The sequence below is a fragment of the Xenopus laevis genome, chromosome 6S (genome assembly GCF_017654675.1).
Source record: "Xenopus laevis strain J_2021 chromosome 6S, Xenopus_laevis_v10.1, whole genome shotgun sequence".
Classification (NCBI taxonomy): domain Eukaryota; kingdom Metazoa; phylum Chordata; class Amphibia; order Anura; family Pipidae; genus Xenopus; species Xenopus laevis.
In genome coordinates, this window is record NC_054382.1 from 102,332,113 (window position 1) to 102,476,291 (window position 144,179).

Here is a 144,179-nt window from a genome sequence, read left to right on the forward strand (position 1 = left end):
CTTCATACCTTAAGTCAACTAGAAAATCATGTAAAGATTAAATAAACCTGATAGGCTAGCACTGCTTCCAATACGGCTTAATTATATCTTAGTCTGAATCTTGTACACGGTACTGTTTTATTATTACAGAGAAAAAGGTTATCTTTTTTTAAAATTTGGATTATTTGGATGAAATGGATTCTATGGCAGCCTTTTCGTATTTTGAAGCTTTTTGGATAACAAGTTTCTGGATAATGGATCCAATACCTGTAGTAGAAGTAGATTAGTTAAATCCTTCCTCAACAGAAACCATAAATTGTTGACTTGTAGGGCTGAAGTGATGCTACTGCCAGAGGAAAGGAAGGATGCATAATTTGTAATCTTAATCAATATTATTTTAATCTACGGGAAATTTCATAGCTTTGGCTGTTTACCAAGTTGGCACATGATGCACTTAAATTTTTTTTACACAAAACCCATAATGGAAATTTTCAAGAGAAGTTTCTGCACAATATATTCTTTATGTTTGATTTGCCCTGTAGGCGTTCTCTAATTTACTGTTGTGCTGGGTATGGTTTAATATTATTGCTAACACCTGTGTTTTTCCACAATTCCATGATTTTAATGCTTAGGAATATCTTTGAAAATAATAGATATATTGCACTTGAAATTCATTCATACTGACAAGAAAAATAATGATTTATCTTTAAGAAAAATGAAAATCAATCAACAGTGTGTAGTACTTGAGTCATCTGGTTTCATTCTTCTAATGACCTTTTACATCTGCAAAAATATTGTGAGAAGCTAATTTGTTTGCAATGAGGTGTAATAGAACTGTTTCTGGCTGTCAATCTAGTATGTGCTATAAAATAAAATCCTCCTTCTGGGAGCTTTACAAAAAACTACTGTACAGGAACAGTTTATTGACAAGAGCCAGAAATTAAAAGAAAACAAAGTTTATAGAATGCCAACATACAAAACAAAAACCCTCACGCTAGCAGTTAAGTTTGATAAAAATGTAAATATTATTTGAGCAATCTGAAAATGTAATTTTATTATCTATAATTTATAGCTAAAATCATTTTAAACCAGTTTCAGCTAAAAAGGGGTAGGCTAGTGAAACTATGATGGCTGCACATCTTAATGTGTTCAAATGTTAAATAATTTCATCAACTGAATCCTCTGGGAACCTCAGACAGTACAAGCTGGTCCATCAGCTTTGCTTCAGTCTGTTGGTACCATTCCAAATAGGTGGGAATCTTAAGAAAATCTGAAATAATGGTAATTATGTTAAATTTCCATGCAGCTCATCTAAAAACTTGCCACTGTGTGCCTTGGCAGTTCAGCACTGGAGTAAATATCCAGGTAATTAAAATCCACAATTATCAAAACTTTTCCTAAGTTTTGAAATAGGGGTAAGCCTCTTTATTTACATATGGGGTTTCTGAATTTCTCCTGCAATTAACACCCCTATTGCCTCAAAATATAAATACTGTATATAATTCTGTCCACTTGTTTACCTGGACGGAGAGTGCAGCCTCAAGTCAATGGCAGGAGAAAGGGGGTGTAAGGATACTCACCTTTCCTTGCACCAATTCACATTTACATACATGTAATATTATAAACTCATTTGCCCATATGTAATTATGTGAGCTATTGACACTGAATGCCCCTACTTTGTTACAGTATGTAAGGCTACATGCCATTATGGTTCCTTATATGGACTCAAGTCAATCAGTTGCTTGGTTATCTGAGCTTATCCTCTGATTGTACCAAAGTTTTCTGCAGACTTTGTGATCTTTCTCATTAAAAAAATGCAGCTTCCTTCTGTGCTCTGTTGCTTTCTGCCTGCATATGATCTGTTAACCCATCTGCTTGCATTCACAAAGATATGTTGACTTTGCTTATGGAGTGGGCTTTGCAAAGACTCACAAGCCTCTCTCCACTCATCTGTTTACTCATCTTATCCTTGGGCTAACTCCAATGTGGGGTACTTGTGGGTTGTTAGCTGCACTTGATCTTTGATGTCTGCCTGACAGTAGACTTGTATGTCCTTATATATCAGTTATTTGAAATATTTTTTAATAATTTACTCCCTATAGTAAATATAAGGATATCACGAGGAGTTACATGACCATATAAAAGCACAAGGCCAAATGCTAAGTGCTTTTATGCAGGTCTTGGATCACTGCTGTGACTTCTTATTTACACATATTTTATAACAGGGGTGCATTATTTGTAATAATAGAAAGTTCCAGTGAGACATGTGACAGCACTAAGCACAGATTATAACTGATGACATCACTAAGCACCGTTTATAAGGATATAATCTACAGTTTGGCCATTTTCCTTATAAACGGTGAATTCCAACGCCAGTACACGCTGTTTATTAGCTAGAGACATTTGCCTCCACTGCTGGTCTCTCCCAACAGCACTCTTGTCCTCCTCCCAACTGACTTGAAGTCTCAGTTCTACATAGTAATGTCACAGTTGGCACCCTAAATTCAAAACCAATGCTAAGCAGCCTGTTCTCGGCTCTTGCTTGCCCCTTTAACAGCCGCCTTTCACCTCGGGAGGAGCCCTCAGCTAATCGGATGCCGCCAGGTCTTATTAAGAGAGGTGCCAAGTGAGGGGTTCTGAACGAGCAAAGGGGCAAGATGGTTACCAGGCAGGGTCAGGATTTTGGAATCCAGGATCGTCACAAACAGGCAGGGGTCACAACAGATACTCAGGAATAAGAAACTTAAACAGCACAGATGCACCAGGAACTCTTTAGAAAGCAACCTATAACGGAAAATGATAAAATACTTTTTGTGCCTTTAAATATGTTTGAATTTTGCGGCCTTGCGTCACTACGCCATCGTGCCTTTCGCCTATAAATTTGGAGGAGGCATGCTGCACGCGCCCTTAGGAACTGGCGCATCAGAGGAGAAAGACTGGTGTGGCGTGCTTCCCCACCGAGAGCACAGCGGGTGTCCCTGCCGGCCCACTAGGCCACCAGGGTGAGTAATCCTCACAAGTAAAGCGTGCTTCTCCTATCTCACTCCATTTCAGATTTGCCCTCTCTTTACTTCCTTATCCGGTATATCTCCCTGCACCTGCATGTCTGTGATGTTTGTATGCCTTTACCTCCTGCCACTCCATGTCGCTATGTATGGCTCCCCACCCCCTCGTCCCATGAAGCCTCTTCGGTCTCCCTTCCCACTTGCATGGCCTCTCTCCGGTGTCGCTCCCCATCTTTAGTCTTTAATATCCACCTCCTTTTCTTCCCTGCCTGTGGCCTTGTGCTTATTTATGGACACATATCACCTGGGCGACTTATAATATCTTTGTAAATAACAGTAGGGGGTGCATTATCCACTATATAGTTTACAGGATATTCACAGCTCTTGTGTGTTATAATGTAATTATGATTTCTTGTTCACAATGCTCTAAAGTATACTTTGACTCTCAAATAATGTTGCTGCCTCTGAGTTTAACTGAGGATGTTTGATGTTTGAATCAGGTTATCCTCATTTCCTTTATTTTTACATGTATTAGGCTTTTATCTTGACCACTGCACTGCCCCTTATTATATCTCCCACAAAGGTCTGTGAATAACAATATATAAAGGTTACTTCTAACTGTACAAAATACAGGCTCATTAAATGACATATGTTTATATAACACAGTATGACTATAAGCTATATTCTGGTTTATCCACTACTGTCTGTATTCATTTTGTTGGTCAATTATTTGATATATAGCAATTATGTTTTCATAGGGGACCACATTTTTCAATAAAGGGTTATTTTTTAAGCTTAGCTGGAATTTTCTTCTGACTTGCCTATAGAACAGTAGCTTATTGTCTAATTGAAATTCACTTCAGGATTGGAACACTAGTGTAACCCTTTCGACACCCCTTTGTCTGTGTTATACTCCACGTGTAACACTTACCTGATGGTACGGAACAAACTTGAGCCCAGTGGTATTGAGAGAGACTGGGTACGCGTTACTTTCTAGCGCAGTGCCTCCACCTAGTGGGATCCTGGAATGCACCTACGGGTGGCCCCACTAGGAATACAGTAATAAAACACACACAGTATTTGTTAAACTGAATAACTGTTTATCTAAAATTAAATAGCACTCCTAATCAGGTTGGAATAGGGCCTCACTATCTAACTTGCTTGTGCTAACTATCTACCTAACTAAAGAAGGCAAAATCCTTTAATGTCCTTCCACAAAACAGTCACTGTATCTTCAAGAGCTTTTTAAAGGTACTGTCCCTTTAAACAGAATTCTTACTCCAAATCCTCTTCAAAAGCTTTACAGGGTTCTCTTCAGGTGAGTCCAGTACATTCAGACATACAGTGCGACTACCAGCCCCTTTGGGTGCTCATACAGGAATCTCTTGCTGGTTGTTCCTCCAGTCTGTATTCCTTTCACACAAGCACAGTATCTGGCTTCCCTGTCCCAGCCTTCTTTTGGTCAAGCCTCTCAGCACACAGACACAGGATCTATGCCTGTGCCCTTACAGGTTTCTTCTTAAAATAATGTTTTAAAATATTTACTTTTTTTATTCTTTCACTAAACACTGCAAAATGCCATAATGTATGTGCTCTCAAGCCGCATGATATAAATAATATAGTGCTGTAAATCATGTCTGATCAGCAAACTTAGGGTTAAATAATTATGCAGGTGGTGCATATTCAATTATGGCTGACACCTTGAAAAAGAGATGCTGAACTGAAAGTGTGGTATTAGCTAAAAAGCCAAATTGCTGCATGTCTTTACCTTATTGCTGTCAGCATAATTGTACAAAAAGTTCACTAAATTCTCTTTAAAATCTTTGAGCACAATGCAAACTTTTGTAGGTTATAATTTTTTTTAATCTTTTTATGGACAATAAGGTATAAATACAAAATAAACCAATGTATTGATATAGTGCATGAAGCATATGAAGTTTGCATTTGAAGACAGTTTGCCATGGTGGCATATTGTTCAGACTTATCGCCTTGCCCCCTTTTTCCAGAATTCTGTTAGCTTTTCATCAGAAAAACACTTGTTAAGACATAAAAGATCATCCTTTAAAACATCCCAGAATTACGCATACAATTCAATGGGTAACCCATTTAGCCCAGGAACTTTATTTCTAGGTCTGGGCAAATTTGACCCATTTAATTTGGCAAAAAAATTTGCTGCCAGCGAAATGTCGGTGACGCCCATTAAAGTCTATGGGCGTCAAATTTTTTTTGACACGCGAAAAAATTTTCTTTACACAAGACGCCTATCTAAGTCTATGAGCGTCATTTCTGCGGAGAAACAAGGCAAAACATTTGCTCATCCCTATTTATTTCTTTTAAAACTCTATATGGTGTCAGAGAGCTCTTTCTCTGTAATAATATCATTAAGCCTATCTGTCACATCATGTTTTAAAACAAGAGTAATATGAAGAGAATCTTTCATAAAATCATTATCTATATTCATAGTATCATATAAACTTTGATAAAAACTAAAAAACTTTTTTTGAATGCCGCCTCTGGACTTCTCACCCTCTATTTCAGTATTAAAATTCAGTCTAAATCAGAATTATGCACATTTTCCTTTGGCCATACTTTAAAAATAATCTTAAAATCATCAGAAACATTCTCATTACTGATCAAGGTGGTATTCAGTTTCCAGAAACCCCTTCCCACCTTTTGTTTGGCTTAAAATATGAAAAAGTAAACATTGAATAATCCCAGTAGGCTGGTTCTGTTTTCAATAAGGATTCATTATATTTTAGTTGGGATCACGTACAAGGTACTGTTTTATTATTACAGAGAAAAAATAAATAATTGTAAAAATGTGGATTATTTAAACAAAATTGAGTCTATGGGAGACAGCATTTCTGGATAACAGATCCTATACCTGTACCACTTGGTAATTTGTAATGATATTTTCCTTGTATATGCAATTCAAAGGTGTAAACGATTTGGAAATAAAAACATAGTCAAGTCTCTAACCAAAAGCGTTATTTTTCCAAGTGATTCTCTCTCTATGGGAGTCTCAAACAGTTCTTTTGGTTCTGGTGAAGCATACACATAGATTCCACAAAACTCCATCAACAAAAACAGATACAAATAAAGCCCTTCCAGGTAAATTTTTTTGTAAGTTTTGTATTTTAGCCAGCTCCTTGAACAGTATTGCAACTCCCGCACATCTGTTTTAATTTGAGCCAGACCACACAGATGGGCCATAATTACCCATGTGTGGAATGGCACACTCTTGCAGGAATAAAACAGTCACATTAAAAAGCACTTAAAACTTAAAACAGTCACCCTTCTCAGCTAGCTCTGAATACTGTGCATGTTAAAAGAAAGACCCTTTAAAACAGCCATGATGGGATAAAAAGAAAGTTCTTATCCCAGTCTGAGCATGGGAAAGCAAGGGGAATTCTGAGCACAGGGAAGCCTACCCTACTGGGATGTCGTCTTCCTGTGAAGAATCTCTGGAAATATCTTAAAACAGCAAGGATGTTGTCCCTGCTTCCTGAGACGGCCCTGCAGCAAGAACCTTGGCCATCTCTGCATAGGATTAACCTTGTCCTCTATTATTTGGTGACTGCATTCACTGTTTTTTCTTCAGTTTGGATGCAGCAAGAGATTCAAGGGCCTCACCCACACAAGACTACAAATACTCTGCAAGCTCATCCTCCTTCTCTCTTGCTCTGCCTGGTCTCAAAGTGGCAGGTTTAGACACCTTGTCGACAGACCCTGAAGTGAAGACCCCACCATCTCTTCTGAAATAGTGGACTCTTCTCTTAGGGCAGGAACTGGAGCTAGTGGTGGAAAAATTGCCATGGCACCACCAGGACCTCTCTCATCTGAAACATTGTGAACCACCTCTGGAACCCCTGTTTTAGGCATGCCTTCCATAGGAATACGATGCATTTTTTTCCGCAGGTTTGGGTCCAGACATCACATGATGAATACAGAGTGTAGACTTAGGGAACTTGTTGTCACATGTTCGAATGAGTCACAATTTCGACATCTGCAGACTTGCTTGCAGTAATCATAGAATGTCCATATTTGTGACACACGCAACAAAAACTGCCCATTACAAATTAACAAAAAGAGGAAAGAACCCCGCCTATAACTAGCAGAGATTTCAAGTAACCAAAAAAAGAGAAAGCAACGTGTATTACCGTACCACTGATAATTAGAATTTTATTTACCATTATTTAAATTTACAGGTGGCTTCAATAAGAAAAAGGTGAATCAATACACAATCCAAAATCTGTTAAACTATAAGATGCTAGTTCATTAAGTATTAAAAGCCAATTAGGGTGTGTATCAATTCATTTTCCAAAAAATTACCCAAATATATTAAAATTATTTTTTGATTAATTCCAAATCATAAATCAATGACATTTCCTAAATTAATTAATAATTAATTTTGTGCTATTAAAATGTTAGGGCAAAATCAAATAATTAAATAAAGTGATATTCAGAGCATGAATAAATTGATCAATCACCTATCACCACAATTAATAATCATGGACTACTTATGAGCAAAATCCTATACGGTTGAAGTGCTTGTGCAAGAAATAAAATCGATATACTTGAAAACTCTATAAGTAACAGATTAAATCACAAAAAAGAAACAATGACCATAATTAGGGGTAGGGTAAAAAACACACCAATAGGCTAAAATCCATAAAATAGTAGGGTGAAAATGGAAAAATTGGATAGCAGGTGGAGTTGTCCCATAAGCTAACTGTCACGGTCGGCACCCAACACCAGAACAAACACCAGGCACCCTGGTCTCGGCTCGTGCTTCACCAGTAGTGTGACCTCCTTTGGGCCTCGGGAGGAGCCCTCGGCTTACTTGGATGCCACCTGGACTTAAACGAGAGGTGCAAGATGAGGGTTCTGGATAGGCAAAGGGGCACGACAGTAAAGCAAAGTCTTTGGACAGAAGATCGTAGTACAAGGCGAATAGAATAAACGTTATCAGGCAGGCAAGGGTCAAACCAGGAAGTCAATCAGAGGGTTAATCAGAAGAGGTAGTCGGTAATCAGGCAAGGGTCAGAATCCAGAAGTCAGAATAGTCAAAATAGCCAGGCAGGTCAAAGACAGGAATCAAACAGGTTCAGAATATAGCACAAGGCTCAGAAGCACCAGGAAACAATATCCTATCACGGGCAATGCATTAGGTAAAACTGTACCTTTAAATACATTTGAAATTCGCGCCTTTGCGTGCTGACGTCATACGTCACCGCGCCTGCGCCTTTAAGATGCAACCAGATGCGGCGCGCGCGCCCTAGGCGCCGAAGAACCCTGCAGGCATCCCCGCTTGGAGTACGGCGGGCGTCCCCGCCGACCCCCAACACCCCTACCGGGGTAAGTTATTACACTAACTACCTAATTGATTTCTATGACCTGGGACACCACAAAGTCGTAGTCAGGACAGGGTAACCGGGACTGTGGCCTTGGTAATTAAACTTGCCCTATACTTGATAAGAGGCTGATCAAACCCTAAAAAGCCACAAATCCACGGCCACTTAGAAATCAAAACAGAATTGAAGCGTTAGAGGATTTTGCAAAAAACGCTTCACCCCACACCCACGAAAGACCCCGACCAAACAGATATTAAAAGTTAAGTTAAAATATCATTAAAAATAGGGAAATGTCAATGCGTTTCGCTTAGAAGCTTTTTCAAGGCGTAAGTGGCAACTGCGCGCGATACCGGATTTAAAATAGACTTCCGCATTATGCGTCCTGAAGTTAGTCACATGAGAACTTAGTCTACATCAGTTACACAGAATTAAGCTATCTGTGTCATCGATACGTCGGAGGTCAGGCATCACCTGGCTCCTCCCACTTCGACAACTGGAACAACCCCTCCACTGGCTTCTCTGTCTAGGGTGCTACCAAGCACCATTGCCTAGATCAACTAGCATCACTTGCAGTGGCCTTCTTAAAGAAATATTGCCCCTAGATACTTCATAAAATGTGTTTTTAATTGTCACAATATGAATTTATGAATTTAATTAATTTTGTATATAGATGGATAAGTTTAATAAAATATATTTTTCTAAAAACCATATTTATTTGTATATACCAAATCTACCAAACATCATGGGATTACATAAGTCCCTTTAAAAAGGGGGCAATGGAAGTGAGGGGAAAAATCTTTTGACCTCTTATATGCCGTATACAAAGATGTTACATATAAAGCTGTATACAATGATTTTTTGGGGAGATGGTGTCTAATTTAAAAATACAATAGCTCTCCCGTTTGAGCAGGGCTTGCTCCAGGCCTCCTTTGCGAATCTCAAGGTTAATTTTCTCTAAAGCCCAGAATTTTACCATGGCCGGATTCATATTGTGGCATTTTTTTAAATGTTGGGCCACCGTGGATAGTGTTTTATCGATTTTGGTTAAGTTTCCGGCTGTCCTGATTGAAACTACAATGTTGTTGTATTCTTTGCTTTAACATTTAACTGCCCATACCATCATAAAATAAGTCCCCATTATGCTTTCCGATGCTAAAACATTCAAAGTGACCAGGTACTTCCTCTTATTAGGCCAGAGTCCAAACTGGTTTACTACATTATACAGAAATCTTACTTAATCACAATATAGAAAGAGCCCTGCGGTAATGTCCTCTTTGGGTACATTGGGGTTATACATTTTTATCACCACTGCTTTAATGTCTTCCAGTTCATAGTATTGAGTCACTTTTACACCGTTTAAAAGTTTATGGTTGCAATGTTGAAGAAAGGTCTTTCTATTAATAAAAGTGACATCATACCCCCCTCATATGTGGTAATCTTGCAAGACCAGGATCTTATTGGCTGTTATCGCAAATAATCTGAATAAAAGCACTCTTACGATGTATATTCCAATCTCCCCTCTTCTCCTTGAATTCCAATTCCCCAAGGCCGAGGGCTGGTGCTCCTTGGACACCCAGCCAGCAGATGGAAAAGGTTTTCAGAAAAAGTTACTCACTGGAACGCCAGCTGGACCTGGCTAGGGAGCTTCAACGACCGAGTACTGAGAGTTGCAGGAAGCAGGCTTATAAAGCCCCTTAATCAATTAATTGGGCACACTAGAGGTTACCGAGATAGAGGGAGAAGTAACACAACCATCAAGATTACTGACCCATACCTACTCCGGAAGCTTCCAGTAGCTCATTGAATTAGTGCCGGTTTATTTAAGTCCAGAGTTTGATTCCAGACTGTACGCGATACTATGTATAACGGGGCTTTCTTGAAATAGTTAATTTTCCATTTGGCAATCATTCTCCTTCGTTATAAGGTCATCAATACACAATATTTCAATCTGTGACTCTTTGACTATTAAGGCTGATGGCACATGAGGCTGTTGCTCAACCACCATACTTCACTGCTTCCCCGTAAATTATTATTTACATCAGGGCTTGGATATGTATTTTCCATACTGAAATCCAAACACTGTTTGCATATAATTTAGACAATAATATTGGGTCATTTTGAGACAATTTACAAACATTATTTATGGAAACACAAGTTTAGTTTTTGTGTGTAATATTTCTATTGTGCCTCTCTTTACCCTGAAATTGTAAATGCTATCTGGTTGCTGTAGTCATTCATTTGAGCAACTAGAAAAAAGATTAATTCTGATGCTAGATTCTTATTAATTTTGAATTATGTATCTTTCAGTTTTGGCCTTCTCCTAGTATGCCAGATGTACATTGGACACACATTTTTATAAAGTGTAAGATATATAATATTAGATACCGCCTGACCTGGGGAGGCCTATTTATCAAAATTCCAAATTTGTGAATTTTAGAGGTTCTTATAAAAACTCAACTAAACTCAAAAACTTAACATGAATGTGTCCTTATTGAATTTGTGAGTTTTGGCACCAAAAAAATTGAGTTGTGGTAAACATTTAAATTTGGATGGTGATAAATCAGCCACTGATTATTTTTGCAATAGACTGGTTATCTTAATATGTAACTACAAATTTCCATGCTAGCCAAGATTTACTCAGGCACTTTGCCTAAGTTTGACCATCCTGGCCTCTACATACAGTATACACCCTTGCATAAGTATTCAGACCCTTTGCAATTCTTTCCTTTTACTGGGTAGCATATCCTAAATTAAAATAGTATTTTCTGTGATTTTATTCAACACATTAAATCCCCAAATTAGTTTGCTTTTTGTTAGTAAAATTCTTGAGAAAATATAATAATTTAAAATATGCTGCTTCCATAGATTTTCAGTCCCCACAAATACTGTATCTTGTCAAACCAAATTTGCAGCAGTAACAGATTCAAATCTATTGGTGTATGTACTTACCAGCTTTTTACACTGTTCAGGACTGATTTTGGCCCATCCAAGCAAGACTTGGTTCAGGTTGTGAATGTTAATTGGATGATTCTTTGCAAATATCTTTACTGAAGATCAGCTGGAAGTGAGACCAACTTTTTGGCTGTGCCATTACAGGTATAGGACCTGTTATCCAGAATGCTCGGGACCTGGGCTTTTCCGGATAAGGGGTCTTTCTGTAATTTGGATCTCCAAACCTTAAGTTTGGAGATCCAATTACTACAGATTACTACAGAGAAAAAGGAAATCAATTTTTAAAATGTGAATTATTTGATTATAATGGAGTCTATGGGAGAAGGCCATTCCATAATTCGGAGCTTTCTGGATATCGGGTTTCCGGATAACGGATCCTATACCTGTATAGGAATTTTTCTGTCTTCTTGAGATACTGCAGTGTTACTTTGGCATTGTATTTGGGATCACTGCCCAAAGAAGAACCTTCACCCAAATTTTTGTGTGTGTGCTTTTTTTTGTAAACTAGAAAAGGTTCTACTATAGCATTCCCCTGTATATTGCACCATCCATTACATTCTTGAAAAGCATATTTAATTTTAAAAGAGTCTTTATTTTTATTTTTAAATGACAAGGAAACTCCAAATCCATATATTGGCTAGTGGCAATATATGTACATATACTGTTTATATATATAGTTCTCTTGCATTATATTTTTGATGTTATACAAAACACATTTAACACATGGTGCTAGATAAAATGATATTCTATTATTTTATATTAGTCATTGGAATGAATATTTTAAATAAACTGAAATATAGGAGCACAAAAATAAAATGTCAGAATGTCTACCTCATTTTCAGCTAACATATTTTTCTTTAACAAACATATACTGTATATATATATATATATTCTGTTATTTTTGTAATTTTCTTTTTCACTTTTACATTTTTTTCAGCATATGCTGTTTATGTCTCCATGTTTCTGTTTCTGTTTCATTTGGTTGATGTATTGCTTAGAAAAATGTAAAATGTTTCTTCACTGCTGAAAAATAACACTTTTAGTGAAAAGGTAATATTTTGCAGCCTATTATTTGTGTTTTACTGCAAAACAAAATGTAGCATTTTCTAGAAATACATCATTGGAATGATTCAAGTAGCTGCACCATGGAATCAAATACAAATGTCAAAATGGTTCCATTAGTTATGTGCATTTACAATGCTTCTGCTAATGGACATGTTTTTGTTCTTTTCCCTTCTCTTTTCAGCTATAAAATGAAATGATTCAGTTAATGTAACAGAAAACCACATTGAAAAGGTAAAGCAAATTACAAAACCATTAAAGCACAATTCCACCCACATATTTTTTTTCCATATAATGATGTATAATAATGACATAAATTGTCTTTAAATGTAAACATTAGTCGTTTCTGCAGTTGCAGTTAATATGATGAATACATCAGAGAACAATTTTCTAAAGACTAGCAGAAAAATTATGTTTTATAGAACAGAACATCATAATGAAAATTTTGCAAAATATTATTTCAATATCTACTGTAGATTATACAGAATATAATGTTTTAAGGTATCACTGCAGACATAAAGGTTACATGAAGAAATATAAAAAGCAGCTAAATGATTCATTTGATAATGGAAATGGATTTATGAAAAGTATATTGTCTATACTTTTTCTGAAATAATTGCTGTTCACTTTCCCTCTATCAGCAATCTGTCTGTAGCTACAGGAGTCAGATTTGCATGAAATACATCACCGGTGTGCTCCCTTTACCTAGACAATGTATTACAGCATACTGTCTTGTTTCATTTCACATAAAAGTTATTGCTAGTGAAAGAATTAGTCAAAAATTAATGAAACCAAAACATTGAAGTCAGTGGGAATTTTTTTTACTATCCAATTGAGTCTATAGGTGTTTTTTTCACAGCAAAATGTTTCACTCATATCTGGAAATTTTCCAATGTCAATGAGAAGGTTACGTTTTTAGATCTGCAAAAGCATATATATTGTCATGCCTTGTTAGAGTAGGTCTTTTCCATTATGCTACAACTGTTCATATTAAAAAATGCTTTCATGTTGCTAATTTCTTCCAAACACAACAATCAGATAGCTCCATAGACAGATAGACAGGGTAAAGGCTGGGGGAGGCTCCATTAATTGATGTGAAAGGCAAGGGGTGCATCATAATGATACTGGAATTTTAATGTGTTTTTTCTAATGCCATAATGTATGGAGAAACTCAAGCGCAAATTGTTCAAAACTGTGAATTTTGCCGTGAAACTGTGAAAAAGTTTGCTAATTAGAGCTAATTGTCCTAAAAAAAAACACATGTACAGTATATGATGATTTAAAGTTGCTGAAAGAGGAAATCAAAAAACAACTTTATAATTTTTTATACAATACATTTTAAACTATCATAATTAGAAGGATTTTTCCACATTATTAAGCTCATATTATATTTTTATTTCACAACAGTTTCCCTTTAAATGGTGAGCAAACACAAAAGAGACAAAGCTGATAACTGCATCGCAACTGAAGCCACAAATAAATATTCACAAATAAATATACAGATGTGTTCATCAAGAAATATTGAGACTGATGAAAGGACGGAAGAAGCCATAGTTTAGAGTAGAGATACATTTTGAGAATACACATCAAGCAAAATGATATAGTAGGAGAAATGTATGTGCCATGTTGGGTTCAGGTGTTAATTTCCTCTGTTTTGATGCTGAATTGGCAGCTGGATGTTGGCATTTTTTAAAGTGTTTTGGAAGGGATGAATTTCATGGGTTCATGTCTATTTCAATCACTTCTTAGTGTGTTACATAAATACAAAGCATATTTGTGAGTAAAAGGAGTCTGGATTTAATTTGATCATTCTTGTTTTAGGTTGATTTAATCACTGTTATTCCATGTAGGTATAATTGCACAGTGGAACAAAAATCTCACAATTGTTTTTGCATCAGTACAAGCACTTGCTAATGCTGAAATTCCCAACGATATATCATGTTGGTGGGATTAGAGCAGTGCCTCAGTTATTCATTAATATGTAAGATTCCTTCAGCGCAAAATATAAATCATTTGAAAATTAGACCAGCTGGGCTCTACCGGGCCACAAGATATATAAATAAACAGGATATATTTATAATATGAATTGGTAGAAAGATAAAAATGCTGTTATCATTCATAGTTTGCTTTCAGTTTGGACAGTTATTTTTAAATGAATGGCACTGTAATAACCCAGTGGCACATTCATAAATCTCCCCAACATACAGGAGTCTGCAACACATCCGATGAGAAATGTGTTTACTCTTATAGGATTAAAAATAGAAAAACACAATAGAACAAGTTCATTTCCAGGTTCAGGTGGCTACTTACTTTATAATAGAATCAGGAAATGAAAGTGCCTTGCAGCATGGAACAAAATCCTCTAGAACAAATTTTATATTAAAATAGTAAGCAAGTTATTGGGTTTTCCCTTGGAAGACTACAGAAATAAATACATGTTTAATCTTCATTTATTGTTTTGCTACCAAAATGGGTTTAGGAAAAATTAGCTTGTTTTACGATTAAAGTGTTATTTTCAGCCTCTGCAAAACAAAGAAAATACTAGAAATATTGGAAGTACCTTGAATTTGTAGATGTGAAACATTTTGTGCAGTTATTCAAGGTTTTCTCCACTAATAGTAACAGTTTCACAAAATATAATGAGTTTACACTGGATTTTTCAGTATGTGATAATGAATTGTGCAAAATTTCAAGATCAATGAATGATGTCTTCATTCTACAGGTACTGAAAGAGAATGGAAGCACAATTCTTAAGACACAGTATATATATATATATATATATCTATATCTGGAAACAGGCGAGCACACACAGGTCTTAATTGAAAAACAAAAGGTGTTTATTAAACAAAAAACAGTTTTTTGTTTAATAAACACCTTTTGTTTTTCAATTAAGACCTGTGTGTGCTCGCCTGTTTCCAGATATACATTACTATTTTGCTGTTAGCACCCAGGCAACAAGACTTTCTAAACGAGCTGTGCTGGCTTTTTTTGCTCTTTATATATATATCTATATATATATATATATATATATATATATATATATATATATATATATATATATATATATATATATATATATATCCCAAATAAGGCATGCACTCACAGGTCTTATCCAAGGTGAAAAAATTGTGTTTATTCAGCAAAAAACTGCTAACGTTTCGGCTAGCCCTTTTTTCACCTTGGATAAGACCTGCGAGTGCATGCCTTATTTGGGACAGTTATCTTATTGTTTGCATTTTGCAGCAGGGCACACTTAACCTTTATATGTGCTGTGCCGGCTTCAAGCAAGTTTTCGAGTATATATATATATATATATATATATATATATATATATATAGATCTATATAGATATATATATATATATATATATATATATAATGATGCATTGAGGAACCAAAACCTGCATACAACTGGCTTGTTAGGGAACAACAAAGGATTTCCACTTCTGTCTGTGATCAATTTTGTGACTGTGTGGCCCATGTAAGCTCTGCCTCAACTGTACATCACCTAGCAACTAGAGATGTCGCGAACTGTTCGCCGGCGAACTTGTTTGCGTGAACATCGGGTGTTCGCGCTCGCCGGAAGTTCGCGAACGTCGCGCGACGTTCGCCATTTTGGGTTCGCCATTGTTGGCGCTTTTTTTTGCCCTCTCACCCCAGACCAGCAGGTACATGGCAGCCAATCAGGAAGCTCTCCCCTGGACCACTCCCCTTCCCTATAAAAACCGAAGCCCTGCAGCGTTTTTTCACTCTGCCTGTGTGTGCTGAAGAGATAGTGTAGGGAGAGAGCTGCTGCCTGTTAGTGATTTCAGGGACAGTTGAAAGTTTGCTGGCTAGTAATCGTTTTGATACTGCTCTGTTATTGGAGGGACAGAAGTCTGCAGGGGTTTGAGGGACATTTAAGCTTAGGTAGCTTTGCTGGCTAGTAATCTACCTTCTACTGCAGTGCTCTGTATGTAGCTGCAGTGGGCAGCTGTCCTGCTTCTGATCTCATCTGCTGACTGCTGCAATAACAGTAGTCCTTGTAAGGACTGCTTTTATTTATTTTTTTGTTGTTTTACTACTACTACTACTACTACTATAAGAGCCCAGTGCTATTAGTCTAGCAGTGTTGGGGAGTGGGACTGGTGTGCTAATCTGCTGCTCCTAGTAGTTCAGCAGCACCAACTTTAATTTTTTTTTTTTAATATTCATTTTTTTTTATTTTACTTTTTTTATTTTACTACCGCTGTAGTAGTGTATAAGTTGACCTTTTAGGCATTATTTGCCCTGTAGGCATTATTTGCACACTGTTTTCTTCAACCCGCCATCTAGCTGTGTGACCTTGTTCACATTCTGTCTAAATATCCATAATATTACCGTCTCCAGAAAAAACACCGGAGTGACTTTTTTCAAGCAGCCATAATATATTTTACGTAATCCGTATCCACCGCTGTAGTAGTGTATACGTTGACCTTGTAGGCATTATTTGCACACTGTTTTCTTCAACCCGCCATCTAGCTGTGTGACCTTGTTCACATTCTGTCTAAATATCCATAATATTACCGTCTCCAGAAAAAACACCGGAGTGACTTTTTTCAAGCAGCCATAATATATTTTACGTAATCCGTATCCACCGCTGTAGTAGTGTATACGTTGACCTTGTAGGCATTATTTGCACACTGTTTTCTTCAACCCGCCATCTAGCTGTGTGACCTTGTTCACATTCTGTCTAAATATCCATAATATTACCGTCTCCAGAAAAAACACCGGAGTGACTTTTTTCAAGCAGCCATAATATATTTTACGTAATCCGTATCCACCGCTGTAGTAGTGTATACGTTGACCTTGTAGGCATTATTTGCACACTGTTTTCTTCAACCCGCAATCTAGCTGTGTGACCTTGTTCACATTCTGTCTAAATATCCATAATATTACCGTCTCCAGAAAAAACACCGGAGTGACTTTTTTCAAGCAGCCATAATATATTTTACGTAATCCGTATCCACCGCTGTAGTAGTGTATACGTTGACCTTGTAGGCATTATTTGCACACTGTTTTCTTCAACCCGCCATCTAGCTGTGTGACCTTGTTCACATTCTGTCTAAATATCCATAATATTACCGTCTCCAGAAAAAACACCGGAGTGACTTTTTTCAAGCAGCCATAATATATTTTACGTAATCCGTATCCACCGCTGTAGTAGTGTATACGTTGACCTTGTAGGCATTATTTGCACACTGTTTTCTTCAACCCGCCATCTAGCTGTGTGACCTTGTTCACATTCTGTCTAAATATCCATAATATTATCGTCTCTAGAAAAACCACTTGAGTTACTTTTTTTCAAGCAGCATTCATATATTTTACGTAATCCGTATCCACCGCTGTAGTAGTGTATACGTTGACCTTGTAGGCATTATTTGCACACTGTTTTCTTCAACCCGCCATCTAGCTGTGTGACCTTGTTCACATTCTGTCTAAATATCCATAATATTATCGTCTCTAGAAAAACCACTTGAGTTACTTTTTTCAAGCAGCATTCATATATTTTACGTAATCCGTATCCACCGCTGTAGTAGTGTATACGTTGACCTTGTAGGCATTATTTGCACACTGTTTTCTTCAACCCGCCATCTAGCTGTGTGACCTTGTTCACATTCTGTCTAAATATCCATAATATTACCGTCTCCAGAAAAAACACCGGAGTGACTTTTTTCAAGCAGCCATAATATATTTTACGTAATCCGTATCCACCGCTGTAGTAGTGTATACGTTGACCTTGTAGGCATTATTTGCACACTGTTTTCTTCAACCCGCCATCTAGCTGTGTGTATTATCGTTTCCAGAAAAACCAACTGAGTTTTTGTTGTTGTTGTTGTTTTTTTAAAAATAATGCCAGGCAAAGGCAGGCCGCCACGCAGAGGCCGTGCTAGGGGCCGTGCTGCTATGCAATCCTGTGGCCCTAGCAAATTGCCCAGTTTTAAAAAGCCAATGACCCTGAACTCCCAAAATGCTGAAGAGGTAGTTGACTGGCTTACACAGCACACCCCATCCTCTACCGTTTCTAACTTTACCACAACATCCTCCTCATCCTCCACTGCTATGGCCACCCCACGTAACACTTCCTCCACCACCGGTGCCCCTTCTTCACTGGGGTCAGAGGAGTTATTTTCCCATGAGTTTCTTGAACTGAGTAATGCGCAACCATTATTGCCAGAAGAAGATGAAGGAGATGAGGACCTTACACCAGATTTAATTCTGGCAGAGAACACGATAGAGATGGACATAATGAGTGATGAGGAGGAGGTCCCCGCTGCTGCTTCCTTCTGTGATGTGTCAGAAGAAATTGATGCATCTGAGGAGAATGATGATGAGGAGATTGATGTTTTGTGGGTGCCTAGTAGAAGAGAGCAAGAGGAGGGTAGTTCAGATGGAGAGACGGAGAGTCAGAGAGGCAGTAGGAGAATAAGACTTAGAAGAAGCAGGGAGGACAGCCCGCAGGGATCAGTAGGGCAACAACATGTATCGGCACCTGTGTTCAGCCGGCCAACGCACCCGCCATTGCCGCCAATACCGCCAACTCCGCCAACTTCTACTGTTACCGCCAGATCGCACACTTCCAAAAAGTCAGCAGTGTGGGATTTTTTTAATGTGTGTGCCTCTGACAAAAGCATTGTAATTTGCAATGAGTGCAGTCAGAAACTGAGCCTTGGTAAGCCCAACAGCCACATAGGTACAACTTCTATGCGAAGGCACATGAGCGGCAAGCACAAAGCACTTTGGGAGCAACACCTCAAAGGCAACAGGCAAACTAAAAGCCACACTCCTTCTGGTCCAGCATCTTACTGCTCTACCTCTGCTCTCCTTGACCCGTCTGAACCACCCTCCACTCCGCCTTCCACCTTGACCACCTGTTCCCATTCCCAGTCATCTGCCACCAGCCAAGTTTCTGTGAAGGCCATGTTTGAGCGTAAGAAGCCAATGTCTGACTGTCACCCCCTTGCCCGGCGTCTGACAGCTGGCTTGTCTGCACTCTTAGCCCGCCAGCTTTTACCATACCAGCTGGTGGACTCTGAGGCCTTCCGCAAATTTGTAGCAATTGGGACACCGCAGTGGAAGGTACCCAGCCGCAATTTTTTTTCTAAAAAGGGAATACCACACCTGTACCAACATGTGCAGAGCCAAGTTACCGCATCTCTGTCACTTAGTGTTGGGCCAAAGGTCCATATGACTACTGACGCATGGTCCTCCAAGCATGGTCAGGGCAGGTATGTCACCTACACTGCCCACTGGGTGAACTTGGTAATGGCTGGGAAGCAGGGAATGGGTAGCTCAACAACAACAGTGGAGTTGGTGTCACCACCACGGATTGCACGCGGTTCTGCCACCACCTCTACTCCTCCATCGCTCTCTACCTCGTCTTCTTCTTCTTCTTACTCTGCTGCTGGGTCCTCCTTCTCCTCCTCCACACCTGTGCACCCCCAGCTCCCCCTAGGCTATTCGACGTGCCAGGTACGCCGTTGTCACGCTGTCTTGGGGATGACGTGCCTGGAAAGCAAAAACCATACCGGATCTGTACTCCTGTCATCTCTGCAGTCACAGGCCGATCGGTGGCTGACCCCACACCAACTGCAGATCGGAAAAGTGGTGTGTGACAATGGAAGCAATCTGTTGGCAGCGTTGAGACTAGGCAATTTAACACATGTGCCCTGCATGGCACATGTGTTAAATTTAATAGTCCAACGTTTTGTCTCCAAGTACCCAGGATTCCAGGACGTTCTCACCCAGTCCAGAAAGGTGTCGGCCCATTTCAGACGTTCCTACACAGCCATGGCACGCCTTGCTGACATTCAGCAGCGCTACAACATGCCAGTCAGGCGTTTGATTTCTGACAGCCAGACTCGCTGGAATTCAACGCTCCTTATGTTGGAACGTCTGCTGCAACAACAAAGGGCCGTCAACGAGTACCTTTTTGAACTGGGTGGTAGGACTGGATCTGCACAGCTGGGGATTTTTTTCCCCCGTTACTGGGTGCTTATGCGCGATGCCTGCAGGCTCATGCGACCTTTTGAAGAGGTGACAAATATGGTCAGTCGCACCGAAGGCACCATCAGCGACCTAATACCCTTCGCTTTCTTCCTGGAGCGTGCCGTGCGACGAGTGACAGATGAGGCTGTAGACCAGCGTGACGAGGAGCTGGAAGCGCACGATTTCTGGTCGGAATCACCAGAACGAACCCAGGCACCTGCTGCAACGCAGGGAGAGGTGCCAGAAGTGGAGTCAGAGGAGGAAGGTGGCTTTGTGGAGGAGGAGGAGGAGGACCAACAGGAGCAGGCTTCCCAGGGGGCTAGTGGTGACCTTTTGGGGACCCCTGGTCTTGTACGTGGCTGGGGGGAGGAGACCGTGGATGATGCAGTCCTTGATAATGAGGAAGCGGAGATGGATAGCTCTGCATCCAACCTTGTGAGAATGGGGTCTTTCATGCTGTCATGCCTGTTGAAGGACCCCCGTATCAAGAGGCTTAAGGAGAAGGACCTGTACTGGGTCGCAACGCTACTAGACCCTCGGTACAAGCATAAAGTGTCAGAAATGTTACCAACATACCACAAGTCCGAAAAGATGCGGCATTTACAAACCAGCCTGCAAAACATGTTGTACAATGCTTTTAAGGGTGATGTCACTTCAGGAACTCATCAACATTCCAGGGGCAGAGGTGCCAGTAATCCTGCCACGAGCACACCTGCAAGGACAAAGCCCTTTGGCCAGTCTGTAACGTCAGACATGCAAATGTTTTTCTGTCCAAGGCAGCGCCACAACCCTTCTGGATCCACCCTCAAAGAACGCCTCGACCGGCAGGTAGCGGACTACCTGGCATTAACTGCAGATATCGACACTCTGAGGAGCGATGAACCCCTGGACTACTGGGTGCGCAGGCTTGATCTGTGGCCAGAGCTGTCACAATTTGCCATGAACCTCTTGTCTTGCCCAGCCTCAAGTGTGCTCTCAGAAAGGACCTTCAGTGCAGCAGGAGGGATTGTAACTGAGAAGAGAACTCGCCTAGGTCACAAAAGTGTCGATTACCTGACCTTTATTAAAATGAATGAGGGGTGGATCTCGGAGGGTTACTGCACGCCGGAAGACTTGTTCTGACTTCTATGCAGCTGTCCTTCTCTTCAAGCCTCATGACTCCACACACAGCTGTCCTTTAGCGTCCTCCTCCTCCCTCCGCCACCGTTACAAACTAGGGTGCAAACCCTACTGGTTTAATTTTTTCTGGCCTCTGTGCTTCAGTGGCTGCGTCCAAAAAAATGCATATTTTCTGCATTTATATGGCATAATTTTTCTGGCAACTGTGCTTCAGTGGCTGCGACCAAAAAAATGCATATTTTCTGCATTTATATGGCATAATTTTTCTGGCCTCTGTGCTTCAGTGGCTGCAACCAAAAAAATTTATATTTTCAGCATTTATATGGCATAATTTTTCTGGCCTCTGTGCTTCAGTGGCTGCAACCAAAAAAATTTATATTTTCAGCATTTATATGGCATAATTTTTCTGGCAACTGTGCTTCAGTGGCTGCGACCAAAAAAATTACTATTTTCAGCATTTATATGGCATATTTTTTCTGGCCTCTGTGCTTCAGTGGCTGCGGCCAAAAAAACTGGGCAAACAATGCCTACAAGGTCAACGACGTTGACCTTGTAGGCATTGTTTGCCCAGTTTTTTTGGCCGCAGCCACTGAAGCACAGAGGCCAGAAAAAATATGCCATATAAATGCTGAAAATAGTCATTTTTTGCCATACGTTGACTCAACGTATATGGCAAAAAATGACTATTTTCAGCATTTATATGGCATATTTTTTCTGGCAACTGTGCTTCAGTGGCTGCGACCAAAAAAATGCATATTTTCTGCATTTATATGGCATAATTTTTCTGGCCTCTGTGCTTCAGTGGCTGCAACCAAAAAAATTTATATTTTCAGCATTTATATGGCATAATTTTTCTGGCAACTGTGCTTCAGTGGCTGCGACCAAAAAAATGCATATTTTCTGCATTTATATGGCATAATTTTTCTGGCCTCTGTGCTTCAGTGGCTGCAACCAAAAAATTTATATTTTCAGCATTTATATGGCATAATTTTTCTGGCAACTGTGCTTCAGTGGCTGCGTCCAAAAAAACTGGGCAAACAATGTCTACAAGGTCAACGTATGGCGAAAAATTACTATTTTCAGCATTTATATGGCATATTTTTTCTGGCAACTGTGCTTCAGTGGCTGCGTCCAAAAAAACTGGGCAAACAATGCCTACAAGGTCAACGTATGGCAGTTGTTTAAAGAGAACAGTAGATTACTAGCCAGCAAAGCTACCTAAGCTAAAATGTCCCTCAAATCCCTGCAGACTTCTGTCCCTCCAATACAGAGCAGTATCAAGCAGATTACTAGCCAGCAAGCTTACTATCATCTGTCCCTGAAATCACTAACAGCTCTCCCCCTACACTATCTCTTCCAAGCACACACAGGCAGATTTTTCAGATACATTTTTGCCCTTGATCCCCCTCTGGCATGCCACTGTCCAGGTCGTTGCACCCTTTAAACAACTTTAAAATCATTTTTCTGGCCAGAAATGTCTTTTCTAGATGTTAAAGTTCGCCTTCCCATTGAAGTCTATGGGGTTCGCGAACCGAATATGTTTGCGAACTTTTTTTCCGACGTTCGCTACATCCCTACTAGCAACTCCTAGGGGCATATATTTACTATGGGTCGAATATAGAGGGTTAATTAACCCTCGATATACGACCGTCAAAGTAAAATCCTTCGGCTTCGAATATCGAAGTCGAATGATTTACCGCATTTCCTTCGATCGAACGATCAAAGGAAAAATCTTTCGATTGAACGATTAAATCCTTCAAATCGAACGAAGGATTTTAATCCATCGATCGAACAAAATTCTTTTGATCAAAAAAACCTATGGGGACCTTTTACCATAGGCTAACATTGATGCTCGGTAGGTTTTAGGTGGCGAAGTAGGGGGTCGAAGTTTTTTTAAAAGAGACAGTACTTCGACTATCGAATGGTCGAACAGTCGAGCAATTTTTACTTCGAATCGTTCGATTCGAAGTCCTAGTCAAAGGTCGAAGTAGCCAATTCGATGGTCGAAGTAGCCAAAAAAACACTTCGGAATTTGAAGTATTTTTCATTCTATTCCTTCACTCGAGCTAAGTAAATGTGCCCCCTAGTCTAGGCCATTTTGGTTTGTGTCCAGTGAAGGGCAATGCTGGAGTTTGAGTCTGTATTTGAACTGTGCGTTTTTGTGGTATTGCATAATATAGTGAAAGCCATGCATTGTGTGTTCATTGTGACATCAAGAAGTCATTCATGCCGTTGTTGTTTACATTCAGTGAATAACATCTATTACATTTAACACAGTCACATTTTAAATCAAAGTTGCACGGTGCTTAACACTCAAAAGAAAAAACGTTAAACATATTATAAACAGAGAGAAGAAGGAATAGAGAAAGAAGAAAGTAAGAAGGGGAGGGAAGAGGTGAGGTGGGGGAAAAAAGAGGTTGTCTTTTCCGTATCTTTTGTAGTCTTCTGAAGGTGAGGTACATTATATCAAATATGAGCGTTGGTGGAGGAGGTGAGTTTCTTCTTATTTCGTATGTTCGAGGACTTTCATGTGGTTTCTCCCCTAAGGGAGGCTTCTGCCCACCACTTAGTATATCTGAAGGGTGCTAATAACTTATGCTGTTACTGTACCTCACGTGTGCTTAGATACTTGTTCCAAGTATCAAGGAAAAGTGAGCCATTAGATTCCTTGTCTTGTAATGCTAAGACCCCTTGAAGCCGCATCGTGTATAGTAGCTCACGTTCCCATAGTTGTATTGGGGGTGGTTGTGAGTTGGTCCAAAATTCTAGGATGGTCTTAACTGCTGTTAATGTCATTATGTCCGCTAGTCTGATGTTACCATTGTTGGTGTTGTCAGCAGGTGCAGGATATAGTCCTAGTAATATTTGTGGGTTTGTCTGAGTTACCATAATGTTGCATAAATTAGTAATTTCTGCTAAGACTGAGTTCCAGAGAGCTTTCAGTTTAGTGCATGACCATAGAACATGTTCCAATGTAGCCTCTGGGTGATTGTACTTTGGCAGTTAGGCCTATCTTGTATGCTATTTTAGGTGACACATACACTCTGTGGAGGAGTCTAAGGGGCAAATTCACTAAAGGACGAAGTGCCTAACGCTAGCGTAGCGCATTTTCATTAATTTGCTGATTCACTAATGGACACTGGCGTAAAATTCGCTAGTGTTATTTTTCTGAACGCTACCTTTTACGCCAGACTTCCTTCGCCACCTCAGACCAGGCGAAGTGCAATAGAGTAGATAGGGATTGCTTCAAAAAAAGTTAAAAAATCAATGCAAATTAAGCATCGCTAGCGTAACTTTGCTTTGCTTGGTGAATTAACGCTAGTGCAACTTCGCAACCTTATGCTTCCCCTGAGCACAACTTCGGATTTTAGTGAATTTGCGTAGCGCTGGCGAAAATACGCCTGGCGAAGTGCGGCAAAGTGGACGTTGGCACAACTACGAATCTTAGTGAATTTGCCCCTAAAAGCCTGGTCCTGGAAGTGTATGCCTGATAAAGTTTTTGTACGTTCTGCATATGCTGCCAAGTTATTATGATATTTGTTATGATGTTTCCTCATCTCGTTATTTCTTTGTATGTAAGATCTATATTTGGTGTGATAATAGTGTATACTCCTGATACTGTGAGAAGCCATCCCTTATTTGCCTTAATTAAGATGTCTAATGGATTGTTTGTTAGTTGTGGCTTTATGCCCCGAATTACCAGCTCCACATATCTTTTGATTTTTAGGTATGCAAAGATGTGGCTATTGGGGAGTCCATGTTTGGACTGTAGTTCTGGGAATTTATAGATTGTACATGTGTTGGGATTAAGTAGTGATCCAATCATCATGAGGCCATTGGAGTACCACAGTTTAAACAGGGGTCTGATTTGGCGTCTTGGAATTGATTGTTATTTAGTAGAGGAACAAAAAGTGATAATTTTTACGTAACAACCAGTCTAGTTCTGATTATTTGCAGGCTTTAAGCATGGTATAGATAAATGGGTTTGTTTGACTATGGTGCGGGATTTCCAAGAGTAGGGCATGCAGTAGTGCATTACCTTGTTGATCCGCTGAAGACATTTAGTTCTGGAATTTAATGTTAAGTCTCTGTATCCTATGTTCACACTCATCAACTCCTCCCTCATTAAGTCCACGTGTCTGTAATCTCACTATTAACTTCATTATACTCTATAACTTTCTATTGACTATGCTTGTAGACTTTATTCTGTAATTGTCTTACTTGTTCTTATATTATAATATTACAGTATGTTGAACATAGGCCTGTGTTTCCCTTTAATGTACTTTGAACCAATAATTCCAAGTTCTATAGTAAATCTATTACAAAATATAAGAATTATGTAAGGCTTTGTAATTCTTCTATGGCTGTCATGGAAACATTTATTTTTCTTGGGTTGTTTATATGCACATTCTTTAAGTATTCGTCATTGTGGATTCTTCATTATTCATTTACTCTGCCATATGGCCAAACCAATCTATTTTATGGGGTTATCATGCACATACAATATTGCAGTGTCAGTATTGTTGGAATGGGGTATAATTATTCTTCACAACTACAAGTTTTATTTAAATAACATCATCCATTTGCTATATGCTCTATGTGCAATGTAAATAAATGACTGATCAACCCATATGAATAAACATAGTATATAACAAGTATATAAAGCACATAAATAAGGGTATGTGCATAAAATATACTATCATATGTTAAATTAAATGTGTGTTCCTAAGCTCACACGTGGTTTCTGCATGTGAATGCCTCGGAAGATTTTAGGTGCCAAGCTTTTTCTTTTTTTAGAAAAACTCGCTCAGGTAAAAAAACATGTTCTGCAGCAGATGCAGAAACCACCAGTTTAGGAACTCACAACTCACACAGCAGGGAATTATTAAACACATCAACTAAATGTGTTTCTAATGTGGCCATTGACATGAATTTTACACCAGAGGGCAGATTTATCAAAGATTGAGTGGTAGAGTTTTTTTTTACCTCGAAAATCTAATGGTATCTTATATAAGAAAAAACTTGAACGTCTAAAATTTGATTGAATATTACTGACCCGAAAACTCAAATTGAATTTGAATTGAATTCGAACGCAATTTGAATTAACTTTTTTCAGAAAAAAAAATCGAATATCAGGAAGGCTTTTAACATCTTCAAATTGATCAACGGACCTCTGCCATTGACTTTCAGATGAATTCGGCAGGTTTTAGGTGGCAACCTATCGAATTCGAGTTACTTCCAGGGCCGAGGTATGATAAATCTCGAATTCTAATTTGAGTTTGGCTTTTTCCCAACTCGAATTTGTGAGTTTTAACCAAAACTCGAAAATTTGAAGTATCCATTTGAACCTTAATAAATCTGCCCCCAGATGTCGGTAACAACCCAAGTAATCCACACATACAAAGAACTCAAAACAAATAAATCCATAAATTAAGTTATGTGTAATAGAGTGGAATGACACAGGGTATAAGTATTGAACAAATGAAGAAAAAGATGTGCAAAAAGGCATGGGAAGCTAAGAAACCTGCTGAAAGCAATCCTGTGCAAATTAATATCAGCTGATTTAGTCCTAATTGATGGCCTATAAAAAGATTTCTCATTGCCAAGGTATCACACAAAAAGCATCTCATGATGGGTAAAAGCAAAGAACTCTCTCAAGACCTTTGCAACCTTATTGTTGTAGAAATATATTTATATATATATATATATATGAGAAAAATGTTGACGTGTTCAATACTTATTATACTATTCTACTTACTTTCAAAATTCCATAACATAATGGAGTAGAACAAATGATTCTATGTCAATGGTCAGGAGCCTACAAGGGATTTTGGAAAAGTCCTTCCTGTCCTTTAGAAGATCTGGAGGATCACAAGGGGAAAAAACTTAAATGTTAAGTATATTTTGTTTAAGTATGTATAGTTTATTTGTAGTTCAATAATGTTTTTTCAATTAAAGAAATGAAGGAATGTGAAATATCCCTAGCAAAATTCAAGCAATATATGTTTTTTTTGTGTAACATAAATTGCTTAAATATAATATTGAGAAATATAATATAATAAAATCAGACCTTCTGGAGTTATACTTAGGATTTAATGCAACTATGAATAATTAATTTTTCATAAGGGTCAGTAAATAAATTGATGAGTGCTGCTATCACTGGAAAATGAAAAACTTTAATATATAGCATCAGTTATAATATGGAATTAGGATACAGGGTGATTCAATTAATAAAGGCTCTAAATCAATGCTCATTGATCTCAGTTGAGATTGCTACACACCACAATTGATACATTTTCTCCTTTGAATACTGTACAAAACTATACAAAATACTAATGATGTATTTATTTTCTATCTACAGTAAGTGATGGATTCAGAGAATGACAGAGCTACAGAATAAAAAGTGCTGCACATAATCATTAAAACGAGTCTTCATAGAGGTGAAGCTCCTGGAGTTGCAGTTGAGAGATTTCAGACAATGTGCTGAATTTATTTTAAATGAACCACTTCTCTTTTTAATTGGTAAACATGGAAGAATATTTGTACCCCTCATTTGAGCAACATAAAAGGGCTCAGTGCCTCCCTCCTTTTACACAGCATGAAAATTCATCTTCTTAGATTCAGCCAAGGCTTTTGACTCCATAGAGTGGTCCTATAGTGCGGCACAACTGAGCGCCTGGCCCCACATTGCAAAATCAGTTCCTATATCCCCCCTATTGGATTATATGTTTACCCCCAGACTCTAGTGGCTACTGAGGAAGTAAATCCTGCAGTCTGGGCCTGCTTTCTCTATAGTGAAACCACTGGTACAATTACTGTGAAAAGCTTAGGATCAATTTCATTCTCTCTCTTGACCCTATCACTCTTAAGGGAACCCACACAGCTACCTCAGTGCCTCCTCATCTTGACTCAGCGGCTACCTAATCTTATAAATAAGAAAAACCCGTAAAATTCAAATTTCGAACTATAGAGGACAAATTAGCCCTCTAGGCTGATGATCTTATACTGATCCCTCCTTGATGGCTCATTGGAGTCTCTTAAAAGGTTTTTGGGGGAATGTAATAAAAGTCATAAGAATTATTCATAATGCAAGAATGTATGCCTTTGCACAAACAAATTTTCCTTTGTGTGAATTTACATTTGTGACCCCAAAAATGTTTAGCGACCATTCCGGAAGTGTAAGAAAGATTGTGACTTTTATACTTTGCATTAGTGTGCAGTGTATGTAAAAAAAATTCTTACTGAAAAAGTTTTGTTATGAAGAATATTCCGAAATGCGCATTTTTATTCTTATTTGTGCAAATTGTTATTCTGTTTGCAACTTTTATTACATTGCCCCACGTGTATTCTATCAACTATTGATAAAGACAAATCAGTATAACTCCTGTTAGACTCAGATCAGCATCCTGAAATAAAATGGGTTACCAAAATCAAGTATCTAGGGCTAATGATTATTACTGATCTTTCTGCTTTTTTAATTGATGATTGCATCAAAAACATTGGTCTTTTCAGGGGTGCAGCTACAGTCTGGTTAAGACACCCCTTACCCTGTGGGACAGAGGGAATTTATACAAATTGATATACCTTCCAAAGTTCTTGTTTAAGCCACATAACTGTCCCCTGTGGGTCTCTAGGAAAATCTATAAAGAAGGGATACTTGGATAATAGGCATTCCCTGACCAATTTCCAAGAGAGACCTGAGATGCACCTAATTATGAAAAAGTGAGTTTTCAGCGACTATACTATTGCTTTATATCACAAAATGATGAGATAGTATCAGATGGAGCATTTATATTCTTACATTTTGCAAGATCAGGTATGTTCTGTACTTGTTGATATACAGTAACTACACCTATTATATAATAAGTGATGTATTGGATGTGCTCATATTTAATGTACATTACACAATACACACAGCACTTCTACAAATATCTGTCATGTTTATTTGTGTACACCGTGAACTATAAAATACTCCAATTTGTGACTTTGAATATGGTCTTTTACTTAATGGGACTGTTTTCAGTCAGGAAATGTGAATGCACTAAAGTAGTTGTTGAATTTGGTTTCACTAGCAAAAGTGGTGTCACAAATTGTACTCTTGGGGAAGCTGAACTAAGTATGTATAAATAACTAAATAAAGTATGTATAAATAAAGTATAAATATATATATATAAAGTATATATATATATAAATACATTAAGTAATGAAGTATAAATAAAGTATGTATAAGTAACTGTTATATATAAATATATATATATATATATATATATATATATATATATATATATATATATATATATATATATATATATATATACACTGTCCCAAGGTGCACACCGTTTCCATTGTTAACGACCTGGGTGCCTGCCGGTATGTAATAAAGTCAAATGTAGAAGATAGCGGCACTCACAGGATTTGCGACAGATTCAAGGTTGAAAAAATCTTTATTGAAGCTCAACGTTTTGATCCCCCACAGGGATCTTCGTCAGGAGGGAAAACAAACAAACATTCAGGCATCACACTAACCCACAGAATTTAAACCCCTAACAGTGAGAAAATGGCGCCAAAGGACGTTGCTAGGCAACCAGACAAGCTGATATTAGCTTGTATGAATAAAAACCAAAAATCTTTGGTTTTTATATATATATATATATATATATATATATATATATATATATATATATATATATATATATATATATATATATATAAATATATACATTAAGTAATGAAGTATAAATAAAGTATGTATAAGTAACTGTTATTGGATTCATTTGGGGCCCATATACCCAAAAATGTTTTACTGTAAAAGTATCTGAGATGTTTGAATAATGCTTATATTTAGACTATCAGCTACATAATAGTATTTTTTACACATCTCCCAAGGAACATACTTAAGAAAGTCAAACCAGTTTTAGTTTTCTTTTTATCATATAACAGATCTCCTTACTTGGAATGTTGTTACGGCCCTAACTGATAAGGAGATTTAGCTTTCCATCACATTATTGTATCTTAGTTACTTATACCAGATACATGGATGATGGGGATCCCAGCTTAATCTTACTTGCCATTAAACCTGGATTCATTTGGGTAGTAAGAAAACCTCATGACAGACACTAGCCCACAGCAGGCAAGGTTGATTCCACCAATCTCATTTATGAAATTATAATCTCCTTCACTAGGGATTGTAGTTTGTGAGCCTCACATCAGAAAAGTGACCTTTAGGGGGTTATTTACTAAACTCCGAATGCAAAAATACGGACAAAAGTTTTGGATTTTTTTTATTAAATTGGGATTTTTAAAAAATCACGAATTTTTCAGAATTTATTAAACCCCAAATCAGAATTTTTTTTTGATGTGCGCTGGATTTCGTGCAATACCCCGAAGTTTTCAGCCAAAAAAGCATAATAAATCAGAGTTTTCGGGTGAAAAATCAGATTTTTTCCTGCAAACCTAATTTTGGGAAAATGTAATGATAAATAAGCATAAAAAACCTGAGCAGATTTGATCTGAGTTTGTAGAACATTTTGAGATAAAATTGGATTTTGATAAATAACTCCCTTAGAGTGTCCAAAGTTCTTATTAGTACAGATCCCCATATACTGACAGAGCTCAAGACAGGTGGCAACAATTTCTTCTATCGCTAAGTTGGGAACAACAAGAGGAGGCTGCACTTTTTATTTATTTTATCTTTTATTCAAAATAAAGCATGTCAATAAAATAAATTAATCCAATATATTGTACCCCTCTGACACCTTAAAGAAGGTTCAACAGCCAGAGGCTGAGTACCCTAGGTTCTTGTGTCAAAAACTTACTTTCTTAACATGAATGGATTGATCAAACATTTTTGGATCAATATTGGGAAACTTTGCTTTTCCTAATAATTGTGCCACTGAGATTTGTCTAGTGGTAGTGGGCTCTGTTGATGAAGTTTGGCTATTTAACACTATTGAACTAGGCTACTCATTAGAATATTTGTATACATATATATATATATATATATAGAGAGAGAGAGAGAGAGAGAGAGAGAGAGAGAGAGAGAGCAGTTGGTCTCCTTTTGGACAGACTAAGCATCCTTTAGAGCAGTGATCCCCAACCAGTAGCTCGTGAGCAACATGTTGCTCTCCAACCCCTTGGATGTTGCTCCCAGTGGCCTCAAAGTAGGAGCTTATTTTTGAATTCCAGGCTTAGAGACAAGTTTTGGTTGTATAAAAACCGGGTGCACTGCCAAACAGAGCCTCAACGTAGGTTGACAATCCTCATAGGGGCTACCAAATAGCCAATCACAGCACTTATTTGGCACCCCAGGAACATTTTTCATGCTAGTGTTGCTCCCCAACTCCTTTTACTTCTGAATGTTGCTCACGGGTTCAAAAGGTTGGGGATCCCTGCTTTAGAGGGTTATTTACTAAACTCCGAATGCAAAAATCACGAAAATTTCTTGATTTTTTTTTTATATAAAATCGGGCTTCTAAAAAAAATCATGAATTTTTGAGAATTTATTAATCCCAGAGGATAAAAATGGGTGCTGGCATCAAAGTTGATGCCGGAGCCCATTAAAGTCAATTGGCATTCTTAAAACGACGACGGCGGCTAAATTGTCGCCAGTGTTGATTCCGTCACTGACGTCAAATTTGCACCAAATTTCTTTGCCGGCAGTCAAATGTGGAAATTTGCTGCGAATTCGCACACAGCGAATTTGTGCCTGGCAAATAAATTCGCCGATCACTAGTTTTCACTACAATTTATACTTTCAACCATGTAATCTGAAAAAAATAACACCTGCCTCATTGAAATTCATGGTACCATTATGACTAATTGTACCATTAGTGTTTAAAATATCAGGGAAATCCCTACTACAAAACTGAACTGAAGAAGCTTGCCTGGATAAATGTTGAAATATTTTCAAGATAGTGCCTCAGCTAAATTTAAGGCCACTCAACCCAGTAACTGCAAATATTACACTCACATTATTTTGTCTTTATTGTTTTGCTCTCTGATATGCATTAACTTGCCACCCCCTTTTTATAGGAGAGGATTAATTTGTCCCAACACCTGTACTGACTGGCTGAACTTTGCTTTGCTTCATAGAAGGGTTATATTGTTTTTCCAGTTAATGTGCCACAATATGTATATTTTATATAAAGGGATATACAGTCCAGCATTAAACAAAAACAATTATCCCTTTTTTCACTTTATGTCTGAGGTTTTAGTATCAGAGTGATTTACACCACCACTGCAGAATTGTGAGCCTTAACATTATTAAGCAGCAGAGTGATGTAAGAACAACATCAGTTCTTGAAACATCATTAAGATTGCAAAACTGTTTATTTGGGCAATATATAATGTAAATTACAGGATCCCAAGTCTTCATTTGGAAAAGGTGAAAAATATTTGTTTAGTTCTATTTGTTTAGTTTCACAGTAATTTCCTTTCTCGTGGTGCTTCCTATACAAGATAATAAGTCGGCATAAAAATCTGCAAAATAAAAGCAATTTGGGGGCTTGGGGCAGTATTATTTTTTTTTGTTTGTTGTCTGATTTGTATTTTTACTTCTTCACTTACATGATGTCCTGAACCATCTCCTGTTTACAGCTCCAGTTTGTTTGATTATCAGGATCTCAAAACAGATTTGAATTATACCGTCTTTGTGCTCTCTGTTTATTTATCCACAGTATATTTTCCCCACAGTATATTCCCATTCCCCACAGTATATTTTAAATAGCACTTCATTTGTGGTTGACTTATTGTTTCTCTGTTATAATAATACATGTATACAATAGAAATAGATGGATCATTAATATAACTGAACAAAACAGAGACCTCTAATAAACAGTTGTAACAAGGTTCATAAGGAAGAGCAATGTCAAACAGTTGGAGCATTCAGACCAACAGCTGATATACAGAATAGCAAAAAAACACACAGATTTAAATATTACTTTTACATCCTTGCAGAAATGGATTTTAACTGAAAACTATGTTTCTGCAGATCCTAAACCCCCTACATTAAATTTCCTGAACAAATTTAAAATTGCAATTACTTTGGAAACCATTTTTGGCAAAATGTAGTTACTATGAAACCAAGTGAAACATGCCTTTGGGCATAATATGAAAATCAATCATTTATAACATAGTCTGCAAGTTCAGGAAAGTTAGATCAAGTGCTTTGAAAGGACTGAGTTTCTTTGTAAAGAATCATTTTAATCTGATGGTTTACCCTTGAGACAACATTTAATGTTTTTCATTTAATATTTTTTTTCCAGACTGACTCTATAAACTTGAAAAATGTCTATCCAGTCTGTTTGAATAAGATGGTAATAAACTCATGTCCTCAACTAACTTATATAACTTAAATAATTGTTGATCTCCAATTTGCTGCCTATAAATCCAAAGAAAATCTAGTTTAATTTTAATTCTCCTGTTCCCTCAGTGGGACACTGTCAGGAGGCACACGTCACACACAGAGGGTTGTATACAAAAGTTCAATTTTTTCTGGTTGGAGTTATAAAGGGAAAAAAGCCTTTTTTTTTTTCAGAGGAAAAAAAACAAACATTTTTCATTATTAATCAAACCCTGAGGCTGCTGAAAGTCCCAATAAAAAAGTACTCCACCTCAAACCTTCCGAGGTCATGAAGAAGTCAATGGCAGATGTTCAATTTACAATTGGAAGAGTTTTCAGTGTGTCAAAAAATCAAAAGATTTTTTCATGGTTTTAACAAGTATTTTTATGCACAAGATTTTTTTCGAGTAAATGTATTGATAAATATGGTAAAAAAAAGTGGATGGGAGTTTGGAATTGGTTTTAAGAAAATAATGAGAATTTGGAGTTTTAGTAAATAGCCCCCTAAGTGTTGAAATGTGTTGAATACTTGATTCAAAAACCCTGATTATACACCTATGTCAGGGGTAAAAAATCTGGAATCACACAAATGTTAAAATCTGACACGAAAAACATATACCCTCCCCTGCCTATTTCAGTAGCTAGATGTCTTGCCGAACTTTCCTTGGCAAACTTATTACACACAAAATGTCTTGCTGAGCCTCCCTTGGCAGATTTATCACAAACAGGGATAGAAATAAAACTCACACACACATTGATCAAGATTAGATCAAGAATAATATATTGTAAGCAAATTAATACATCACCGATTAAACACAACGCAACCTCTAGCCGAGCTTCCCTTGAATTCTGAGAGGAGCATCAGCTGGGGGACCCTGGGCCAAATACAGCGAACTCCCAAAGCCAGATCAATTGGGCAAGGTTCTACACAACACGTCTGCTTGTAGATAAAGCCCCGAAGCCCCGTTAACAGTTCTCTTTTTATACTAGTGTAACAATTAAATAATCAATCATAACAGAATTTGGTCTTAATCCTAATTGTGGACATTTACCAAAATAATGGCCATACGCCCAGAACTGTGACCATGAGAATGACCATGAGAATGAAAATAACCATGTGAATGAGATATATGCTTCCTCCTTGATAAACATGTTTATAAGTTGATGAGTTAATTACCTCAACTCCTGCTGTTCCCTTGTCTCCAACTAATGCTAATATATCCATATTAATTACCTCAACTCCAGTTGTTCCCTTGACTCCAACTAATGTCAGTACATCCATTTTGTAATCAAGGAGCCATATAGGATACACTTGATCACACTCACATTCATACATGGCCTGCGATGTCACATTTGTATTATACTAGATATCAGGTATGACAAAGATTTCAAATGGGGTTGTTTATCAAAATCTGACATTTTCACTCCGACCAAGTCCGCACTGACTTTTTTCCCATATATGAAATTTCTTATGAATGAAGAGACTCGATAGAATTGTGGAAAAAATCTGATTTTTTTCAGATTTGTCACCTGAAACCTGAAGTTTTTTCAGATTTGATGCCGAAACCACAAAATCCTTGGCTTATTGAACAAAACTCAGAGCAGATAAGGATATACTCGGCAGGTCTGAGATGGAGTACTTTTTTATTCTGACTTTTTAACACCACCAATAAATTTTTTTTTTTTCTACAGAAAAATTTAGTTTTTCCCTTTAAAAGTTCGACTAGTCGTCCTGACTTTATCAATAATCCCCAAAATGTTGGTTACTAACCCAGACACAAGTTCAGATAATGCACAAAATTTGGAGAACACCCTGACATTTAGGGGCAGATTTATCAAAAGAATTTTGAGCTATTTTTTGTGTACTTCGACTAGGGAATAGTCCAAATTCGATTGGAATTTGAAAAAAATTCAAAAACCCAAATATCAAAATTTATCATGTACTATCTCTTTAAAAATTTTACTTCAACCATTCGCCATCTAAAACCTGCCGAATTGCTTTTTTAGCCTATGGGGGACCTCCTAGAACCTATCTGGAGTCAATTGGTGAACTTTGAAAAATAAAAGTTTTTTTTGGGAAAACTTCAATTCGAGTTTGATCGAATGTGCTATAACTACGATTCGAACAATTCTAAATTCTGAATACAGACCTATTCGGTCAAAACCTGACCTATTCAACCAAAAAAAACTTCAACTCAACTTAAATCTCGGGTGATCTTTTTGAATTCAAATTTTGCAGTTTTTCAAATTCAAAATTCGAGCCTTGATAAATCTGCCCCATAAGGTCACTTTTAACAGTTTTACCAAAAACTTGAGACTTATACTATATATATGCAGTCAGAACTAATTTAGTCTTAAAATATAGCCAGATATAATATGCTTTTAAGAGCCATAAGAACAATGTCAAAAGAAAATCAGATTAAAAGAGTTTGATATATGCAAGTCTGAGGAGTTAAAGCTAACATTTCTGGTTATATAATTTGTAAAATGTACATCCTCAAATGCAATATTTTCAATCTACGAAGAAAAAGCATTGTCATTGTAGATAATATCCAATACATTTTGGAATATTGGAGTGTGCTAGCCAGGTCATTGTTGATCTATTGCATTTAGAAAACAATAAATTGCTGTATTTTCTTTATTCTAGGATTCTGTACTGTAAATCAGATGGTAAATAATCTCCATATAAGGCCATGGGGTTTTTTCATTGAAATCAAGTTTTTTTTTTTTTTTAACTAAAACAAGAATGCAGTTTTTTTCAAATTTAAGTTCTCCAAACCATGATTTTTGTAATTTATCAATAAGAAAAAAATATTGAAGATTGGCCTGAAAAAATCAGCAGCAAAAAGCCAGTGATCTTCTGTAAAAGTTAAAGTGTATTTTCAACACTGAAGTTATTTTATTTTACAAGTTTTTAAAAAAGATAACTTTTAAAAATGAAGGGAACAAATGGATTATCATTGTGATTGAGGTTTTTGCCCCACAATTAAAGAGACTGAATTTTAGTCTTTTAAAACTTCGATGTTTCAGCCCAAATAAGAGTAGATCTTTCAGCTGACCTTTAGGGACTACATTGTATTCTTACAATGCATGGATGTACATTTTACCCTGCATGAATTATCAAATAATTTTTAGGTCTATATCATTTTATTCTGTTGAAAGTATTTATGTGAAGGTGTTTCAAATTTGCATTTTCCGTATGCATTATTCTCCATCTTTAAAGTCTATGCTGTTATTTTCTGATGTAAAAGTTTTTGCTATATTCTAGAACCAGGTACAACAATGCATTAACAAAATACTTATAATAGGTTACTAGAGCTTAATATTCTAATCTCTGGACCTAAATCAGTTACTAGAAACAATGAATAACTCATGTACAAAAATATAATAAATGTGTTTGCAAATCCATACAAATATCACTACAAGATAGTCTGCAAAATATGTCAGAGAAAAGATAGATTGACCTACTTAATGTGCTTTTCTGTATTTAAACTAATAATTCCCCTGCAGTTCTACAGAAAATTCCTGACATCATTTCCTTGAGCTGAAGACAATGTTAGCAGTTTGTAATAGCCCTGTTCTTCAATTCTAAAGCCTTATACACTTATTTTCAATTACAGATGAAGTAACATATAATATTTTAAGCATTCAATGAAATGAAAATACAGCTTTGCGATAATGAACATGGCATTAGATAATTACTTTGGGACATTGCGTTTTTTTAAATTAATAGTTTTAATTGATAAATGACAAGATGTGTTTTTTTTAACATTTCCCTACCTAAAAAATTGAATTCATTCACAGTTAAAAAAAGCATACACTTTCCTTAAATATATACATTAATTCGTTTCATTTTAGTTTTAGATTAGGTTGACTGAACATAGAATTGCATCCATAAAATGAAGAAAGCAATTACATCGCTCTTGTCATTATCTTCCCTATATCATACTAAAAAATAAAATGAAGGCATCAACGGGGGAATGTAATAAAAATCGCTAACGGAAAAACTATTCGCAATGTGAAAAGTTATGCCTTTGCGCGAACAAATTTTGCTTTGTGCGAATTTAATATAGCTTTTGCGAGCCCGGAAACTGTTTAGCGACCACTTTCGACAGTGAAAGACCGTTTGCGAATTTTATAGTTTGCGCCAATGCGCAGTCAATGTAATAAAACTTCTTACTTAAAAAGTCGTTATGTTTGCTCCAAAAGATTACGACACCTTCAAGCACTTCTTATGAGTGCGCAATTAAAATTCGCAATGCGCAATTAAAATTCGCAATGCAATAACAGTTTAAGGAACAATATTACATTGCGAGATGTGGATTTTTAGTCTTATTGGTGCGAATTGTTTTGCTCTTTGCAACTTTTATTACATTCCCCTGCAAGCCTTTTATTTCATTATGAAAGAATAGCCCCAAGACTGACATTTAGGCTTTCTCATCTAAAAACAGTATACAAAAATAAATATAAAATACTAATAAAAACACATGATCAATGTTACAAGCCTCTTATTGAGGTTTATTTTTTAAATTATAATAGAATGTTAAAGAAATGTTGGTACTGTATTATATACAGTACTAATATTATATCAGTGTGAAATTTTGTACAAATAATCCTAGAAGGAACTTTAATTAATTTGGACTAGTAATGGGCGAATTTGGGGTGTTTCGATTTGCCGAAAAATTCATGAAACGGTGCCAGTGTCCGTTTTTGACGCCGTCATCCGTTTTTTGGCTAAATTGTGCCAGTGTCCAAAAAAATGGATGCTGGCGTCAAATTTTTTCGATGCCGGTGAATTTTGTTGGTAGATTTTCACTGCGGTTTCGCGAATTGTGGGAATTCACAGCGAATTCGCGCCTGGCGAATAAATTCGGCCATCACTTATTTGGACAAATGCTAGTTCATATATTTGCATTTAAAGAAGAAGGATAGGAATAATCAATCGGGGTGCCAAAATGTTAGCCATGTTCCAGTGATTATGTTTGCTTCTTTGATAGCCCAGTACAGTATTCCTGTTCCCTGAAAACTGAAGGAGTGCACCAATGTTGAAAGGCAGTAAGATATCGATGATAAATTCTGGCATTGCAGTTTGATCTGTCAGACAAGTTTCAATGATAATTTAATTGAAGTGGATCTAAACTAAGCAAAAAATAATGGGGCAAAATAAGAAAAATAGTTCCTGTAAAAGTGGTATCAAAGTGGTATCAGCTTGTACCATTTATTTTAAAGTTAGTTTTAAGAAACAGAAGAAGTTTAAACATTTATTTCAAATTTTGAAACTATAAATAGACCCCTTAAAGAGGCACTAGTACTTTTAAAAAGACTAGTGGCTCATAGACAGTAACTAACACCCAGTGACTTAACATTTACCTAGCATTCCTTTTCATTAAGGGTAGGACTACATGAACGTTTTCGGTGCGATCCGACAAAACGCCTGCCACAAGTTGCATGTGACAAAAATAAGGTAAGAGAGAAATGTCGGATGAAGTGGCAGCATTGATCCGTCACGACTGTCGGAAGCGTGCACCGAAAATGTCCATGTAGTCCTACCCTAAAAGTGCACTGACCTGGAGTCGTTTTCTGCAGGTTGGACGGCAACAATATTTTTCTGGCCTCTCTTATCCCAGCCTTATCTCCTCCCCTCTAGTCAGACTTTTTGGCTTGGTACATGCACAGTTCAGAACTTTCTGAAGCCTTTACAGAATTTTAAAGGATTTTCAAGGCAGGGTATATATTAACATTTTTGTTATGGGATAGCTCTAAATATCAAGAAAAATATAAAAAAAAAAATATATATAAAAGTAACAGTGTCCCATTAATCAGATCAAGATCTATTGTATAAGGTATAGGACCTGTTAACCAGAATGCTCAGGGCCTGGGGGTTTCCAGATAATGGATCTTTCCGTAATTTGGATCTTCATACCTGAAGTCTACTATAAAATCATGTAAACATTAAATAAACCCAATAGACTGGGGGGTCCGTTTACTAAAGTGCGGTAAATCTGACTTTAAGTTTCCGCATGTTATCGCTGAGAATATTTTTACGCCAGAATATTCGCAGCGACTAAGGGGTCCGTTTACTAAAGTGCGATAAATCTGACTTTAAGTTTCCGCATGTTATCGCTGAGAATATTTTTACGCCAGAATATTCGCAGCGACTAAGTTTACTAAACAGCGATGCGCTCAGAAGTCATTGCGATCACTTGCGGTAACTACGTTAAGGAACTAGCTTACGTTAGCGGTAATTTTAGCGAGTTGCGAATTTTCTGGCGAAAAATTACGTTTTTGCGAATATTTATGCTATAAAATAGTCTTGTTTTATGGCGGTTATTATGGCAATTTTTACTGTGACATTTATGGCCAGAAATGCATCTTCAAAACTCATAAACTTTATTGACTGATGATTATACCATCCAACAACATCACCAGCGTGACACCAATCAAACATGTATGCATCATATAAACCCTTCTGCCAATAGAATCATAGGAAATGATACCAGTCAATCTCTTTGCTTCATAGAAATGCACAGTTTAATGTAGCCAATCACAATGAAACCAAAAAAGTGTAGAGGCTGATGAATCCTTGGACTGTGATGCCGCTGCCAATAATACGACTCTGAGCTGAAACTGCTGCTGTTGCACCAGATAGAAGCAGAAGCCAAAACATCCTGTCAGCAATAGCTACAGATCTGTCTCCTGTCAGCAAAGAATGATGGGTAAAAAAAAAACATTATTATGGGATATTTCCTGCCCCTTGAGAATTTTCTGGCGGAAAAAATACTTTTACGCCACTTCATAGGTGGCGGTAAAAGTTTGCGAATATTCTGGCGTTAATTTTGTCTTTAGCACATTTCGCTGTTTAGTAAACCATGCGTTAATGTGTACGTAGCGTTATTTTCAGCAAATGCGATAACTGGCGAACAATTATTCTTGCGCAAGAAAATTCGCAAATTTATATTTACCGCAGGTTAGTAAACTGGCGATAACATATTTGGCCAAAATTCTGTCTATATATTGTGCGAATATTTTTAACGCACTTTAGTAAACGGACCCCCCGGTTTGCTTCCAATAAGGATTAATTATGTCTTCGTTTGGATCAAGTACAAGCTACTGTTTTATTATTACAGATAAAAAGGAAATAATTTTTAAAAATTTGGATTATTTGGATAAAATGGAGCCTATGGGAGACTGTCTTTCTGTAATTCAGAACTTTCCTGGATAACGGGTTTCCGGATAATGGATCCAATACCCGTTGTTGTAAAACCAATGACAATACATGTGAACTCTGATTTTTGTGACCTGTATAATGGCATTTAGTTAATGTTTTTTGTCACCTTGTATAAAGCAATAAACAATTACAAATGTATAAATAAACATTCCAATTTGTTGACACTTGGGAGAACAAACTTGGGCAGTAAAGAACCCAATGTGTTTCCTGCATCAGGATACTTCATCAGAGATACAAATGCCAAAAGAAACTAAAGCACCAGCATTAAAATAAATAAAAAAATATAATACCTCTTGACTGAATTGATGTTAAGTGAACATCAAGCTATTGATACTTTTTCATAGTCTAGGAAACGTAAATCATAATAGAATCCATGTTAAACTCAATGCCATATCCACCCTGCTTTGACGTGTAAAGTTCTTTCTCTTGCAATTACTTTCCTGACATTCTTACATTCATTATTACATTTCTACATTGGAAATATTGAACTAACATACCATGTTATACTAACCCAACTCTTTGTTATACCTGATGATACTAAGGTTTCCAATACACCAGTCTTCTGATCTCCCTATGCATGGACACTGGAAACTCTTTTTTGGTCAATAAACTGGACATCCTTTATTTTCACCATGATTCATTATAATGGAATCTGCTTATGAAAAGGTTTCAGTCCTTGCTGCAAAACTAGAAAATTTGCTTGTAAAAAATCCTTTTGAATTTACAGGGATTTTGTAAATGTTAGAATGTATACAAAGGACGTATTTGTAGCAAGTAATGCCAGTTATGAGCAGCTATGGCCAGCAATGGAAAAGGGCTATAGAATTATGAGTTAAGTTTGATCCTTCCTCTTCATAAAGCTCTGGTTAGGCCCCATCTAGAGGGTTGATTCAGGGACTCATTTGATAAACTTTTTGGCATCAAAAATATATTTTCACTTAAGATATACAGTATATATATTTATAGTCCAGTTTCAGCGATACACACATTTATACATATATACACCCATCATTTAGGGGCAGATTTACTAAGCTCGAGAGAAGAATTCGAATGGAAAAAAAATCAAATTTCAAAGTATTTTTTTGGGTACTTTGACCATCGAATTGGTCAAATTTGATCGAATCAAATGATTTGAACGATTCGAAGTACAAATCGTTCGACCATTCGACGTTGCGCTAAAATCCTTCGAATTCGATATTCGAATTTGAAGGACTTTACTTCGAGGGTCGAATTTGAGGGTTTATTAACCCTCAAAATTCGACCCTTGATAAATCTGCCCCTTAGGGTCTTTGGTCAGTCACAAACAATAAACAACCATTATATCACATAAAGGGCAACAGTCAAGAAAATGATCACTAAATGAAGATGTTAATGTGAACTTTTGTGTTTAATCTGTGATATTGACTCTTTTATTGTTATATACTAAAATGTATGCTCCCTTTTTTCTTGCTTTATTTATGCATAAACATGAAGGGGGTTATTTATCAAAATACACATTTTTCAGATTTTTTTGAATACAAAAAGTCTGACCAAACTAGAATCCACGATTTGACATTTTTATTATTTAAAAAGCACAAATTTATTGGTTTGTGGGAAAAAAGCGAAAAACTGTACGTATGTAATCGTATTGTATGTTTCTTTTTTGGACTTTTTCTCAAATCAAAATTTTTTTCTGACTTTTTTCTTGATTCGTATGATTTTTTCAGGTTTTTGCCCGAAACGCCCTAAATAATTGCATTTTTGGGTTTAACCCAGCACAGACCATGTTAACTTCCACTTAGAATAGGGACCTCTCCCCAGGGCCAGATTTGACGAAGCCCCCATGGTCCCAGTGCTGGCTGCTTCCACTTGCCTCCGTCCCCACCCCCGTGGAGCATGGTCCTAGCACCGGCTGCGGCGCTCTCAGGCACAGAAGCACTGGGGAACTTCGTGTCCCCAGTGTGCCTAAGGATGCAGCTGGGCGGCCTGCCGCCCCTAAAATTTCACCAGCCCTAGGCCCGGGCCTTTGTGGCCTCACCACAAATCCAGGCCTGCCTCTCCCAATGACTTATATACAACCTCTGCAGGTCTGAGATGACAGATTCTGATTTTTTGCAGCCTCGGGGTATAATAAATAATTTGTATGTTTTTTTTCCCACAAAAATTTGGATTTTATAGTAAAAAAAAAAATGTTTCAAGTTTTTAGCATTCAGACTTTAAAAAATAACCCCTGAAATGTGTAAATCCCATATAGTTTACTGGTGAAACATTATTTTACATTTTTTTCCCTCATTTAATGTGACTCTATATAGGGCACATATACTGTAAACCCATAGAAATAAATACAATCAAAATGGTTAATATGTGAAAGAATGCAGGATTATTTATACCTGTATATATATATATATATATATATATATATATATATATATATATATATATATATATATATATATATATATATATATATATATAATATATATTCATATTTAACTATATATGCATTCATTTATGTCTTATCCTAAAAGACCAGAAGCTGATAGAATATTATAAAAATAATAACATGCTGCATGTTAACACAGATAAATATCAGATTTCTTTTTTCATCAGTAAATTTTCAAAGAAACCTTTTTGAAAGATACATGGAACATATATGTGGTAAGAACATCCCCTAGTGGCTGTTGAGAAAATAACGAATACATTTTAGAATGTATGCTAACGGAAAAGCTACTGAAATTATTAACATTTTGAACGGTTTGATTTCTATCTTTAAAAATGAGAAGTAGTGGAAATAATTATTAAAGTGAAATAAATGTTGTTTTGAAAGATAAAATAAAAAATGTCAGGTTAGGCAGAAAAAGTAATTACAATGTAATTACAGGTATGAGATCTATTATCTGGAAACCGTTATCCAGAAAACTCCAAATTATGGAAGGGCCATCTCCCATAGACTTAGTATAATCAAATAATTCAAATTTTTAAAAATGATTTAATTTTTTGCTGTAATAATAAAACAGTACCTTGTACTTGATCCAATCTAACATATAATTAATCCTTATTGGAAACAAAATCAGATTATTGGGTGTATTTAATGTTTATATGATTTTCTAGTAGACATAAGGTGTGAAGATCCAAATTAAAAAAAGATCCATTATCTGGAAAACCCCAGATCCTGTGCATTCTGGATAACAGGTCCCATACCTGTTTAAAAGGGTAGATATGTTTTTTTAACTGTTAGAAAGAGTCACACACACACACTGTAGAGTAAATATTGTTTTTCTGAATGAATGAATGAGGGTGAATGATTGTGATTTTTGTTGCAATTTGTAAGGAACCAGTTTAAATCAAAGTATACAATATTTACATTATTGCTCATCAAACATGATTTCTTTACACAGATTAGTTGGTCTATTGGTCTATAGCAGAGGCTTCCCAACATTTATGGTTTATAAAAATACGCTTTTAATAACAGGAAAAGGCAAAAAGGTAAAATTCTTCTAAAGCTAATTAGCCTTCAACCAAGGGTTATTTGCACCCCGTGTTGGCCAGATCAAGAGTTTAGAACCCCGTGGCCTAGAAAGTGATCTGCTTAATATCCTATAGTAATTAAGCACTATATAAAACCCCATTCTGCAGTTTACAAACATTTAAAATATTGCTATTGCTAATAGATACCCAGCTGTAGTTAACCAAGTACAAGGATAAAAAATGAACATTCACCCCAAATATTTTCCTTTAGTGGGTCATATGATGTGTTCTCATTTCCGTTTGCTAAAATACATTCTTCATCCTCCCATAGAACTTCACCAGCTATTAATATAAAAAAATGTTTAGTTAAAATGCAGCAAATTTCTCTTAATATGTATTTTGTTCCATTGGGAGCTTCATTAATGGAAATGTCCCAATGTTACAAAACGCATAAGGAGGGAGTGGTTTATATGAGGTATGCCGACAGATGGCAGACCCTTGTGGTATGGTATGATGCAATGCTTTTATACTGAGAATTACATGTTTTAATATGTTTTGCTGTGCTGACTTTGTACTAATACATGTTTGAAGTGAGTTACTCAGCAAGTTTCATATTGATTATTTGCTATATGCTATTGGACCCTTTGCACAGTACTCACTTATAGATGGCATATATCCCAAACTCAGGATTTATGTATTCTAAATCTAAATTTTGTATATATTTTTTGTGAATAGTCAGGCATGACATTTTAACAGCTATCTGGTTGCTAGTGCTTAAAGGGAAAACTAATATATTACTATATTGCACATGCCAGTAATCTTGGACACCTAGGGGGTTATTTATCAAGGTCTGAATTTATCTCAATATCGGCTGCTACAAACTCCGATCTAACCCGCTCTGGTTTTTAACGCTTATTTATTATTACATTTTCCCGAAAATTACCTTTGCGAGAAAAGCTCTGATTTTCAAGAATTTTCCCAGAGAAATTGCCCGAAACCCCTGACACAACCAAAAATCAATGGGACTGCTCCCATTGGCTTTTATGCAACCTCGATAGGTTTGAGATGCCGTGTTTTTATATTCAGGCTTTTTAGCCCTCAGGGTTTAATAAATTCGGAAAAATTTGTGATTTTTTTTTAAGCCTATTATAACACAAAAAATCATGAATTTTTTGGATTTCAGGGGAATTTCAGGAATTCAGAGCTTAGTAAATAACCCCCCTAGGGTTGACACCTTTTCTGCTGCTAGACAACATGCAGGGGGCAGGGTGGATGATGTCAGTGGTGGGGGCAGGGCTGTAGATGTTGGAGGCAGGGCTGGTGATGTCAGGGGCAGGGCTGGTGGCATCAGGGGCAGGATTGATGACGTGATAATCAGCGATTGGCTGATTGCCATGTCATATTTGGAAATCCGGACAGGAAGGTTTCACCCAGACAGCCCTTACAAATACCGGGCTGTCCGGGTGAAATATGAACAGGTGGCAACCCTATGGACACCTATACTACACATGCACTCAGTTCCTGACAGACAAAAGGGCCATTGGGAAGCCAATGGGGATTGTCAGAAGCATACTCTGGCCAGTACATTTTTGAGTGAAGAAGAGTGTTGGCCCCAAGAACAAGGTCAGCAATTGTAATCACTAAGGGTGTCTGATAAATGATAAGCTAGACTCATGAATTGAAAAGTATAAAATAAAAGGAAAATAATTATAATATTAAAACTTCACAGTTGATCTGTTTTTGGATTGATAGCATGTTGAGATGCAAACCAGAAAGAGGGAGCAGAGGAAGGCCAATAACTCAACAACCATACAAATAAAATCATAACTAGTTAAAAGTTGCTAAGGTCCATCAAAACATTGATAAAGTCTGTTGATAACCATTCCCTTTCACATCTCAAATAATAATAATAAATAATAATAATAATAAACTAAGGATTTTTAAATCATCTTTATGACTTTCATTCATCAATTTAGAGTTTCAATTAAATTAAAGCAAATTCCTAAAACAGTGCTTAGAAACCTTGGTCCCAAGGTGAATATTTCAATTATTATTTTTATTCTTAAATAACACTACTAATTGTAATCACTTAATGCAGAATATTTTAAGCACAAGGTGTTGTTGCCCCACAGAGAATACACTCTATGTTTGTTGCTTGAGGCACAGGAAGATTAAGTGGCTTCCACAAGGTTTAAAGCAATCATTGCAAGAATCTATTTTAGGAATGAATCTAGAAATGAGTGAAATTATTTGTTAGATTTTAAAATTTCCTGAATTTATTGGTTCCCACTTGGGAAATCATTTGTACATACATGGTTAAAAAAATGGCTCACTGGGGCCTTGAAAGCTTTCTAAAATGACCAGAATTTGTATATTCATTAAAAACATATTTCATATGATTACATGTTCCTTTGCCATTAAAGCAAGTAAATAGCAATGATATGAATAAATTAAATAATAAATGATGATGATGATTATGCACAATTTACCCAAATACACACGGGAAAATGCTGGGAAGCTTATTCTGTCCTTTCATCAGTATAGGTAAGGAATTCATTATATAGAAACCCATTATACAGAAAGAGTTACAGGAAGGCCATCTCACATAGAGTCAATTTTAATCAATTAATTAAAAAAAATGTAAATAATTTTTAAGTTTTATTTTTCAGTGTTATAATAAAGCAGTACCTTGAACTTGATCCTCACTAAGATATAATGAATCCTTATTGGAGGCAAAACAATCGGTTTTATAGTAGATTTTTTAGTAGACAAAGAATGGAGATCAATATTACGGAAACACTCTTTATCCGGAAAACCCCAGATTCAGAGCATTCTCGATAACAGGTCCAATACCTTTACATGTGATGGCTGCCAGTAATACATTCTATGTTTTTCACCTTTTGCTAATTAGTATCAAATCTATAAAGTATAGGCAGACAGTGCACAATTTTGTTTTTTCTTTTAAAGTCATAATTAGGGATGTAGCGAACTGTTCTGCTGCGAACTAGTTCGCGCGAACTTCGACCGTTCGCGTCCGCTGAATGTTCGCGAACGTTTGGGAACGTTCGCATTTTGAGTTCGCGTTCGATTCGAATACAAGTCGTTCGACCATTCGACCATTCGAATTCCTTCGACCGCTAAAAATCGAACGATTTCCATTCGTTCGAACGATTGTAAGCATTCGATCGAATGAAAAGCATTCGATCGAATGGCTTCGATCGTTCGATTCGAATGAAAATCCTTCGATCGAATGATTAAAATCCTTTGATCGTTCGAATCGAACGATTTTAGCGGGTGTTCGAAGTTCGCGAACTGTTCGCGAACGTTCGCATTTTTTGCCGGTGTTCGCGAACGGCGTTCGCGAACACCAAATCGGCAGTTCGCTACATCCCTAGTCATAATGCTGTTTACTGCTTAACCTGGCCATACACACCCAGATTTGTTAGGCAGTTTCACTTATTTTGGCCACACTTGCTGTCCATCTGGACATTTATTCAGATTGGTCATTGCAAACAATCATCCTGCTATTCTACAGCAGACAAATGTCCATCAAGTAACAGTAACGTCAAAAAATGAAAGTTTATTAAAGTAATACAAATATAATGCAGTTTTGCCCTGCACTGGTAAAACTGCTATGTTTGCTTCAAAAACACTATTATTGTTTATATAAATATGCTGCTGTGTAGCATGACTGTTAAAGGCCGGGAGTGGCGGGAATAACAAACCATACTTACCAATACCCTCTTTCCTTTGCTGCGACCACTCACCCGAAAACTCACCAAAAAAACAGACAACACCAAATTTTATTGGATAATGATGGCCACAGCTTCTTTATTAAAATTTCGAAGTTCAAACATTTTCAACCACCAATACTGTAATAAAATAAACTGTTTACAAAACCATTAAGATTTGTATTAAACATAACATTCCATAAAATAATTTTTTATTACCCTGATTATTTCGGCCCTATTCAGATTCCCTTGGGGCAGATGGTCCTGGGATTACCATCCTGTGCATTGTACCTCCGTACTGCTGCACAATTTTTGATTATCCATCAGCCGCAATACGCTGACTCGATGGCACTCTCAATTTTTTGCCACCATGGGACCCCATGCCCGAGCTGGCTAGTTAAATATAATGTTCTTCCTTCTCACCGGAACCCCTCATAGTTCCTCCTTTTTAACACCCTTCTTTCCCAGAACCACCACCAATGCTGCGACAAAGGAGACCTGAACCACACCTAATCTAATCCCTCGTCCCCCAAAGTTAAACCTCCTTTTACCAGCTTTATCACCCATCGCCCTAACAGAAAAGATAGAAAAAGAGGATGGGAAGGGTGGGACTGCTCCTGACCTGTACGCTGATGAGGTAGGAAGAGGAAGTTGTTTCTCCCGCACTTTCCTTTTATCCCCTAACCCCCCCTATCTGCCTGCTTTACCCCTTCCCCTTCCTACCTCATTTCCCTCCCCCCTGCCTTCCAGTCATGCCTTCTTCCGCCCATACAGGCTCCATCATAACTTTGGGGGCAGCCATTCAAAGGAGAAAAGGCTCAGGTTACACATCAGACGAGGGCTGCCAGGCCTCTCTCTATATATATAGCATTGCTTGACTACTTTTTTATTTGGTTTCAGACTTGGGTACTCTCAAAAGACAATCACAGTCCTATGACCAGACTTACTAATGGCTGCCTGTATATACTGTAAATAAATAGTCATACAGTGATAAATGGAAAACAATAGATAATTAACAGTTTATTAATAACAATTTAGAGATATTTGTGAGAACAGACCATGCAAGAATTTCAAAGCAGAAATTGGACCATCCAGCATTATATGAATTCTTAAGAGATACTGAGAGTAACAAAACAGGATTTTTGCAGAGGAAAAATAATTACTCAGGTTTAAAACTTTATGGCTGTATAACTTCAACAGACTTAAACACTAATGGTGGCATAACTATAGGGCTGGTGGGAGCAGTGTGTTGTCAATTAACATGTCACTTGTACCTTGATATTCAACATTATAGGGCGTCATTTATTCATTGAGGCACAGTGGGCAAAGCACAAGTCACCGATTTACAAGAGGGTGGGAAGGGCTGAGCAGCAACGAACACAACCTTCCAGGAGTGAATGAAGCACCTATAGACACAAGCATCTTAAATGACCCCTTAAAATTACTGTAATACTAACACTGAATTCTCAGTGTTATACATACTAGAAATTCTATTTAACTGACCCCATCACCTTCCTGAGGTTGCATTTGAGAAGTTCATCTACATGGTAACAAAGGAAGCAACAGAAATTACAGGAAAAGCAAAGAGGAAAGAAAACATTACATCACACTAATTGCAAAGCATCTCAAATTGCAAGTTGTACTATAAAACAACCAAGCATCACCAACAAAATAAACCAAGATAAGAGAGACTGATTTATTCTACTTCAGCCCCCTCCCCTTTCCCTCTCACCACGCTTTCCCTATTCTACATAGAAAATGTAAAGTTTGGTGATACCTATTCTACATATATTTTGCTTTCCACAACTCACCTTATGCTCATTTTAAGGATTTGACAATGCAACTCTAAATTCACATGACTGCTCATCACTTGTTTTGCATGTTGCAGATTGCACTGGTTTCTCTGCAGTTTGTGGCATACAGATTATGTAGGAATCAGATTTAATAGGGGTTGAAGTGCTTGGCCCCAAGTGGCTGGTCTGCATTGCTGCCATGCAAAATGCAAAGTGCAAAACATTGGCACAAACTGATATATGTTTTACACACAACTTTTCTCTTCAGTATATTTTGCATGGAAACCTAAGCTTATGTTTTGCTGCAGGCTGAGCATGTGCCGTGCATACGTTTCTGCTTCAGACTTCTTTAGAGGAATGGATATTCATTGCTATGGCCTTCTTTACATTGGGCACATTCTACTGGTTTATTCTTTGCCAGCCTTTAGTACTCTCTGTAAGATAAATTTTGCAATGCCCAGTTCAGTAAAAGCTCCATGTTTTCCCAACTTTTGCCAATATTTGCCCAGATAAAGGCAAATATATACTATTTGTATGTTTAAGCTATTTGCTTTGCTTTATTACTTTCTTAAGGGGAAATGTAAAATACTGTATATAATATATGTTGATATAAAAGTTTGGATTTCTCAATGTAATATTCCTCATTAGACTCTTATTGCATTGCATTCTTGAAGGTGTTGTAATCTTTTGGAGCAAACAATAACTTTTTCAAGTATAAATACATACACTGTGCACTGGTGTAAATGATACAATTCTCAATCTTTCTTCCACTGTTTGACGTGGCCGCTTAACATTTTCCAAGTTCACAAAAGCTACATTAAATTCATGTAAAGGAACATTTGTTTGTGCAGAGCTATACATTTATGCTTTGCCAATATTTTTTTTACACTCCCGTTTTTATTTATTTTTTAAAAATCTTTTTCTCAGCTGAAAGTAACAGAAAGCAGCCAGTACTCTTCATACATATATCTGATATTTTGGTGCAATTTTACTACTTTTCTTTAGGGTTTGTTATGTATTAAAGGAACTGTAACACCAAAAAATTAAAGGAATGACAATATAATGTAGTGTTGCCCTGCACTGGTAAAACTGGTGTGTTTGCTTCAGAAACACTACTACTGTTTATATAAATAGTAGTAGTTATGGAGGCAGCCATTCAAGCTGGAAAAGGATAAAAAAAACACAGGATGCATAGCAGATAACGTATGTAGGGATGGGCGAATATGACCCGTTTCGTTTCGCCAAAAATTCGCCTATCCCTACATATAAGCTCTATAGGATATAATGGTGTTTTACTGCATTTATCTGGTATCTGCTATGTAACCTGTGCCTTTTCTCCTTTGAATGGCTGCACAGCAGATTATTTATATAAACTATGATAGTCTTTCACACACCAGTTTTACAAGTGCAGGAAAAACACTTAATTTTTTTGTTACTGTTCTTTTAACTTGATTTTGAGCTCTGCTGTTAAATGTGTTTAGCATAAAAGGAGCCTCTTTACTAGAGACATTGTTTAGTTGAAAATGGTACAATAAAAATGACGTACATTAATCATTTAAACCTCACAGATGCGATAAAAGCTAAAAAGCATAGACTTTGTGCATTATTAATTTAAAGTACTTCACATTTAAAAAGATGCGCCGCCCAATGGATTGATAAAAGGGAAAAAAGATAAACAAATGTCTTTAATTCTACAGTACCTGAGTATTAGCATAAACATTGCAAATTAGATACGAAGAAATCCTTCTAATGTTCTTACTGATCGTCTATTATACAATAAAGTTACATTAATTTTCATTCTTTTTTTATAAACAGTCATAAACATGTCACTCTTCCTGCCTTCACTTTGTACTGTGCCCAGCACACACAAAGATATTGGACCATATTACTATTATTATTATATCAATGTCTTTATTGCAGTGATAATCTCTATGACTGTTGTTTTGACACAAGATTAAAACAAGTAAAATTTATTAGGCAATTGGGGAGGTTATTAGATCAATGCATGGAAGAAATAAAATAATTCTAGCTCAGGTATAAGGCAAGCTCAAGTACAAATAGGCAGGAAAATGCTGGTACAAATTACAGGTTATCCAGGAATGCTCAGGACCTGGTGTTTTCTGGATAAGAGATGCTTCTGTAATTTGGATCTCCATAACTTAAATCTACTAAAAAATTATTTAAACATGAATTAAACCCAATATGATGGTTTCACCTCAAATAAGGATTAAAGGTGTTGCTCGCTAGCCTGTTACGTGGGAACAACTATCTTATCCAAAGCAGAGGCACTTTGGGGCTGGTAGCACTTCCTGGGGTAATATAGAGCTCTGGAGAAAGGGACTATGACTGTTTGTCCACCCAGAGTGGAGTGTTGGACTGTGTCCTGGGGAACACCTGTGCCAGGATTGGGTCTTACCACATGGTTACCCAGATGAAGGGTTGATCTGGTATTGCATTTAACATTTCTGCCAGTTATATAAAATTCTATTTGTTTGCTGCAACTTGTGTGTTTTATTTGTCCTAATGAAATTCTCCTGAGGTGTAGGTCCTCAGTATCCACTGGGTGGAGGCACTGCGTTAAAATATCCAGTAAGCTTTTTGAAAAGTAAACATAATTTCAAGCAAATTTGCAATATACATTAATTAAAAAATATGCAGACTTTTCCTGATTTTTAATGGTTTGGAACAGTTCCCTAAGCCCCCTGCTCTGCTGTCTGACTACTTTGCTGAGCTGGCTGACTACTGTTACTTTATATCAGCAGCCATCTCTCCTTAGCCTGCATCCTCCAAACCCCACAATTCCCTGCACACGGGATTTCAATAAGGAAAGGAACATCACAGTGCAATACATTGTGGGTTAAGTAGTTCCTGCATGCTGTCTGTAAGCTGTGGAGAAGTTGTTACAATTTGTAACATCAGTGTTTAGTCCCTCCTTCCCTGCTAGGATTTCAAATGATGCAGAAAGAGAAGGACTGTTAAACAGCTGGATTTCCACTTAGAAAATGGCATTTATTCATAGTTTTTGAAGAAACAGGTAACTGTGATTGTATTGGGTATTTTAGGGGTTTCTGTGTTATGTGGGCCCCTTTATCAAATTTTGATTGGAAGCCGAAATTCCCCTTTAATATTTACATAAAGATACCTACTTATGAAAATATAACAGCTGATTTTACAAATTTATTTTAGAAGATAACCAGAAATCCATCTGCCTCTTCAGTTTTACTAAAAAATAATGACAATAACGACACAAACAAAATCAGTAGAGTATTAGTTATGTACATTAACATTACACAGACCCAATGCCTCATTTAAGTGCGGGCAGTGTCGGACTGGGACACCAGGGGCCCACCCAAAAACCTTAGACCAGGGGCCCAACATAAAACCTTAGACCAGGGGCCACTATCAGTACTATTATTCTCCATCTCGTCAATCAACCTCTATTCTCCTAGTCTGTTTTCTTTACACACTATAATCTGTTATTCCATCTATTTAGCCTCTTTGTTCTCATAGAAATAGGGAATGACCATGAAATAGGCCAAAAATTTAGCAGCATGAGGGCCCACTGACACCTTGGCCCACCGGGAGTTTTCCTGGTATCCCGGTGGGCCAGTCCGACACTGAGTGCGGGCCAGGGTACAAAGTGCAAAATTACCCAAAAATGGGTAAAAATTGCCTGTTCTTTGCACTTTGCTTTTAACCATACACCCCTGGTGCATATCTCCATTCAAGAGCAAAAAACAAGTTCTAAACACTGATAAAAAATGTAGTCTACAACAGATTTGATTGGTGGTCCTGTGTGAGCTTGGTATAATCATTATTTTTTACTACACAGTTTTTGATTTGTATTACTTTTACACATATTTATGGGGTTATTCATTAAAGTCCAAATGCCAAAAACTCCAAAAATTTGAGTATTTTTTTTACAATAAAATCCAAATTTTTAGTGGAAAAAAACTTGAATTTTTTGAGATTTATTATACCCCGAGGCTGCAAAAAGTCTGAATCTGAAAATCTGGGATCTCAGACCTGCCGAGGTTGTATATAAGTCAATGGGAGAGGTCCCTGTCCTATTTGGAAGTTTCTGTGGTCTGCAATTAGCCTGACTATTTCATGCTTTTTGGGCAAAAATCCAAAAAATTCTGACTTTTCAGGAAAAGCCTGAAAAAATCGATCGAATTTGAAAAAAAATGCTACGGTTCGGGTTTTCGCTCAATTTTTTCGAGTTTTCACCCGATCCGATTAAATCGTACTTTATTAATGATAAATAAGGTAAAATCTATTATAGTAGTATAATAATGGACAAAATGCATTTCTCTTGTCAATGACAAAATGTGTTCATTATGCCACAATCTCTGCAAATTTAACAAGGCAAGAAGGGGAAGATTTACTAATGGGCGAAGTGACTAAAGTTAGCGAAAATTCGACAGCGTGGCGTCATTTCATTACTTCGCTGATTTACTAACAGTCGCTGGTGTAACTTCGCTAGCGAAGGAGATAGAGTCTAGCGGTAATTCGCTCCCTTACGCCTGGGGAAGTTGCGCTTTGGCGAATGGACGTAACTACGCAAATTCACTAAGATGCGGATTTTACTGAACGTTACTTCTTGCACCAGACTTGCCTTCGCCACCTCAGACTAGGCGAAGTGCAATAGAGTAGATAGGACTTCCTCAAAAAATAGTTGAAAATAGTTCCAAAAAACACTGGCGATTTTTCATTTTTCAGGGTGATAGGCTGCAAAAGATTGTAAATTTTTTATGGGGCTTTTTTTTAACTTCCTACCATATGCAAATTAGCCTTCGCTTGCCACAGAAAAGCTATAACTTCTTCACCAGCGTTCAGCACCCTGGACCCGACTTCGGATTTTAGTGAATTAGCGTTGTCCTGGCGAATCTACGCCTGACGAAGTGTTGCTATGTGAGCGAAGCCATCCCTGGTGAATTTTCGGAGGTTAGTGAATTTGCCCCACAAATTGTTTCCACAATGACTATGTAGTTTCATGTACACTCATAGACCACACATATACTTTTGGATGACAAGGCCAGCAAATGATCAGTCTTGATTTAAAACCTTTTGAAAAAAAACTTTGTGCAATGCTAATGAGAAGGCACCTTTAGTGGTAGTACACCCATAATGGAAAGCAGGCTTTGCAGCCAGGTAATGTCATTAAATGAAGCGGGAAAGATGTATACTTTGAAGCCAATTTCTGTCAACATAGGCTTAAAAAATGATTCTCCACTATATAAAGGCCACTAGGAGGTAGTAGAGAGCAAACGTTTGAGCCTCTGAGGAAGTGTACCAATTACATGAAACACATGTCAGGCCGCTCACAAATGTGTAAGTAAGATATGTTCTTATTTGTTTGTTTGGAATAAAATACTGATACTGATCGTCGTCATTGTTTGGAATAAAATACTGAACATACCTGGAAATTTTTCGGCGGCACCCGACTACACACTCCCCCGGGTTGACCCTTCTCCCATAAAAATAATAATGATCAGATTTTCTTCTTACTTTAGCTATTATTAGTAATGTTGGCTTAACAGCCCTCTCTGTAGGTCAGAGAATCAATAACCCTAGTTTATCGAAAATACTCAGGAAGTGCATTGAAAATTCATAGATAGTAATGTTGCTGACACTTTTCAAGACAGTTTTGAGAATAAAGACTGGTAATAGCAGTTATATGTAATGAAAGGCTTAAAGCGTTCCCAGGTGCAATTACCCAAACCAATAGGACCTTTGCTTTTTAAACAGATGACCAGTAAATGCTAGCTACTAATTGGTATGTGTAGGTAAACTAGAGCTAGAGTAACCTTTGCACTTTTTTATGATATATCCCCATAAATAGCTAATATCTCAGAAAACATTGCCAGAAAATTAATGTAAACTAAATTAAACTAAATTAAACTAAAACTGTTCACACTCATAAGGCACTTATAAGTCCACAGTCCATTTATTCAAATACTAAACAGACAATCGCTTGAGCTAGAGCAGAGTTCTTTTCTCAATACTGACTGCAGAAACAGAAAAGGCATTTAAAATGAACCTGTAGAAATGTCTCCGATTTCACTCTTGTTGTACCATTACTGCTCAATGGCGATTCCCACCCCCTCTGACGCCCTGAGGCAGCTTCTGTGCTGAGATATTAGCTTCTGTGCTGCTGCCGCCCCTCTCTCTCCCCTCCACACTCACCTTTCCAGGGGGTCCACGATGCTAGTGAAGTGTGCGCATTTGCACTCTCTTACACTAGGAGGTTATTTATCAAAGTCAGAACATTTCTCAGTTTTTTAAAACCACTCTGACCAAATTTCCACTTACTTTTTTACTGTATTTATCAATAATTTTTCACAAAAAAATCTGGTGCAGGAAAAAAAAATAGTAAAAATCTTCAAATCATACACATTTTTTGAATTTTACACTTAAACTTCCAACACCACAAAATCATCAGATTATTGTATGAAACCCAGCGCAAATCATGATAACTTCCAATTGTAAATTGTAGACATCTGCCATTGATTTCTATTTGATCGTGGCAGGTTTGAGTACTTTTGTATTCAGAGTTTTAACACTGTCAGGGTTTACTAAATCAAAAAAAATAAGAGGTTTTTTTTCCTCCGAAAATTTGTTTCCCCTTTAAAAGTCTGACCAGAAAAAAAATGAGACTTTAGAAACATATCCTGATTTGAGCTGGGTTTGCGAAAAAGTCGCGGTATTCAGCAGTCAAATCTAAGAAATTTTGCTGTATACGGACATAAAATCTGAAAAAGCTGCAGTATTCGGGAGTCAAATCCGAAAAAGTTGCGGATTCAGATTTTTTTACACTCTTAAAAGACTTTTGCCGCACAATAATTTTTCGGGAAAATTCAATGATAACTAGTGGGGGAAAGTCAGTGCGGATTTGGTTGGAGTGGCTTTCCAAAAATAGTGAGATAAATTTGGATTTTGATAACCCCCTGAATGTCATATGACTTTTAAACTCTGGACAACTGAAAGCAACAGGTTCAGGTATGGGATCTGTTATCTGGAAACCTTTTATCCAGAAAGCTCAAAATTACAGAAAAGTCATCTCCCATAGACTCCATTTTATCCAAATAATCTTTCTCTCTGTAATAATAAAACAGTAGCTTGTACATGATCCAAACTAAGATATAATTAATTATTATTGGAAGCAAAACCAGCCTATTGGGTTTATTTAATGTTTGCATGATTTTCTAGTAGATTTAACGTGTGAAGATCCAAATTACAGAAAGATCCATTATCCGGAAAACCCCAGGTCCCGAGCATTCTGGATTGACCTCAGATTAGGGTTTGAAATTTAGAGTTGCTTTGTAAGAGGTAACGGCAGTAGACAGAGTAGTAGAAGTAAAAAAAAAAAAAAAAAACTGGTCAAGAGCTCTTAATGGAAACTAACCATCTGTGTGTGTGTGACTTTAAATAAACATCAGAAGAAGAAACAAGAGTAAATGTTAATTTAACATTTATACACCTTGGAACATAGGCATTTGTGTATATTTTCAGGACATTGTCTTTATATTTGTGAGGGCCTGTGTGCATGCTTTGATTTATTAAATGTATTACACTATAAAAAATCTTTCCAAGCTCTGATTCTACATAAATAGAACAAGACAATAGAGAAAGAGTCTTCGGCCCATGGGCACGTCCAATCATTTCTGCTCTGTTCTACGTTTTTGCAGTCCGTTTCATGTTTCAGGAGAGAATAATACACAATATTACATGACCTATGTACTTGAATAGAAGAAAACATTAATCGTAGCTGGAAGTTTCAATGAGCTCTCTTCTTTTCATGTTCATTCTACTCCCAGGATTCAGACTGTACTCAGTGGTCAGGGCAACCACCGCATTTGTCAATCAAAGGGAATTAGATGAAGACAGACAATGCCATCTTTGTGCTTTAACTAAAGCCGAAATCCCAAAAGTTTCTATTTGTCATCGGAGTTCACTGTGTGTCTATTGTCTTCACCCTTCTGAAAAGAGAATGCAGCAGTTATATTATTGACATTCTTGGGCAGTTACTTTGCAAGTCTGTTATGTTCCACTGGAAACAAAAAAAAGGAAGGCAAATATTCTGATTCCTTTCGCTGGCAATTTTCCTTATTCCAGTGCAGAAAGTAGAATTGATTCTAGTAATCCAGTAATCAATTGCGTGACACCCACAACATCTTATTCATTCAATAATAAAATCAGACTCTTTATTTTATAAAATGTCTATTTTCGCATGAAAAATATATAAATAATTGCATAAAGACCATAAGTAAGGTATATAAACAGAAGGGAGGTAATTCACATATGATGTGGTTCTTTAGATCTCCCCCCTGTCCCATGGGCCACTGTTTAGGAGAAGGAATGCAAAGCCCTTAGCAACTTTTTTCCTGGTTCCTGCCTGGGACAAGCCTTTTTTATTACATATGGGGGATAATCTTCCATGCTTCATGTTACTATTGACACAATTATATTAAACTGGCTTTTGGAGAAGTAACAACGACAGTTGGCAACCCATTGGTTATGATGTGATCTGTAATAGCAACCAATCAGATCGTAGTTCTGTTTTCCTCATATACAAGCTGATGTCATCCTTATGGCAAAATGTTGGTTTATTTCAGGCACACATACAAGTGAATATAAGACCAGTTTAGATGAAACAATCTGATATTTATTAGAGATCTGTATTGGTCTTATTCACTGGACCCACACCCAATTCCATTTTTACTACTTAGACCTCTTACAGCTTTAACTACATACCCACCACCAGTCCCTCTGCCAAACAGGACAGAATGGTGCCATATTCAACCAAATCTTTACTAAAAGTTGGAGAAGTGCGGGCAAAACATGGCAGTTACTAGTAGTAACCTGTGGGGCCCACCAACCCAGACTCAGTCCCCACCTGCAATATTCTTACTCTCCTGCTGCTTTTCCTTCCCTTGATTGCAGCAAACTAAGTAAAAGGTGCTTTCGGGAAGGGACTGGCAGTAGGTGGTGAGCAAGTAAGCGGTGGAGGCCCCTGGGATAGTAGCCCCGGTGGGCCTTACACACACCAGTCCGACTTTGATTAGGAAGAACCCAACTTAAAGGGGTCTTCATCCCAAAAACCTATTTCATTTATTTGTACAATGAAAAATAAAATGTAATTCTAAGCAACTTTCAAATAGAAGAGGGGACAATTCCCTACCAGATCTGTTAATCAGCTGGCTAACAACATTAGTTCAGGAATCCGTGCCAGAGGTGCAGAAAATATAAACATTCACACAGAGACTGCTTTCAATGGCAACTACATATACAAATATAACCTGGCTTTTTTAAATGAATATATATTGGAAAGTTGCTTTAGATTACATGTAATTTAATTTGGGGAAAAATAGGTGAGAAATAAATAAGTGATTTTATTAAAAATTCCCACAACTACAACCCCCAATATTCAGTCTATATTAACAGTAATCAAGCCTGCTAAACTATTCCCATGGTTTTGTTCACTTGACAGTGTTATATCTGTCTTTGCAAGTGTGTTATATGCAAGTGATTTGTGTTATCTTACACTGCAGCGATTTCATTTTTTTTATCACACAGTTGAAGCAGACCTGCTTGGTAACATAATGATGATTTCTCAATCTCAATTAGCAATAACTAATTAACAAAACTGTTTTATGCTCAAGAACGAAGCACATCTTTTTTTCCCCTCCTTTCCTAATCCCAAGTGTGATATATGGTTGATTGAATATCTAATTACTTCCTAATTGAATGAGCACATTATACATTTTTCACATGTTCAAGCTAATGCTTTTGGTCCAGAAATTAAAGTCAAAGAAATTAAGTTGCATTGGGATTTTGCCAACCATCATAATGAGGAAGCTTTGCATTAAGAGTATAATTATATGCAAATGCAAGTATTTGGACACAATGTTTATTATGAAAATTTGAAAAGTTGTTGCAGAACGTTGCCACAAATGGCTAATTTGGATGATGAGCAATTTTATTATTGATGTTTACTTTTGTTGTTTGGAGATTATGAGCAGTTTTATATACCCAATGTTTGGAAAATAATGGAAATGAAGAGTTGTGTATAGAAATGAGCTTTTATTTTAACAACCCAGAACTGCTGATTTTTCATCATTACAAAAAGGCAGAAAATGATGGGGCAGGCATGTCATACCACAATTATATATGTTATTTTTCCATATGGGAGCAGATGTATTTAGCAAGTGTTAAAAATCCCTATGATTTTTTCAGGGAGAGTGCAGGAACCCCTAGGGTGTTGTTTACTAAACAACAAATGCAAAAATCATGAAAATATCGTGATTTTTTTTTATAAAACCGGACTTTTAAAAAATCACAAATTTTTCGGAATTTATTAAACCCCGTGGATGTAAAAGTCAGAATCCGGCATCTCAGACATGTCGAGGTTGCATATAAGTCAATGGGAGAAGTCCCAATGATTTTTTTGATGTGCGTTGGGTTTCGTGCAATATGAGTTTTCGGGCAAAAAAACATAAGAAATCTGAGTTTTCAGGTGAAAAATTTTAAAAAAATCGGAGTTTTTCCCCGCAAACCAAATTTTCGGGAAAATGTAATAATAAATAAGCATAAAAAACCCAAGCGGATTTGATCGGTGTTTGCAGCAGAAAATGTTGAGATAATATCGGACTTAGATAAATAACCCCCTAGAGTCATCTGCAAGGTTTATAATTTTTCAGTAAGTCACACATGTGCAGTTACCTTCACTCTGACCTATGGTAACCTTTCACTTGGCAAAACAAGGCAGCATAGAGCAACTAAGGGCAGAACATAATTAAAAACAGTAGCTGAATCTATACATCCCAATTTTAGGTGCCAGTTGTGACTTTTTGCCTCTGTATATGTCTCCATTTCCCAAACTCAAAACAAACACACTCCTTCTTAGGCATTTGGAAATAGAAAAGATAATTGTGATATCTGACAGTTGCCAGACAAGCAAAATAATTAGAAACAAATAACTTCTAAATCTGTGGCAGTTTCTGTTTGGAAACAAACCTGAACAAATATTGCTTCAGGTGTGATGTGAATAGAGCGCATTTATGTTAAATGCTTATAAATTTAAATCCTTCAAAATGACAATAATAAATATAAATAGTTAAATATACCTGCAACACAAGCAAGGTCCTTGACTCACTATTAAAAATAATTAGAAAATATTGAATGTTGAGGAGTTTGTATGTAAATCAAGAACATTTCTATTCTCTGTCATGGAACAATATCTTTATTAAATACAGTTGTACTGGTTTTCATGTATTAGTGAAACCACTGTTGATGAAGAAGGTGAATTGAATCAGGGTCCAGTTTCCCAGTGATTGCTAATTGATGCATACCTATTGTAAACATTCTCACAAACCCACAATATTATAAGTATAAAAAGACACAACATAGTCAACATTTCTAAATTATGTAAAATAAAAAAACGTTTGCAACAGATCAAGTAAATCATATGAAGCACTGAGCTTGGCACCTGATTGGTTGCTAAGGGTTCATAAGCCTGGTGCAAAATGTGTAAAATGTGTTACACCATATGTCTAATTTGCCACGACAAGATTTTGTGGCCCCAGTCATTTACGGGCTTATTATCATTTGAAGGTTTGGTTTGAGTGAAACATGAGCACATATATTCTTGCATTAATTGCTTTTTATTTCTCAAGTGGCATTACTTTTTTAAAAAGTAAAAAAGCTCACCACCAAAAACCTGGTCGATTTATATATATATATTATAATAATATATATTTATATATACATATATACATATATATATATATATATATATATATATATATATATATATATATATATATATATATATATATATATATATTTATTGTTTGGGGAAAAATTCTGCTTAAAGAGAAATGATGCAAGCAAACATGGACAAGTTGAAAAACTCACATTTTCTTCCAGTATACTGGGCTCCACATTTATACTATATGAAGAGTAGTGATGGGCGAATCTGTGGCGTTTCGCTTCCCCGAATAATTTGCGAAATTTGCAAAACGGTGAAAAATTCTTGAAACTGCGCAAGCGTCCATTTTTGACGCCGACTAATTTTTGCCGGCGAATTTTTACACTGGTTTGCGAATTTATTCGCCGGCGGCGAATCGTGCGAATTCCCGCCTGCCGAATAAATTCGCCCATCACTAATGAAGAGGACTATATTCAGAATATTGGACCTTTTTGCTACCTACCTCCTGTTTTCCTTCCCTTGTATTTACTGGAATGCTGCTCGAATGATTCTATCACTAAGGGGTTGGGTTGGTCTAAAATTATCTGCCATTAATCCATCACAGTCATCCGTTAGATCCGCTCCCTTGATATGTGTTCTCAGTCGCCTAAATTCTTCCATCTTAAGAAGACAAATAAACGAATTAGATTACCATGTGAACATTTAAACATTACTGTTACTGCTTTTTGCACATCCTCTTACGATTAGAAATGATTGAGAGAAAAGGGCAACATTAGCAATGTTTCTATAACACATTCTGTAGCAGCAATCAGGGATTTGTGTTTGAACTTCAGAATCAATAGCTTTAGTAACACTCATCACAAATCATTTAGGAGTTATTTACTAAAGTCCGTTTTTTTCCGGTCGGGGAAAATCAGATTTTTCTAGTTATTTTTCGAGTTAATATAATGATAAATAAAGTAAAAATGTGGATTGGAGTTTAGTAGAAGTCATTTACTATAATAATGAGAAATGTTCTGATTTTAATAAATAACCCCCTACCTGTTATAGGTTATAGGACAAATTCTCATTGTTGATGTAGATACCATTTAGGTTACAAAATATTCGTATGAATGCAAGTCTTAGGTTTAGGATTAGGTGCTTAAATTCTGAATCTAAATTTAAGTACAGGTATAGGAGCTGTTATCTAAAATGCTTGTGGCCTGTTTTTCTGGATAAGGGATTGTATCATAATTTGGGTCTCTATAACTTAAATCTACTAAAACAAACATTTAAACATTAAATAAATGCAACAGGATAGTTTTGCCACCAATAAGGATTAAATATATCTTGGTTAGGATCAAGTATAAAGTACTGTTTTGTTATTACAGAGAAAAAGGGAATCATTTTAAAACATTTTAATTATTGGATTAAAATGGAGTCTTTGGGCGATGGCTTTCCCATAATTTGGATAATGGGTTTCCAGATAATGGATCCCATACCTGTATTAAATTGTTCTAGTTTTATTTTTTAAGGCCTGGCTTAATATACAGATAGAGCAGCCTTTATTGTTCATTTAGTTCAGAGGGAAACATGAAATTCTTTATTGTAATGAAATGCGTTTCCTATTACACCATCTTCTGCCAGGACAAATGCTTTAGCTTCATCTGTATATTCAAGATGTTGTCAAATTGTATTAGAAAATATCCCGAAACAATAAAATATGAAGCAATTATCTAAAGGATCCAATGAAGAATGATAAAAAAAATCTCAAGGTTGTTCTGTTTATCTTGGCTATGTATTTTGGTGGGCAAATGATGGGCTAAAGGGATGCAAGTCGAACACTGCAGTTTCGTGAAGCTCCATATTGGGTTACTTAAAAGCTCAAAACACATAAAATTGCCCCGTGGTCCACAATGAGGGTATGAAAAATTGTGTTGGGTAATTTATAAGGAAACAGTAGCTTTTATAGATAATTATCAAAAGTAACTGATGATAAACAATATCACATTGGCCGATAGGTGGAGCCAGCACTGCATTATTTTTTTATTGTCTTTTTCAAACGTGACAAAAATATGTGGCTGTGGAGACCATGGTTGCCAGGGATGCCTGCATAGCATTCTAATACTTCAAGTGGAGAAGTTGGGCCACAACTGTAACCAGAATGTGAGTTGGGGAAATGGAACAGCTTCCCTATTGATTTCTACTATACCAATGGGGTACAGTGTAGAAGAGCTCTAGAAGAGTTTTCAAATTACAGACCCTGCGTTGAATCTCTGAAGCAACTCCTGACCAAGGATAAGTCATTTTAATCTCCTACAGTCCTTGCATACTTTTGTCACTATGATACCTGACTTGATTGCTGTAAATTACTTACAATTAAACACCCCGCAGAAAGTGCAAACAATACCTTAACTTCCAGGGAACATTGGTTTCCCAATCAGTAATGAACCAAATTGTATAATATTTATAAAACCAATTAAGCCATTCCCCTGGTATTTGTAAGGCTACATGAAATAATCCTTTAGATAAAAGTCACATATATTTTATTTAAATAAACTTCTTTTAAAAAAAGTACTTCCCTTTTTCATAAAAACATGGAACTATTAACAATGTGCTAGTAATTAGAAGTAATAAGTAATAAGATATATTCCAAGTACAGTTTTTAACCACTAAATTCAAAAGTTTCAAAGGATAATAAGGCAGGAATTGAACCAATCGCTGTGCTCCATTATACCAAATCAAATGTTTTTAAAATAGGTAATACCGAGCAATACCGAGCCACGGTGCTGGACTACAGCCTCCAAGTAACTTTATAGTTCAACAATGCATGAACAGGGAGTGCACCCTGGAATTCAAAAGTTCTTAAAAATACTGTCACTGATGTCCAATAACCAGAATACTGTAGCTCCTATGAAGGAAGCTTATTTAAAGGAAAACTATACCCTCAAAATTAATACTTAAGTAACAGATTAATCTAGTTAATATTAAGTGGCATATTAAAGAATCTTACCAAACTGGTATGTATATTTAAGTAAATATTGCCCTTTTACATCTTTTTCCTCGAACCACCATGGTTCTCGTTATGGTCTCTGTGCTGCCTCAAAGATCATCGGAGCAGAAATAATGCAACTCTAAGGGGCAGATTTAATTGAAAATTTGAATTTGAATTTTTGAATTTTTTTATGGCCAAAACTAGGGAATTGTTCAAATTTGATTCGAGTTTTTTAAAAATTCAAATTCGAGATTTTTTGAGATTTATCATACTTAAAAACTTGAATTTGATTATTCGCCACCTAAAACCTGCTGAATTGCTGTTTTAGTCAATGGCAAATGTCCTGGGATCAATTTGGAGTTGTTTGCAGCCTTTTTTCTCCGGAAAAAAATTCTAATTGGATTCGAGTTTTCGGGCCTATACTATTCGCCAGAGTTTAACAAATTCGATTTTTTTTAATACATTTTGATTGGTCGAATTTCGAGTTCATGGGAGTTTATGGGAGTTTTAGAAAAACTCACATGAACTCAAAATTCAACCTTTGATAAATGGGCCTCTAACTGTAACAGGAAGTGTGGGAAGCAAAAGTAGTTAATTGGCTCATGTGACCTAACATGTATGGTTTGTTTGGTTTGTGTGCACCGTGAATCTTATGATCCCAGGGGGCGGCCATTATTTTTTAAAAGACAATTTTCTATTTAGGATTACCCAATGGCACATACTACTAAAAAAGTATATTATTATGAAACTGGTTTATTTACATGAAACAGGGTTTTACATATGAGCTGTTTTTATAAATTCCTTTAACAAAATCAGTTTCCAGGTCCTGCTCCTCACCATAGTAACCAGTTCCAAATGATCCATGAGCAATTCAAGGTTGCAGCAAGGAGGATTCACTACCAATACATCCAAATGTCCAACCATATTGAACTCCTACTATGTACATATCCTTTGGAACTGTTGAATTTAGTACTGTGGTTAACAACTTTTTAGGTTATATCTCATTACTTGTCACTACTAAATAGTAGCACATTGTTAACAGTGGGGAGGGCCTAACCCTGTATCCTTCTGTTCATGTTTTTATGGAAAAGAGAAGCACTTTTCTTAAAGATGTTTATTTAAATAAAATATGATATGTGGTTGTATCTATAGGATTCTTCCATGTAATGTTTGATAGTGGCCTTACAACTACCAGTGGAAGGGCTATATTGGTTTCATAAATGTTATACAAAGGTACTTCAACTTCAAATCCCACAATAAAATAATACATTTTCCTTAAATCATGTTTTAGTTTAGTTAGAATTCAAAAGACAAAAACAAATACAGCATAAACCTCCAGTGTGACCTAGCAGTATAACTGTGGGCATGTCCAGTTAAATACGGCATTTTTTGGTGATCCCCAGACATAAATTTTGTTATATCTTCCCCACAGATAATTATCATAATATGGGGGTAATTTTTATTTATATACAGTACATGAATAAAAAGAGGCAATTAGGGGAATGTAATTAAAGTCGCAAAGAGCAAAATAATTCGCACAAATAAAAATCCACTCTCGCAATGTAATTTTGTTCCTTAAACGGTTATTGTATTGCGAATTGTAATTGTGAATTGCGAATATCATTGTGCACTCTTAAGAAGTGCTCGAAGGTGTCGTAATCTTTTGGAGCAAACATAACTACTTTTTCAGTAAGAAGTTTTATTATATTGACTGCGCATTAACTGTAAAATTTGCAAACGCTCTTCCACTGTTGGAAGTGGTTGCTAAACAGTTTCCGGGTTTGCAAAAGCTATATTAAATTTGCGCAACTTTTCGCATTGCAAATAGTTTTTCCGTTAGCGACTTTTATTACATTCCCCCCAATCCCTTACAAAATGGTAGAACCAGTATGCTTTCTAGCTGTGCCTAAATCTTAGCATTCACATTTTGAATGGCAATTGGGATGTTTTTAACTGCAAATATGATATATATAGATAGATAGATATATATATGTGTGTGTATATATATATATATATATATATATATATATATATATATATATATATATATATATATATATATATGTGTATATATATATATATATATATATATATATATATATATATATATATATATATATAGACAAAATGCAGGGATTGACAGCACTCCAAGGAAATACATCAAGTCAATAATTCAAATGAAAGTGGAGATTTATTGGTGATCCAACGTTTCGGCTCCTCACAGAAGCCTTCGTCAGGGAAGGCTTCTGTGCGGAGCCGAAACGTTGGATCACCAATAAATCTCCACTTTCATTTGAATTATTGACTTGATGTATTTCCTTGGAGTGCTGTCAATCCCTGCATTTTGTCTACATACTTCTCAGACTAGCACCCAGGTTTCTGCATACTTATGGTTGTGCATTCCATTCTGTTTGATTATATATATATATATATATATATATATATATATATATATATATATATATATATATATACCCATACCCATACCCATATATACCCATGATCCCCTCCCGTTAATTTTTCCAATAAACATTGTTCCTTTTCATAACTGGGGTGCCCAGTAAAAAACCAAGAAAGTTAAAGGAGGTAGGAGATCGTTGGGGGTATCAACAAAGTTCTGTGATTTCTGCCCAGAGTCCAAAAATGTGCTACGGCACAGATCATCCATTATAGGCATGGGACTCTTTATCTGGAAACCTGTTATCCAGAAAGCTCAGAATTACAGAAATGCCACCTCCCAGAGACTCATATTTTTTACAATTACTTCCTTTTTCTCTATTAATAAAACAGTACCTTGTACTTGATTCCATCTATGATATAATTAACCCTTATTATAGGAAAACCATCATGTTCTGTTTAATTAATGTTTAACTGATCTTTTAAGAGCCTTAGGGGCAGATTTATCTAGTGAAAATTCGAATTAAACATTTTTTAATTTAAAGCTAATTTTGTGTAATTCGACTACGGAATAGTCCAAATTCTATTCAAATTTGAAAAAAATTAGAAAATTCTAACATCGAAATTTATCATGTAATGTCTCTTTAAAAATTCGACTTTGACCATTTGCCATCTAAAACCTGCCGAATTGCCGTTTTAGCCTATGGGGGACCTCCTAGAACCTATTTGGAGTCAATTGGTGGACTTTGAAGAATCAAAATACAATGTTACTTCAATTTGTGCGATTCAGTCTTTTTTTATTCGCATTTCAACATTTTTTATTCGAAATTCGACCCTTGATAAATCTGCCCCTTAAGGTATGGAAATACAAATTACATCTGTTTTTCTCAAGGCTTTTACCTTGGAATGAGTGAAAAAATGACTTTATTGCACTAACCGGAAATACTTAAACTTTGTTTTAAACACAGGATCAACCTAGAACAATTGCTAAAACCAAGGGACAGAACCAATTGCGGTTGTCTAGTGAATAGTTTCAGTTCTTATGGTGTTACTATGCATATTTTCAAAAATAAAATGTAGTTATAAAACAAATGTATATGGCATAGTACCCAGGAACCGCACAGTGCCTAGTCAAAGACAAAAGATTTATGGTAAGTTATGGTCTCTCCCTGATGCAATATTTCTGAGGAAAAATATAACCTTCACACCATTTCCCTCTCAGCCTATAAACAAATTTGCTTTTGAAGGTTGAAAATAAATCTCTGGGACTTTGTCAGCTGTGACATTTTAGTTAGCCTTTTCAGAATCAAAATATGTAACCTTTTCATATAGAAAATATATATATGAACACAGAGAAAATGTGGTGCCCATTATATACATATATATTATTTGTTTTGCATTGGGCAGCTTTTCCCTGATTCTTTTCAATCATTTTTTATGTATTATTTCTTTGCTTTGTTATTTAATTGTCAAATGTTTGACCATACAAAAAGAAAATTGTTATGTGCTCAAATTTTCTATTTACATGTATGATGAAAGTTTTTTGTTGGTGTTTCTTGTTCACATCAGCCCCATAATTCTGAGATAGATCCTTGTGAATGTGAATACAATGGCTGAAATTAGTTGTTGGCTTAGGGCAGGACTCCACGGACGATTCTGCCGTGCACAAAAACACAGGCGTCACGTCTGATGCGACGGAAATAAGGTGAGTAATTCTATTGTCTGATTGTGTCGCAGCGTTGATGCGACGTGACTGTCGGATGCAGACGCTGCACGCTGCGGCTGCATCTGACAGTCGTGTTGCGTTGTATCGACAATGCAACGAGATTGGACAATAGCATCCAAAGTGGAGCCTGCGTGTTTTGCACAGCGTGTCGGATCGCGACGGAATCGTCTGTGGATTCCTGCCCTAAATGATCAAATCAGCTCAATTTAGCCTACCACATGGGTGGCCTATTCAAGCACAGATCAGCTTGCTTTGTGACAGAATAGATTTTCCTTAGCGGAAATCTATTTCTGTCTGCCCAGCCTAGACCTCCTCTGTATGACATGGATTAGCAAGTGTGAGACAAGCTCATGTTAAAGATGTTATAGGTGCAAGATTATTATTGTTAGTATTAGTAGTAATTATTTTGTTATATGGTACTGACATATTACACAGTGCTTTACAGAAATTATGCATTATTCATTTATTTTTAAGTATCTAAACTGAAAAATCTTACCCACACATACAGGTATGGGATCCATTATCTGAAAACCCGTTATCCATAAAGCTCCAAAGACTATCTCCCATAGGGGAACAGTTATCAAAGATTGTTAGTTTTTGGGGCAGATTTATCACAGGTCGAGGTGAATTTCATAATTCAAAAATTTTTAATTTCAAGCTATTTTTTTGTGTACTTCGACTAAGGAATAGTCCAAATTCGATTAGAATTTGAAAAAAAATTCAAATATAGAAATTTATCATGTACTGTCTCTTTAAAAATGATACTTTGACCATTCGCCATCTAAAATCTGCCAAATTGCTGTTTTATGGGGGACCTCCTAGAACCTATTGGTGGACTTGAAAAATCAGAATTTTAATACAGACCTATTCAATCAAAAACGGACCTATTCGGCCAAAAAAACCTACAATTTAATTTCGGTTTGGTCTTTTTGAATTTGAATTTCGAAGTTTTTCAAATTCGAAATTCGACCCTGGATAAATCTGCCCCTTTAGGTTAAGAGATTGCCACAGTCCAGTAGAGTGAAATTCTGCCACTATCCATTCATTTTAAGAGAATTTATCAGCGATGAAGTTGCTAGTTTCCCCACTGGTAAAAATTAAAATGTCAAAGAAATTCAAGGGGAGTGGCGGCATTGCACTCAAGAGGTTATGGAAATATACTCCATAGACTCCATTTAAATCAAATAATTCAAAGTTTTAAAAACGAGTTCCTTTTTCAAAGTAGTGTTAAAACCAGGGACGTAACTACAGAGGAAGCAGACCCTGCGGCTGCAGGGGGGCCCAGGAGGTACAGGGGGCCCCATGAGGCTCTCATTGATGAGCAATTTGAACATATATTGGTAAAACAGGACAAACACTGGATATGTTGGGGGCCCTAAAATGAATTTGCTGTGGGGCCCAGCAACATCTAGTTACGCCACTGGTTAAAACAGTACCTTGTGCTTGGTCACAACTATGATAATTAATCCTAAATGGAAGCAAAACAATCCAATTCAGTTTAATTATTTAAATGATTTTTATCAGATATAAGGTATGGAGATACAAATTACTGAAAGACCCCTTATTTGGAAAACCCCAAGTCTTGAGCATTCTTGATAACAGGTTCATACCTGTACTATGTCAGTTTAATCACGAATCAGGAATTTGGGAGGAAACAGGAGTACCCAGATGAAAACCCAGAAGACAGTTTACTGGCTTAACCTAGGACCCAATTACAGAAAAGGCAGCAGTATCTGGCATGAGTAGTTCTTTTTACCGACAAGGGGAAGTAGTATGTGGTTGGCTCCCGAGGCGAAACCCTTCACAGTAGGGTCAAATGCGTTGAGAGGTAACTGTGAGAGCAATTATGTTGTGACTAATCACCTCTGATCACTACTCCACTGCTTTATTGAAGATCTTATTTGGCAATTAAGTTCAAGATGTTGTTTTTAAAACCCCCTGGTGCCAAAATGATTTAGAAAAATTAAGTGTGTATCAATTTGGAGACGTTTTCTTCCAATACTAAAGTGAGGGCCTAGCTTAGAGAGACAGTCACATGTAAAACATGGGTTCTACCCAAAAAGCAGCAATAGCCTACCAAACATAATGTAATGCTATTTTCTTCATTGTATGTTTCATAATATATCACAGTACTAAATATATCATGAGTGACAATGAATGAAATACTCTATGAATTAATTATTAGAGTATTAATACTCTGACTCTATATATTGTACAGGTGGAATCCTCAAAGGAAGTACTAGGAAGAAGAGTGTGGATTTAACTGCCCCTACATTTGCATACAGAATGATCAAAGAAGGTATTAATGGCTCTAGAATTCATTTCTCAAGTGGGCTCAGTGGTTGGTATACTTTCATGTAATATTTTATTTATTATCTCCCCAAAATGGCTTTTTTACACAGTATGATGTACCTTAGCATGAGTAACAAACTCATCAGGTGCAGAGTTACCAAATGTTACTAAATGGATAGCCCACACTAGAGGACAGTTCATTGGGTAAATATGGTTATCGACTGGTGTAATCACATTAATATTTTTACCTTTACATATACAGGTATGGGACCGGTTATCCAGAATCCCTGGACATGGGATTTTCCAGTTTTCCATAATTTGGATGGCCATACCTAAATTCTGCTAAAAAATCATTTAATTATATTTAAACCCAACAGGATTGCTTTGCTTCCAGCCAGGATTAATTATGTCTTAGTTGGGATCAAGTACAAGGTACTGTTTTATTATTACAGAGAAAAAGGAAATTATTTTGTAAAAAATTTAATAATTTCATTGGGGTCTATGGGAGATGGCCTTCCTGTAATTCAGAGCTTTCTTGATGACATTACATTCCTGTATATAAGTGCTACAAAACATGTTAAATATAGACAATGTTTTCAAATGGAAACACCAGTGTCTTAAAAATAATAATAGCTACTCACCTGTGTTTGAGAAACTGTTAAAGGATATCGGAATAATATCCAGGTGACACCCTCACTGCATGGTGGCATTGTAAGGGAGCCCTCATATACCCAATAATCACGTAGCAGGGGGTCTGAAAAATTGTAATTAGTGTTAAAGCTTATCAAAAAAATGTAATATCTATATATTATATAATATCTAATAACTTGTTTTTCCTAATATTCATTAACTAATATAGTGTTAAGCCAATAATAATAATAATAATAATAATAATAATAAAAAGCATGCAAGTCAGGTGTCCAATCAAAGAATATGGAAGCACCGATTTCTAGCTCTTCTACATTAGGTTTACAAGCAGAATTGTGATTAATATTGAGATAATGTGAGAAGAGAGAAAAACACATCAATTGTATCTGAGACATCTAGAACCACCAGGGTTTGTTGACTCTCTAAAGTCTGTGCCATCTGGATAAAAGTATTCTAAGAACTACTTAAGCTTTCTTTGAATTTGTGTATTTTTCTTATCGTACCTGGTAATAAAGAGTTGGGATTAAAGCAAGGTATCGTCTTAGATTTACCCTAAAAAAAAGAACAAATGCATTACCTCATGAATGAGATACAGTGGATATGTACTTGAAAAAGTTGGAATCAAAAGTACATTTAAGACAAAATGCAAAATGTACTCAATAGACCTTGTACTGAAGGGCAATAGTGTCTTGTTAAATTTATTACTTGTTTTTCTTTCTAGTAATCACTGTAAATGCATCTTGTAGTTACAAGGACATTCAGTGTTAATTAATTATTAAATAACAAGTATGCGTGTCTCAGGAACAACTAGTTTCCCCTCTGCTTCTAATGTTTTTATCTTCCCTCCGAAATGAACTCAATATATTCCCAAACATAAGACAATCAGCCTCTCCAATCATGATATCATTTCTCTGTCAACAATTATCACTAACAAACACTGAACACTTTATGAGGCTTTATAAACAGATGGTATACACAATATAAATTACCATTTGCCAGCGACTATAAATTCACCTGCTGTAGGTGTAAATATTTCTCATTTGATTAGCCTATTATCTTATAATATGCAAAATCTATTTAATATTAATCTGAACAATATTTCATTATAATTATTGGTTTGTGATGTAATTGGTTATAATCAGTGCTTAATGATGTCACTTGTGTTTCAGGATTCAATGGCCATTACTGACTTCTAAAAAACTCTATATTTCACCAATGTGGGAACATTACACTCTGTATGTCTTCACCTAAACAACATCTTGCATAGATTGTACATTGCAAGAGAAAACAAACGCTAAAATCAGCAGGACATACCATATGATCTAATTATTGTGTATTTAAGCCAAGCATTGAATAGAGGCATTACATGTGGAGGAGGCCCATTTATTGGAGGTTGAATTTTAGTGCTAATATAGGTTTTATCAAAAACCATCAAAGACATTCAAAGATCTGATTATAAAAAGCATGATTGGAAATTGTCGAAAAACCTCAAAATTTCATGAACGAACAAATGTTTGGTTTAAAATGAACATTTACATCGCCTAAAACCTTTTAAAACAAAAATGAAATACAGAACTTTGCAAGAAAAGAAGGACAACTTCCAATGATTTCTACATTACCTCGAAAGCTTTTACTTGGCTTTTACTTTGTGGATACTATAGCTTTTATGCTATGGCTTTTATACTTAGAATATAATACTTAGAACTTAGAATAACAAAAATATTGTTGGTTAAGGAACTATGAAAAACTATGATTGTTTTGCTACAATGCCTAAATCAGAGGAACTAAACTTCATAGAACATGCTTAGGGACAAATTTATCAAGGATTGAATTTCAAAGTAAAAAATACGTTGAAATTCGACCATCGAATTTAAATACTTCGAATTCCAATAGCGAATTTGAACTTTTTTCATCGAATTTGGGTATTCTGCGGTCTAAGTACCGGTAAAATTCGAACGATTTTATCGTACGATTGAACGATTTTACTTTGACTTCAAAAAATGCTGTAGAAGGCCCCCATAGGCTAACATAGCACTTCGGCAGGTTTAATTTGGCGAAGTATTGACGTTGAAGTTTTTTTAAAGAGACAGTACTTCGATTATCGAATATTCAAACTATTTTACTTCGAATCGAATTTGAATTAAATTCGATGTCGTAGTATCCTATTCGATGGCGAAGTATCCAAAAAATTACTTTGAATTTCAAATTTTTTAACTTCGAAAATTCCCTCTAATTCCCTTCGACCCTTGATAAATCTGCTTCTTAAATTAGGTTCTTAGAATGGTGCCCTGAAATTTGCAACACAACTCCAGTAACCAAGTTCAATAGGCACCAGATTTGTGATGAATACTACCAGACAGCAATGTATATCAGCCACTGCTGTATGCCATCAGCCTTTAGGGGCAGATTTATCAAAGGTTGAATTTTATTAAATGTATTAATTACATCTGCCCCCTAATATAACAAATACTTCTTTCAAATCTTTAAACATTACATGAGGAGGCACATTTATCAAGGGTCAAATTTCGAACTCATGTGTTTTTTAACGCGGACAAATTTAAACGAGCAGAAAACTCAAATCAAATTAGATTCAAATTAGAAATACTCGATTAGAATGAAAAAAACTTGATTTAAAGTTTTTTCTCTGAAAAAAATTGAATGTCAGCTGTAAACATCACCAAATTGATCCCTGAAACTCTACCATTGATGTATATAGTAATTTGGCAGGTGGTGAATAATCGAATAATTCGAATTTGAGAGTTTTAACCAAAAAAAAATTGAAAATTTGAATTTTCACTTCTGCCCCTTAACATTTATACTATTCTATGTAAAACATGTCACTTAACTGGTATTTTATAAATAGATTGTACAATTTCAGCTGAGCATTCCTGCTAGCTTAATTATGGTTTTGGTTCATGGGACACATGGGATTTTTGCTGGCTTTGAAGAAAGACTTACTTTATAAAATATATCCTGAAGAACCTCTGTGATAGCTTTAAGGCCAAAATTTTCTTTACCGATCTGAAACAGCAATGATAAAATGATTAATTGCATTACACAAACCTATGTAACATGCAGCAACAGTCCAGGTATAGAACCTGTTATCCAGAATACTCAGGACCTGGGAATTTCCAGACAACCTGTCTTTCTGTAATTTGGATCTTCATACCTTAAGTCTACTAGAAAATAATTTAAATATTAAACAAATCCGATAGGCTGGTTTTGCCTCCAGCAAGGATTAATTATATCTTTAATTTGGATCAAGTACATAGTAGTGTTTTATTACTACAGAGAAAATGGAAATTTTTGTTTTTTTATTTGATTATTGGATAAATTTGAGTCTAGGCGAGATGGCCATTCTGTAATTTTGGAGCTTTCTGGATAACAGGTTTCCAGATAACAGATCCCATACCTGTACCTGAAGACACCCACACGGTTCACAAGGCAGATAGACTGGGTTGGCTCAGACTAATAGCAGCCATCCTTCAGCAACAGAACTAAATTAAGTGCCAATAATACTTCAGGGGATACATATGGGTATTATTGAAATACAATTTATGTTATACAGGTATGGGATCCGTTATCCTGGAAACCCATTATCCAGAAAGTTCTGAATTAAGTAAAGGCCATCTCCCATAGACTCTATTTTATTCAAATAATTCATATTTTTTAAAATGATTTATTTTTTTCTCTGTAATAATAAAACAGAAGGTTGTACTTGATCCAAACTAATATATTATAATATATATAATACACAAAAGCCATGAATATCCTGTAAATTATATCCTTATAAACGGTGAGTTCTGATGTCATCAGTTATAAACGGTGAGTAGTGATGTCATTTCTGTCACATGACTCACTGAAACTTGTGTATTATAATAAATAAAGTACCCCCAGTTGTAAAATATGAGGATATTAGAAGTTACCTCGGAGTTCCATGACCTGTATAAAAACACTCGGCCTTCGGCCTCGTGTTTTTATATGGTCATGAAACTCCTCGGTAACTTATAATATCCTTATATTTAACAAAAGGGGGTACTTTATTCACTATATAACTAATATAATTAATCCTTATTGGAAGTAAAATCTGTCTATTGGGTTTATTTAATGTCTACATAATTTTCTAGTAGACTTAAGGAAGATCCGGAAAACCCCAGGTCCTGAGCATTCTGGATAACAGGTCCCATACCGTATAGGAATTTGTATTGTATGTGATATTTACACACACGAATTCCCCTTACAAAAGATAAATGCTGCTCTTATAAAAATACAATTTATGATGCATAGTAAGATAAGTGGTCTTTCAGTAGTTTGGATCTCCATACATTAACGTCACTAAAATATCATTTAAATATTAAATAAACCCAATAGGATTGTTCTGCCTTCAATAAGGATTAATTATATCTTAGTTGGGACCAAGCACAACTGTTTTATTATTACAGAGAATAAAGGAAATAATTTAAATTTAAATAATTATTTTCTAACCGATCGGATAACGGATCTCATACTCGTAGTTCATTTTAGATATTACAAAGTATAAGTTCAAATATTTTAGTTTGGATTGACACCTGGACACTACTAGCATGGGATTTATATAGGCCAACTGCTCAGATCTGTGTACTCCGTGGCTGAGGAGCTCACGATCACTACTATATACAACAGATGGCACTCAAATCCAGAAAATGTGCCAATATGCTTTACTTTTATTGAGATCTCCAAATACAACCTTCCAGGGGATCAAACTTCTTTCTCAAGTGGTCTCACTTTATTTACCCCCAATGCAAGGAACACACTGCATTGGAGGTAAATAAACATTTTCCATCCAAAAAAACTGCACTTTGCATAATTCACTGTGTTGATAAATGAGCCCTTAAGTGCTCTAAGTGCCAGTGACTAAAAAAACAACTTAATGGGAGCTAATACCTTCCTGTGTAGGAAAATATACAACCATGAAATATTTTTTAAGCCGCTATTCCGTGCAATTAGTTTTATTATGGCAAGTTTATATGTGTCTCTTCAGAGCAATTGTTACAGAGTGATTTTTATTATTATTACCGCTACCGTTTAAGTAATATATTCCCTACTATAATAAGTGGCTCCCACTATATAAGCTTTTACTGATTCTCTTTGGGATTTTTAAGCTTCAGTTCCATGCAATTAGTTTTATTATGGAAAATATACGTGGGACTCGAATGTCTAAGTGTTAATAAAAGTATTTGTCATAAAACATTTTTTTGTTTTTCTGCCATTTGTCATAGATAGTTACCTACTATATTCTGTGTAATCTTTGATCTGGTGTATTCTACTGATACACCAAATTGCGGAAAGGCTGTCTCCCATAGACTCCATTTTATGCAAATAATCAAAATTTAAAGAAAATAATTTATTTTTTCTCTGTAATAATAAAACAGTACCTTGTACTTGATCCAAACTAAGATATAATTAATCCTTATTGGAAGCAAAACCAGCCTATTGGGTTTATTTAATATTTACATAATTTTCTAGTAGACTTAAGGTATGAAGATACATTATCTGGAAAACCCCAAGTCCCCAGCATTCTAGATAACAAGTCCAATACCTGTATAAATCAGGAATGCTTGGGACTTAAGCTTTTCCGGATAAGGGAGCTTTCCTTAATTTTAGTCACCATCCCTTAAGTCTGCGAAAAAGCATTTCAACATTAAACCCAACAGGATTGTTTTGCCACCAATATGAATTCATGCAACTCAGTATAGGGTACTATTTTATAATTACCAAGAATAGAGGAAATCATGTTTAAAAATTAGAATTATTTGCTTAAAATGTACGCTGTAGGAGATGGCTTTCCCATAAGTTGGAGCTTTCTGGATAATGGGTTTCCGGATAAAGTATCCCATACCTGTATCATGTTTGTATATTTCAAAGAAGTGATCTGCTAAATCCCCTTTTGAAACTCCAGAGAGGTCTATTGTTATGTACTGACCCACAAGCTAAGAATCCTTGCAAATAGGGTTGCCAATCTTTTCTGGCAAAAATACCATCCATGCAATATTTTAAAGGAGAACTAAAGCTTAACTAAGTAGCTAGAAATGGTGTGCATTATGTTTTCACCTTCTGTGCCAGCCCAAGGCAACTACAGCTCTTTAACGGTAAAGATCTGTGACTCCAAAGATGCCCCAGTAGCTCCTCATCTTCTTTTCTGCTGATTCACTGCACATGCTCTGTGCTGCTGTCACTTACTGAGCTTAGGGACCCACTCACAATATACAGTACACATAGAATAGAAATGTCCCAATATAAGGCTGATTAGTAATTAATACAGATAATTAATACATGACAGCACAGAAACCAATGCAATTAGAATCAGAATTTAATAATCAGCCCTGTAGCATCAGCTTATATTACAAGCCAACCTCATTTTCTGCTTGATAATTTGAGACAAGCCCTAAGCTTAGCTTCTCAACAGCTGCTCAGAGCCCACTGAGCATGTGAGTGTAACAGACACTTTCCAAGATGGTGACCCCCTGTGACAAGTATGAAGTCCTGGATCATTGCTGCTATTGAGAAGCTGAAACTTTTGGCTGGTGCCATAAGTTCAGTGTATAAAATATGGAATTTTAACCATTTTCATTTTTAGGGTTCCAATCTCCTTTAAGATGTATTTCCTATTAATAACATTGGCAGCAAGGATTATTAAAATAGTGACCAGGTGCAGGGCCATATTTATTGATAGGCATTCAGCTTTTGGGGGAGCCCTCAGGTTCCTGTATAATTGAATACATTAGTTAAGAAAAATAAAAAATTTCCCCCCAGCCACAGCAGTCTTTCCACATATGCAGTGGTGGAGTTGGGGGTGAGAGGGTATAGGGCCCAATGAGCTGCGTTGGGGGGACAATGGTAGGTCCAGTGCCTAGGGTGGCACCGTACCTAAATACATCACTGACCACATGGCAACCAAACCTGCAATACTGGCAATATAGATAATATAAGTAATTACTGCTAAAAATAAATTACCTGTACAAACAAGGAAATTATAACAATTCCATGCACTTTTCCCGTAGCTTCTTCAATACTCCTGTACAGAGTAGAATTCCAGTGGATAAGATGGAGCTGAAAATTTAGCATGTAAAATTAGATCATTGTGTGACTTATTAAACAAAGCTAAAAACACTAGACTCACACAAATATCCACGCTGACACTATACACTAAAACATATCTTGTTCAGTTTTGAACACATAGGGGCAAATTTATCAACGGTCAAAGTGAAAATTCGAATTAAAAAATTCAAATTTCAAGCTAATTTTTGTCTATTTCAACTAGGGAATAGTCCAAATATAATTCAAATTCATGGTAAATGGTCAAAGTTGAATTTTTAAAGAGACAGTGGATGATAATTTTCGAAATTCTAATTTTTTCAAAGCCTGGTGAATTGCTGTTTTAGCCTATGGGAGACCTCCTAGAACCTATTTGGAGTCAATTGGTGAACTTTGAAAAATCTTTTGGAAAAACTTCGAATTGAATTCAATCGAATGTTCTATCATTCGAAGTCGACTGAAAACGGACCTATTAGGCCAAAAAAACCTTTCATTTAATTTCAGTTGGTCTTTTTGAATTTGAATTTCAAAGTTTTTCAAATTCGAAATTCAACCCTTGATAAATCTGCCCCATAGAAATAGATTGATCAAAGTTTAAGGCATCTGCCATATCTAAATCATACATAAAAAAGTGTATCGTAGATTGAGATTTTTCAGATTTGGTAGAAGCCTATGGAAATGTCGCAAAGACGGTTGAAAAAATTGATGTGAGAAATAAGTGAAAAAATAAGAATCAAGAACAGATGATTTTAAAGAGGTCGTTCACCTTCAAGCTAGCTTTTAGTATGTGATAGAATGGCTGATTCTAAGCAACTTTTCAATTGGTCTTCATTATTTATTTTTGTATTATTTGCTTGAAAATCGATGGCGGGATGGCACTTGGATCGCTTCGTTTTCCAAAATCGCCCGTTTCCTCGTGAGGCAACTTCTGGTGACTTTGAAAAACTAAGCGCCCTGAGTGCCATCCCGATTTTCATTCTAGCCAGCAGGGAAGGCAGTTTGGGGAGATAAGTCGCCCCGAAGAAGAGGAAATTTGTCGTCGGACGTCTAATCTCACTGAATCTGCCCGTGTATCTCTACCCTAAGGGTCAGTCCACACAAGCAGTTTTGGGGAGATTAGTAGCTCCAGCGACAAATCGACTCTTCTTTGGGGCTACAATCTCCCCGAACTGCCTTCGACCTGCCTTCCGCCGGCTGAAATGAAAATCACCTGCGGCAATTCACACCCTGACTTCGGAAAACTAAGTGTCGCGTCCCGAATCTGTTCGTGTGGACTGACCCTAAAAGTGCTACATGAGTAAGTAACACCTTAAAAGAAGTTAGAGGGCCCATATAAACAATTATACTTTCAGCTCCAATTGTGTCTATTAGAGGGGTCATTTAATAAGACCTCAGATTTAAGTGCAAGATCACTAAAGGTGGCCATAGACTCAAAGATCCGATCGCCAAACAAGCGGATCTTTCCCCGATATGCCACTAACGGCATGGCTATATCGGGGGTAATTCGAACGTTCGGCCATATGGCCGAACGATCGAATTACGATGTGCCAACGGGCTCCGACAGGTAGGTCGGTTAAAAATCAAACCTTCCCGATCGATATCGTGGCCAGATATCGATCGGGAAGTCCCGTCGGAAGCCCCCATACACGGGCAGATAAACTGTCAAATCTGTCCAAACGACCGATATCGGCAGCTTTATCTGCCCGTGTATGGCCACCTTAAGGGGCACAAAAGGACAGTCCAGGGTCTTACTGCATTAGCAGGGCATGTTCAAAACTGGGAAAAGGACACTAAACTCTAGTTACACCTCTCATATAACAATCAACCTTGAATTTTGTGTATTGATGGGAGCAGTCTGCAAATGATGGATTTATTGTCGGTATAAAGGGACAAGTAATACAACTGAGATAACTGATCCCCCGGTCCCAAATACGCAGAGGAAAGCCGAAGACAGGTGGGCAGTAGTGTGTTCATAGTGGTCTGATAAGATAATATAATGTGGTTCTCGTATAATGCCAAGACCTGTCCTTGCTACCTGAGGTCAAAGGGTTAACATAAGTTATAATACAAGACAAAACGATAAGCAGCAAACAGCACTTTCACCTTTATGCTTGAAATAACCTAAACCACAATGTTTGCACCTTTGGCTCACAGGAAACCATTTACTTCAAAAATAGGTGTTTCAGGAACTGTGTGTCTGCCTGTTGTCAGAAGTGTTTTTTTTTTTTTACTATTTATGGTAATCGCTGTAACCCTTTTCTCTTACCATAAATGTCCAGCTATGGGAATATAAGCTTGGACAGATCTGTGTGATATTTGAAGCTCTCCGTGTCATACTTTGTGACATTGTGACAAGCTTCCCATGATTCCAATGTTTTGTCTAATAAATAATAATATTTTTTCTAAAGAACCTTCCTGGTCTTGGAGTCTTGCTTAGTAATAAGGTTCTGGTAAGCAAATTACCAACAGTATGTGTCCAGGCCCTAGAGTAGGTCTGGGACCCTGAGAAGACTCCTATACCCCTATATTATTAACTTCAATACATAGTAGTTTACTTACTTCCATAGGAAATGCCTTGAAGTTAACGGTGTGTTCAGAGCCACGCTGGTTTTCTTTTCCCCAGTGGAATCGCACTTCATTCAGTTCATATTCATGGCCTCGAGGTAATGGTCCACCTTTTAAAACTATCAAGTAAATCATATTAAGTAAATCACATTTTTTAACCCAGTGAAACACCGGCCAGTTTCTAGTTTTTGTTTATCCTAGAAAGCAGGTGAATCGTACTAGTGAATGCTACAGTAAAAGTGCAGATCTCTGAATGATATCATTATGGCTGTCCATCTTGCATTTACTGCCTGCATACCGAAATATGTTTCAGAGGTAATATTATTATTATTTAAGGAAAACTGCGCTCGCTGGACCACTAAAAATAGAATATTGTTTGCATGATGAAAACCCGCAAAGGCAGATGTACAAATGCTGTCGCACAGGAGAAACCTATAATTTACTATAATACTGGGCTCACTTACACAGATTTTACATTTAATTACACTATAGTTAGCCCTGGAAGGCTCTCAAAGTTCCTTGTATTTTTGTATAGAACCAGAATTATTCTGCAGGAAGGCAAGCCAAATGGCCATGTAATGGTAGCATCTCAAACCTTTCCATTTAATTTAATTTCAACGGTCTTGTGCCCTTGAAGATCTCTCCCCTATAAAAAGTTGCAGTCAAGAAGGAACAGCCTGTGAGGCTAAAGGCTCTTACAGGGGAGTGCAAGAAGGAATGCACTCAGCTCTTTAAAATGGCCCTGTACTGACTCGTATGCATGTAGGTGGAACAAAACATGCTGCATTCCACCTGTGTTTGGTGCAGTACATGCCCCTTCAAATTATTAGTGCATTTTTTCCTGTGCTTCCTACGACTTTAAAATGCAATGCATGGGAGCGCAGTTTGAGTGCTCGTCTGTACGAGCCCTAATTCCTTGGTAAACAGGTATTTTATCCATGAAATGGAACCAAACAATGAGGTACCAGCCTATTAAAAATATGACTAAATGTTCATAGTTAGGACCACCAGACGTGGTTTATTTGACGTGGCACTGTGTCGTGGTTTATGGTCATTGGAAGGTAATGCACAAAAGCTAAATGTAATTGTAAAACACATTCCTGTAACCTTGAATCAATGTAGCTTCCTATAGGTTTATTTGAGCACACAGTAACCCAGACTTAACTCTTATTTTCATACCAATGAGGAAAAGCAAGAAAGAGTTGCAAGGAATCCTTCTGCACTTGGAAATGCACTTGAGATATTTTATTTGGAGAGGGAGCTGGTTTTAAAACTCATTTGTATCATTCTGCAGCCCATTTCAATAGAGTTAATTTGAAGAGAGGAATTACAATTAACACGGTATACAACTAAAAGCATAATGCAATAAAGATTGCTTTAATTAAACAATTTGCTACTGTATAAAAAAGCTCAAATGAAAAATAATTGGAGGCATTGTAAAGCATGTTGAAATCAGTTGATTCACTGTCTGTGAGAAGCCCTTTGTGCATTGTCTCCAGTAAAAGAACATTTACAGGACTGAAAAATGCAATACAATTGTACAATTTGTCTTGACTTTCCGTGTGTTTGCAAGAAGTCAATGATCACCCCCTCCCTCTGCAGGTAATGAAAACTACCCATTGCATTTTATTATTACAGAACACTGAAAAAAGCAGAAAATGTAGACAATTAGCCAGCACTCACTAAGGGGCAGATTTACATAGGGTCGAATATCGAGGGTTAATTAACCCTCGATATTAGACTGTCAAAGTTAAATCCTTCGACTTCAAATATCAATCGAATATTGAGGGTTAATTAACCCTCGATATTAGACTGTCGAAGTTAAATCCTTCGACTTTGAATATCAATTTGTTTTTTAATCCATCGATCGAACGATTTTTCTTCGACCAAAAAAAGATTACAAAAGCCTATGGGGACCTTTCCCATACGCTAACGTTGACTTCAGTAGGTTTTAGGTGGCGAACTAAGGGGTCGAAGTTTTTTTTTAAAGAGACAGTACTATGGAATGGTCGAATAGTCGAATGATTTTTAGTTCGAATCGTTCGATTCGAAGGTCGAAGTAGCCAAAAAAAACATTGAAATTCGAAGTTTTTTTTATTCTATTCCTTCACTCGAGCTAAGTAAATGGGCCCCTAAGTGTTTCAAGCTTTTGAAAATAATTTAGGTGCACGTCAAACGGTGTCCACTTCAACCGACTTTAGGTATCCAAAATGTAGCAGACAGCACCATCCAAGGATATGTTTAAAAAGCCTTTATAATCTACTTCATGGCTTTATAATCTGGACAGATACTAAAGCCATGAAGTAGCAAATAAAGGCTTTTTAAGCATATCCTTAGATGGTGCTGTCTGCTACATTTTATAACATTTAGAAAATGTACCCTTGCCTGCTTTTCACCGACTTCTCAATTTAGTTTGAATTTAGTTGTGGCAGAAATGGACACATTTAGGGTAATAATTGTGGGTTGTGGTCTGCTTGCCATTATGGTCAAATTCAACAGTAATATTTTGACCGTTTTTAGATCTGTATCAGTCTCTGGCAAGTGCCAGTGCTGTAAAGATCCCATGTGCAACACTTGAGACATGGCATCAGACAGCAGTTTGACTTCCACAGCTTCTGGTGTTTATTACCGTTTGGTCCATAAGCTTTTGCACTGGTATTTTAATATGTAATAAGAAATTGAGGACTATAGAGGACTAAGGAATGTGAGAAGATATGATAGCAAACTGACAGTTGCAGTTTAAGTTGCAAGGAATAAAATAAAGAAAGAGGGCACTCCTAAACACTTAAAGGAGAAGGAAAGTCTTCAGTCATTTGGGGGTGCCACATGTTAGGTAACCCTAAGTGATTTCATTTACTTACCTGAAACCCTGGGCCGGTGCTTTTATCTGCAGAAAACTACACTAGTCTGGGGTTCTTCCAGTGAGCACCACAGAGCGATCCTCTTCCGGCTTCTTCTTTCTTCGCATGGCTGCGCATGTGCAGTAGAGCAAAAGGCCGAACTTTAACTTAAAAGGCAGCTTTTTCATTGTACTGCACATGCGACTGCCCCAGGAAATTTGAAGAAAGAAGAAACTGGAAGAGAATCGCTCCATGGTGCTCGCTGGGAGAACCCCAGGCTGGTTCAGTTTTCTACTGATAGGAGCACTGGCCCGGGGGTTTCAGGTAAGTAAATACAATCACTTGGGGGTGCCTAACATTTGGCACCCCCAAGTGCAAGAAGACTTTCCTTCTTATTTAAATGTCAAATTCATATTCATTGCTCACTGCTTGAAAATAATTGCAATTTCATGTGGTTCTAATTCAAAGATTGGGCTGGAACAAGGCCTGGCTGGTCTTTCAGAGAACCAGAAGTTCTTCCAGCCCTACTGGACCCCAGTCACAAGAGTTCCCATCAGTCCTTTCTTCTTTCCACCATAGGGTTATAACAAACCTATTACAGTATATTTAGCTCTGACTACAAATTGTTGTTAATGTGGGCTTTGAATGTCAGCATAGTGTAAGGTTTTTTTATGAATTTATTCGCTGGTGTCTAAACACAGAAATTCGCCCATCACTAGTAACGTGCATTCAAACAGCACAAATAACCCATTCTGTGTCTCCAAAAAACACAATATGATCGTTCTATAAAAATGAATTTGAATGCATTGATGAAGGGTGAGAGGGTGGAGGTGCTGCGCCAAGATGACGTTTGTTACCGTTGGGGAAGGAAGTGATGTCAACACTACCTGCATTGGAATATGATGTGAGTGGAAGAAAGGGGAATGTAAGGGGAAAGTGCTAATCTGATGCTCCTCTCTATATAGGGGCGCAGGGCTTCCAAGCATCCCCTGTCAATTCCCATCTTTTTCAATCTGAATGACAAGCATGACATGTTCTGTCCACTCTTCTGTATGTACACAGCACTACATTGAGAGTTTTAAAAATCATTTAAACATTTGGATTGTTTTGCCAACAATATGCATTTATTCAACTTAGTTACTATCAAACACAAGTTACTGTTTTATTATTAGAGAAAAAGAAAATTATAAGTATTTACTTATAAATGAACTCTCTGGCACATGGACTCCCATAATTAGGAGTTTTCTAAATAATGGCTGTACTGATACTGTATTTTGCAGAAGATCCATGTATTTAAAAAAAAAAAAAAAATCAATGACACGTATATTGTAAGCCTGTGGTTAAAACCACTGTTTTCCTTTTCACGCCATATATTTGTTGAAAGAGCTTCACATTCCACATTCACCATTCTTGTGAATGCTGGGAACCTGTCTAAGTTTGAATCAGAAAACAGCTTTCTTTCTGTAAGACAAAAAGAGTATTTACTGCTATGCATACTAATTAAGGGTTCTATTCAGCTGATACCTAAGACTTTGCTGTTTCCCATTTAAAGGGATACTGTCATGGGAAAAAAACTTTTTTCAAAATGAATCAGTTAATAGTGCTGCTCCAGCAGAGTTCTGCACTGAAATCAATTTCTCAAAAGAGCAAACAGATATTTTTATATTCAATTTTGAAATCTGACATGGGGCTTGACATATTGTCAATTTCCCAGCTGCCCCAAGTCATGTGACTTGTGATCTGATAAACTTCAATCACTCTTTACTGCTGTACTGCAAGTTGGAGTGATATCATCCCTCCCTTCCCCCCCCCCCAGCAGTTAAACAAAAGAACAATTGGAAGGTAACCAGATAACAGCTCCCTAACACAAGATAACGGCTGCCTGGTAGATCTAAGAACAACACTCAATAGTAAAAACCCATGTCTCACTGAGACACATTCAGTTCCATTGAGAAGGAAAAACAGCAACCTGCCAGAAAGCATTTCTCTCCAAAAGTGCAGGCACAAGTCACATGACCAGGGGCAGCTGGGAAATTGACAAAATGTGTAGCCCCATGTCAGATTTCAAAATTGAATATATAAAAATCTGTCTGCTCTTTTAAGAAATGGATTTCAGTGCAGAAGTCTGCTGGAGTAGCACTATTAACTAATGCGTTCTGAAAAAAACATGCTTTCTGATGACAGGATCCCTTTAATATATTTGTTTCACTGAACAACTATATGAACAGAACCCAAATACTGTAGTTCTTTAAATAGAGATGGAACAGACAATCTAGCAAATGCAGATACACCCTCATTACACGGTAAACAGTGAGGGCCAAATTCAGTCCGTTCCATCTGTAAATACTATTAATGAATATATTTTTGGGTTTACATCATACCTGCAGCCGTCTGATGACTTATAGTGCTTAATAAACCATTGAATAACCTCAAGCAGGAGTTTTCAACCATAATTGCACACAATGCATTCATGCATAAGGGGAGGTAGGAAGAGATGCCAGACAGATAGCATTTTGCTCGATGTGTAAAGATCAGAATTTAATGAACAGTTGAAGATGTAAAAAAGATCCAAACATCAATGAATTAAATCATAGGGCACCTTATTATTTTCTGTTTATCTTGTATCTATTAATCTACCTTAATCTGATTTGTCATATGTTTTATGTATGTACTGTATGTCTGTATAACTATTTGTAAAGCATTGTTAAGGAACCACATCTGCATACAATATCATACCTCCCAACTGTCCTGTTTTTCGCGGGACAATCCCAGTTTTGACAGCTCAACTCGCAGTCCCTAATTGTTACTGAAATGTCTTTCTCTTTGATCTCCTGCACTGAACAGCCAGAAAAAGATACAAAGTATCAAAAGCTTAGTTGGCTTTTGGCAGAGAACCCAGAATATGTGGCACTTAAGATACTTTTGTAACAATTTAAGATAAGCAGGTCTCTTGGGGAAACTGTGACTTGCAGCTTAAAGGGCAATTCACCTTCATTAGCAAAACTGCAATAACACATAAAAACCACAGAAATGTGTTCAAACTTTCATAACCTGCCAAATTTTGTAACATGAACATGGTAATTAGGGGGTGTGGTCACACAATTGGCGTGGTCAAAAATTTTCACCGTCTACATGCAGCAAATCTTTTGGTCCCTCTTGCTATTTCCAAAATGTTGGGAGGTATGCAATATATTAATGTACAATATAAACACAGGGAGGACAAGTCACATAATAAATACAATAAATATGCACAGTACACAGAGCTCAGATAACGACATCGAGCTTAAAGGGATCCTGTCATCGGAAAACGTGTTTTTTTCAAAACACATCAGTTAATAGTGCTACTCAAGCAGACTTCTGCACTGAAATCCATTTCTCGAAAGAGCAAACAGATTTTTTTATATTCAATTTTGAAATCTGACATGGGGCTAGACATTTTGTCAATTTCCCAGCTACCCCATGTCATGTGACTTGTGCCTGCACTTTAGGAGAGAAATGCTTTCTGGCAGGCTGCTGTTTTTCCTTCTCAATGTAACTCAATGTGTCTCAGTGGGACATGGGTTTTTACTATTGAGTGTTATTGAGTGTTGTTCTCTACCAGGCAGCTGTTATCTTGTGTTAGGGAGCTGCTATCTGGTTACCTTCCCATTGTTCTTTTGTTTGGCTGCTGAGGGGGGGGGAAGGGAGGGGGTGATATCACTCCAACTTGCAGTACAGCAGTAAAGAGTGATTGAAGTTTATTAGAGCACAAATCACATGACTTGGGGCAGCTGGGAAATTGACAATATGTCTAGCCCCATGTCAGATTTCAAAATTGAATATAAAAAATTTGTTTGCTCTTTTGAGAAATGGATTTCAGTGCAGAATTCTGCTGGAGCAGCACTATTAACTGATTCATTTTGAATTTTTTTTCCCATGACAGTATCCCTTTAAGGGCTATGTGGTAAGAGACAATTGGAAGGAGGTCCCTGTCCCATAGAGTTCATAGTCTAAGTGGTGGGTGGCTAAGATACAGGCTGAAATTGGAGAAGAAAAGTGCACAAAGTAAAGGCATTGTCCAGTACTCCAAAAGGCAGACTCTTAGTTTTTCTTGAAGATTGAGAGAGGATTCCTTACGGAGGAATATAGGGATGGAATTCCAGAGGTAAGGAGCAGCAAGATAGAAAGGTTTAAGACAAGAGGTGGCAGTGGATATGAATGTTGTGAAAAGAAGCTGGCTCGGGCAAGCAGGCATGGGTATTTAGTTAGGGCTAAAAACAAAGGAGATTTTGTAGGATGGTGCTGGATAAACAAAACGCATCCTACAAGTTGTATTTAGTCACACAGGTCAAAATATAATGTGACTGATCGGTTGTGTAAACTATATGGTAAAATTTCCACCTGATACAATTGTCCGATGCTAACGCTACATGCATGCTACATTTTTACAGAATTTTTTTTCACATTGAAATATATTGAATGTCAGATGTAGATGCATGAACAAAACACACCATCTGACTTTATCTGATCTGATTTTACTTTCTAAGGGGCAGATTTATCAAGGGTCGAATTTCGAAGTAAAAAATACTTCGAAATTCGACCATCGAATTAAAATACTTCAAATTCGAATATCGAATTCAAACTTTTTTCAATGAATTTGGGTATTCTGCGGTCCAAGTAAAATCGGTTGAATCGAACGATTTGAAGGATTTCAGCGATCGATCGAATGATTTTTCTTCGACTTAAAAAAACTTAGAAAACTGCTCTAGAAGGTCCCCATAGGCTAACATAGCACTTCGGCAGGTTTAATTTGGCGAAGTATTGAACTTGAAGTTTTTTTCAAGAGATAATACTTCGATAATCGAATGGTCGAATGTTCTAACTATTTTACTTTGAATCGAATTTGAAGTCGTAGTATCCTATTCAATGGTCGAAGTATCCAAAAAATTACTTCGAATTTCAAATTTTTTTACTTTGAAAATTCCCTCAAATTCACTTTGACCCTTGATAAATCTGCCCCTAGGAATAGGGAGATCACATTTCTTAGGATCCTACAAATCTCATGGTGATAGAAATCTTCCGTGTAGTTCAGCTTTTAGGGTTAGGGCACACAAGCAGATTCGGGGAGATTAGTCAAATCTCCTCTTCTTCAAGGGCGACTAATCTCCCAGAACTGCCTCCCCTGCCTTCCCGCCACCCTCCAGTTAAAATGCAAATTACCGGCGGAATGGCACTCGGCGCAATTCGTTTTCCGAAGTTGCCCGAAATTGCTTGACGAGAAAACTTGGGGTGACTTCAGAAATCGAATCGCGCCGAATGCCATCCCGCCGGTGATTTGCATTTTAGCCAGTGGGAAGGCAGGGGAGGCAGTTTGCAGTAGTAATTCTTTTTGCAAATGGCTGTAGGTGACGTCTCAGGATGCTCCACTGCTTTTACACATATTCTCATTTACAAATTAGTGCTCATTCTTGGAATAACCAGTTACAATTTCAGCCTCCTGGTCATGATATAATAGGCTGATGATATCCAATGGCATGGACTGAAGTACATCTGCCGAGTAAGAATTAGTGCATGCTTTTGTGGCAAACTGCTTCTATGCACTTATCTTTCTCCATATAGTCAACAGATTAAACAAATCACTCTTATATTATATTATATTACAACTCTTGTAGCAGAAGATAATAGGGCGCAGCTTGCATCCAGGCAAAAATCGATGCATGAATTGACACCATTCATTAAAGGTTGCATTCTAAGCTGCACCTTGCTCCAGTGCATCCATCCTGCCTAGGGTTGCCACCTTTTCTGGAAAAAAATACCAGCCTTCCTATACATTTATCTTTTTTCCCTATTAATAACATTGGGATCAACCATAATTTTTACTGGCCAGGTGGCAACCCTTATCCTGCCTCCTCTTGCATACTGCTTGCAAATGTGTGTTTTGAAGTTGGGGAACCATGGAAGCTCCAAGGTTGCTACAGCATGCAGCGCCTTCAGTGTGCAGACTTGATTGCAGCCTCTGCTGCAACTTGCAATCACAATTATGCTGAAATTATGGGGATAACACAGCAAATTGCATAGAAATTGAACTGTGCTCTAATTTAACTGAACCCCAGTTTCAGTTAATTAATACATACATGTAGATGTTTTGGTGGTGAGCTGAGCTGGAAGACGCCTCTCATTAAAGACTGTCACCATCCAGATTCCAGGATACAGTGTAATGTTTCCTCATCAACGTCATGTTTGCAAAGGGAGCTGCCAGGCGGCAATGGCACAGCCAGGCAAGTGGCCAACACACAATTCCTGACATAATAAAAGTAGCTGAAGAAAGTTTGCTTATATCAAAAGCAGCTCTGTTTGCCCTGTAAACACCAGTGTGTTCCACATAAAGGAGCTAGCTGTCTCTCCGGAACATGGCTGCTTAAAATATTATGAATTTGTTCTTTTGTAAACATTTACTAAATATCTTTTAATATATGCAATAGTGTATTCAAGTTACATGCGTAAAGCTAGGGGGTTAACTTAGGACCTTAAATCCCCTTTTTCTGGCCTCCCCTTTCAACCTGCAACAACATCAAAAGACTTCATCTACAGCAGGTGTGACTCAAGCAATGAAGTAAAAGGATGCTACAAGGAAGCTGAAGAACGGAAAACAGCTAATGCAATGGATGTAAATTGCATTTCTTTTACTAAATTCTGCCCCCAGGAGAAAGATGGAGGAGGAGTAGGAGATGAAAGCTCGAGACCAGTGAGAAATGAAAAACAACTCTTTCCTGGTTTTCTACATTTCTGTAACCCACAGGGACCATTTATCCATTGTTTATTGGAGGCCAACCAAAGGGCTGTATTATATGCTGCTAATATCTAATGAAAGACATAAAGTTTTTGCAGCCTATATGGCTACAGAGGGGCCTCCAGGGCACAGGGACCCTCAGCTCATATAAATCATTTTTTTAATCATGCTAATTATCCTACTAATTGTACTATGAATTTATTATGTCTATACAAATGAAGGCACGCACAAAGTTTAATTGAACAATAGATGGCAAAATACATGCCTGCCTTGATAAAGCTGTCAGCTACACATCTTTTCTACTGATGTTTATTTAATTATATTGTTCTAATATATACTGTAGCACTGACATCATTTCTTTCTATGTAAAATATCAGATATTTTTCAGTCTAGTTCTACAATAAATTATTTATTATGGTATATTGTTAGTTGTTATTAAGATTGCAACAAACGCAGACATAAAGCAGGACATGTCTTTACAGTATCTGTCCCCATTGTGTTACCGCAGCACAATCTTTTAGGTAAGGATGATGGTGCATAAGTTGATCTGCGCCAACGCAGGTGCTAGGGGTAGAAGTGGAGGGGTTAAATTTACACCTGGATCTGTGCCTCTATAAATAAAACACTAAAAACTCGTTTAGGGTATGGGACTTGTCATCCAGAATGTTTGGGACCTGGGGTATTCCGGGATAATGGGTGTTTCCATAATTTATATCTTCAAACCTTAAGTCTTCAAAAGAATCATTAAAATATTGATTAAAAACATTAGGCTGGTTTTGCTTCCAATAAGAATTAATTATATTTTAGTTGGAATTAAGTACTGTTTTATTATTACAGAGATAAAAGAAATACGATTGAAAAATTTTAATTATTTTATTCAAATTAGTCGATGGGAGGTTTATTTGGAGCTCTCTGGATATCAGGTTTCCGGATAAGGATCCTATATCTGTATGAGCACAATCACCATGGTTTCTTCCAATAATGCAGTAATGTTTCCAAAAATTCCAGCATCATTGCGGTCACAAGGAGTTGTTGCGTCTGATGCAACTGTGACTGATGAGTCAAAATTAACACAATTTCATGTATTTCAAAGTAAAAGCAATAATTCTTTACCTGATTTTGATTTCAGCAATATCTGAACCACATGCCCCTCATTAATTACTTCACAGTCACGGCAAACAACATAGTTGGGCGTTAATCGAACCTCTAACAACGATGGGTCATATACGGCCTCTCTGGAATTGATGTTGATTGGAGACTGGTAATCTCCATTGGCTTCTGGATAAAGCAGACCCCATTCAACACCTGAAAATAAACAAATACATTTAATATTTAAAATTCCTCGTATTAAAAATGTCCACAATAAATAATTCATTTTTTTACTTGTTTACTCTTCAACTGAAGTCTGTCACACAGTAACTGCTATAATTTTATATTTTATATTTTAGTTGCATGAAGAAAGTTCTCTGATGCTGCTGAGAAACTAATATATTATATCGAACATATTTAGAGGGTTGGTTATCTGAGATATGAGAAAATAAAACAAATTCATTTTTAATTTTACATTTAAGAAAATGGTAATAAAATAGAAAGCAACTGAAAACAAATTATCATTGCAGTGTGAAAATCATTGATTCTCTGAAGGTGAAAGGCCAGAACTTTTGAGAACTGTAACTTCAAGTACAAATAGGAAGTTTTGTTATCATCAGAAAATCTGACATTGCTCGGATTTTTCTTAAAGCCCTAAAACAGGACTAGTGATGAGTGAATTTCTCCCAGTTTTGATTCGCGAAAAAATATCGGAACTCGAATTTTTACGGTACGTAAATTTTGACGCCTGTGGCAATTTGCGTCAATTTTTACGCCATTTGCGTCAATTTTTTTTACGTGAATATTATTTGGAAATTCACCGCAAATGCACACTTGGTGAATTTATTCGCCCATCACTAAACAGGACACTTATCCTAATTCTATGATAACAGTGATGTAAACATGAACTGGCTTTCAGCACAACTGCCCTCATTTCCCAGGACAAAAATTTTGTCTTTAAAAATAAGACACTGGTTATGGCACCTGCAGATGGTTATTGCCTTAAACCATAGCCATACACAGTTCTTGTACACTTTCCTCAGAGACAACTCCTCTTTTTACATTTTGTAAGTTATCTGCTGTAAGGTACCAGTGAGCCCAGGTCAAAGAGCTTATTGGTGTGCCCCCACTGCTCCAAGAATTATGTAATAGAACGACGATCAAGCAGGAGAACACCAATATAATATGGCAGGCAAAGAAGAAATAGTCTGTACTTAAGGATGCCCAGGGGTGCTGCCCTGGACCAGCAACCATGAGAATAAACTCTCTCTAGCTAGCTTTTTATTGGATCCTTTAGAAGCATATGTTCCAGATAAAATGTAAAGTAATGACAATGGCCATAATTCAAAGATCTTTATCTGATTAAAATGGGGGGTCTGCCATCTGTGGCAGCTGCTTCTGTCAAAATTGATACCGGATGAAAAGTCTGGAGGTGGTCTTCTTGTCCTGGTTAGGCCCTGGGTAAATGTTCATTATGCTCATGTATTAAAATTGCCTTGTAGATGATATTTCCCTGGGAAAAGTTACAAACACAAAATACCAGAAAATATTCTGTATGGCACAGGTCTAAACTTATAGCATCCAAGCAGCAGGTAGCATTAGCTAGTCCAAGCCACAAACCGCTACCGAGGCGCAGATCAAGAAAACCAGGAATCCGGCACAGTTAACATTAACGCGTTTTATGCCCCATAGCTGGGCACTTCATCAGATGGGGCATGAAACGCGTTAGAATTGTACACCCTCCACTGTCATCCTTCCTATGCGTGAATAAAGCCGAGCGTTGATGTTAACTGTGCCGGATTCCTGGTATTCTTGATCTGTGCCTCGGTAGCAGTTTGTGGCTTTGATGTAGTAGCTGGCGAGGAATGACCGGCATATCGCGAGAGCAGCGATCGAGCTGGACGGCACATTGGTCCGGGTGAGCTACGCCATTAACGCTTCATGAGTAGAGCTTTAGCATTAGCTAGTCACCTGATAGATTGATAGTAAAGCTGGCCATAGATGCAAAGATCCGATTGTTCGAATCCTCGAGACTTCCCCATCTCCCGACCTGCCACTAACCATTCATTTCAAATAAAGTAGTTAAATAACAGATCAGCCGATGTTCTGCCCCTGACAGCAATCGTATGATAGTTATGTCCGACAAAGCTAGTGACAGTCTCCCTCTGAAAATCATACGATCGGCAATACACGCAGAGATATTATCGGCAGAAGCCAACAGAAATCTTTTAACCTGTCCGATCGACCAAACGACCGATCTCCGCGGGACGAAAAATGTCAGGACTCTCCACACACGGTCCGAAAATCGTACGAATTGAGGATTTGTATGATCGGATCTATGTGTCTATGGCCAGCTTAAGATAGTAGACCTGGTAAAACTCTGTGACATTTAATAAAATAAAAAACCCTTCAACTAGTCCACCAGCAAATTTTAAATCCAACGGACATGTAGCGATTGTCCTTTCCCATGGTACTTCTTACTAGTTATCAAGGAATTCCTAAGATAGGCTATAGAACATTCAACAGCTGTTTGGGGGATGCCTTTTGCCATTTTCTCATTATATTTAACTTACAATTACAATTCTCAACTTTTATCAGAAATATGTGCGTAGGTATCCAGGTAAATATTGCCAGCAACTATACACCATCTAGCCCTCACTACATACAGTAAATCTATAGAATAACTGCTCTGCTAATAAAAACAAAGCAGGTTTCAAGATTCATAACACCTGCCATGTTTTAAGATCCGGATTTCATCACCAGGAAGAGAAGACAATGTTTAATTAGATTTGTTTGCCTGTCTGTGTCGCTTGGCTGTACTTCAGGCTATGAACTGTTAGGTTTCTTGGCATCCTCCACCCTGGCCAGTCTTGTTGCTCCAGGATGCTAATATACTTGAGGAATAATTTTCGTTGCAAAAAAAAAAAAAAAAATGAATAATATATTGAAAATATGTAATTAATGTTGTCTATAGCAATACATCACATAAACACTAGCCACCATATTCTGTAGCCCTATAAAACATTGATAATTGGGGAATTAGGATTGTTGGTGCTTACTGGGGCAAAAACTAGAACAAGCAAACCAACGTGGGTTATTCTTGACAGTTTCCATTTCTATGACAAATATACACTTTTTCCATTAACTCATCCCACCTTCTTCAGATGTACTTCATGAAAGGAAATCTCTTCTCCCCATGCATGTTGGCTTTTGGGTCCCCTGCTGCAAATATTTAACTTACAACTGAATACAGCTCAGTTCTGACAATCAAAGACTTCATGTTATTGCATGCCTTAGAACTGTACTTCTTTCAGTGATGGATGTATGTATGTGTAACTGAACTGAAAAAGCAGAGGACTTGCTGGAATACAGACACCATCTGCAGTTATGAAATACAGTTGGATATTTTAAGGTCATAAATCATTTCCATACATACAATGAACTTAACCTGCTCTGCTGCTGTCAGCCATGCTAAATAATGAGTAGAACATTATACAGAGGAGATTAGTTTAAATCCCACTCTCTTGGCTGTGCAGGTATGGGACATGGTGTCCAGAATGCTCAGGACCTGGGGTGTTCAAGATACTGTAATTTGAATCACCATACCTTAAGTCTACCAAAAAATAATCAATATCCCCAGCGCCCAAAAAGAGAGCTTCCCCGTTAATCAAATAATCACAAGCCCTGGAAAGTTAAGCATAAATGTTAAGTCTTCTGGACTTCTCGCCGTTTACTCCTGGTGATTCCAGACCTTGTTATCAAATGTATTAATAAAATATATACCTTTTAACTTAAACACTGAAGTTGGCAGTTTCTGTGAAGATCCGGAGTGCACTGCTACAATTGGTGTTTTTTTATCAAAAAATAATGGAAACATTAAATAAACCCGATAGGATTGTTTTATCTTCAAAAAGGATTAATTATATCTTAGTTGGGAAAAAATGTAAGCTATTGTTTTATTATTATAGAGAAAATGAAAATACTTTTTTTTACATTTGAATTATTTGATTTAAAATGGAAGATGGCCATCCTGTAATATAGCACTTTCTGAAAAATGGATGAAACAATTCATGCTATGATGATATTTGTTCTGAAAGTCATATGAAACCTTCGATCTAATGGCAATATTTTGTGTGTTTTGGTAGAATTAGCCTGCTCACTGGCTCTTTTTTGTATGACATCACTTTAATACAATCTGACTTTCAGATATGTAATATATTAAATAACTGGCGCACTACTGCACAGTTTTGATGTACTGTATCTGGGGTTAAGTCCAATGCTGTAGTGATATGCGGGTCGGGTAAAACCCGACCTGCACCCTACCCTAACCCACCCTAAACCCGCGCCCGCCCGTGCCTGACTTCCATTTATAGACCTGCGCCGCCCCGCCCCACAGATGATGTCACAAAAGGGGCAGGTGAGCAAATAAAAAAGGAAGCCGGCAGTGCAAGGTGGCGGGCGAGGCAAAAGGGGGTGCAAGGTGGGCCCGAACCCGCCTGACCCATGGGTATCTGGCCGGCCTGCACATCACTACAGTGCTGTCCCAAGCACCAAGGGGCGCTCCACCAATGAGGCGAGCTGAGACGCTCACATCAGGCGGCAGCACCAGCGAGGTTTCCAGGGGCAGGCAAAAAACCACTCCGGTACCTTTAAGAGCCGAATTTCCGGTTTTTAAACGGGAAATTCGGCTGTAGTATTGCGAGAGAGAGCGCAATTGCGAGAGAGAGCGCAATTGCGAGAGAGAGCGCAATTGCGAGAGAGAGCGCAATTGCGAGAGAGAGCGCAATTGCGAGAGAGAGCGCAATTGCGCTCTCCGTAGTAGTGTTCCTGCCTCCCCTCCCGACAGGTAAGCCTCAGACGGCTCCTTCTACAGAATCGGCGCTGCAAGCACCATACCTCAGTCTCTTCTCCCAGACATAGTTACATAGTTACATAGTTGGAAAAAACTCATCAACTCATTAAGTTCAACCCCTCCCAATGAAACCCAGTGATATACATACACACACACTCACACTGGCCCCTCCATACACTCACATAAACTATATATACCCATATATAACTATAGGCATATATATATATATAGTTTATGTTAGTGTATGAAAGGGGTCGGTGTAAGTGTGTGTGTATGTATGGACGTCCCATCTGTGCAGTACTTCACCAAAGGTGTGTCCAAACTCCACTAATATCATTAAGCACTTGTCCTAAATGTCATCGTAGGTGCGGTCTGCATTAGACCTAGTCTGGACATAAGCTATTTAGGCTAAAGAAGAAATGTTTACATTTAGATTACATTAGATGTTGTGCAAAAATAAAACCATGTTTGCCTGTTGCAATTCTCTTTCTTTTTAAATTGAAAATGCAAAATATTACAGTACTGTCTGCGATTTCTATTATTTTATTCCAACATGAAAATGGAACTCTAATGTTGGTAAAATGTTTTTAAAGCAGGCAGCTTGTGTTTTCAGCAGAACTAGCAAACTTTTAACAGGGCATTTGTGCACATGTTCCAGATCGGTATATTTTCTATCTTTGACATTCTTCTCAGGAAAAGCCTTAGTAGCAAAATGCAGACGGTTGTCTATCCCCTTTCATACTGTAATGGATTAGATTTACAGAGTACTGTAGTCATCCTCTCTGATCTGCCCTCAAAAGCAAAAGTAAGCTACAGCAGGGATCCCAAACCTGTTTTTTTTTTTTACCTGTGAGCCATTTTCAAATGTAAAAAAAAAGTTGAAGAGCAACATAAGCATGCAAAAAGTTCCCGAGGGTTAAAAATATGGGCTGAAATTTGCTATTAGTAGCCCCTATGTGGACTGGCAGCCTACAGGAACCTCTGTTTGTTAATACACCTGAATTTTATGCAACCATAAATTGCCTCCAAATCAGGAATTCAAAAATAAGCTCCTGCTTCAAGACCGCTGGGAGCAACATCCAATAGGTTGGTGAGCAACATGTTGCTCGTGAGCCACTGGTTGGGGATCACTGGGATACAGTAAATTATTGCAACTGGTTCTAAATTGCCAGGAATGCAGGGGAAAAATCAAACTAAATTTTTTCAAACTCATTTTGTCAATCTCCAGTGTTTGCTTGTTTATAAAAAAGTTAGAATAACAATTTTCAAGTGAAAAAAAAAAAACACTTTACTTTGAGATGGCTCCCACTGACTTCTACATTAACTTAATAGATTTTATATTTATGAACTGTAAAACTCGTAAGACACTTAATACATTTTGAACACAGGAGTTTTTGAAATCATAATTTGAATTCAGGAGTCGCAGGACCAAAAACTGATTTGCGACAAATATTTGAACATTGATAAATTAGCTCTTAGATCACCCATGGTGCAATCAATTCCCTCCAGAACGCCACTCTTAAAGGGATACTGTCATGGGAAAAAAATTTTTTCAAAATGAATCAGTTAATAGTGCTACTCCAGCAGAATGCTGCACTGAAATCCATTTCTCAAAAGAGCAAACAGATTTTTTATATTCAATTTTGAAATTTGACATGGGGCTAGACATACAGATGCAGCCACTTTGGTTTGTCTGTTTGACACAGAATAACTAAACACAGATATCCCATTTATCTCATTTAACACAGAAAACTGCGTCACAACATCCCATCTAATTAAAGCATTCACCATTGTTCACAATGGTGCTTTGGTATGCTAATGGAAAGGTTAAATGCATTAAATGAGTTAAGATGACTTTAGATAACGCAGTTTCTTCAATTAACCATGAGTCATGACGCATTTATCTCACAAATCCAAGTGGCTTCATCTGTATTGTCAATTTCCCAGCTGCCCCCAGTCATGTGACTTGTGCTCTGATAAACTTCAATCACTCTTTACTGCTGTACTGCAAGTTGAAGTGATATCACCCCCTCCCTTTTCCCCCCCAGCAGCCAAACAAAAGAACAATGGGAAGGTAACCAGATAACAGCTCCCTAACACAAGATAACAACTGCCTGGTAGATCTAAGAACAACACTCATTAGTAAAAACCCATGTCCCACTGAGACACATTCAGTTACATTGAGAAGGGAAAACAGCAGATTGCCAGAAAGCATTTCTCTCCTACAGTGCAGGCACAAGTCACATGACCAGGGGCAGCTGGGAAATTGACAAAATGTCTAGCCCCATGTCAGATTTCAAAATTAAATATAAAAAAATCTGTTTGCTCTTTTGAGAAATGGATTCAGTGCAGAATTCTGCTGGAGTAGCACTATTAACTGATGTGTTTTGGAAAAAAACATGTTTTCCAATGACAGGATCCCTTTAAGTACTGTACGGTACACTGTGGAGTGTAATATAGTATCGGACTGCACTACTGCTTCTAAATCTTGAACAAATGTAGCAAATGTCAGCTGATAACAGGTGGGAAGGAGAATTGACCTCTACTTTACTGAAATGAGAGTCAGAACCAGGAGTAAATGCACAAAACAAAAATGAAAATGGAAACAAGCATTCTGTTTCAGTTGCAATTATATTTATGAATAACTTTCAAACCTTATATCCATTTTTAATTAGTTGTGTTTTAGTTTTCATAACAAAACCAGTGCACAGACAGCAGCTGCCATTGTAACTATGTGTTTTTGGTAGATTAATGAGATAAAAATACACTTAATAATGATTTCTACATCAACAACAACACATGAAATTCACAGTTTGAGGGCACACAGGGTGTTTTAGCTGTGCCATGTGAAGTCATTCAGTTCTATGGCAGTCTGGTACCCACAGCTCAGAAGATGAAAACTGAATTCATGTATCACATCTTGTGTGTGGCCAGTGTAATACAAATTGGGCAAATATGTCACTAAGGGTTTCTCCAAGGCAGATCAGTCTCCGAAGCTGTTAAAGGGTTTGCTCACCTTTGAGATAACTTTTAGTAGGCTGTAGAGAGTGATATTCTGAGACGATTTGCCATTGGTTTTACTTTGTTATTTTTTGTGGTTTTTGAGTTATTTAGCTTTTTATTCAGCAGCTCTCCAGTTTGCCAGTTTGTTAATCTGGTTGCTAGGGTCCAGATTACCCTAGCAACCATGCATTGATTTAAACAAGAGACTGGAATATGAATAGGAGAGGCCTGAATACAGTGTCGGACTGGCCCACAGGGATACCAGGAAAACTCCCGGTGGGCCCAGGTGTCAGTGGGCCCTCCTGCTGCTAAACATTTGGCCTATTTCATGGCCATTCTCTATTTCATTGAGAACAAAGAGGCTAAATAGAGGGAATAATAGATTATAGTATGTAAAAAAGAGACTATAGAGGTTGAGTGAGGAGAGAAAGAATAATAGTACTGAGAGTGGGCCCCTGGTCTAAGGTTTTTTGGTGGGCCCCTGATGTCCCAGTCCGACACTGCCTGAATAGAAATATGAGTAATAAAAAGTAGCAAAAACTATTTGTAGCCTTACAGAGCATTTGATTTTGTGATCCCTCATTTCAAATCCACTGCAAGTCTATTTATTTAAAATCAGTTTCTCTGAAGGAAAGTGTCTCTGTGCCTCTGACGAAGCCCCAAGTATCTTTCCGGTTTTCTTGGCTGTTGATTTACAGGCTGATTAGCAATTAATAGTCAATCCTGTAGCATCAGCATGAGAATGAAGGGCACAATGTTCCTACTGGACAGATACCATTAAAGTGATGGTTCACCTTAAGGGCGTTTTCATCCGACAGTCGGATCAATGTAGTTGTTTACGTGCGATTCTCCTTCACTCTCGTTTTCACTAAACCATCGACACGCTGCATAAGTTTAGTCGCATTGCGACGTGTCGGGTCAAAACGCATCATCTAGTCCTGCCCTTAAGTTAACTATTAGTATGTTATAGAATAGCTAATTCTAAGCAATTTTCCAACTGGCCTTCATTTTTTTTCTTTTTTTTTATAGTTTTTTAATTATTTGCCTTTTTCTTTTGACTCTTTCCAGCTTTCAAATTGGGGTCACTGACTCCACCTAAAAACAAATTCTCTTTAAAGCTACAAATGTATTGCTGTTGCTATATTTTATTAATCCTCTTTCTATTCAGGTCCTGTTCTATTCATATTACAGCCTCTTGGGTAATTTGGACCCTAGAAACTTGATTGCTGGAATTGCAATTGCATACTGGAGAGCTGCTGAATAAAAAGCTAAGTAGCTCGAAAACCACAAAATGAAAAGCAAATGCTAATTTGTCACAGAATATCACTCTCTACATCATAGATCCCCAACCTTTTGAACCCGTGAGCAACATTCAGAAGTAAAAGGAGTTGGGGAGCAACGCTAGCATGAAAAATTTACTTGGAGTGCCAAATAAGGGCTGTGATTGGCCATTTGGTAGCCCCTATGTGGATTCTCAACCTACATTGAGGCTCTGTTTGGCAGTACAGCTGTTTTTTATGCAACCAAAACTTGCCTCCAAGTCTGGAATTCAAAAATAAGCACCTGCTTTGAGGCCACAGAGAGCAACATCCAAGGGGTTGGAGAGGAAAACATGTTGCTCACGAGCGACTGGTTGCGGATCACTGCTCTACATTATAGTAAAAGTTAATTTAACGGTGAGCAACCCTTTTAGGATCATCTTTCCACCTCTTTTGCCCCTCCCAAGTCCACCCTGTAATCAGCCTTTATCAGGTATACAATAATAGGATTGCACTAATTAGTGGAACGGAATCTTTCTAGACAATTATCCAGTTCATATCAGCTTGGTTATCTTAGATCATGCATTACCAGGACCTGGATTCGCTGGAATATATTTTGATACGACTACACAAACAAAAGTGAATTTACACAAAAAAATGTAGAGATGAGATCCCATTAGCAATATTAGCAATTGAGCAACTTAATATAATAAGGCAAAGGTCTCCTGCTGGGCTGCAGAATAATACAGTGATGCTAAAAGCAATAGTAGAGCTGAATTCATGGGGGGACTCGTAGGTTCTGTGGCTGCGGTGCTGCTTGTGGGGCATGTTGTGAAAGTGCAAAAGACATGGCTGTGTGTGCCCATTTATTACACTTTGCACCATGTCTTCCATGTAGGAGATGAACCCTTTTAAAGCTGGTCATACACGGGCTGATAAAAGAGTAAGCAGCTTGTTGGCCCGTGTGTCAGGCAGATGTAGATTGGGTACAGTTAAAAATCTTGTCAGATCTTTGATGCGGTCCTGTGATCTGACTACCCCTTTCACTAGCATTATGATCCGATAGTTGGGTCCTAGGGCCCACGATCGGATCAACCCGATATCGCCCACCTCAGTGTGGGCATATCGGGGAGAGATCTGCTAGTTTGGCGAAATCGCCAACGAGAAGATGTCTACATGTATGGCCACCTTTACTCTTAAAGTGATTGTTTACGTTCTATAAGAATCAAGTCCCTGTATATCTGTATCTATTTTTTAGTTATTACCTCTACTATTTTCTCCCCCTCCAGCCTCTGGAGATGCCATTTACACAACGACTATAACCTATCTGAGATTCCAACCCAGAGGCAACAAAACACAAAAAAAAATTTGTACAACGTATAAAAAGTTCCTCTATCACTTTAAAGAGGTGGTTCAACTTTAAGTTAACGTTTAGTATGTTAAAGAATGGACAATTATAAACAACTTTTCATTATTTATTTTTTATAGTTTTAGAATGATTTGCCTTTTTTTCTGACTCTTTGCAGCTTTCAAATGGGGGTCACTGATCCCATCTAAAAACAAATGCTCTGTAAGGCTACAAATGTATTGTTATTACTACTTCTTATTACTGATCCTTCTATTCAGGCCCTGTCTTAAAGGGCATGTAAAGTCTAAAATAGAATAAGGCTAGAAATGCTGTATTTTGTATACTAAATATAAACATGAACTTACTGCACCACAAGCCTAATCAAACAAATAATTTATGCTTTCAAAGTTGGCTACAGGGGGTCACCATCTTGTAACTTTGTTATACATCTTTGCAAGACTAAGACTGTGCACATGCTTAGGTTAGGGACCATCTGACAATTCCTATCCACAGCAGTAAATGAAGGGAGAATTTCACTGCATACAGTCAGGTTTCTTATAAAAACGGTACACATTTTTTAATCAACGTATATTGGAGATAGGTTTCTTTTTCATTAAAGAAAGTAAAAATGGGATTTTATTTTTTTGCCTTTACATGCTCTTTAACCCTTTGCCTGCCAAGCACGTACGGCGTACGTGCTGGCAGGCAAATGCTCAGGCTGCCAAGAACGTACATTGTACGTTCTTTAGCAGCTGAGCGCTCTCTCTGCTTCGGCGGCTTTTGCCGCCTCCGCAGAGAGTGGGGAGAGAAGACAGCCCCCTAGGCAACGAGGCTGGGGGGCTGTCAAGTCGGATCTGCGACTCGATTGTCGCAGATCCGACTTCAAAGTAGCAGACGCATCGCATGGAGCGTCTGCTACTACACTCACCTTCTTCCTGCCTGCAGAGCCGCCCACGCACTTCCTGCTGCGCAGCAACTCTGCAGACACGCTGCCAGGACTCCTCCAAAGAAGACAGCGATTCTCCTGCTCCAAAAACGGTAAGTGCACGTTTTTTTACACACTTACCTGCACCTACACATACTTACAGTACATTTATGCATTTTAGTAAAGATTGGAATTTTTTAAAATTTTTTTTTTTTAATTTTAGCACACTTGGTCCCTTTTGTACAGTTATTTACACTTATTTACACTTATTTACATGTATTTGCACACTCAGATAACTTTTATTAGTGCACAAATATGTATACACAAACAGGTGTTTTTTTTTTTTTTACGAATTCATTATACTGTTATCTTTTGTTTTTTTTGCCTAAAAACGTGTTATTTTGGCAGCGTGACTATTGGATAATCGATTTCGGCCACTAATTACGCTGTCAGAACAATTATTTTGTTATTTCATTGATTTACGCTATTTTTGTGGTTTTATTGCAATTTTATCCCTGCATTATTGTTCCCTATGTATCTTTAGTATCGTTTTGCTGTTTGGTGCTTTGGTATAGAAAGATAGATTTTACTTAGTTTGATCCGCCAAAATATGTGCTTTCCAAAAATATATGGGTTTCTGGGGGTCTTTTTACAGTTTGGGGGTCTTACGGCACATAACGTACAGTTAGGGTTCTCTTTTCTGCAGCTTAGTTGGCTAGCGTGAAAATTCATAGTTACGTTTTTCATTTGGGGTCCATACACAACACATACTTTGGTAAATCTATACATATTGGGCATCAAACTATTTATTAGACCTCTGACGTCCATATTTAGAGAGATTTTTCTTTGTACGTAAAACATTGTGTCCGATAAATGCGGCAAACTGCAACATTTTTAGGCGATTTTCAGAAATGTTGTAAAAACCTATATGTTTAGAAAAGCTTTGCAGTTTGGTAGTTTCGTGTAGAAAGACGTCGTTATCTTTGTTGGAATCGGCAGAATGTGTACTTTCCAAAAATGTATGGTTTTGGGGGTCATTGCTGTTAGGAGGGTCTTGAGGCAAATAATATGAAGTCAAGGGTCTATGTTCACAGAAGGCGAATGGGCAGCGGAGAAAACTCATATTCACTATTTTTATTTGGGGTCCGCACATGCCAGCTGCCTTGGTATATCTATGCATATTGGGCATCAAACTGTTCAGTAGACCCTTGGCATCAATATTTATGGTGTTTTACAATTGTATGTAAGAAATTGGGTGAGATAAATGCGGCCAATTGCAATATTTTTAGGCGATTTTCAGAAATGTAAAAACAGTTGCTTTTATCGCCAAATTTAGGAAAGGCTTGCGACTTGGTACTTTGGAGTACAAAGACATGCATACCCAATTTGGATTCGCAGGAATGTGTACTTTCCAAAAATATATGGTTTTATGGGGTGAACGCACTTTTTTCTACCTTTGCCCCCCCCAAAACAATGTAAATGTGTTGATTTTGCAGTACCTGAAATGACAGACCATATGGGGGTCTTTGTTTTGGGGCCCCTATACGCCACGTGCTTGGGTACACCTATACATATTGGGCATCAAACTGTTCAGAGGACCCCAGGCTTTCATATTTGGGGTGATTTGTCTTGATACCTAAAAGTATGTGGGTAATACAATGCTGCAGGGTCGACATTTTGAAGTCATTTTTGGAAATGTCCCCAAATCACCAAATTTAGGAATGGTTTGCGGCTTGGTACTTTGGAGTACAAAGACATGCATACCCAATTTAGATCCGTGGGAATGTGTACTTTCCGAAAATATATGGTTTTCTGGGGTGAACTTACTTTTTTCTACATTTTCCCCCCTCAAAACAATGTAAATGTGTTGATTTTGCAGTACCTGAAATGACAGACCATATGGGGGTCTTCGTTTTGGGGCCCCTATACGCCACGTGCTTGGGTACACCTATACATATTGGGCATCAAACTGTTCAGAGGACCCCAGGCTTTCATATTTGGGGTGATTTGTCTTGATACCTAAAAGTATGTGGGTAATACGATGCTGCAGGGTCGAAATTTTGAAGTCATTTTTGGAAATGTCCCCAAAATCACCAAATTTAGGAATGGTTTGCGGCTTGGTACTTTGGAGTACAAAGACATGCATACCCAATTTAGATCCGTGGGAATGTGTACTTTCCGAAAATATATGGTTTTCTGGGGTGAACTTACTTTTTTCTACATTTGCCCCCCTCAAAACAATGTAAATGTGTTGATTTTGCAGTACCTGAAATGACAGACCATATGGGGGTCTTCGTTTTGGGGCCCCTATACGCCACGTGCTTGGGTACACCTATACATATTGGGCATCAAACTGTTCAGAGGACCCCAGGCTTTCATATTTGGGGTGATTTGTCTTGATACCTAAAAGTATGTGGGTAATACGATGCTGCAGGGTCGAAATTTTGAAGTCATTTTTGGAAATGTCCCCAAAATCACCAAATTTAGGAATGGTTTGCGGCTTGGTACTTTGGAGTACAAAGACATGCATACCCAATTTAGATCCGTGGGAATGTGTACTTTCCGAAAATATATGGTTTTCTGGGGTGAACTTACTTTTTTCTACATTTGCCCCCCTCAAAACAATGTAAATGTGTTGATTTTGCAGTACCTGAAATGACAGACCATATGGGGTCTTCGTTTTGGGGCCCCTATACGCCACGTGCTTGGGTACACCTATACATATTGGGCATCAAACTGTTCAGAGGACCCCAGGCTTTCATATTTGGGGTGATTTGTCTTGATACCTAAAAGTATGTGGGTAATACGATGCTGCAGGGTCGAAATTTTGAAGTCATTTTTGGAAATGTCCCCAAAATCACCAAATTTAGGAATGGTTTGCGGCTTGGTACTTTGTAGTAGAAAGACATGCATACCCAATTTAGATTCGTGGGAATGTGTACTTTCCGAAAATATATGGTTTTCTGGGGTGAACTTACTTTTTGCTACCTTTGCCCCCCCCAAAACGATGTAAATGTGTTGATTTTGCAGTACCTGAAATGACAGAACATACAAGGGGGGTCTTCCTTTTAGGGCCCCTATATGCCACGTGCTTGGGTACACCTATACATATTGGGCATCAAACTGTTCAGAGGACCCTAGGCTTTCATATTTGGGATGATTTCTCTTGATACCTAAAAGTATGTGGGTAATACGATGCTGCAGAGTAGATATTTTGAGGTGATTTTTGGAAATGTCACCTAAATCACCAAATTTAGGAATGATTTGCGGCTTGGTACTTTGGCGTAGAAAGACATGCATACCCAATTTGGATTCGTTGGAATGTGTACTTTCCGAAAATATATGGTTTTCTGGGGTGAACTTACTGTTTTCTACTTTTGCCCCCCCCAAATCGATGTAAATGTGTTGATTTTGCAGTACCTGAAATGACAGACTATATGGGGGTCTTCATTTTAGGGCCCCTATATGCCACATGCTTGGGTACACCTATACATATTGGGCATCAAACTGTTCAGAGGACCCTAGGCTTTCATATTTGGGGTGATTTGTCTTGATACCTAAAAGTATGTGTGTAATACGATGCTGCAGGGTAGATATTTTGAGGTGATTTTTGGAAATGTCACCTAAATCACCAAATTTAGGAATGATTTGCGGCTTGGTACTTTGGCGTAGAAAGACATGCATACCCAATTTGGATTCGTTGGAATGTGTACTTTCCGAAAATATATGGTTTTCTGGGGTGAACTTACTGTTTTCTACTTTTGCCCCCCCCAAATCGATGTAAATGTGTTGATTTTGCAGTACCTGAAATGACAGACTATATGGGGGTCTTCATTTTAGGGCCCCTATATGCCACATGCTTGGGTGCACCTATACATATTGGGCATCAAACTGTTCAGAGGACCCTAGGCTTTCATATTTGGGGTGATTTGTCTTGATACCTAAAAGTATGTGTGTAATAAGATGCTGCAGGGTAGATATTTTGAGGTGATTTTTGGAAATGTCACCTAAATCACCAAATTTAGGAATGATTTGCGGCTTGGTACTTTGGCGTAGAAAGACATGCATACCCAATTTGGATTCGTTGGAATGTGTACTTTCCGAAAATATATGGTTTTCTGGGGTGAACTTACTGTTTTCTACTTTTGCCCCCCCCAAATCGATGTAAATGTGTTGATTTTGCAGTACCTGAAATGACAGACTATATGGGGGTCTTCCTTTTGGGGCCCCTGTATGCCACGTGCTTGGGTACACCTATACATATCGGGCATCAAACTGTTCAGAGGACCCTAGGCTTTCATATTTGGGGTGATTTGTCTTGATACCTAAAAGTATGTGGGTAATACGATGCTGCAGGGTAGATATTTTGAGGTGATTTTTGGAAATGTCACCTAAAGCACCAAATTTAGGAATGGTTTGCGGCTTGGTACTTTGGCGTAGAAAGACATGCATACCCAATTTGGATTCGTTGGAATGTGTACTTTCCGAAAATATATGGTTTTCTGGGGTGAACTTACTGTTTTCTACTTTTGCCCCCCCCCTAACGATGTAAATGTGTTGATTTTGCAGTACCTGAAATGACAGACTATATGGGGGTCTTCCTTTTGGGGCCCCTGTATGCCACGTGCTTGGGTACACCTATACATATTGGGCATCAAACTGTTCAGAGGACCCTAGGCTTTCATATTTGGGGTGATTTCTCTTGATACCTAAAAGTATGTGGGTAATACGATGCTGCAGGGTAGATATTTTGAGGTGATTTTTGGAAATGTCACCAAAATCACCAAATTTAGGAATGATTTGCGGCTTGGTACTTTGGCGTAGAAAGACATGCATACCCAATTTGAATTCGTGGGAATGTGTACTTTCCGAAAATATATGGTTTTCTGGGGTGAACTTACTGTTTTCTACTTTTGCCCCCCCAAAACAATGTAAATGTGTTGATTTTGCAGTACCTGAAATGTCAGACTATATGGGGGTCTTCCTTTTAGGGCCCCTATATGCCACATGCTTGGGTACACCTATACATATTGGGCATCAAACTGTTCAGAGGACCCCAGGCTTTCATATTTGGGGTGATTTGTCTTGATACCTAAAAGTATGTGGGTAATACGATGCTGCAGGTTCGAAATTTTGAAGTCATTTTTGGAAATGTCCCCAAAATCACCAAATTTAGGAATGGTTTGCGGCTTGGTACTTTGGAGTACAAAGACATGCATACCCAATTTAGATCCGTGGGAATGTGTACTTTCCGAAAATATATGGTTTTCTGGGGTGAACTTACTTTTTTCTACATTTGCCCCCCTCAAAACAATGTAAATGTGTTGATTTTGCAGTACCTGAAATGACAGACCATATGGGGGTCTTCGTTTTGGGGCCCCTATACGCCACGTGCTTGGGTACACCTATACATATTGGGCATCAAACTGTTCAGAGGACCCCAGGCTTTCATATTTGGGGTGATTTGTCTTGATACCTAAAAGTATGTGGGTAATACGATGCTGCAGGGTCGAAATTTTGAAGTCATTTTTGGAAATGTCCCCAAAATCACCAAATTTAGGAATGATTTGCGGCTTGGTACTTTGGCGTAGAAAGACATGCATACCCAATTTAGATTCAGGGGAATGTGTACTTTCCGAAAATATATGGTTTTCTGGGGTGAACGTACTGTTTTCTACCTTTGCCGCCCCCCAAAACGATGTAAATGTGTTGATTTTGCAGTATCTGAAATTACAGAACAAACGGGGGGTCTTCCTTTTGGGGCCTCCTATGCCACGTGCTTGGGTACATCTATTCATATTGGGCATCAAACTGTTCAGTGGACCCAGGATTTTATATTTGGGGTGTTTTACATTGATACCTAATGATGTGTGGGAGATATGTTGCTGTAGAGTGGAAGCTTTGAGGTCATTTTTCAAAAAATTCACCAATTTCTATAAAACACTATAACTTTAGGAAACAATTGCAACTTGGTGGTTTGGAGTACAAAGATATTTCTACCCATTTTTGATTCACCAGAATCTGTTCTTTCTAGTAATGGGTAGTTTTCTTGGGTAAACCTACTGTTAGTGGAATGTTTGGCCTTGAAATCAAAAGTATGCCGTTTGGGGAGTGTTGCTTTGGAAATTTGGTTGTGTACTGCTTGTAGATTTTGAGCTATACAAGTGAGAAATCTCCATAAAACTATATATATTTGGTATTGTCGCGTTCAGGAGACATAGACCTTTCTAAATCAGCTGTGTTCTCGTACGTAAAATGAATGATGTTTCTGATATATGTGATTGTTCTTCGTGCAACATGATTTTTTTCATTTTATTTGACACTTAGAATCCAATATTTTTTTAGAGAAGTAGAATTACACCAAAATTCTTGCATATTGTGAAAGTTCAGGTTGTCCTGAAAAAAACAATATATTGTTTTCCTGGGTTAACTAAAAGACCACCCCAGGAAAGGCCCTTAAAGTGAAAGAGTGCAAAATATCTAAAAACTGCTTGGCAGTAGATGTTCGCATCTAGGACAAAACGGCTGGCAGGGAAAGGGTTAAGTATATTCCAGTCTCTTATTCAGATCAAAGTATAGTTGCTAGGGTAATTTGAACCCTAGCAACCAGATTGCTGAAATTGCAAACTGGAGAGCTGGTGAATAAAAAGCTAAATAACTCAAAAACCGCAAATAATAAAAAAAAATAAAACCAATTGCAAATTGTTTCAGAATATCACTCTCTACATTACACTAAAAGTTAACTCAAAAGTGAACAACCCCTTTAACTGCTACACCATGCTCTGGTCTGTTCTATCAGCTTGTATTTAGTAATGTCACAACAAAGCAGCCTGGGTATGTGGGAGTTATAGTCCAGCAACAGTGGGAAGGCATCTGGATGATGCACATGGCCCCTTGGGAAGTCTCCATTACTCAGTCTATTGACTGTATGAAGATCAGCCGAGTACTAATCCAGTGTCCACCGTCCAGGCAGTAACTTTAGACAATATCGCTCTAAATAAAACGTGTCAGTAGATCTCTGGGATAGAAACATCGAAGACTAATCTCGCAGGTGTTCATTAGTTATCTGTGAGCCCCTATGTCCCAGCTATAATAAGGCAGCTCGGGGAGAGCGCAAGGAAACGCTGCGCAGTGAGTGGATGGACTCGGGAAATCGCAGCGGATAGCTCTTACCTTCCTCATAGCCCCATTCCTGGCTGTCTTTGTCCCCTTGTAAAGCCGCGTCTTCTATGTACTGTTTGTCAGCCATGGGGTCGCTCAGCTCTGGTCTCCTCCTCCTTCCCTTCTGCTCTTTGGGATGTGCCAGGCTGAACTAGCGCTCACTCTACTTGCGCCTCAGCTAAAGCAGCCCCCGCCCTCCGCCCAGAAGCACCGGGATCTGTCAGTGTCTGAGCTGGAGATGGGCAGGAACTGGCAAACAAGTGTCCAACTGCTCATGACTAGTAACGCTGGCATTTTAAAGAGGTGCTTCTTCACCTTTAAGTTAACTTGTAGTACGTTGTATTCTAATTCTAAGCAACTTTTCAATTGGTCTTCTTCATTGTTTATTTTTTATAGCTTTTAAATTAGTTGCCTTATGCTTCTGACTCTTTCCAGCTTTCAAATGGGGATCACCGACCCCATCCAAAAAAAACCCAAATGCTCAGTAAGGCTAAGGACACACATGCCGATTATCGCTGCAGTTTCAGTCATTAAAAAAAGCCGACCAATTAGTTTCAAGTTTAGGCAATGGCACATTACGCTAGCGTATTTAAGCAGCGGTCGGCTTTTTAAAAACGACGCCATGGACCGCATCGGAAATCCGCACGTGTGTCCATAGCTTAATGCTACACATTTATTATTACTGCTACCAGTGGCGTAACTAGATGTTACTGGGCCCCACAGCAAAATAATTTTAGGGCTCCCAAAATATCCAGTGGTTGCCCTGAATTAACAATATATATTAAAATTCCTAATTAATTAGAGCCTTATGGGGCCCCCTATACCTCTTGGGCCCCCCTGCAGCTGCAGGGTCTGCTTCCTCTGTAGTTACGCCCCTGACTGCTACTGTTTATTACTCATCGTATTACTCATCTTTCTGTTGATATTCCAGCTAGTGATGGGCAAATTTGTCCCATTTCGCTTTGCTACCACTTTCGCATTCACAAAACGCCAATTTTGATGCCAGCGACAATTCGCCAGCGCTCATTAAAATCAATGGGCATCCGTTAATCATCACTGGCATAGATTGCGATTGTTGCTGGTGTCGATTCCGTCATTGGGCGTCAAACAATTTCCAGGCAAATTTGAAAATGTATTCGCCGGCAGCGAAACGCAGAAATTCACCGCAAAATTTGTGCCTGGCTGAATCTCTAATTCATATCAGTCCATTGTTGCTAGGGGAATTAGGACCCTAGCAACCAGGCAAACTGGAGAGCTGCTGAATAAAAAGCTAAATAACTCAAAAAATACATACGCTGCGACACGATCCGACGATTTAATTACCTTATTTCCGTCGCATCCGACGTGACACCTGTGATTTTGCACAGTGTGGTATACCGCGGTGGAATCGCCCATGTACAGTGTCATATTGGGACTCCAGGGTCACACCAGAAAACCTTTGACCAGGGGCCCACTCTTAGGCTGAGTGAGGAGAGGAAGAAAAATAGTACTTAAGGGGGCCATATATGGAGAGATATGCTCATTTGGCGATGGCGCCAAACGAGCGGATCTCTCCCCGATATGCCCACCTTGAGATGGGCAATATCGGGCTGATCCGATCATGGGCCCTAGGGCCCAACAATCGGATCCTAACGAATGGTAATAGGCGGTCAGATCGCGGGACCACATCAACGAACAGATGTGGCCACGATCCGACGGATTTTTAGTCCCATCCGATCGAGATCTGGCCGACTTTCGGCCAAATCTCGATCGGGGAAGCCCGTCGGGGTGCCCCATACATGGGCCAATCAGCTACTGACTCATTCTGTCGGCAGCTTTTATCGGCCCGTGTATGGCCACCTTAAGGGCTCTTACAGACGAGCGTTTTTACCTGCGCTCCCCAGCGTTCCGTTTTTCTGCGTTCAGCCGCAGAGGAGCGCAGGGATAGACGCATTACATTTTTTCCAGTGGGGCTGTACTCACACAGGCGCGTGTAGGCGCCGAACGCAGGTTGAGACGCAACATGCTGCATTTTTCCTGCGTTCGGCGCCTACACGCGCCTGTGTGAGTACAGCCCCATTGGAAAAAAAGTAATGCGTCTATCCCTGCGCTCCCCTGCGGCTGAATGCAGAAAAACGGAACGCAGGGGAGCGCAGGTAAAAACGTTAGTCTGTAAGAGCCCTTAAGGTGGCCATACACGGGCCGATAAAAGCTGCCGACAGAATGAGTCAGTAGCTGATTGGCCCATGTATGGGGCACCCCGACGGACTTCCCCGATCGAGATTTGGCCGAAAGTCGGCCAGATCTCGATCGGATGGGACTAAAAATCCGTCGGATCGTGGCCACATCTGTTCGTTGATGCGGTCCCGCGATCTGACCGCCTATTACCATTCGTTAGGATCCGATTGTTGGGCCCTAGGGCCCATGATCGGATCAGCCCGATATTGCCCACCTCAAGGTGGGCATATCGGGGAGAGATCCGCTCGTTTGGCGCCATCGCCAAATGAGCATATCTCTCCTAGGGATGTAGCGAACGTCGGAAAAAAAGTTCGCGAACATATTCGCGAACTTGCGCAAAAATGCGAGCGGTTCGCGAACGGTTCGCGAACCCCATAGACTTCAATGGGAAGGCGAACTTTAACATCTAGAAAAGACATTTCTGGCCAGAAAAATGATTTTAAAGTTGTTTAAAGGGTGCAACGACCTGGACAGTGGCATGCCAGAGGGGGATCAAGGGCAAAAATGTATCTGAAAAATCTGCCTGTGTGTGCTTGGAAGAGATAGTGTAGGGGGAGAGCTGTTAGTGATTTCAGGGACAGATGATAGTAAGTTTGCTGGCTAGTAATCTGCTTGATACTGCTCTGTATTGGAGGGACAGAAGTCTGCAGGGATTTGAGGGACATTTTAGCTTAGGTAGCTTTGCTGGCTAGTAATCTACTGTTCTCTTTAAACAACTGCCATACGTTGACCTTGTAGGCATTGTTTGCCCAGTTTTTTTGGACGCAGCCACTGAAGCACAGTTGCCAGAAAAAATATGCCATATAAATGCTGAAAATAGTCATTTTTCGCCATACGTTGACCTTGTAGACATTGTTTGCCCAGTTTTTTTGGTTGCAGCCACTGAAGCACAGTTGCCAGAAAAAATATGCCATATAAATGCTGAAAATAGTCATTTTTTGCCATACGTTGACCTTGTAGGCATTGTTTGCCCAGTTTTTTTGGTCGCAGCCACTGAAGCACAGTTGCCAGAAAAAATATGCCATATAAATGCTGAAAATAGTCATTTTTTGCCATATACGTTGAGTCAACGTATGGCAAAAAATTACTATTTTCAGCATTTATATGGCATATTTTTTCTGGCCTCTGTGCTTCAGTGGCTGCGGCCAAAAAAACTGGGCAAACAATGCCTACAAGGCCAACGTATACACTACTACAGCGGTGGATACGGATTACGTAAAATATATGAATGCTGCTTGAAAAAAGTGACTCCGGTGTTTTTTCTGGAGACGGTAATATTATGGATATTTAGACAGAATGGGAACAAGGTCACACAGCTCGATGGCGGGTTGAAGAAAACAGTGTGCAAATAATGCCTACAAGGCCAACGTATACACTACTACAGCGGTGGATACGGATTACGTAAAATATATGAATGCTGCTTGAAAAAAGTGACTCCGGTGTTTTTTCTGGAGACGGTAATATTATGGATATTTAGACAGAATGGGAACAAGGTCACACAGCTCGATGGCGGGTTGAAGAAAACAGTGTGCAAATAATGCCTACAAGGCCAACGTATACACTACTACAGCGGTGGATACGGATTACGTAAAATATATGAATGCTGCTTGAAAAAAGTGACTCCGGTGTTTTTTCTGGAGACGGTAATATTATGGATATTTAGACAGAATGGGAACAAGGTCACACAGCTCGATGGCGGGTTGAAGAAAACAGTGTGCAAATAATGCCTACAAGGCCAACGTATACACTACTACAGCGGTGGATACGGATTACGTAAAATATATGAATGCTGCTTGAAAAAAGTGACTCCGGTGTTTTTTCTGGAGACGGTAATATTATGGATATTTAGACAGAATGGGAACAAGGTCACACAGCTCGATGGCGGGTTGAAGAAAACAGTGTGCAAATAATGCCTACAAGGCCAACGTATACACTACTACAGCGGTGGATACGGATTACGTAAAATATATGAATGCTGCTTGAAAAAAGTGACTCCGGTGTTTTTTCTGGAGACGGTAATATTATGGATATTTAGACAGAATGGGAACAAGGTCACACAGCTCGATGGCGGGTTGAAGAAAACAGTGTGCAAATAATGCCTACAGGGCAAATAATGCCTAAAAGGTCAACTTATACACTACTACAGCGGTAGTAAAATAAAAAAAGTAAAATAAAAAAAAATGAATATTAAAAAAAAAAAATTAAAGTTGGTGCTGCTGAACTACTAGGAGCAGCAGATTAGCACACCAGTCCCACTCCCCAACACTGCTAGACTAATAGCACTGGGCTCTTATAGTAGTAGTAGTAGTAGTAGTAGTAAAACAACAAAAAAATAAATAAAAGCAGTCCTTACAAGGACTACTGTTATTGCAGCAGTCAGCAGATGAGATCAGAAGCAGGACAGCTGCCCACTGCAGCTACATACAGAGCACTGCAGTAGAAGGTAGATTACTAGCCAGCAAAGCTACCTAAGCTTAAATGTCCCTCAAACCCCTGCAGACTTCTGTCCCTCCAATAACAGAGCAGTATCAAAACGATTACTAGCCAGCAAACTTTCAACTGTCCCTGAAATCACTAACAGGCAGCAGCTCTCTCCCTACACTATCTCTTCAGCACACACAGGCAGAGTGAAAAAACGCTGCAGGGCTTCGGTTTTTATAGGGAAGGGGAGTGGTCCAGGGGAGAGCTTCCTGATTGGCTGCCATGTACCTGCTGGTCTATGGTGAGAGGGCAAAAAAAAGCGCCAACAATGGCGAACCCAAAATGGCGAACGTCGCGCGACGTTCGCGAACTTCCGGCGAGCGCGAACACCCGATGTTCGCGCGAACAAGTTCGCCGGCGAACAGTTCGCGACATCTCTAATCTCTCCGTGTATGGCCCCCTTAAGTACTATTTTTCTTCCTCTCCTCACTCAGCCTCTATTCTCCTAGTCTCTTTTCTTTACATACTATACTCTTAGTACTAATACTATTTTTGCATCTATTTAGCCTCTTTGTTCTCATAGAAATAGGACACTGCCCGTGTAGTCCTGCCCTAAATCAATGGTCGCCAACCTTTTTTGCACCACTGACCAGATTCAAGCAAGACAATTAGTGATGGTGGGCGAATTAATGCACCAGGCACAAATTTTGCTGTGAATTTCCGAGTTTCGCAAATTTTCGTCTGCGTAAAAATGGGTTTTACGCCAGAACATGGCTGCATGGAGTTAGGGGTAGTTAGGGGCATTTTCCTGGGGGGGGGGGCAGCTGTGCTGGGGGTGTCTAAGTGGGGTAGGGGGTAGGGATTTTTTTTTTGAAAACGGTTGAATTCTCCTATAAAACCCTTACTTTTTTTGGTGTTACTGTTCCTTTAAGTGTCCAGTGGATGTGGAGTCGGGTGCTAACCCTGCCCCAGGGTCCATGCTTCTCTACTTACACCACTGGACTGTTTGAGAACATCTTTGTTGTCCTTCAATACCCACAGTATTTTTGGAAAAAGACTTTCAGCAGAGTTAGCAGTCATGTAACAAGGTACAGGTATGGGACCTGTTATCTAGAATGTTCCGGACCTGGTATTTTCCAGATAAAGGATCTTTCTGTAATTTGGATCAGCATACCTTAAATCTACTAAAATTAATTTATACATACATTAAACCCCATAGGCTGGGCTCATGAACTGAATGTGGGTGGGGCAGAGGTGGGATAGGAAGTGGACGGGAAATTGGGGATCGGATTTTTTTGCGGGGGGGCCCGTTGCACTCAAGTTACGTCACTACTTAGCGTCACTGATACTCTGACTATTTCATAGCATAATCGTGTCCCCCACTGGAAGTGCTGCCTAATTGAGTCCACATTCCAGTTGGGAGAAACAATACAAGTTTGCCAATAACGTACCCCTAGCAATCATGATGCAATCAAGCTATAGGGGGAAGCTGTGCCAAAGGAATGGACGGCACTCCACTTGAAGAGGAAAAAAGTCTTTATTGCAAGCTAAAATAGGGATCAAAGGCCCTACGCGTTTCGGGATACAATCCCTTAATCATGCCTATGATTAAGGGATTGTATCCCGAAACGCGTAGGGCCTTTGATCCCTATTTTAGCTTGCAATAAAGACTTTTTTCCTCTTCAAGTGGAGTGCCGTCCATTCCTTTGGCACAGTTTGAGTTAAGCGGTGGGGACGCTGCGGACTGAGCACCCCTGAAGAGGAGCAGAAGCTGCTATAGGAGGGGAGGCTGAGCGGTCTCCTAGGAGAGATATAGGGGGAAGCTGACCCCATGTCCAGGCCCCCCTTTCCCCTGTGCCCAACCACTGGGTCTGCTTCCTCTATAGTTTCACCACTGCATGCACATAATGAGCGAGTGATGTGTGTGAGTACTCTCCCAGTGCAGGCAGCACAGCATTCACTAGGGGTATTTTATTGCCCAAATAATATTGTTTCCTCCAACTATTTACAGACTCTATAAGCTCGCCCCCTATATGGGGTCCAGGAAATATTCTTGCCCTACAACCCTTGCCCTTGTAGATGTTTGTTATTCTCTACTACAGCCATAACCTTAGCAGAGTGTTGTCATCTCAGCAACAGTCCCTATCAGGTGTAAGAACAGGCAGAAATTTGCTGCTGATGAATATCCCACTGCTTCCCATTACTGTCCGCGGGAAACACCCCCTGGTTATCGTCCATATATTGATACGCTACTAACTACTCCAAATGCTAATATTGCAGTCCATATTATTTTATTAATTGGAAGGTTTCATTCTCATTCTATGAAAAGTTGGACACCATCGAATTTTGCAGTGGAGCCGTCACTGAATCCTCTGGAGAAGATCACCGTTTCCTAAGATGACAGTTTGTGACGAAGATGTTACACTGATAATGATATTTTCTGAGTGAATAACATAAGCAATGTGTGTTTGGGGAATGTGTCATTTGTCATCATTAGGTATTTAGCAGTCAAGCAAAACAAGAAACAAAAAGGTGTGAAATATGAATCTCTCATTTTCGGTCCTTACTTTAATTGGCATGCAGGCACAGCGGATAAACAAAACCTGGCTTAAAGGGGCAGTACATTCCCTGTTTAACATTAGTTCGATGAGTAGGGTTTGTGGTGAATATACTTTTGACCTTTTGTTTTAATTACAAAAGATATCTATTTTTTTGTTCTTGAAATAAACAGGTCAAAGAGGGAAAAATAGACTCTTCCATATTTGGTCCTTGCAAGGTAGATATATAAAATACTGTACCGTACCTGGATTCTAATGTGTCTTTTCAACCTTATAAAGAAAGTGCGCTTTTGTTCAAGTGCCCAACTCACCAGATCCTGCTGGGATACACCATTACACCTACTTGTTTAACTTTGTTCACACGATGCAGAATAGGGACTTGTCAAAAAGGTGACACAGTGAAATTTGTCTTAGGTTACATCATCCCTGAATGGAGCCCATATTATACACTGCCACTGCCCTAACTAGTAATGGGTGAATCTGACCTGTTTCACTTCGCCAAAAATTCACGAAATGGCAGCAAATTTGCCATATTCATTGACAGTGGTGTAGCTACTCACCTGCGGGCCCTGGTACAATATGAAACCCCAGACAACCCTGTCGGGCCCACACCACTGTAAAATCTCCCCCTGCCCAGCCTCCAGCAATAACCGTTATCGCGACTCTGGTGAGCCCCAAAGGGGTGTGGGCCTGGAAATTTTTTTAAACTTGAAAAAAACATTGGTGGTCAGGGCGCCCATTGAAAATGAAACATTAGTGGCCAGGGGCCCATAGAGGATTAAAATAAAGCATTGGTAGCCATGGAAACTTTTTCTGTTTTCTTTGAGTCTTTTTGTGGCTTAGGGTCGTCTGTGCTTTGGGGCTTCGGCTCTCATGCTCTTGAGGAGGGGGGTCTGGCTAATCCGGAAAGTGCAGCACAGCCACAGCCACCCCCAGGACAACTGACCTCCTGTGCCCCCCCTCTCTAATATGCCTATGCAAATTAAGGTTTCGACTTCAGTTCAGTATTTGGCAGAATCTTTTGCAAAGGTTTTGTAACTTCCTGCCTGGGTTTGAACCAGGGTCCTGGTGTTGTCAGTGCTGTTTGTTTGCATTGCTGTTTGCAGACAGCTATGGTACTGGTTCACCACTATTGCTATTCCTGTTTCCAAGTAGGCATGCCTGTTTCACCTGTAGTTAATCTGCTCACAGGTGTTCTGAGTCAATCATTATTCTGGCTATATAACCCCCTGCTGTGCACTGACTCCCTTCCCGTTATTGGTCAAGTGTGCTTGGTTATAGGTGCTCCTGTTCCCTGTGTGACTTCCTGGTTGTGACCCTTGATTATTCCTGACCTTGAGTTTGCCTCGCGATTATGCTCCTGTTATCTGGTTTTGACCCTGTCTGACTACATCCCAATCCTTCCTTACCAGCTCCTTCCCCAGACTATACTTTTGGCACCCTTGCCTATCCCTGTTGGAGTACTGGATTCTCGTTCAGTAAGTCCTAGAAGCACCCGAGTAGCTGAGCACCAGGCCCAAAGCCAAAGGCAACTGTTATAGGCAGTAGATCATGGCTAGACAGGAATCCAATCACTCCCCTGGAGTTTGGCATTTGTGACAGGCAGCAAAGTACTGGAAAATATGTGTAATGCCGGAAAGAGTGGATCCCAGAGAAGCTGGGACTTTCAGAAGTTAATATAGGGAGGGATACCCTCATCCTCAACGTAAAAATTGTATAGAATTTGGGGATTTCATCATCTACAATACATAATATGATAAGATTCATAGAATCTGGAGAAATATCTGTATACAAGGGACAAGGCCAAAAGCCAATATTGGATGGCAGTGATTTTCAGGACCCCTACAAAAAGAGTTTGGGGTGCTAAACTGGCCCCCTGCATGCAGTCCAGACCTGTCACCCATTAAAGGAGAAGGAAAGGCTAAAATTAAGTAAGCTTTATCAGAAAGGTCTATATAAATAAACCAGTAAACCCTCAAAGTAATGCTGCTCTGAGTCCTCTGTCAAAAGAAAAACAGCATTTCTTTGCTTTTGTTGTGTACACATGGGCTTCTGTATCAGACTTCCTGTTTTCCGCATAAACCTCCAGGGCAGGGCTTGAGCATGCTCAGTTTGTTCCTCTCCCCCTCCCTCCTCCCATCCATGCTGTAATGTGAGCTCAGAGCTGTAAGTGAGCAGGGAGAGACTCAGGCAGGAAGTGATGTCACACCAAGTTTATATGGCCAAAAATGTAGTTTTATCCAAACGATCTCCACCTGTGTAGCTCACTTTCCTACTCAGACCACACCAGCCAGGCCAAATTTGTACTCATGCAACAGTTGTAGGATAGGAAGGAGCATAACAATCCGCAGACTTGGCTGCAAAATTTCTTTATTATCACAACATGTTTCGGATCATCATGGATCCTTTTTCAAGTGAAAAATACAATTACAAAAAAGACCAATTTATAACACAACACCCACAATGTTACTCCTCCCTCAGTGACATCATATGTTAATCAATCAATTATTTAAAGTAGCGTGTATTTCCCATCTTAAAGACGTGTAATATCCACCAGAGGAACTGTGCACCTTGCAACACACTGCAACATTAAAAACAATGTAACATTTAAAATATAACCTTAATACTTAGAAACAACATTAAAATTGATACAAAATTTTAATTCATAAAAGAATTACTTGAAAATTAGGCACTACTCATTTCAGAGTCTGCCTACCATATGTGTCCGAAAACTGTGTCACTATTTTGGAAGATATTTCATTTCTGCTGTCTATTAGACAATAAATTATTCTTAGATTCTTTTTAAATAACTTTCTTTAGGATACTTTTTTTGGATACTTTTTTTAAGGTACTTTTTCCAAAGTTACTATTTTAATACTTTTTTAAAAGAGACAAGCCAGTACATTTAGAAGCGATAAATAAATAGTTCTTACCGTACCTACACAAAAATATATGGGAGTCAGGATCAAAGGAGTCTAGAAAAAGAAAAATCCATAATTCAAATTAATACAATTCATAAGAAGCACTTTACACTCCATGCTTCATTTAGACCTTTGGGGGCCAATGTGTTTAGCCTCATGATCCACATAGCTTCTCTTTGGAGCATTTTTTGTTTGAAGTTGCCCCCTCTATTCAGTGGTTTTACTAATTCTAAAACAGCCCATTTCAGTTGTCCATGTGTATGTTTAGCCAGGTTAAAATGCCGGGCCACTGCTGTATCGGTCTGTGTATTATGTTTAAAATTACGTATATCATTCTTATGTTCCTTTATTCTGGTTTTGATGTTCCTCACTGTTTGGCCTATATATACTAACCCGCATGGGCATTTCACCATATAGATTACCCCTTTAGAATTACAGGTCGCATAGTCATTAAGTTTAATTTTTGTGCCTTGTGTCGGATGATCGATATTGTCACCTTTTATGATCGATGCACAGCAAATGCAGTTAAGGCACGGGAATGTACCTTTCCTGGGTGTCCCTAGAAATCTCTGTTTGTTCTCCTTTATTGGAGCTGCTGGGCATAAAACATCCCGAATACAAAAAAATCCCCTAATACAAAAAATAGAAAAGGAAAGAACACCAACAATCGGATTCCCTTTATTTCTAAATATGTGAAACACAATAAAGAAATAGAAAAAGTGTTAAGAAAATATTGGCCTATCTTACAAGGGGATAGTAAGTTTGGGAAACTGTTTGCAGAACAAACAGAATCACTGGCACACGTGGCAATTCAAGTGCCGGGTTACCCCGTGCTCTTTATTGTGCGGACGTGCAACGTTTCGGGGTAACAACCCCTTTATCAAGCATACTAAAAAAGACCAAAATGCAAGTATATATCATGTGATCAATTAACATGTTTAGCATAATTAATAAAGTGACCAGCCCCTGTAAGGGTTCATACAAAATAGTAAAACATTCTTAAAATCCTTGTGAAAGTGTCCAAGCAGATGACATTGTAGTGAAGAGTAAAAGGTTTCGTATATGCAACAAAAGTATCAAAAGTGTCCATTTGTGGAAAAAATGTGTCGCTTGTTCAACAGTTACAACATTGTTGCATCTATAAAAGAATAAAAGATGTACTGATAACAAGCTCCTTGTGCTAAAATTTCTTATGACAATGTGTTGTAAAGCAATGCAAATTTACAAAATATACATAATTAAAACCAGGTTAAAAAACATTAAGCTACACTCTAACCCTGCTAATAAGGGAAATTTAATTACCTGTCCCTGGGGTATACAAGATTGTTCTTATCTGAAAAAATTTTTTTTGAAAAAAGAGCATTAATCATTCTGATCCAATTTTAAACAATTTTAAACTGTTTGCAGAACCTATCTTATTTTGTTACAAAAAAGGTAAAAGTATTCGGGATGTTTTATGCCCAGCAGCTCCAATAAAGGAGAACAAACAGAGATTTCTAGGGACACCCAGGAAAGGTACATTCCCGTGCCTTAACTGCATTTGCTGTGCATCGATCATAAAAGGTGACAATATCGATCATCCGACACAAGGCACAAAAATTAAACTTAATGACTATGCGACCTGTAATTCTAAAGGGGTAATCTATATGGTGAAATGCCCATGCGGGTTAGTATATATAGGCCAAACAGTGAGGAACATCAAAACCAGAATAAAGGAACATAAGAATGATATACGTAATTTTAAACATAATACACAGACCGATACAGCAGTGGCCCGGCATTTTAACCTGGCTAAACATACACATGGACAACTGAAATGGGCTGTTTTAGAATTAGTAAAACCACTGAATAGAGGGGGCAACTTCAAACAAAAAATGCTCCAAAGAGAAGCTATGTGGATCATGAGGCTAAACACATTGGCCCCCAAAGGTCTAAATGAAGCATGGAGTGTAAAGTGCTTCTTATGAATTGTATTAATTTGAATTATGGATTTTTCTTTTTCTAGACTCCTTTGATCCTGACTCCCATATATTTTTGTGTAGGTACGGTAAGAACTATTTATTTATCGCTTCTAAATGTACTGGCTTGTCTCTTTTAAAAAAGTATTAAAATAGTAACTTTGGAAAAAGTACCTTAAAAAAAGTATCCAAAAAAAGTATCCTAAAGAAAGTTATTTAAAAAGAATCTAAGAATAATTTATTGTCTAATAGACAGCAGAAATGAAATATCTTCCAAAATAGTGACACAGTTTTCGGACACATATGGTAGGCAGACTCTGAAATGAGTAGTGCCTAATTTTCAAGTAATTCTTTTATGAATTAAAATTTTGTATCAATTTTAATGTTGTTTCTAAGTATTAAGGTTATATTTTAAATGTTACATTGTTTTTAATGTTGCAGTGTGTTGCAAGGTGCACAGTTCCTCTGGTGGATATTACACGTCTTTAAGATGGGAAATACACGCTACTTTAAATAATTGATTGATTAACATATGATGTCACTGAGGGAGGAGTAACATTGTGGGTGTTGTGTTATAAATTGGTCTTTTTTGTAATTGTATTTTTCACTTGAAAAAGGATCCATGATGATCCGAAACATGTTGTGATAATAAAGAAATTTTGCAGCCAAGTCTGCGGATTGTTATGCTCCTTCCTATCCTACAACTGTTGCATAAGTTTATATGGCCGCTTCTATCGTAAATAAACAGAGACAGTGTCTAGAGCTGTTTACTCAGGTATGGTAAGGCATTCTGCAGAATAAATATAGCATTCTAGCTTGCATTATTGTGGCTAATCTGTTGGCAACAAATTCTCTTTGAGCTTTCCTTCTCCTTTAAAAGAATTTGGAATGTTAAAAAATGAAGGATACAACAAAGGAGACCCAAACAGCGAAAATCCTATATTTGAGGCAACAGGGTCAGGCCAAGTCATTGGTGCACCCAAGACAGAACTTTCTTGTCAACCCGGCCTCTCCCTGATAAGCGCGTGTGCACTTCAGCATGCACTTAGTCTCCCAATAATGCTCACCTGATGGGGGAGATAGGAGTGTCATACGGCCAAACTCTTCAGGGACTAGGGGCAGCCAGGGAGAAGAGGTCCATGCTTGGTGCCCCTTTACCTTTATGCCCTAGGCATGTGCCTCTTTTACCTACCCCTAGTTCCAGTCCTGTCAGGCAAGAATGCAGGGTTGGAACTAAGGGAATGCAGTAGAGGCACGTGCCTAGGGCGCAAAGTTGGGAGCGTGCCAGGCACGTACCTACTCTGTTACCTACCCCTTGTCGGAGCCCATGTCCCCGATGGTGTTCTGCTCCCCTGTAGTACAGTTGCGCACACGAGCGCTGGCCTGGTTCAGCACTGCAAGAATGGGAAACATTTCCCTTTGAAACCTCCAACAATTGGTCTCTTTACTTCCCAAATGTGAAGAGATGATGCAACACAAGTGTTAACATGCCCCAGTCCCAACTTTTTTTGAAACGTGTTAATGGCATCAAATTGAAAATAAGCATTTATTATTCAGAAAATAAAATTTCTCATTTTCAACATTTGGTATATTGTCTTTATACTACAGGTTATGGGACCTGTTATCCAGAAAGCTCAGGACCTCGGGCTTTCCAGATAACGGATCTTTCTGTTATTTGGATTTTTGTACCTTACATCTACTAGAAAATCATGTCAACATTAAGGGGCCAATTCATTAACTTCGAGTGAAGGATTGGAAGTAAAAAAACTTCGAATCTCTAAGTGTTTTTTTGGCTACTTCGACCATCGAATGGGCTACTTCGACCTTCGACTACGACTTCGACTTCGAATTGAATGATTCGAACTAAAAATCGTTCGACTATTCGACCATTCGATAGTCGAAGTACTGTCTCTTTAAGAAAAAACTTCGACCCCCTAGTTCGCCACCTTGAAGCTACCGAACCTAATGTTAGCCTATGGGGAAGGTCCCCATAGGCTTGGCTAAATTTTTTTGGTCGAAGGATAATCCTTCGATCGTTGGATTGAAATCCTTCGAATCGTTCAATTCGAAGGATTTAATCGTTCGATCGAACGATTATTCCATCGATTGTACGATCGCAGTATTTGCGCAAAATCCTTCGACTTCGATATTCGAAGTTGAAGGATTTTCATTCCCAGTCGAATATCGAGGGTTAATTAACCCTCGATATTTGACCCTTGATAAATTTGCCCCTAAATATATCAAACAGGCTGGTTTTGCTTCCAACAAAGATTATATCTTAGCTTGGATAAAGTACAAGCTTCTGTTTTATTATTATAGTACAGAGAAAAATTTAATTTTTTTCGGATAATTTGGATAAAATGGAGTCTATGGGAGACAGCCATTCCATAATTCTGAGCATTCTCGATACTGGGTTTCCAGATACTGGATCCCATACCTGTATTTGCAATTTAATATAGGATTTAAATGATTTGAGAATCATACCATTCTCTTTTTATTGACAGAATATTATACCCAGTGTCCCAACATTTTTACATTATTATTAACTGGAAAAACACCAATAATCATTCTCTCAAAAAAAGTAAACTCATTACCCACACAATTAATTGTGCTAGTGCCACTTCATAGAAATTTCCTTTCATCTATTAGATTCCATTGTTTTCGTTCTTGGGATTAATCAAAGAACGTTTTATCCTTTCAACAGAGCATGTGGCATTATCGGCAGAATATATCATCACATTATATCTCAGATTTATTTGCAACTCTTCCTGGGGTTAAATTAAGAGCTTTTGCAAAGAGCGCTCCATCCTCAAATTCAAAACAGGATGGATCAATACTACGCAAAACAAAGGCGCTTGTCAAGAGTGAATTCAGCAGCTCCTTATCTGCCCTGGGATCAGGTCTAGTCAGGAAAAAGAGAATTTACACTTCTGGAATGAGCTGAGGATAAAGAATAATTTATTACTTGCTATTAAAACTACTTGTCTATAAATGAAATCACACAAAGAGCTAGTGTTAAAGGCTATAAACTGCGGTAGGTATCCTAATTGAACAGCACACGTTTTATGCAATGCTAATTTTAACATACCAGCTACAGATTATAACCGCTTTTAAAAACCGAATAATTATCTTGGCATGAGTAAAGGAAATGTGTTGTGGCATACTTTTATTCATACTATGGGCCTCTAGTCAGGGTCGGACTGGGCCTGCTGGACTCCGGGAAAAAACCCAGTTGGCCCCGGCCCCAGATCAGCTCCCCAGCTGACCAGCTGTTGAGCTGTGACTTTTTAAGCGCATGGACGTCACGTCTTTTTTTTTCGCACGGCGAGAATATAGAGGTAGGGGCCCACAGGGACTGCCAGGAGGGCCCTTCGTTTTGCGGCCCCGGTGGGCCCCCCAAGGCTCCAGTCCAACCCTGCCTCTAGTACTTTATTTGTATAAGTGCAAGTGTATAAAAAGGTCAAACCTGACAATTCTCTGCATCCTAGTGCCATTTTAAGCCCAGTATCTTAATAGAGAGAAACAATGCTAGTCAGACATCCTGTTCAAGCCCCCATTAGGGGTACAACCTTTAGTCAGGACTCCCTTCAGCATGATAACAGAAACAGAAAAATATCAATGGGGGTCATTCATAAAGTTTGCGCAGTGCATATTTATTCACAAATGGTTGTATTATATTTCCTGAACACTAAAATATTGCACTGCTGTACCCGTCTTTCCGGTTTTTGCGAATTCGCATTGTTAATAAATTTTCGCAAATGGCTCACAAATGAGATGGGTGTTTGCATGAGTGCGCCCAGTGTGCGAGGTTGTGGTGCACGATAATAGCATTGACAGTAACTTAAATTTGCAATTTGCAAAACTGTTTTGTGAATATTTTCTCCACCACCAAAGTTGTGGCTAACTCAGACGCAGAGTATTCGCAATTTGCATTTTTCTCCCTATTTAAAAAGCTCTTATGGACATTCTCAGTGTGAAAAAAATTTGCAATTCTGTTTGCATATAAATATAACCATGCATAGGGCAAGTATTTTTACTGTGCGAATCATTCTGCCCTGCACGAAGTTTATAAATGAGCCCCAATGTGTTTGTGATTGAGCAATAGGTCCAACAGTTTCGCTGAAACTGACCTTCAAGTTGACCTTCTATTGTGCCAAAATCTCTTCAAGCTAGGTTTTCAGCTAAAATGGGGCCAGTCTTTGGCCAACTGAACATATGGGGCCGAAACAAGCCTTGCACCCATGAGGGGCCAAAGCAGTACATTCTTCCCAGTGCCAGCTTGTCAAAGTTTTGTGAGATGATACTGTGACATCACTTCCCACATCACTTCCCACATATAAAGAGGCCTGAGGATTGGTGATGTTAATACATGGAGAAAGATGAATAGGCAGCTTAACAGCTAGCAGGGGAGAGGGAGAGGCTCTGTGGTCTACCAGCCAGCAAGATCCATTCCAGGGGGCCCACTAAAATGGGCCAAATTGTGCCTTACAGTTGATAAGACCCTAAGCTGGGTATGCACTGAATACATCATTTTTTGTTTGGAAAAGATTTGGCTGAATCCTAAACCTGGGTTTGCTGCTATATCTAGGAGAACAAACTGCTATTGTTAGTGATGGGCGAATTTCTCCCGTTTCGCCTCGCCGAAAAATTAGCAAATTTCCAGCGCAATTTTGTGAAATGGCAAAAAAAATGTGAAATTCGCAACAATTCCGACGCTGGCGACAATTCCGATGCCCATTAAAGTCAATGGCCGGCTAGAATTGTCGCGCGGTCAAAATTTTCACCGGTGAATTTACGCAGCAATTTCGCAAATTCATTCACCGGCGGGAAAATTAGGAAATTAGCCGCAAATTCGCGCCTGTCGAATAAATTCGCCAATCCCTAGCTATTGTGCCAAAATCTCCCCCTAACTGGACTATAGGCTGAATTCCCTGCCACTGCTTCAGGTGCCACCACGGGAGATGTTCTTACATTTAGGAACCACTACTGTAATCCAAAAACAATCAAATAGATTAAATTTTGTTATCCAAAACAGAAAGAATGAAATGCAACCCAACTTTGGATCTTTCATAAATGTTTGAATGCTAGGGAATAACTTTAAATGTATTTTCTACAGTAAGTTATGATATTTGTATCATAATCAATATCACCGCTGCTTAACTAATGCTTACGGTAAATGAAAGAAACAAGCTTTGGTATTTCTGTTATTAGTTTCCTTCCTCTGGTAACATGTTGAATGTTCTGTACTGTCCTGCCCACAGTGAGTGTACCACTGGCACACAAAACCCCCTCAGGCTCAACACACAAAACAATGAACATTTGTGTCAGAAAAAAAAATGAATTAATAAAATCCAGATTTTTTTTCTTGAAAGTTTTCAAGATTAAAATTGGTGGTTAGTTCTTGTAATATTTAACATTCACAGAATCAGAATTTTGTACTTTGTTTTCTCCATGCGGTTACTAACATAGTCTCAATTAGTAAATACACATTTATGAACATAATTTATTCTCTTTGATAAGCAAGGATTATCCTGACTCCTATGTCGCCATGCTGCTGCCGCCCCCCTGCTCACCTTTTTGGCACTGGAGGGGGTGGTCCACTTTAGTAAGCAATAGGCTATGGAGATTTGAAGTCTTAGGCTGGTAGATGACATACATTTGTCCTTTGTCATGCAGTGAATAGGTTGTGTGTCCTTAGTGACTGTATAACCTATAAAGTTATTTTTTGGATCCAACTAAATCCCCTAAAATGTAAAATGATAATCTCCAGTATGACGTCATTTCGGTACTTCACCAATTCCCTAACGGGCGCAGGTGTAACTTCGCTAGTGAAAGAGACACACGCTAGCGATCATTCGCACTCTATCGCCAGGTGAATTTTCACTCTGGCGTAACTTCGCAAATTCACTAAGATGCAGAAGACCGAAGACCTGCAAAAGACTGTAAAAATTTTTTGGGTAACCAGGTTCCCCTCTACATTATCATATGGAACATAAACTATACAGTGGGCTCATTTGTAAGGCAATATAACATCTCTATTTTATTTTATTAAGGTTCCCTGGGCTTGTGTAGTGTAATGTATTTGCTGCAACATTTACGTCCATTAAACTTTCACTTCCCACCGTATGCAAATAAGCCAACACTAGCGCAACTTCACTTTGCTTGCCGAAGTAACACTAGCACAACTTCGCCAGCATTCGGCGCCCTGGACGCAACTTAGCATTTTAGGGAATTAGCGTTGTCTTGGCAAATTTACACCTGGCGAAGTGTTGCAATGGCTTAGGGAGGGGTATTTATTAAAACCCGCTTTTTTTCTCAAAAAAATTCCCAACCACAAATGCCCTTAATTTATTAAAAATCGGAATGAAAAAAGCACAAAATCATGAGACAATTAGATTGTGCAACTTTTTTGAATTTGTTGCTCAAAAACCAGCGTCAAAATTCCCAAAAACCTTGAAGATCATGAAGGCAAAAAACATCTTTTACATTGTAAAAGATGTTTTTTGACTTCTACATGACTTTGACAGGTTTTAGCTGTAGTATTTTCAGATTCGGGTGTGTTGCAGTTAATAAATCCCTAAAAGCAATGCTTTTTTACATAACTTTTTCAGATTTTTTATGACCAAAAGACCTTGGGCTGGAACAGAAGCCCAAAACATAATGTACAACATTTCTATCCCACTTCTTAAGTTAAGATTTAGTTCTCCTTTAAACTTTGCTTTTACAATTTGAATTAAGCTGTACGTGAACTTGCCAGCTTTTAGAAGCCTGAATTTTTACATTTTTGCTGCAAAACATTTGGAATTGCCATAAAAAAGTCAAAATGAAATGTTGATAAATCTGTCCCTTAGTATAGATTTCTGTTCTTTCTTTATTTACAATTGGAGATGGCAAATTAGAGTAATCCAAGTGAGTATTATTATATCTGATCAACTGGATCCCTCCATATTGGGTTGACTGAAGACCTCATCCATGGGCAATTTGGTGTGACGGCACCAGAGTAAAATATTTCAAGAAGCTTCTTCAAGGACTCAACACAAAGAGATTCTGGTCAACATTATTTACAATTACACTGCTACAGCAGGAAGAGGGAAGCATAGACTTTATTAGAAAGACATGATCAAGACTATCAGAGGCCAGGGTTTGGGCCCGGAGCTCACCGGGGCTGCTGTCTCACGGGCGCCCCACTGCCCACAGCATGCGCTCATACATTCTTTTGCCGCAACCAGGATCTCGCCAGCCTAGTCCAACCCTGCCAGAAGCAGTAGCAGGAGGAGGTACCACTAATATCAATATTCTGTATATAAGCAGGCAAGGTTGATGTCCATAGAAGCAAAAAATCTAATACCAATAAAAAGAAAAGTTAATTTAAATATATATTTTGAATCTAGATGCTACACTGTCCTTTTCATTTATACAGTAAATAACTTAAAGGGGACCCGTCACCCAAAACAAAATATTCAAAACCTATTTTATCACATTAGTCAAGCAAAATAAACTTTAATTACACTATATAAATTTTTTGAATCTTGTTTCCTTCAGTCTGGGAATTCAAAATGATAGCAAGCAGGCAGCAGCCATTTTGTGTACACTGTTATTAAGGCAAGCCTTGTATCATCTCAGAATCTTGTTTGTTCACCAGAATGGGGGCCCCAATGTCCATCCCCATGCCCTGGCTACACAATTAAATGATGAAGAGAATGGGGGAATGTGTGGAGAGCAGTGACATTTTAGAAGTGCTGAATGGAAAGTGAAAGTAATTGTCTGCCCCGTCTCTATGCCCATGGCATAGAGGAGGGGCAGACAATATTTGATTGACAGCTGACATTTTTAAATGATCTTACAAAAGCTATGAATGCTTTAATAAAAAAAAAGAAATTGGATTTCATGTTTAATTTGAAAAGGACTTTTATTTTACAGATTTTTGTGTCTGGGTGACAGGTCCACTTTAAGGCAGATTTATTAATGAATATGACCATGTTCATTCTTTTTATCAAAACTCTCCCAACGTTTTAAATGAATTGACACATCAAAGCTGATAAAGTTGTCAGTTCGTCAGAACATGTTTTATTGTTTTGAGCAGTTGAACTCCATCATTCTCAATGGGGTTTTAGTGCTTGGGGCAGCTCAGCAGCAGCACTGAGCACTAACACCCATTGGAAACTTTCATACCAGATGCAAATGCAAGGAATAATAATAATTTATACGGTTAATAAATTAAAAGGAACACTTTTGCCAAGTAGTAACTATTGTCATGAGAAAGCCGTCCTCTAGTTACCTACTTAATAATCTTTGAAGTGTGCATATGTTATATTTCCATCAGTGTGCGTTATGAATAAGAGCAGTGTACAGATCGAGGTGGCAGCTGTACTTTCCCAATGGACCTGAGCCATAACAGCAAATAACAACATTCTGCATATTGTTCCAGTGAAATAATATATATCATTTCAAGATTAAATGGTTTTGTATCCTGTACATGATCCAACTGTAGCAAACAGCTGCCTGGTGCTTATCAGAAATTAAACAGGAGAGTTGTAATTGATGCTGATACTGTCATATGAGTCAGGATTAAATGGGTCACAGTGTTCTCTTCTAGGGAAATCTCCTGGAATAGAATGATATCAAGCATTCTAGAGAAAAAATAATCACATTTCACCATTAGAATTTCTAGGTGAATATGAAATACTTCATAAATATTTCTAATATAGATTATTAAACTAACCATTCAAAAATAAAGGGAAATCAAAAATATTCCATACATTTTATATGCAATTGAAAATATCTTCTTATTTTATCGAACTGGTATCCATATCTTCCACACATGGGCTATTTTCAAAAAGCAGTCCAGCAAACAGGGTTCATAAACATTAACTCTTGCAGTATTCACACAACTTTTCCTACAGTCACTCGCATGTAAAAACCCCATTTAATGGTACTTGTGATATAATGCGTGCTTTGACCTTTAGGGGTAAATTTACTAAGCGGCAAAAATTAGACAGAAACGGTCTTCACACCCATCACAACACTTCGCCAGGTGAAAATTCAATCCGACTACGTTAATTTACTAAAATGATAATTAGTGTCCAGGGCGCTGAACGCTGGCGAATTTTTGCTAGCGTTACATCAGCAATGCAAGCAAATCAAAGCAATCATAACATTCTGTAAATTTCGTATCTTAGTGAATTTGCGGAGTAACGTCCATTCGCCAGAGCAAAAATTCGTCTGGCGTTTGAGTGTGAATCCCCGCTAGCGTCTATCTCCTTCGCTAGTGAAGTGACGCCTGCGCCCGTTAGTAAACCGGCAAAGTCCCTGAAAACGGTCACGCTGGCGAATCTTCAACATCCTTAGTGACTTCGCCCTTTAGTAAATCTGCCACTTAGTGTGGTTCCACTGGCACCATTTAGTTCTTCCTTCTTCACATTCCGAATCGAGCCCTGTCTCTAAGGTCTCCTTAATGCATAAATAGCCGCATCAATAGCCACAGCACACTTACATCTAAAGAATTGGGCACATTCATGCACCGAACACTAGAAATGACAGACGAACTTGGAAAACCCTACATTATACATGGGGAGGGCAATTTATAAATTTTTGAATTCAAGCTTAGGTAAGGTTTTCGGCTGGCCCGGATATCACTAAACCACATACTGTTTGTATTTGTAAATTCATACAGATATCTTTCCCTTTGTCTCTCAAGCTGCAGATCTATATTATCTATTTAAACACTTCAAAATCATTCAAGCATGCAATGTGGCCATTCATGTGTCTAACTATTATATGAACGATCCAATGATAAGTTATATGAGTTTCACCATGGGGCAAAACAATGCAGACAGCCCATTGCACTTCTCCTGCAACATAAACAATAAACATATTTCTTAGGGGGACATTTACTAAAACTCAACTTTTTTTCACTATTATTTACAAAAAATTAGACCAAACTTCCAGACCAAGATCCCCTTAATTTACCAAGAAACTACTCAAAAAATCGTGCGAGAAAAAGTCAAGACAAAATCGTGCAGAAATGTGAATTGTGCGACATTTCCAAATTGACACCCCGAAAATGCAACTTTATCAAATTATTGCTGCAACAACTCAAATTAATTGGATCATCAAGCGAAAACCAACGCAAACAGCCTGAAAATCGAGAATACTGAAGGTAAAAAATATGTTCCAATTTTTAAATTGACATCTACATATTTCAACAGGTTTCAGTTGGAGGATTTGGATTTTTAGCAGTTTAGGAGCATTAATAAATCTCGAAAAATTATTTTTATTTCTCTAAAAAAGTTTTTCCCCTTTAAAAACTCGACCAGAAAAATTTTTGGTTTAATAAATAGGTCCCATTATGTCATATGTACTAGATAGAGACAGGTAAAGCAGTACAGGTATGGGACCTGATATGCAGAATGCTTGGGACCCTGGGTTTTCCAGATAATGGATCCACATTTCTACAATTTGGATCTTCATATCTTAAATCAACTAGAAAATCATGTATTAAATAAGCCCAATAGGCTTGTTTTCTTCTAATAAGGATTAATTATATCTTAGTTTGGTACTGTTTTATTATTACAGCAAAAAATCTAATTCTTTTTATAAATTTGGATTCTTTGGATGAAATGGATTTTATAGGAGACGGCCTTTCCATAATTTGGAGTTTTCCGGATAATGGATCCCATACCTGTATTTACAAGTCTGCAGTATTTCATAGCCGATTCACATAGTCATACTCAGACTTTTATCTTGAAAAAATGACAACTGTCTCTCATATGACAAAGTTCAATAAACCTCATTATTTCAAGCCTGAATTTGATACATGCCCCATGGTAAATTACCTATTTCCTTTGCAGTGAAAACCTGGTTTATTTTTTGAAGGCAAGGTTTCTTAAACTTTTCATAGTTCAGACATTCCTTCATCAACTTCCCTTGGCAGATGTGTATGTCTAACAATAACCTTCTGTGTGCACAGCCAAGATCAGCACCACTGCTCGGATGTTGAAAGTTTGGAAATCCTGCCTGAAAGTCACTATCTGTTCTTGAAAGCTGGCAGTGCTCTGTGCATTCAGCACACAAATACCGGTAAGCAAACAGTTGTTCAGATTAATACAGTATTTATGCAACTTCAAGTCTGGATAAAGATGCCTCTTAGGATAGTAACAGGTCAGCATCATGTTATTTTGGTCTTTATGGAAAAAAATCTCATGTCATATCTACTGTAAATGCTGAGATCATATTCTTCTTCCTTTAATAATATTCTCTTTCAGCTCAGCTTATTTGCTGCAGATTGGCTTTTTTCCCATTTACTCCTGAACTTATTTACAAAGTAACTGAAAAGATCATTTACAACCAGCAAGTTTTGTTGTAGTCATGCAAATTGTTACACAAAAAAGCCTAAAGCCTCTTCGTGAACTTCGAATATGTTTTTATTGCGCCAATTCCAGCGGGGTATTTACCCAGGTCCCCTTACAGAAAAATATTAGCAGGAGCTTGGCACACAAAGAAATTCTACCCCCTGGGGTCTCCTTCATTTGTAGTCACACCACTGGCCCATTCATTTGTTTCCAAAATCTTTGTGCCTACTGATGCAGAAAAAACTAGTCGCTACTGCCAACCTTGATGGTAGTGGTAATCTGGGTTCCTGCACCAACTGCTGCCACGGCACTTGCGGCTAAAGAATCGCATGCCAATATCATTTTAATGTCAAGCACTGGGACATTATCCATACTTGACTTGTCACATGCATTGCCCCATCTCAGTTGCATTTATGCTGGGATTATGGTGGGAAATGCTGCATTGAGGGTAAAAAGAAAACATGGCAGAATGGAGAATACATGAGAGAGGGGTTTGATCAATGCATATTCCCTAGTAACATGTTTCACCTGTCATTTAGTACCTGTGCAAGTGCAGGTATTTACAAAATCAGGCATTTTTAGTTACAAAGATATAATCATAATATTGACAAGCCTCCTTTACCTTGATATGGTATGGTGAAACAGGGGACCAAGAAATGGGCAGATCAGATTTCATGTGGTTGAAGCATCCCCACACCCTTCCCTTTAATGATGGTCTTATGCCTTTAAAAAATGGGTGGAGGTCTGGGCAATTGCTCTCTCTCTTAAAAGCCACTAGCTTCAGGAGGATTAAGCCTGTAGCACCGGTGTTTTGATCTTGGCAGTCTCTCTTCTTTAAAAGCTAATGGTGGGGGAGGATTAAGCCCTGTGAGCCCTTTTGATCTTGACAGCCTCTCTCCTTTAAGGGTGGTGGCACATGTAGCTACTGGGGGATATTAGTCACCCAGCGACTAATGGATGTAAAAATAGCCAAGCCACTTATCCACTTAATGGGACTGCACTAGGCAAATCCATTATGGAAAAGGATCTTGGAGTCCTTGTAGATGATAAACTTGGCTGTAGCAAGCAATGCCAGTCAGCAGCATCAAGGGCAAATAAGGTCTTGAGCTGTATTAAAAGGGGCATAGAGTCAAGGGAGGAGGGGGTCATTCTTCCACTGTATAGAGTACTGGTAAGGCCCCATCTAGAATATGCCGTACAGTTTTTGTCTCCATCACTAAAACAGGACATTATTGTATTAGAGAGGGTACAGAGAAGGGCAACTAAGCTGGTGAAAGGTATGGAAAATCTTAGCTATGAGGAAAGACTGGCCAAATTGGTGATGTTCACACTGGAGAAGAGGCGCTTGAGGGGAGATATGATAACTATGTATAAATATATAAGAGGATCATATAATAATCTCTCTATTGCTTTATTTACCAGTAGGTCTTTCAAGCTAAGTCAAGGTCATCCATCCGATTAGAAGAAAGGAGCCTCCGGCTAAATATTCGGAAGGGGTTTTTTACAATGAGAGCTGTGAAGATGTGGAATTCTCTCCCTGAATCAGTTGCACAGGCTGATACATTAGATAGCTTTAAGAAGGGGTTGGATGGTGTTTAGCAAGTGAGGGAATACAGGGTTATAGGAGGTAGCTCATAGTACAAGTTGATCCAGGGACTAGTCCTATTGCTATTTTGGAGTCAGGAAGGATTTTTTCCCCACTCTGAGGCAAATTGGCGAGGCTTCAGATGGGGTTTTTTTGCCTTCCTCTGGATCAAATGGCAGTTAGGCAGGTTAAAAAAAGTTAATAGATTGAACTTGATAGATGTTGGTCTTTTTTCAACCTAACTTTTACTATGTTACTATGTTACTAAGTAAATCGCCTTTTCTTCAGGTGACTAATCTCCTCTAAATGCCTTACCGCCGGCTAGAATGTACAAATGTAAATTTTCCAAAGTTGCCTCACAAGGAAACTTCGGGCGACTTCATAAAATGAAGCGTTCCAAGTGCCATTCCTCCAGTGATTTACATTTTAGCAGGCTGGAAGGCATTTAGGGGAGATTAGTCGCCCGAAGAAGAGGCAATTTGTCACTGGGCAACTAATTTCCCCCATTAGCCCCTTGTGCCACCACCCTAAAAGCTAATGGTGGGGGAGGATTAAGCCCTGTGAGCCCAATGTCTTGGCCAGGAGACACTTATCCCAAGAAATAATACCATGCAGGGAGGTGGCAGCCTATGAAAATGACCAGAGGTAAATAAGTAGGGAACACTAATGTACAAAAATTGGAGTATATAGCACCTTCCACCAACTAGAAAAGCACAAAAATGGTGTGCAGGGTCAAGGATTAATGATAAATATTCAAGGGACAGAAAAGAATGACCCCCGATTTGCACCACCCCATTTGTTATTCAGTGAATCCCATGACAGGAGGTAAAACGTAAAACGTAACCTTTATTTAAATAAGTTAAAATCGACCAAGGTGAAAAGGATTATTTAAAAATACAAAAAGGAGCACAACATTTACTGCATGCAGTAATCTACCCCCCAAAGCTCTAATAATTGATCGTATCCGGCCTATTAAGATCATGTAGAGCAAATCATTCGTGGGATAGACTGCATCATGTCCTGTACATAATGGCAACTGTAGTGGTGCTCAGTACCCAAAGGGTTAACACACTAGTATATGCAGAAGTTATTATACGATCAAGAACTGTGGGCAATGTTACTATTGAACCTCCACAGTATCCGCAACACCCTGTATGTGACAGAAATGTAAAAGCCAGAAGTCTGTCTTAAAGGGTTAGATGATCGGCGTTGCCCAAGTGTGACCACTACGTGTCTTTTAACCGTCCTACCACGGTACACCCACCAGTATTACTGGCGGGTCCGCGGTAAGGTCAATTGCGACGCGAAAAGAACTTTAGTTACAGTAAATGTGCTACCTGCCTAATTGAGCTAAAATGACTGAGTAGGGAACACCATAGTTTACCTTGACATGGTGGCTGATCAATTTTATAATCCCCTGTTTTTGTAAATACATGCACTTGCATAGATACTAAATAACTAGTGAAACAGGGGACCAGGAAATGTGTATTGATCAAACCCTTTTCTTTTGTTTGTTGCTAACTTGACCAGATCAGTCGGCACATCCATTATACTTGTATAGCCTTGGAGTGCTCTCACAACCCCCTTCCTTTTGGAGAGTAAATGAGGTCTAGAGCTTCAGTGAGCAATTAAGTGAATTTTCAAATTTTCAAATGAACCTTGCTCCAACGACTCATTATTATACTGCTTGAGGTATAACTGCAAGCGGATTTGGTCAGACTGAGCAATAAAGCTAGTGAGATCAGTCCCACCATGTAACGCTAGAGCCTAGATGTATCAGATCAGGAAGTGTCAGTGAGCAGCCAGCAGTCCCACAATCACCAGAGCTAAAAGTAGCAGCAGTGGCTACAGTAAGAGGCCACTGGATGATATTCAGCAGAGCATTTCTGTGGTTCCTAGAAATTGTGTGAAAATCTTTTAACTTAGCATTATAAAAATCTACTTAGACAGTCTATGCTTTTTTTCAGTTCAAGACCCCCTTGGAAAGTCACGCTTTCTTCAGGGCCCCCATTAAGGCATAAAAGGATTTAAGATATAGGAAAACACTGGCATATTAGCGAGTGAGCTGCATTTTCAAGAATATTCATGAGATTAAACAAGTATTCAGCTGAAATATGCTTTCTCCCCAAACGTCACCCATACCTGACAACCTACCTGGGATTGGAAATTGGCCAGTCTACAGTCTACAGGCCAGTGTCAGTGTCTACAGATATGGCTTTATTAGAGTATATGAAAATGCCTTTTACATCCCTGTAATATTGCATTTATCTGTAGATCTGGTGTGTGATAGCAACCTTGCATTGGTTTCAGCTGTGTCCTATAATTAACCCTCCATATTCGACCGTCTAAGTAAAATCCTTCGACTTCGAACATCGAAGTCGAAGGATTTTGCATTATTTCCTACGATCGATTGAACGATTAAATCCTTTAATCGAAGGATATTCCTTCGATCAGGAAATTGTTAGGAAGCCTATGGGGACCTTCCCCATAAGCTAACATTGGCCTTGGTAGGTTTTAGGTGGCGAACTAGGGGGTCGAAGAATTTTTTAAAGAGACAGTACTTCGACTATCGAATGGTCGAATAGTCGAACGATTTTTAGTTCGAATCGTTCAATTTGAAGTCGAAGGTTGTAGTCGAAGTAGCCCATTCGATGGTTGAATTAGCCATATTGGACCATTCGAAATTCGAACTTTTTTTCCTCTATTCCTTCACTCAAACTAAGTAAATGGGCCCCCCAGACACAGCTCACATACTATAAAACAATGGCAAATCCTTACAAGGCAGAGACTAATAGAAACATTTTAGGTTACAGCAGCACTTTAGCCTATTTTATAGCAATTTAGAAAGTTGAAAATAAGGTGCTGGAAAACAAAATATTTAAATAATATAATATCCCTTAATGAAATAAAAAGAGTAATGTTGCAAAAAGTGTCATAGTGTTTAGCTGAGAGAATTAAGGAAAGATAAATGTATCTATAAATAGTTTATATTTCCCTTCAAGTTCCACCATAAGAAATAAACACATTGTTGACAGCCTTTAATTTTACGCTGTTACGTTTGAGGCTGTGCAGTATGGGAATTATGACAATACTAGGATAGTGCAAGGACATAAACAAAGGCATTACATCCTCTTGTAAACTGTTTAGTTTATTATGAAAAGTGATGTAAACTGTTCAGACAAAGACTTTCATTTATTTGATTCAAGTAAAAGCAAACACTGGAAAACAGGATGCAAACGAAATCACAACTATTGTTTAATTCATTGGGGATGTTCTTTTTTCTGTAATGCTATGTGAAAGAGCAATCTAGAAAAACAAAATTTGGTAATTCTGTCTATCCAGCTGTCTAAGGATTGTAAGTTGAGTTCATTCTTCCCATGTGCAACAGGGACTATTTAACTTCTCAAATGGGATCATTCACTAACTGCAGGGATGGGGACAAAGTGCAGAAATAAAGGGGTACAATTCACAATGTGTTTTGTGCTTTGTCCCATGCCCAGCACCTAGAAGAACCAGTGTTCAACCCATAAATGTTGCACTGCCTGCACCTGTACTTGTGGTCAACCTTAAAACATTTTCAGTGAAACAGACAACCCACGTTGCCCACATGTGGGTTGATATTATTGGTAAGAGTCATTTTCAAACAATGTTACCCTGTAACAGTCATAGTGACAAAATTACTTTGTTACCCATTTTTATTGGAGGTTTAAAAATGTAAACAGTTGGGCATGATGTCTGGCTACCGATCTAACCTCAGACCCTTTTACCTTGATTTTACCTTTTACCTTGATTTAGTGTTACTGTTCTGAAATAATATAAATGTAAGCTATACACTAAATGCCAGTGTGTTGGGTTTTCTTAATTGAGAAGGATCTAGGGGTTTTGTAGTAGTTGTCTAGTTCCAGGCAGTGTCAAAGTTCTGTCTTGCATAAAAAGGGCATAAACTCAAGATATGAAAACATAATTTTGCCTCTTTATAAAGGCCTCACCTGGAGAATGCAGTACAGTTTTGGACTCCAGTCCTTAAGAGGAATATAAATGAGCTGGAGAGAGTTCAGAGAAGTGCAACTAAACTGTTTAGGGGGATGGAAAATTTAAATTATGAGGGTAGACTGTCAAGGTTGGGGTTGTTTTCTCTGGAAAAAAAGACTCTTGAGAGGGGACATGATTAGACTTTACTAGGACATAAGAGGACATTATAGACAAATAGCAGGGGACCTTTTTACCCATAAAGATGATCACCGTACCAGAGGCCACCAGAGGCCACCCCTTCAGACTAGAGGAAAAGAACTTTGAAGCAACATAGGTGGTTTTTCACAGTGAGGGCAGTGAGGTTGGGGAATGCACTGCCGGGTGATGTTGTCATTCAGTTCATCTTTTAAGAGTGACAAGGATAGTTTCTTGGACAAGCATAGTATCATAGGCTATAATGATACTAAAACTTAATATAGCTATTGGTATGTACAGAGTATGAGCGTATGGAGGGATTGGTGTGAGTGTGTGTCTACGTATGGGCGATGGGGGTCATTTAAAGGGGTTGAACTTGACGGACTTTGATCTTTTTTCAACCCAACTTAACTATTCACTGTTCAAAATTGAACTATGGTTTAGAATATCTGACTAATTAATACGGGTTAGTAACATGCAGCAGTGGGCTTTAAAGGGGAAGGAAACCTAGTTGGCTCAAAACCCCCCCCCCCTCCCGTGTGTTGCCCACCTTCCCTCCTCCCCCCTGGCCTACCCGTCCCACTGGGCAAATGCCCCTAACTTGTTACTTACCCTTCTGCGCAGGTCCAGTCCAGGGAGTTCACAGACGACATCTTCTTCCACGCGATCTTCTTCCTGCTTTGAACGGCGTTTTGGCGCATGTGCAGTAGGAGCATTTCGCCGGTACGGATCTACTGCGCCGAAGTACTTTTGGTGCATGCGCAGTAGATCATACCGGCGAAATGCTCCTACTGCGCATGCGCCGGTCAAAGCAGGAAGAAGATCGATTGGAAGAAGATTTTGTCTGTGAACTCCCTGGACTGGACCTGCGCAGAAGGGTAAGTAACAAGTTAGGGGCATTTGCCCAGCGGGACGGGTAGGCCAGGGGGGAGGGTGGGCAACACACGGGAGGGGGGAGGGTTTTTGCGCCAACTAGGTTTCCTTCCCCTTTAAGGCCAAATTATAAACATGAGCTTTGATTTACTCTGAAGTGGTAACTTAATAGAAGTCAAAAATGCTGGTTTAACTGGTTGTAAGGAGCCTATGTGCTGTGTAGCTACTAGCAGACACACCGAGGTTTGACAGAGAACTGCGTTGAAACAAATTAATAAAACTGAAAACTCAAGGACCCTGGCTGAAAAGTATAAGAAGCAGGTAGAAAACAAAGTCTGAATACAGGTAGTGGTCAGAGAAGGCAACAAGCAAACGGTATTCATTTTGTCATGGGAAAACATGTTTTTTTCAAAACACACCATTTTTTGAAAAGAGCAAACAGATTTTTTTTTTATATTTAAAGTGATGCTGACACTAAATAAACTATTTTTTAAAATATGAATGTACATGTAAAGTTACCTATAGGTCATGTTGATCGTTTCTTGCTGAGAGGTTTGTTTTTGTAAGTTATTGTTAGTTGAAGTTCCTACACCTGACTGTTTTGCCAACCTGACTGTCCCATCTCAGCCTGTCAGGTAAAGTTTCTAATGCTAACGGACTCCTGCTGTACAAGTATGGCAGACCCCTCATAGACAAACATTGGAATTAGATAGGCAATGTAAAAGCATTGGCCAAATTCTTTATGGCAAAATTATAAGTATAACTTTCAAATCTGATATGGGGCTAGACATATTGTCCGTCTCCCAGGTGTCCCCAGTCATGTGAGTTATGCTCTGATAAATTCAGTCACTCTTTACTGCTGCACTGCAAGTGATATCACCCCCTCCCCCCCAGCAGTCTAAAAATAGAACAATGGGAAGGTAACTAGATAACAGGAGAAAATCCAAATCACAGGCAAGAGGTCAAAAACCAGAGTCAAAAATAAGAGGAAAAGGGGTAGACAGGAACTATGAATGTGCATATCCTACTCCATCCTTTTTGGCTCTATTTTCAATAGTTTTCCAGTCTGTACAGAGTGAAGTGTTCCAGTGGCATTATGATACTACTATCATGCTTCATGAAACATGTGTAAGGCTTACAATTACACCACATATAGCACCTAGTATTGAGGCCAAGGTATTGAGACCATAGAATCTTTCTCAGGGTCTCCAACATGATTTCTGGCAGATTTTTCATAATATTTGAACTGACGTTTCTACAAATACAAAGCTCTTAGAGGTTTATTTATTTTGTAATCCATAAACATGTCCATGGTCCACATGTGGGCACCTAATTGTGACCTCTGCCATTGTTTGCACCTGGTTTCATTTAGTTGCATTTTGGCAATACCGTTCTACTTAAAACATAAGTGACGAGTGCTTGCCATTTGTGCAAAGTGCAAAGAGCTGTTAAACAACAGTACATGTGTGGGATCATGTATCCGGAAACCTAGATTCCAGAAAGCTCTGAATTTTAACCAATATCCCATAAAGTTTATTTTAAGCAAATATTCTAAAATCTCTAAAATGATTTGATTTTTCTCTATAAAGAAATAATACCTTGTAATTGATCAAAACAAAGATATCACCAATCCATATTGGTGGCAAAACAGTCCTACAGAATTAGGTTGATTTAATGTTTAAATTACTTGGTGGGATGTAATATGTTTTGTTAGCACAAAAAACGTTTGCAAAGACCATTGCGTATGTTAGTGACCATGTTTGCGTCCTTTTTGATGGATTACAGACCTCAGCCACTTCAACTCAAATTGTCTCTTGCAAACTTTCGCAGTGTATGTAGTGAAATTTCCCAATTGCAAAATGTGTTTAATGAATAGCAGCAACAAGCGTAAACTCTAACTATTTCTTAGCAATGTAATATTCGCCAGTAAATGATTTTACATTGCGAGCAGAACTAAACATTTGCAAAAACTCCATTCTAATAACACTTAAGATTTACATTCCCCCTTTAAAGTATGGTGAACCAAATTAGGGAAAGGCCCTTATCCGAAAACCCCCAATACGCAAGCATTTTGCATAATCCCATACTTGCACCTGATAACATAAAAGTTCTAAAGCAAGATAAAGAGGTTAATTTGGCAGTAGCAAAAACAGATATGATACTTTGGTAGCGATGACAACACAATGGCTCTTTTCATACTGAGCTGCTGGGTTGTATTTCCAATGTTGGAAAATAATGTAAGCCTAAAACATATTTTAAAGGTAATGTTACAGAAAGATACAACAAGTGTTCTCTTTATATTCTGACATAGTCCCGCAGCCTTACTTTTATGTGCTTATTGCAGAATTAAATATGCAAAATATATTTTCTGTGTATATCTTTAGTCTAGGCCAGACCATTACAAATCAACCTGATCCCAAAGACTCCATTATAATCAAATATATAAAATAATATTTTTTTAATGATTTCCATTTTCTCTATAATAAAACAGTACCTTGTACTTGATCACAGCTGATCACAACTGTAATACATCCATATTGTAGGCGAAATAATCCTATTGGTTTTATTTCATGTATAAATGATTTTTAGTAGACAAAGTATGGTGATCCAAATTATGGTGAAGGGATCCATAGGGTTAAGTTCCCATATGATCTGAAATTTTCACATGGTTGTAAATCCCCTGCAGTGGCCAGCTAAGGGGGTTATTTACTAAACTCTGAATTCAAAAATTTCTAATTTTTCAGAATTTATTAAACCCCGAGGATGGGAAAAGTCAGAATCTGAAATTCCGCCATCTCAGACCTGTAGCGGTTGCATATAAGTCAATGGGAAAAGTGTCAATGATTTTTTGATGTGCGTTGGGTTTTGGCAATACCCCAACATTTTAGGAGTTTCCGTGCTAAATTCTGAGTTCTAGGGTGAAAAATCTGATAAAATTGTGAAAATCGGATGAAAAATCCGAAAATCTATTTTTTCGAATATTTCCCGCAAAAATTTTTTCGGGAAAGTGAATTAATAAATAAGCCCAAAAAACTTGTGCGGATTTGGTCGGTTATTGATAAATAACCCCCTAAGTGTTGGACCTAAATTGGATCTAGGAGGGGGAGTGAGCCCTTTGCAACTGGTGAGTTTCATTATTTGTTCCTAGTAGGGCCACCTGTAGGTGTAATCCTGGATTCCACTAGGTGGAGGCACTGCCATTGAGAGGAATTCCCAGGACCCTTTCATTTAACAAAGGGGATTCAGGACCTGTGCATGGTAAATTATTAATGATATACATCCTATAATACATGTGGTGTCAAAATAGGGTTATAATGGAAAGACCCCTTACCTGGAAAACTCCAAATCCCTCTGGATAACAGGTCCCATACATGTATTATGTATGTATTAACCAATTTCATCTCTTAATATCTCTTAAAAGTGTTGATATTTCTTAAACTGCTGCCCTTACCTGCTGCTAGTTTTATGGCACTTTAA

The 144,179-nt window shown here is 38.0% G+C and overlaps 1 protein-coding gene across 1 annotated transcript; it reads right to left on the reverse strand.

Moving 5' to 3' along the window:
* Positions 1 to 57,473: 57,473 nt before the first annotated feature.
* ca8.S (carbonic anhydrase VIII S homeolog) lies at positions 57,474 to 110,855 on the reverse strand. Its single transcript, XM_018223747.2, has 9 exons — positions 110,664 to 110,855; positions 92,128 to 92,319; positions 81,400 to 81,524; positions 78,760 to 78,855; positions 74,725 to 74,787; positions 72,270 to 72,318; positions 71,760 to 71,872; positions 62,232 to 62,389; positions 57,474 to 57,998 (listed from the first exon to the last, which is right to left on the reverse strand). Exons 1-8 carry the CDS (start codon positions 110,737 to 110,739, stop codon positions 62,255 to 62,257), a joined length of 849 nt encoding a protein of 282 aa, XP_018079236.1. The 5' UTR covers positions 110,740 to 110,855; the 3' UTR covers positions 57,474 to 57,998; positions 62,232 to 62,254.
* Positions 110,856 to 144,179: the final 33,324 nt, after the last annotated feature.

Excerpts from the sequence above, each read along its gene's own strand:
- ca8.S (XM_018223747.2), bottom strand. The coding sequence starts at position 110,739 with ATGGCTGACAAACAGTACATAGAAGACGCGGCTTTACAAGGGGACAAA. Across the intron at positions 78,856-81,399 it reads TCAAGGCATTTCCTATGGAA|CTCCATCTTATCCACTGGAA; the intron begins GTAAGTAAACTA and ends CTAAATTTTCAG. Across the intron at positions 74,788-78,759 it reads TAATTTCCTTGTTTGTACAG|ATCGGTAAAGAAAATTTTGG; the intron begins GTAATTTATTTT and ends TTGCTGTTTCAG.